At 48.8% G+C, this 144179-nt stretch overlaps 1 protein-coding gene across 1 annotated transcript; it reads right to left on the reverse strand.

Annotated features, from left to right (window-relative positions):
• Positions 1 to 29559: 29559 nt before the first annotated feature.
• Positions 29560 to 111366, reverse strand: LOC147109026 (G protein-coupled receptor 68-like). The gene is made up of 2 exons (XM_086002592.1): positions 111187 to 111366; positions 29560 to 31124 (listed from the first exon to the last, which is right to left on the reverse strand). Exons 1-2 carry the CDS (start codon positions 111244 to 111246, stop codon positions 30162 to 30164), a joined length of 1023 nt encoding a protein of 340 aa, XP_085858718.1. The 5' UTR covers positions 111247 to 111366; the 3' UTR covers positions 29560 to 30161.
• Positions 111367 to 144179: the final 32813 nt, after the last annotated feature.

Raw genomic sequence — 144179 nt, forward strand, 5'->3', positions numbered from 1 at the left:
AGAACTCATCAAGTGTCCTGTGAAGAATATTCTTTTCAGGCTTATCAATCCCAGTCTTGTTACAGGTTTTGGGATGGAGAGACTGGACTGAAGCACATCAAGGAGATTAATGTCCAATGGTTAGAAGTGGAAAAGGTAGAAGCAATGGAAGGGGTGAAAATTGATAGACCGGATGTACTGAAAAGGTTGGATATGCTTAGAGTGGACAAGTTGCCTGGTCCAGATGGCTTGCGTCCCAGGTTGCTAAGGGAATTGCGGGAGGAGATAGCGGAAGGGCTTGCCATAATTTTCCAATCTTCCCTAGAAGCGGCAAAAGTGCCTGAGGATTGGAAAATGGCAAATGTGACACCATTGTTCAAGAAAGGGTGTAAGGACAATCCCAGTAACTACAGGCCGGTCAGTTTAACATCAGTGGTGGGTAAAGTTTTAGAAACAATAATCAAGGAAAAAATTAACAGGCATTTGGAGAGGCTTAAGCTAATTAAGGAGAGCCAACACAGATTTGTAAAAGGCAGATCATGACTAATCTAATTGAATTTTTTGATGAAGTAACAGAGAGGATTGATGAAGGGAATGCAATGGATGTTGTCTACATGGATTTTCGGAAGGCGTTTGACAAAGTACCACATAGAAGGTTGGTTAACAAAATTGAAGCTCATGGAATAGGTGGGTCAGTGGCAGCTTGGATAAGGAATTGGCTTAAGGACAGAAAGCAGCGAGTTGCGATAAATGGCTGTTTTTCAGACTGGAGGATGGTAGACAGTGGTGTTCCCCAAGGGTCAGTGCTGGGGCCACTGCTTTTTTTGATATATATAAATGACCTGGATATTGGAATACAGAGTAGAATTTCTAAATTTGAGGATGACACCAAACTTAGGGGTGTGGCAAACAGTATTGTTGATCCTAATCGACTGCAACAGGACATAGAAAGGTTAGTAGAATGGGCAGACAAGTGACAGATGGAATTTAATACAGAGAAGTGTGAGGTGATGCATTTTGGCAGAAGGAACAGGGAGAGGCAATATACACTTAATGGCACAGTTTTAAAGAGTGTGCAGGGACAGAGGGACCTGGGAGTTAATGTGCGTAGGTCCCTGAAGGTGGCAGGACATATTGAGAGAGTGGTTAACAAAGCATATGGGATCTTGGGCTTCATAAATAGAGGGATTGAGTACAAAAGTAGAGAAGTTATGCTGAACCTTTATAAAAGCCACAACTGGAGTATTGTGTCCAGTTCTGGTCACCACACTTTAGGAAGAGTGTGAAGGCCCTTGAGAGGGTGCAGAGGAGATTTACCAGAATGGTTCCGGGGATGGGGGATCTTGGCTACAAGGACAGGTTGGAGAAGCTGGATTTGTTTTCATTAGAGCAAAGGAGGTTGCGGGGTGATTTGATAGAGGTGTAGAAGATTATGACGGGTTTGGATAGGCTAGACGGGGAAAGGCTGTTCCCACTAGTTAATGGTACAAGGACTAGGGGACACAGATATAAGGTTTTGGGCAAGAGATACAGGGGGGATGTGAGGAAAAACCTTTTTACGCAGCGAGTGGTGAGGACCCGGAACTCGTTGCCGACGGAAGTGGTGGAAGCGGAGACACTCAGGCCTAGAAATTCGGTGGGCTGCACCACCAGTTAGTGCCTAAAAAGGGCACTCAGTGGCTTTAGCGCCACTGGCTGCCCCTCCTGCAATATTTAGCTGGGGCGCTAATGGCGGCGTTAACCTGTTGCGCTGCGCCGCCTCCGATGACGTCATCGGTGTGCGCAGTGCCCCGCTACCGCCCCAATCTCGATATTTGGCAGTGACCGCCTCTGTAGCGCCGTTCGCAAATGGCGCCCGGTTCACGGGGTCTTCCTGTGGCGGCAGTGGCGCAAATTAAGGTGGAGGTGCAGGGCGGCCGTTTTTTAAGACGGCCGCCTGCCAGCACCTCCGTCCCCAGCCTCCTGATCGCCCCCCGCGGCATTGCCGGCTGTTTTCCGAGAGCCCGGCACTTCTCCTCGGTGCCGGGCTCTTTTGCCGGCACTCGCGATCGGAGATCGCGCTGGTGCAGGCCCCTCCCCCTTAAGAAGGGGAGGAAGGCCTGCAGTACCGCAGCGTGCCTGCCGCAGCGTGTGGCGCTGCGGCACGTTGCGCTGCGATATTCAGTTTCAGCGCCCTAAGAGGGACACGGAGCACCTCGAGCCTCGCCCCGTGTCCCTCTTGGGGCACTCAAGCTGAATTTCCGGCGGTCGCTACTGCTCCAAATGTTGCGCTATTCCGGCGCCCAGATGAGCTTGGCGCCCCGTGTGCGGCTCCACCCAATTTCTCCCCCTCATTGTTTTCAAGGGGAGTCTGGAAAGACACTTGAGGGAAATAAACTTGCAGGGCTACGGGGATAGAGCGGCGTAATGGGACTGACTGGATTGCACTACAGAGAGCCAGCACCGACTCGATGGGCTGAATGGCCTCCTTCTGTGCCGTTATGACTCTATGGGGGAAAAATTCAGTATCGCCCCATATTGGGGAGAAATTTGGTATCGCCCATTTTGAGGTGCGAATATCAGCCGGGCGCAAAGTTTAGAGCCTGGCGCAAATTATCGCCACCGACTGCAAAATTCGCCTCTATCGCCCTGGAGGTGATTGTAGCGCTAAATTAAGCGCTACACAACTCTCTTAAAGCGCTAAGGCCGAGGAGCGAAGCGCTACCTCAGAGGGTGGGCGCAGCGCAGGTGCTGTCAGTTAGCGATTGAACACAGACACACTGGCGCCGGTCAGTTCTTAAAGGGGAGGGTCGATCTTGCTCTGCAGCCACACCCTGCTCATTGGAGCCTTGAATCTCGGCCTGGAGAGACCTGTGGCTAAATCGAGCAGCCAGACACTATGGAGAGGGCCAGGGAGCAAGCACAGCGCTTCTGCGAGCGGGCCTTGGAGGCTCTGGTTCGCGGGGTGGAGCGCAGAAGATCCATTCTGTACCCAGAGAGTGGCAGGAGGCCTTTGCCACGCGAGTACAGAAGAGTGGAGGGAGGTGGCTCAGAGAGCCTCCTCAAGCAGCATCGTGCCCAGGACCCATCTCCAATGTAGGAAAAAGTTCAACGACCTCACTCGGGTCGTCAGGGTGAGTGCCTTTTTTTCAAAACCTCTCCATCCCTCCATCTCAACCTCACTTTATGGCCAGAGGGTCTTAAAAGCTCCAATGCCCAACACTCATCCAACACCTATGGCCCTCTCATCAAACACACACGCACATTCCACACTTTGCATACAGTAAGGGCTATTCAACTATGGGAGGCATTTCAGGCAAGACCATGGCTGTATACAATAAGGGCTATTCAACCATGGGAGACATTTCAGGCAAGATCATGGCTGCATATTTGCTCAGACGCCATCCTTTTTCTTGCAGGCCAAGCTGTCTCATAATAGGGGACAGCAGCAACGGACCAGTGGAGGGCGGCCTCAACTGCAACCCCTCAGCGATCTTGAGGAGCGCATCCACAGGATTGTGGCAAGCCGGGCGATTGGTCCCATCGCCACTGGAGATGCCGACCCCGTTCTGGACAGCAATGGTAAGGTCATCACCTTTTTTGTCGTCTCTCCTTTCACTTGTTCCTCACAACAGCAGCCTTTGACACTTTCAATCCAAATCACTAAATCGCTGCAGTCCTTCCTCCCTTACTGCCCCCCTGACCTCACGCTAAAGCCACTCTTGTACCTCCCTGCTTTCAGATGGTGATTCACCAGGTGAGGAGACGGGCCCTCAAGCTGCCAGTGGGAGTGAAGCTGAAGGCGAGGAGGAAGAGGAAGCCGGACCATCAGCGCCACCCTCTCCCGAGGCAGCCCATGCCCACACTGGGGACACGCCTTCCCTGGAGGGGAGCAGGGGGGAATGGTCTGATGAGGGTGAAGCTCCAGGGCCCAGCGGGCTGCAGCAACGTGATGGGGGTAGGGAAGCTCGGGGGCCTTCTCCCCAGAGGGAGAGTATGGCTTCGAGTCCTGCTGCACTGGACGCAGAGGAGGAGCGGGTCCTCGCTGAAATGAGCGCCCAGGAGGAGCACAGGCACACTGAGCTCATGGCTGCAGTGGCAAGGGTGCCCAAATCCATTGAATCACTGGCAAGGAGTGTGGAGCACTTCGCTGTAGCACAGGCGGCTGCCATGTAAATGCTTAGTGCTGCAATGCAGTCAGTGGCTGGTCTCATGCAGACGCAGATTGAGGCCACGCGAGCACTGATTGCTGCCACCCTCGCTGGATCGGGCACATTTCCCCGGGGCTCTCACCGCGCCGCAGCAGGCCAGCAATCTGTGCTCCATCAGATTGCTCCGGATGCTGAAGTGCTGCCCCGTGGGAGTGCCAGTGTGTCGGTCGAGCAGGGAGTTGCTGTCCTCTCTCAAGATGACAGCAATCCTGCTGCCAGCACTGTCACTTCTCCACTGCAGTTGCCACCACCTGTAGGACAGACTGCTGCCGCCCATGCAGAGTTGGTGCAGTCTGCAGCCGGGCCCTCCAGGCCCAGAGCTGGTCGAGGCCGTCCTTCAAGGGCATCTGCAGTCTCAGGTTGTGACAATCAGCAGCCTTCCACCAGCCTTGCTCCAGCCACTGGGGTCCCATTACGGAGGAGCTGCAGGGTGGGAAGGGGGGAATTTCGCAAGGGAACGAGATCACCCTCGATGGGAAAAAAGTAGGAGGTGTGACAAAATGTTTTTCATTGTTTTATTGAAGGCCGAGGTTCGTGGTCAATTTTTTGTAACTGTTTTGGACATTGTCTCCAGGTTGTGAGAGCCAGTTATGTTAATGACTGCCTTTTTTTGTGTTTCTTTCTATTAATTTGTCATGCGGAAATGAGACACACAGAGTTTGTCAAATAAAGAAGTGTCTGTGTTCAAAATGTACATGTTTGGTCTTTGCAATCATTGTTGCCTTGACCTGCTTAGGGGTTGCGGGATGGTTTCATTCAGGTTGTTTGAATGGCAGATGCCATTTCCTCAGAGGGGGCCTAGAAGCGACTTGACGGACGGCCGTTCCACTTTGTACATTGTGTGCCTCCCTCCCGCCTTGGTGCTGCTGATGATCATCCTCCTCCTCCTCCTCCTCCTCCTCCTCTGCTGGTGCTCCAATGTCTGGTGGCATTGGCTGGGTCCTGAGGATTGCCAGGTTATGCAGCATGCAGCGCACAACAACGAAATGGGAGACTCGCTCAGGCGAGTACTGAAGGGCTCCTCCAGAATGGTCCAGACAGCGGAACCGTTGCTTGAGCATGCCAATTGTGTGCTCAACGATGTTCCTGGTAGCTTGATGGCTCTCGTTGTATCGTAGCTCAGCAGGGGTGCTGGGCGAATGGAGCGGTGTCATCAGCCAGGTGCACAGAGGATATCCCTTGTCCCCGAGAAGCCAACCTCCTGGGTGATGTGGTGCCTGGAAAAGGTCTGCCACAGAAGTCTGGCGCAGGATGAAGGCATCGTGGCTGCTGCCAGGAAAGTGGGCATTGACAGCGAGTATCAGCTGTCTGTGGTCACAGACCAACTGGACGTTTAAGGAATGGAAGCCCTTTCGGTTGCGGAAATCCTCAGCATTCTCTTGCGGCGCACGCAAAGCCACATGCATGCAGTCAATGGCGCCCTGCACCATGGGGAAGCCCGCTATCATCGCAAAGCCCGTTGCGCGTTCTTGCTGCTTGTCCGGGGTCATGGGGAATGAGATGTACTCTCGTCTCCTTTTAAAGAGGGCATTTGTTACTTGACGGATGCAGCAATGCACCGCGAACTGGGAGATATTGGCGATGTCCCCAGTAGCGGATTGAAAGGAGCCGGTGGCATAAAAGTTGAGAGCCACTGTTATCTTCACTGCCACCGACAGAGACGTCCTGCTCCTCAGTTGAGGCTGCAGATCTGGCTGAAGCAGGTGGCAGAGCTCAGTGACCACCTCCTTGCTGAATCGCAGCCTTTGCAAACATTGCTCCTCAGACATATTAATGTAGGAGAACTGTTGGCGAAAAACCCTGGGAGGGTAAGGTCTCCTGTACAGAGGCTTGTTGGCCCTCCTCTGTCTGACCATGATTGCCACTCTCTCTCTGCGTCTCTGTACCCTCCGAATGTGATGGAGAAGGACGACGTTCCCATTCATTGCAGCCCCCATAATATGTGGGCAATCAAAGTTATGAAGGTCAAAAAGCAAAGTACCTGCAAAGTTATGGTCAGAAGCCAAAACTACCTCAGACAGCGTTGACTCAATGCAGAAGTCTCTCTTTCTCTCTTTGTCTCTCTCAAAATCTCTCTCTCTCTCTCAGAATGAGTGTTGCAAAAATGGCTACCACACAAAAGCCAGGAAGAGGCCCCCTTTAAATAGTGCCCCCCAGCCCCACAGCGACTGGGAAGCATTCCAGTCAACCTGTCGTTGGTTGCGCCAGGCGAAAAGGAGGGGGGCGCCACTCAATTTCCCGTCCGGGGCGTCACAAGGGCGTTGCACTCTCGAATGAAGTCAAGATCTGTGGGCGCAGGAGATCGGGCGGAATTGTTTAGCGCCGCCGCAAAATGTCCGGTCAATTTCGCGAGAGGCGCAGATATCGCCACGCCCGGGCGCTAGTTGCTTTGCGCCCCACTTAGCGCCCTCTTAAGGCGCTAACGGGAGGCGCTACCAACTGAATTTTTCCCCCCTATTGTTGTATCCGTGTGTTAATGAAGACACGGAAAGCAGGAGTTGATTTAACAAGTGTTTACTGAACAAAGTCTGGAGGTGAACTAACTATACAAGACGCTATACAGGCTTATATACCCGAGTGGTCACTACGGTACTACAGTACACAGGGGCTTCAAAAAAACATAGTTCCTCTTAAAGGTACATACACCACAATTCCTCCCCTTTTAGATAATTAGTACATAACATTTTAAGTAATCATTAATTAACATTTTTACAAGAACAATAATCTACACATTTGCTGAAGTTAATCAATTACAAATTCAGTCTCTCTGGAGGCTTCCTGACTCGGTCCGGATAACGCCTCGGTGGTATAGTAGGTTTCAGTGGTGTAGTAGGTTCTTTTGGCAAGGTCGATTCGGCTTGAATGCCAGTGTCGGGTTCATCTGGTTCCAGTATCACCGGATCGGAGGTAGATACTATGGGTATCTCTGCTTCATCATTAGGCGTATAGAGTTGTGGTGTAGGTTGTCCCTTTTCGGATGACTCTATGATCTGGTCAGCATGGCGCCTTATTATGCTTTCTCCAATGTCCACGGTATACATCAGCGGTCCTAGTCGTGTGCAAATAGTTCCAGGCTGCCATTTCTCGGTACGGTAGTCCCGGGCCAAAACTTGTTGACCTATCTGGAAGGTTCTAGTTGGCCTTTCATTCATGCATTGAAATTGCCGGTTCTCTACGTCCCTTCTGATGTTTGGCTTGATCAAATCCAGCCGGCATCTTAGTCTTCTATTGAAAAACATCATGGCGGGGGTTTGGTTTGTAACCATATGTGTTGCATTCCTGTACGCAAACAAGAAGTTATCTACCTTATGTTGTAGATTTATGCCTTCATTACCCATGGCCTTTATGGCCTTCTTGAAGGTCTGGACAAACCTTTCAGCTAATCCATTGGTGGCGGGATGGTATGGGGCAGAAGTGTAGTGTTTAACCCCATTGTTTTTTAAGAACTCCCTGAATTCTTCGGATACAAATTGCAGTCCATTATCAGAACAGATCTGTTCAGGCAGCCCATTCCTGGCGAATATGGTCCTTAATACTGTGATGGTTTTTTCCGCGGTGGTGGAAGACATCTTTATTACCTCCGGCCACTTGGAGTGTGCATCAACCGCGATTAAGAACATTGAGTCCATAAATGGACCAGCAAAGTCGATATGTACCCTTTGCCAGGGAGATGAGGGCCACTCCCATGGATGTAGAGGGGCTTGTGGTGGGGCGTTTTGGACCTTCTGGCATCCTAGACAGCTCTTGGTCATTTCTTCGATGTCTCCATCGATACCTGGCCACCACACAAACGCTCTGGCTAAATTCTTCATTTTCACTCCACCCAGATGCCCCTCGGGAAGCTCCTTTAGCACTTTTTCCTGGAGTTTGGGTGGAATCACCACACTGGATCCACACATCAAGGTTCCTCGGCACACTGACAGCTGTTCTCTTCTTTGCGAGAATGCTGGCAACAGTGGTTCGCCATGTGCTGGCCATCCCATCATCGTTAAATCATAGACTCGTGAGAGAGTTGAGTCATTTCTCGTTTCTTTTTCAATGGTAGAATTTGTCACTGGTAGATATTCCACTATGGTCGAGTGGAACATCTCCACTGGGTCCACTGTAGGTGCCTCTTCTACTGTTGGCAACGGTAGGCGCGATAAACCGTCAGCATTCCCATGCTGTTTTGTTCCTTTGTATTCTATGTCATATTGGTGTGCCCATAGGAAAAGGGACCACCTCTGTAGCCTTTGCGCTGTCATAATGGGAACGCCCTTTTTAGGGTTGAATATGGAGACGAGGGGTTGACGGTCAGTCAACAAGGTAAATTTTTGTACGTGTAGGTAATGGTTGAATTTCTTCACCCCCCACACCAGGCTGAGTGCCTCCCTGTCGATCTGGGCATAGTTACGCTCAGCTGAGTTCAATGAGCGTGACGCAAAAGCTGTCGGCCGCTCCGAGCCATCAGGGAATTTATGCGATAATACCGCTCCCACGCCGTAAGGGGATGCATCGCACGCCAGTCTGATTGGCAGTGATGGGTTGTAATGAGCCAACACTTCCTTGGACGTGATCAAGCTTTTGCATTTATGGAAGGCACGTTTACAGTCTTCGCTCCATTTCCAAATTACTCCCGTTTGTAGCAGTGCGTTAAGAGGGTGCAGAACCGTTGACAAGTTTGGTAAAAATTTATGATAGTAATTTATTAATCCCAGGAACGACCTTAATTGTGAGATATTTTCAGGCGCTGGGGATTTTACGACCGCTTCAATTTTTTCAGGTGATTTATGCAACCCTTCTTCGTTAATGACATGGCCACAATATGATATTTGTTTCTGGAAAAATTCGCACTTGGGGCGATTTGCTCGTAGGCCCCGTTCTCTCAGCCTCGTGAGCACCTGCTCCAAATTGGCAAGGTGCTCGTTGTCATTTTCTCCTGTTACAAGGATGTTGTCTAGGTAGCATTGAGTCCCCGGAATCCCTTGCAGTACTTGCTCCATAGCTCTTTGCCAGATAGCTGGAGCTGATGCTACTCCGAAAACCAGCCGATTGTACTGGTACAGGCCTTTGTGTGTGTTTATCGTGAGATACTTTTTAGAGGTCTCCTCAACCTCCATCTGTAGATATGCCTGTGCCAAGTCAATTTTGGTGAAACGTTTCCCTCCGGATAGTGAGGCGAAAATATCTTCTATCCTCGGAAGAGGATACTGTACCGTATGAAGAACCGGGTTTACAGTCACCTTGAAGTCCCCACAGATGCGAATTTTTCTCTGTTCTTCAGATTTATCATTATTCAACGTTTTCTTCATGACCGGGACGATGGGTGTTGCCCACTCGCTCCAATCTACCTTGGATAACACGCCTGCTTTTTCCAAATTCTCCAGCTCTGCCTCGACTGCTGGACGAATTGCGTATGGCACCGGCCTTGCCTTAAAAAACTTGGGAATTGCCGCATCTTCCACTTTTATTGAGGCGGTGGAGCCTTTCAGGGTTCCTAGTTCATGTTGAAACACTTCTTTGGCGTTAGCCAAGATTTCTTTTAATCATCCAGGTATGACGTCTTCATCATTTTCTTTTCTTACTGGTCACCGTCAGTGCTTGAATGGAGTGCCAGTCCAAACGTATCTTTCTGATCCATTCACGTCCCAACAACAGCGGCCCACCATCTTGCAGAACGTATAAATACAACTTCTGTATTTCCTTGCCGTTGTATACAACAGGCACCCTTATTTTCCCTCTGGGGTATACTTTCTGCCCCGTATATGTCTTCAAGATAATGGATGTGTCTTTCAAAGGTATATGCGGAAATAGCCGCTTGTAATCCCGTCGACTTATGACGGTCAGAGCTGATCCTGTATCTAGCTCCATTTTAACTGGGGACCCCGCTATTGTGAGGGTGAAATAAAGAATAGATTTGCCTTCCAAAACTAGGCTTTATTAACTTTAAAATCTGCAGCACATCTTCCCACATCCAGTCCCAACCAAAGCTGGAAAAGAACTGAATTTAAGGTGGCCACAACACATCATGTGATCATCAACTACCAATGAGATTACAACATATATCCCAAGGCAGTTAACAAACAACCAATCACAATACTTTTACTAAACAAGGAATAATCACCACAGAGGGTAACCCAAATGGTCTGGTAATCTTCTTTGGCAATTACATTATGTAATTTGAGACAGCTTAGTCTCTTGTTTCTGGAGTCGCTATCGCTCTTCTGGTCTTCGGAGCTACTGTCCGTCATCATTTGTACCTTCCTGTACTTTTCCTTATTGACCTTTTTACTGTCAGCGGATTTTTTTCCAGATCGGCATACACGTGCAATGTGTCCCATCTTTCCGCATTGCCTGCATGCTTTGTCCTTGAACCAGCAGTCCTTCTGGTCATGGGTGGATCTGCCGCAGCGATAACATCTCTCGAAACCCCGTGTCATTTCATGGGTGCCGAAGTCCTGTTGCTTTTGCTGTATCTCTGCAGCTCCTCTTGCTGCTGCTTCGTATGATACAGCCATACTGAAAGCCTTGTCCAGTGTCAAATCTTTCTCAGAAAGTAGTCTTTTCTGTGTTCCTTCGCTTAGGAGACCACAGACGAATTTGTCTCGTAGAGAATCTGCCAGTCCTGCCCCGAATTGGCAGTGCTTTGACAGCTTTCGTAATTCGGTGAGGTAATCAGTGTTACTTTCATTCTTGTGCTGATTCCTCCTGAAGAATTTGAATCGTTCCGCTATGAGCAGCGGTGTTGGGTTTAAGTGCTCCTGTAGGGTATCAACAATCTCCTTAAAATTCTTGTCCATCGGTTTGGCTGGAGTGATCAAGTTTCGTAACAGCCCGTATGTCCTTGCGCCCATCAGATTTAGAAGTACTGATGCCTTTTTATCATCTGCTACTTCATTCGCCTTGCAGTATACCTCCACTCTTTCCACATATGTGGTCCAATCCTCTATATCACTATCGAAAGCAGTGATATTGCCAGTCTTAGGCATCCTGAAAATCAAAAATGGTGCCTCCCGCGCTTTCCCTTCTTCCCTGCCGAGTCAAGATGGCGCCTCCCGTGCCTGCCCGCCGCTGCCGCTGCTGCCAACGCTGTTCTCCGCGGTTTTTATTTACATATATATTTTTAAACAGTTTCTCCGTCACTTGGAGAATCGTTCCCGTTGGAATCTCTGGGACTTTCCCCTCCCTTTGCTTGGTCCGAACGCCAACCTGCTTTGCAGCGCCGGCCGTGTCCTGAGTGCTCCACCCTCTGTCTCTGTTTGCTTCTGCCTTCAGACTCGCTGCCCAGCCCCGCTGCAGAGCTACCCGATCGAGCCCCAGCCCGCCGCCCAGGAAGGATCAGTGCACTACCTGCCACCAGCCCATTTAGCTGGTGAAACCACAGTTTTTTTTTTCTGCGACCTTCGTCTGAGGAATCGAACTCCTTGAGGTGCTGCCGAATTGCAGGTAAGTTCATTTCTAACTCGTCGCCACTGTTGTATCCGTGTATTAATGAAGACACGGAAAGCAGGAGTTGATTTAACAAGTGTTTACTGAACAAAGTCTGGAGGTGAACTAACTATACAAGACGCCATACAGGCTGATATACCCGAGTGGTCACCACCGGTACTACAGTACACAGGGACTTCAAAAAAACACAGTTCCTCTTAAAGATACATACACCACACCTATGACTCTATGGATGGATATCCCAACTGCTGCATGCAATGTGAATACCGACAACCGTTAATCTGCCTCTTCTCTTTTCAGATGCTGAAGGACCTGTTGTGTATTTGCAGCATGTTCTATAATTAGAATCATAGAATCACGGTAATTTACAGCACAGAAGGAGGCCATTCGGCCCATCGTCAAGAGCTATCCAGCCAATCCCACATTCCAGCTTTTGGTCCGTAGCCCTGTAGGTTACGGCACTTTAAGCGCATATCCAAGTACTTTTTAAATGCAATGAGGGTTTCTGCCTCTACCACCCTCCCAGGCAATGAGTTCCAGACCCCCACCATCCTCTGGGTGATAAAAGTTCTTCTCAAATCCCCTCTAATCCCTCTAGCAATTACTTTAAATCTATGCCCCCTGGCTCTTGACCTCTCTGCTAAGGGAAATAGGTCCTTCCTATCCACTCTATCTCGGTCCCTCATAATTTTATACACCTCTGTATTTCTGTCCTGCTCCCACATATGGGTGTCCCTCAGTACAATCAGCCTCACTGATAAGTGTCTCACATAGCCAAGGTTCCTGTTAAACCCTATCAGCAGCAGATTAGCTTTCTGAATAGAAACATAGAAACATAGAAGATAGGGGCAAGAGTAGGCCATTCGGCCCCTCGAGCCTGCTCCGCCATTTAATGAGATCATGGCTGATCATCCAAATTCAGTACCCTGTCCCTGCTTTCTCCCCATATCCCTTGATCCCCTTAGCCATAAGAAATATATCTAACTCCTTCTTGAATATAGTTAATGAATTGGCCTCAACTGCCTTCTGTGGTAGAGAATTCCACAGGTTCACCACTCTCTGGGTGAAGAAATTCCTCCTCATCTATGTCCTAAATGGCCTACCCCTTATCCTTAGACTGTGACCCCTGGTTCTGGACTCCCCCGCCATCGGGAACATCCTTCCTGCATCTAGTCTGTCTAGTCCTGTTAGAATTTTATAAGTTTCAATGAGATCCCCTCTCATTCTTCTAAACTCCAGCGAATATAAGCCCAATCGACCCAATCTCTCCTCATACGTCATTCCTGCCATCCCAGGTATCAGCCTGGTGAATCTTCGCTGCACTCCCTCCATGGCAAGAACATCCTTCCTCAGATAAGATGACCAAAACTGCACACAATACTCAAGGTGTGGTCTCACCAAGGCCCTTTACAACTGCAACAAGACATCCTTCCTCCTGTACTCAAATCTTCTCGCTATGAAGGCCAACATACCATTTGCCTTCTTAACCACCTGGATGCTTACCTTCAGCGACTGGTGCACAAGGACACCCAGGTCTCGTTGCACTTCCCCTTCTCCCAATCAGGTAATAATCTGCCTTCCTGTTTTTGCCACCAAAGTGGATAACCTCGCATTTATCCACATTATACTGCATCTGCCATGCATCTGCCCAATCACCCAACCTATCCAAATCAATAATTTAATGCAGCAGGATTATAAACATTAGCTGCTGCAGAATAGCTCATAGCAATGACTGAGCGCGGCAGTGACATGACTGAAACACGCTCTGTGATCAGAGATCGCTGTCCGCGTATCTTCTTACGAAACCGTTCTCTGGAAGACAGTGACATTAAATTTGATTTCACCTCCCTGTGACTTTAATTATGGCCACAGTGAGATGTGTGCATGAAATATGCCGTCAGACTTTACTGCACAGTGGGTAGCACTCTCGCCTCGGAGTCAGAAGGTCGTGGGTTCGAGACGCACTCCAGAGACTTGAGCCTGTAATCCAGGCTGACACTCCTAGTGCTGCGCTGAGGGAGTGCTGCACTGTCGGAGGTGCCGTCTTTCGGACGAGACATTAAATCGAGGCTCCGTCTGCTCTCTCAGGTGGACATAAAAGATTCCATGCCACTATTCGAAGAAGAGCAGAGGAGTTCTCCCCGGTGTCCTGGGCCAATATTTATCCCTCAACCAACATTACTAAAACAGATTCTGATGAAGGGTCATCGACCTGAAACATTAACTCCTGTTTCTCTCTCCAGAGATGCTGCCTGACCTGCTGAGTATTTCCAGCATTTTCTTTTATTATTTCAGATTTCCAACATCCGCAGTATTTTGCTTTTGTATCACATTGCTGTTTGTGGGAGCTTGCTGTGTGCTAATTGGCTGCCGTGTTTCCTACATTACAACAGTGACTACATTTCAAACAGTACTTCATTGGCTGTAAAGCTCTTTGGGACGTCCTGCGGTTGTGAAAGTTGCCAGTCATTTCCTCCGTTTTCTTTTGACCTACTATTCGGTTCACTATTTGTTTTTCTCCTTTAATCTCCTCTCCTCTCCTCTCCTGAAGGTGCTGGTTTTCCCTGGGGTACGGTTTCACCGACAGGGTACGCCCGCTCTCTCCCGTTTTCTCCCCCAAGTGGTCATTCGTCAGGAGCCTGGACAGTGAGTGTCGACAGTGGAGGGCACCGCACTTCACTGCAATCCTATCCCCACAGCCAAAGTCCCAGTGGCAGCAGGTGCACGGCCTTTGGCTAAGTTACCTCCCGCCCCGGGCAGTGGTGCTCCGAGCAGCCCCACTGTGATAAATTAGAGAGTGGTAATAGAGATTGAGTAAACTAGGCCTGTATTCTCTTGAATTCAGAAGAATGGGAGGGGATCTCATTGAAGCATACAACATTATTACAGGGCTTGATAGGGTGGATGCTGGGAGAATGTTTCCCTTGGCTGGGGAGTCTGGAACCAGGGACCACAGCCTCAGGATAAAGGGTCGGCCATTCCGGACTGAGATGAGAAGAAATTTCTTCACACAGAGGGTGGTGAATCTTTGGAATTTTCTACCCCAGAGGGCTGTGGAGGCTCAGTCATTGGGTATATTCAAAACAGAAGTCGATAGATTTCTGACTAGTAAGGGCATCATGGGATATGGCGATAGGGCCGGTGAATGGGGTTGAGGCAGAAGATCAGCCATGATCTCATTGAATGGCGGAGCAGGCTCGAAGGGCTGAATGGCCTACTCCTGCTCCTATTTCTTATGTTCTTATGTTATGGGCTGCACAGAGAGATCCTAAACGGAGTTCTTCTAGTGACCAGGCATAAAGGTAGGCCCGAGAGCCCAGAGGAAGTGCGCGAGAGTCAGAGAGCGAGGTAAATGATGTCAGCACAAGGGAAGGAGCTGCAGAGAGAGAAAAAACAAATTGGTGAGTAGCCGGTGATTGTTCTTTTTTTAATTCTTGAGTTTATTTCTGTTAAGTTAGTTAATAATCTATTAAGTAGAGGCATGGCAGGGCAGCTCAGTCGAATGCACATCCTGTGCCATGTGGGAACTCCAGGACGCTTCCCTTGTCCTGAAAAACCACATGTGCAGGAAGTGTCGTCGGCTGGAGGAGCTCAAGCTCCAGGTTTCAGAGCTTGTGCGGCAGCTGGCGTCACTGCGGTGCATCCGCGAGGTGTAAGGCTTCACTTTAGTGTTCCGACCCTGAGACTTATTGAGACGCTACAAGGTCAAACAAGATCCGATCAACGATGCTTTATTGAATTTGATCAATAATATTTGCAATAACTATGCACTTAACTATGGATTATTTTGCAATATCTATGCACTTACATGCGTTTGGCCAATACATACAATCACCCTCAGTTGATCAATCCGAGTTGGTTGTAAGTCAATGGGTCTGATTCACCCGGCAGGATCCTGTCTTTCTCTTGGCTGTGTTTCCTGTCTGTGTCCAGAGTTTAGAATTCATTACTTTTTATAGGGTCTCTGTATGCATGATCACTCACTGATCTGCTCAGAGATGATTTGGTTAGCAAACCCTTAGGTCACCTCGCATTGTGTTCTGGTTCCTTGATTAACTACCTTGATTGCTGGGTCTGCAAAGCTCAATTAGGCCAGACTATTCGCATGGCTTCAGGCAGCCTCATAGGCTTATGATGTTTAAAGAATAATATTATTTTATACAATCCTGCCACATCTCCTTACAGAGGCTGAGAGCTACGTGGATAGCACATTTCAGGAGGTGGTCGACCCACAGCGTAAGGGTGTGCAGGCAGAGAGGAACTGAGTGACCGTCAGGCAGACAAGGAGGACCAGGCAGGTAGTGTAGGAGCCTCCTGAGTGCATCTCGCTCTCCAACCATACTGGTGAGGGCGATGGACCCTCTGGAAAGTACAGCCAGAGCCAAGTTCACAGGACCATGGATGGCTCAGCTGTACAGGGGTAGAGGAGGAAGATCGGGAAGGCAATAGTGGTAGGGGATTCGATAGTTAGGGGAATTTCTGCGGCCACAGACGTGACTCCAGGATGGTATGTTGCCTCCCTGATGCCAGGGTCAAAGATGTCACTGAGCGGCTTCAGAACATTCAGAGGGAGGAGGGTGAACAGCCAGAGGTCGTGGTCCATATCGACTTATGTAGAAAGAAGGATGAGGTCCTGCAGGCAGATTTTAGGGAGCTAGGAAAGAGATTACAAAGTAGGACCTCAAAGGTAGTAATCTCCGGATTAATCCCGGGGCCACGAGCTGGTGAGTATAGAAATAGGAGGATAGAGCAGATGAATGCATGGCTGGAGAGTTGGTGCAGGACAGAGGGCTTCAGATTCCTGGGGCATTGGGACCAGTTCTGAGGGAGGTGGGACCTGTACAGGCCGGACGGGTTGCACCTCAACAGGGCCAGGACCAATATCCTCGCAAGGGGTTTTGCTCATGCTGTTGCGGGGCGGGGGGGGGGGGTTAAAACAAATTTGGCAGGGGGATGGGCACCAGGATGTAGCATTAGAAAGGAGAAACAAAGTGCACAAAGGATTGGGAGAGACAGATAGCACTAGAGTAAGAAGTGCGGTATTAGGTGGGGTCAGACTAAGAGAGAATACAAGAAGGTCTAAGACAGGTTTACAATGCATGTGTGTAAATGCACGAAGTGTGGTAAATAAGGTTGGTGAGCTGCAGGCGCAAATAGCCACACGGGAATATGATGTTGTGGAGATAACAGAGACTTGGCTCAAAAAAAGGGCAGGATTGTGTACTAAATATTCCTGGATATAAGGTGTTCAAGAAAGATAGGGAAGGAAGGAAAGGAGGTGGGGTGGCAGTATTGGTTAAGGAGAATGTTACATAGGTTTACATAGGATATACGGCACAGAAACAGGCCATTTGGCCCAACCAGTCCATGCCGGCGTTTATGCTCCACTCGAGCCTCCTCCTGTCTTTCCTCATCTAAATCTATCAGCATAACCCTCTATTCCCTTCTCCCTCATAGGCTTGTCTAGCCTCCCCTTAAATGCATCTATACTATTCGCTTCAACCACTCCCTGTGGTAGCGAGTTCCACATTCTCACCATTCTCTGGGTAAAGAATTTTCTCCTGAATTCCCTATTGGATTTCTTGGTGACTATCTTATATTGATGGCCTCTAGTTATGCTCTTCCCCACAAGTGGAAACATTCTCTCTGTATCCACTCTATCAAAATCTTTCATAATTTTAAAGACCTCTATTAGGTCACCCCTCAGCCTTCTTTTTTCAAGAGAAAAGAGACCCAGCCTGTTCATCCTTTCCTGATAGGTATAACCTCGCATTTCTGGTATCATCCTTGTAAATCTTCCCTGCACCCTCTCCAGTGCCTCTATATCCTTTTTATAATATGGCGACCAGAACTGTACGCAGTACTCCAAGTGTGGTCTAACCAAGGTTCGATACAAGTTTAGCATAACTTCCCTACTTTTCAATTCTATCCCTCTAGAAATAAACCCTAGTGCTTGGTTTGCTTTTTTTATGGCCTTGCTAACCTGTGTCAGAACTTTTAGTGATTTGTGTATTTGTACTCCGAGATCCCTTTGTTCCTCTACCCCACCTAGACACCCACCCTCCAAGTAATAAGTGACCTCCCTATTCTTTCTACCAAAATGTATTGTGTTGAACTTCATTTGCCAGTTATTTACCCATTCTGCAATTTTATTAATGTCCTCCTGTAATTTGTTGAAGTCCTCCTCAGTATTGACTATCCCCCCCAATTTGGTGTCATCCACAAATTTAGAAATTGTGTTTTAGATTCCAAAGTCTAAATCGTTAATGTAAATTGTGAACGGCAGTGGTCTGTAAGAATAAAAATATGTTTTGTATGTGTGATGGACTCGAGATTATTAATATAAGATGTATGTAATAAAGGTGAATTTGATGTGTACGGATCTCCCCTGGGTGAAGGCAACGGCGCAAAACTTAACAAAGGAAACCTGCATAACAGGATAACCCCCACAGAGACAGCATCAAAAACCCATCGAAACTCACCATCGAAACTCAAGAGCCATTAAAAGGCGTTAACAAACAATTAACTTAATCAAGAAATGGCATCAGCCACTGCAGACAGACACATGTTCAAAGGAAAGCCAATCAAGAACTGCCATGAAACTAAAACCCAATCCTGGGGTCTTAGCAAATTAGAGCAGAGGCAATGGACTTAAAAAGATATAAAATAAGGAACCCAAAGGCTCTCGCTCTCTCTCTGGATGACCATGCGGAAAAGCAGGAAGCCCTCCCTCTACAGACCAGACCAAGAAGCAAGGAAAAAGGCCGCATGCATTGCTTGACTCAGGGAAGTACAAGTCTGTTTAAATCTAACCCACTACCTTACCTGTTGTAATCGAGTAGAGTCCTTAGGATACCATTGGTGGCCGTGCCTTCTGTTGCCTGGGCCCTAAGCTCTGGAGTTCCCTGCCTAAACCTCTCCGCCTCTCTTTCCTCCTTTAAGACACTCCTTAAAACCTCCTTCTTTGACCCAGCTTTTGGTCACCTGCCCTAATTTATCCTTATGTACCTCAGTGTCAAATGTTTTGTATTATAATACTCCTGTGCAGCTCCTTGGGATGTTTTACTACGTTAAAGGTAACTGGTAAAATAGATAAGGGAGAACCAGTGGATGCGGTGTATTTGGACTTGCAGAAGGCTTTCGATAAGGTCCCGCATAAGAGATTAGCGTGCAAAATTAAGGCACATGGGATTGGGGGCAAGGTATTGACTTGGATAGAGAACTGGTTGGTGGACAGAAAGCAAAGAGTTGGAATAAACGGGTCATTTTCCGAGTGGCAGGCAGTGACTAGTGGGGTACCGCAAGGATCGGTCCTAGGACCCCAGCTGTTCACAATATATATTAATGATCTGGACGAGGGAATTGGATGCAATATCTCCAAATTTGCAGACGACACAAAGCTGGGTGGGAGGGTAAGCTGTGAGGAGGATGTCATGAAACTCCAGTACGATTTGGACAGGTTGGGTGATTGGGCAGAAACATGGCAAATGCACTATAATGTGGATAAATGTGAGGTTATCCACTTGGTGGCAAAAACAGGAAGGCAGATTATTATTTGAATGGCAATAGATTGGGAGAAGGGGAAGTGCAAAGAGACCTGGGTGTTCTTGTGCACCAGTCGCTGAAGGTAAGCATGCAGGTGCAGCAGGCGGTTAAGAAGGCAAATGGTATGTTGGCCTTCGTAGCAAGAGGGTTCGAGTACAAGAACAAGGATGTCTTGCTGCAGTTGTACAGGGCCTTGGTGAGACCACACCTTGAGTATTGTGTGCAGTTTTGGTCGCCTTACCTGAGGAAGGACGTTCTTGCCATGGAAGGAGTGCAGCGAAGATTCACCAGGCTGATACCTGGGATGGCAGGAATGATGTATGAGGAGAGATTGGGTCGATTGGGCTTATACTCACTGGAGTTTAGAAGATTAAGAGGGGATCTCATCGAAACCTATAAAATTCTGGCAGGCCTGGACAGACTAGATGCAGGAAGGATGTTTCTGATGACCGGGGAGTCCAGAACCAGGGGTCATAGTCTAAGGATAAGGGGTAAGCCATTCAGGACTGAAATGAGGAGGAATTTCTTCACCCAGAGAGTGGTGAACCTGTGGAATTCTCTGCCACAGAGGGCGGTGGAGGCCAGTTCATTAAATATATTCAAGAAAGAGTTGGATATATTTCTTAAGGCTATGGGGAGAAAGCAGGGACAGGGTACTGAATTTGGATGATCAGCCATGATCTCATTGAATGGCGAAGCAGGCTCGAAGGGCCGAATGGCCTACTCCTGCTCCTATCTTCTATGTTTCTATATAAATATAAGTTGTTGTTGAAGTGTAGAGGGCAGAGAGGCGAAAGAATTCCTGAAGTGTGTTCAGGAGAACTTTCTTGATCAGTCATTTCCGGCCCAATGAGGAAGGAGGCATTGCTGGATCTGGTTCTGGAGAATGAGGTGGGTCAAGTGAAGCAAGTGTCAGTAGGGGAACATTTAGGGAACAGTGATCATAGTATCATAAGTTTTAGGTTAGTTATGGAAAAGGACAGGGAGCAATCTCGAGTAAAAATACTTAATTGGAGGAAGGCAAATTTCAGTGGATAGAGAACGGATCTGGCCCGGGTAAATTGGAATCAAAGATTGGCAGACAAACTGTAATCAAACAAGTTAAATAGAAGATGGTTCGGGTACATTCGAGGTACATTCTCACAAGGGGGAAAGGTAGGGCAACTAAAGTCAGAGCTCCCTGGATGATGAAAGAGATAGAGAGTAAGATGAAGCAGAAAAAGAGCGTGTTTGACAGATGTCAGGTTGAGAATACAAGTGAGAATCAGGCTGAATATAGAAAGTTCAGAGGGGCAGTGAAAAAGAAAATAAGAGGGGCAAAGATGAGAATAGGTTGGTAGCTAACATAAAAGGTAATCCAAAAGTCTTCTATAGGCATATAAATAGTAAACGAGTAGTAAGAGGAGGGGTGGGGCCGATTAGGGACCAAAAAGGAGACCAACGCATGGAGGCAGAGGGCATGGTTGAGGTACTAAATGAGTACTTTGCATCTGTCTTCACCAAGGAAGAAGATGCTGCCATAGACATAGTGAAGGAGGAGGCAGAGGAGATACTGAATCAGATAAAAATTGATAAAGAGGAGGTACTAGAAAGGCTGTCTGTAGTTAAAGTTGATAAGTCACCAGGATCGGATGGGATGCATCCTAGGATGCTGAGGGAGGTTAAGGAGGAAATCACAAAGGTACTGACCATAATATTCCAATCCTCCTTAGATACGGGGGTGGTGCCAGAGGACTGGAGAATTGCAAATGTTACACCCTTGTTCAAAAAAGGGTGTAAAAATAAACCCAACAACTACAGGCCAGTCAGTTTGGCCTCGCTAGTGGGGAATCTTTTAGAAAGAGTAATCAGGGACAAAATTAACATTCACTTGGAAAAGTGTGGATTAATTAAGGAAAGCCAGCATGGATTTGTCAAAGGCAAATTGTGTTTAACTAACTTGATTGAGTTTTTTGATGAGGTAACAGAGGGCTAATGAGGACAATGCCGTTGATTTGGTGTACATGGACTTCCAAAAGCCATTTAATAAAGTGACACATAATAGGCTTGCCAGCAAAGTTGAAGCCCATGGAATAAAAGGGACAGTGGCAGCATGGATAGGGAATTGGCTAAGTGACCGGAAACAGAGAGTAGTGGTGAACAGCTATTTATTGGACTGGAGGAAGGTATACAGTGGTGTTCCCCAGGGGTCGGTTCTAGGACCACTGCTTTTCTTGATATATATTAATGACTTGGATATGGGTGTACAGGGCACAATTTCAAAATTTGCAGATGACACAAAACTTGGAAGTATAGTGAACAGTGAGGAGGAGAGTGATAGTCTTCAAGAGGACATAGACAGGCTGGTGAAATGGGTGGACACGTGGCAGATTAAATTTAACGCAGAAAAGTGCGAAGTGATACATTTTGGTAGGAAGAATGAGGAGAGGCAATATAAACTAAAGGGTACAATCCTAAAGGGGGTGCATGAACAGAGAGACCTGGGGGTACGTGTGCACAAATCGTTGAAGGTGGCAGGGCAGATTGAGAAAGTGGTTAAAAAAGCTTACGGGATCCTGGGCTTCATAAATAGAGGTATAGAGTACAAAAGCAAGGAAGTTATGATGAACCTTTATAAAACACTGGTTTGACCTCAACTGGAGTATTGTGTCCAATTCTGGGCACCGCACTTTAGGAAGGATGTGAAGGCCTTAGAGAGGGTGCAGAAAAGATTTACGAGAATGGTTCCAGGGATGAGGGACTTCAGTTACATGGATTGACTGGAGAAGCTGGGGTTGTTCTCCTTAGACCAGAGAAGGTTGAGAGGAGATTTGATAGAGGTGTTCAAAATCATGGGGGGTCTGGACAGAGTAGATAGAGAGAAACTGTTCCCATTGGCGGAAGGGTCGAGAACCAGAGGACACAGACATAAGGTGATTGGCAGAAGAACCAAAGGCGACATGAGGAAAAACTTTTTTATGCAGCGAGTGGTGAGGATCTGGAATGCGCTGCCTGAAAGGGTGGTGGAGGCAGACTCAATCGTGGCTTTCAAAAATGAATTGGTTAAGTACCGGAAGGGAAAATTTTGCAGAGCTCCGGGGAAAGGGCGGGAGAGTGGGACTAGCTGAAGTGCTCTTGCAGAGAGCCGGCACGGGCTCGACGGGCCGAATGGCCGCCTTCTGTGCTGTAACCATTCTATGATTCTATGAATCTAACTGAATGCAGCCCATGGATCAAGCCCAATAACTTCCGAGGGGGAAGCCCAGAAATGATTCACTTAACAGTCAAGAGTTCAACTTTGAAGCAAAGTGGCTAAGTGGGGAGTTCCCAGTGTGTCAGACTCCAGCACCAATCAAACGCCATTTAGTTTCACATCATGGCTTTGCTGCCCAAGTATTGGCGTGGCTCAGTGGTCGCACTCTTGCCTCTTGATTTAGAAGGTTGTGAGTTCAAGCCCCACTCCAGTGCATAATCCAGGTTGACACTTCAGTGCAGTACTGAGGCTGCGTTGTGCTGCCGGAGGTACTGTTTTTTTTTCAGATGAATCGTTAAAGTGAGGTCCTGAATGCTTGTAGATGATTTCCTGACTCCTATTCAAAGAAGAGCAGGGAGGTTCTCCCAGTGCCCTGACCAGCATCACCAAACTGGTCATTCATCTCATTGTTGTTTGTGGGAGCTTGCTGTGCACAATTTGGCTGCCGCGATTGCCTGCACTGCAACAGCGACTGCACTTTTTTTTGTTATTTATTCATTCATGGGATGTGAGTGTCGCTGGCAATGCCAGCATTTATTGCCCATCCCTAGTTGCCCCTTGAGAAGGTGGTGGTGAGCCACCTTCTTGAACCACTGCAGTCCGTATGATGAAGGTACTCCCACAGTGCTGTTAGGTAGGGAGTTCCAGGATTTTGACCCAACGACGATGAAGGATCGGCGGTATATTTCTAAGTCAGGATGGTGTGTGACTTGGAGGGGAACTTGGAAGTGGTGGTGTTCCCATGCGCCTGCTGCCCTTGTCCTTCTAGGTGGAAGAGGTCGCGGGTTTGGGAGGTGCTGCCGAAGAAGCCTTGGCGAGTTGCTGCAGTGCATCTTGTAGATGGTACACACTGCAGCCACGGTGCGCCGGTGGTGGAGGGAGTGAATGTTTAAGGCGGTGGATGGGGTGCCAATCAAGCGGTCTGCTTAGTCCTGGCTGGTGTCAAGCTTCTTGAGTGTTGTTGGAGCTATACTCATCCAGGCAAGTGCAGAGTATTCCATCACACACCTTACTTGTGCCTTGTAGATGGTGGAAAGGCTTTGGGGAGTCAAGAGGTGAGACACTTACTTCATCGGTAAATGATTGGCTGTGAAGCGCTTTGGGACATCCTGAGGTTGCAGAAATGTAAGTTCTTTCTTTCTTGAATGCAGTCCTACCTCCCCGCCACCAGGTGTCCCCACTGCACCTTGCAAACCCTGCAAAACTCCAACAGAGAAACAGAGGGAACAAAGAATATAACGGATTAGGGAAAACTGAAATAAACCTGAAATAAATAAACCCGAAACGTTGACTCTGTTTTCGCTCCACGGATGTTGCCTGGCCTGCTGAGTTTTTCCAGCATTTTCTGTTGTTTTTTTCTTCCCAACAGTAGTTAGCTTATCTGTGCACGGTCTAAATTGTCAGACTGCTTGTCCGACATCCAGTCCTGGATGAGCAAAAATTTTCTCCAATTAAATATTGGGAAGGCCGAAGCCATTGTTTTCAGCCCCCGTCGCAAACTCCATTCCCTCGCCACTGACTCCACCCCTCTCCCTAACATCTGTCTGAGGCTGAACCACAATGTTCGCAAGCTTGGCGTCATATTTGACCCTGAAATGAACTTCCGACCACATATCAGCGGCATAACTAAGACCGCCTACTTCCACCTCCGTAACTTCGCCTCAGCTCCTCCGCTACTGAAACCCTCATCCATGCCTTTGTTACCTCTAGACTTGACTATTCCAACGCACTCCTGGCTGGCCTCCCACATTCCACCCTGCGTAAACTTGAGGTCATCCAAAACTCGGCTGCCCGTGTCCTAACTCGCACCAAGTCCCGTTCGCCCATCACCCCTGTGCTCGCTGACCTACATTGGCTCCTGGTTAAGCAACGCCTCGATTTTAAAATTCTCATCCTTGTTTTCAAATCCCTCCCTGGCCTTGCCCCTCCCTATCTCTGTAACCTCCTTCAGCCTCACCACCTCCCGAGATATCTGCGATCCTCTAATTCTGCCCTCTTGAGCATCCCTGATTATAATCGCTCAACCATTGGTGGCCGTGCCCTCTGTTGCCTAGGCCCTAAGCTCTAGAATTCCCTCCCTAAACCTCTCCGCCTCGCTACCTCTCTCTTTCCTCCTTTACGACGCTCCTTAAAACCTACCTCTTTGACCAAGCCCCTGCCCTAATTTATCCTTATGTGGCTCGATGTCAAATTTGTTGTCTTAAAATACTCCTGTGCAGCGCCTTGGGACGTTTTACTACGTTAAAGGCGCTTTATAAATACACGTTGTTGTTGTTGTTGCTTTTCACCTTTAAATTCTGTTCTTTATTCTCCTCTTTGTTTTGGTTTCTCTTAGAGGGACTTCACCCAAACTGTTAACCTGTCACTTCCCATTTTTAGAACCTGCAGTCCCTGCCTTGTGTTTTCAGCATTTTCTATTTCTGTTTGAGTCGGATCCCAGGCTGGGCACCTTGGGGGTCGAGTTTCCAGCCCACCACCCCCTTCCCCACCCCCGCCCAAGCACCCCCCAGCAAGGCGTGTGTCAGGCAGACTCCGCCTGAAGCAACCTCCGTGTGGCCCGACCTGAGTCCGCCTGCAATTCTGGGTCCAGGTCATCTGATTAGGCCTGATGTTCCTCCCCTCCCCCACCTCCGCAATGCAAGCCAAACCAGCAGAATGCATCGCCTTTCGGACGAGACGTTAAACCGAGGCCCCGTCTGCTCTCTCTCGGGTGGACGTGAAAGATCCCGCGGCCACTATTTCGAAGAAGAGCAGGGGGGCAGATCTCCCCGGTGTCTTGGGAATATATTTATCCCTCAACCAAAATCACTAAAAAAACAGGTGATCTGTGTCATAAATCTCATCATCGAGAAACTACCTATGAAATAACACTGGACGGCCAGCTGGTGGCGCCGTCCAAGGAGTATAAATACTCGGGCGTTGGCCCCAGTTTGCCAGGGACATTTTGTAAGACAAGGAGCTAGTGAAATACAACTAGACTTCCATGTTCTGAAACAAGTGGATTAAAGCCTTGCTTTATACTCAAACCAAGTGTGTAGTGAGTTTTATTACGTCAGTCTGGTCATTATCACATTACCGTTTGCGGGATCTTGCTGTGCGCAAATTGGTTGCCGTGTTTCTTACATTAAAACCGTGACTGCACAAAGTACTTCATTGGCTGTAAAGTGCTTTGGAACATCCTGAGGTTGTGAAATGCAAGTTCTTTCCTTCTGAGCCTTTGATATCAGTGGTAGGGCGTACTCCAATATCCATGTAATGTGATTATGGAGGAGAGAGAAGAGGAGGACCAGGCAGGTAGTGCAGGAGGCCCCTGAGTGCATCTCGCTCACTAACCGGTTTTCAGCTCTGAATACTGGTGATAGTTCCTCTGGGGAGTGCAGCCAGAGCCAAGTCCACGGCGCCATGGGTGGCTCAGCTGCACAGGGCAGGGGGAGGAAAGAGTGGAAGAGCAATAGTGGTAGGGGATTCGAAAGTTAGGGGAGCAGACAGGCGTTTCTGCGGCCGCAGACGTGACTCCAGGATGGTATGTTGTCTCCCTGGTGCCAGGGTCAAGGATGTCACTGAGCGGCTGCAGGACATTCTGAGGGAGGAGGGTGAACAGCCAGAGGTCGTGGTCCTTATCAGTACCAATGACATAGGTAGAAAGAGGGATGAGGTCCTGTAAGGCAGATTTTAGGGAGTTAGGAGAAAGATTTAAAAGCAGGACCAAAGGTAGTCATTTCCGGATTACTCCCGGTACCACGTACAGAAATAGGAGGATAGTGCAGATGAATGCGTGGCTGGAGAGATGGTGCAGGAGGGAGGGCTTTCGATTCCTGAGGCATTGGTACCGTTTCTGGGGAAGGTGGAACCTGTACAAGCCAGACAAGTTGCACCTCAACAGGGCCGGGACCAATATTCTCACAGGGGGGGTGGGGGTTGCTCGTGCTGTTGGGGAGGTTTTAAACTAGCTTGGCAGGGGGCTGGGAACCTGAGAGTATTGTCAGAAGGGAGAGGTGCCAAGCTAGAAATGGAAGTCAGAAAATTAGTAAGCGAGTTTGGAAGGCAGCAGAAACAAGGGATAGAAAATAGACAACAAGGGAGTTTGGCAATACTAAGTGGTATATACTTCAATGTGAGGGGTCTAGGGAATAAAGCAGATGAGCTGAGGGCAGAGATAGACACGTGGGAGTATGATATTATAGCTATTACTGAGACATGGCTGAAAGAAAGGCAGCTCAACATTCCTGGTTACTGGGTTTTCAGGCGAGATAGCGAGGGGGATAAAAAAGGAGGGGGTCGCAATATTGATTAAAGAAACCATTACAGCTGTGAGGAGGGATACTATCTTAAAAGAATCATCAAATGAGGCCATATGGGTTGAACTAAAGAACAAAAAAGGGGCGCTCACACTGCTGGGAGTGTACTTTAGACCTCCGAACAGCGAGAGGGAGATAGAAGAGCAAATATGTAGGCAAATTTCTGACAAGTGCAAAAACAATAGGGCAGAAATAGTGGAGGATTTCAATTACCCCAATATTAACCAGGATACTACCAGTGTGAAAGGTATAGAGGGCGCAGGATTTCTAAGTTGCATTCTGGAGAACTTTTTTAGCCAATACGTAGCAAGCCCAACAAGAGAGGGGGCGGTTCTGGATTTAGTTCTAGGGAATGAAGCTGGGCAAGTGGAAAGGGTATCAGTGGGAGAGCATTTTTGTGGTAGTGATCATAATTCAGTTAGTTATAGCATAATTATGGAAAAGGACAAAGAAAAATCAGGAGTAAGGGTTCTAAATTGGGGGAAGGCCAAGTTTACTAGGTTGAGAAGTGATTTAGCAAAAGTGGACAAGAAACAGTTACTTGAAGGTAAATCAGTGTCAGAGCAGTGGGAGGCAGTCAAGAGGGAGATACATGGAGTTCAGGGTAAACATGTTCCCATAAAGAAAAAGGGTAGAACTGCCACATTTAGAGCCCCCCTGTATGACAAGGTGCATACAGGGTAAGATAAGGCAAAAAAGGGAAACCTATATCAGATATCGTGAGCGCAATACTGCAGAAAGCCTAGAAGAGTATAGGAAGTGTAGGGGTGAAATTAAGAAGGAAATTAGGAAAGCATCAAGAGGGCATGAAGAAATACTGGCAAGTAGAATCAAAGAAAATCCAAAGATCTTTTATAATTACATAAAGAGCAAGAGGATAACTAAGGAAAGAGTAGGGCCTATCAGGGACCAAAATGTGGATCTATGTGTGGAGGCGGAGGATGTGGGGAAGGTACTTAATGAATACTTTGCAGCTGTCTTCAAAAAAGAGGGGGACGATGGCGACGTTGAAGTTAAGGAGGAAGATAGTGAAATATTCAATGGGATAAACATAGAAAGAGTGGAAGTATTAAAGGGTTTAGCATCCTTGAAAGTAGATAAATCGCCAGGGCCGGATGAAATATATCCGAGGCTGTTAAAAGAAGCAAGGGAGGAAATTGCGGAGGCTCTGACCATCATTTTCCAATCCTCCCTGGCTACAGGAGTGGTGCCAGAGGAGTGGAGAACTGCTAATGTTGTACCATTGTTTAAAAAGGGAGGAAGGGATAGATCGAGAAATTACAGGCCAGTTAGTTTAACCCCAGTGGTGGAAAATTACTGGAATCAATTCTGAGGGACAGTATAAACCTTCGTTTAGAAAGACACGGATTAATCAGGGACAGTCAGCATGGTTTTGTTAAGGGAAGGTCGCGTCTGACTAACTTGATTGAATTCTTTGAGGAGGTAACAAGGAGGGTCGATGAGGGCAGTGCGTTTGATGTAGTCTACATGGATTTTAGCAAGGCTTTTGACAAGGTCCCACATGGCAGGCTGATCAAAAAAGTAAAAGCCCATGGGATCCAAGGGAAAGTGGCAAATTGGATCCAACATTGGCTCAGTGGCAGGAAGCAGAGGTTAATGGTTGACGGGAGTGTTTGCGACTGGACGGCTGTTTCCAGTGGGGTTCCGCAGGGCTCAGTACTCGGTCCTTTACTTTTTGCGGTATAAATGATTTAGACTTAAATGTAGGGGGCATGATAAAGAACTTTGCAGATGGTACAAAAATTGGCCGTGTGATTGACAGTGAGGAGGAAAGCTGCAGACTGCAGGAAGATATCGATGAACTGGTCAGTTGGGCAAATGGAATTCAATCCAGAAAAGTGTGAGGTAATGCATTTAAGGAGGGGCAACAAGGCAAGGGAATACACTATAAATGGGAGGATACTGAGAGGTGTGGAGGAACAGTGGGACCTTGGAGTGCATGTCCACAGATCCTTAAAGGTAGCAGGACAGATCGATAAAGTAGTTAAAATGGCATATGGAATGCTTCCTTTATTAGCCGAGGCATAGAATATAAGAGCAGGGAGGTTATGCTAGAGCTGTATACAACACTGGTTAGGTCACAGCTAGAGTACTGCGTACAGTTCTGGTCACCACATTACAGGAATGATGTGATTGCACGAGAGGGGGTGCAGAGGAGATTTACAAGGATGTTGCCAGGATTGGAAAACTATAGCTATGAGGAAAGATTGGATAGGCTGGGGTTGTTTTCCTTGGAACAGAGGAGGCTGAGGGGAGATTTAATTGAGATGTATAAAACTATGAGGGGCTGAGATAGAGTGGATAGGAAGGACCTATATCCCTCAGCAGAGGGGTCAAGAAACAGGGGGCACAGATTTAAAGTAATTGGTAGGATGATTAGAGGGGATTTGAGGAGAACTTTTTTCACCCAGAGGTTGGTGGGGGTCTGGAACTCACTGCCTGAAAGGGAAAAACCCTCATCACATTGAAAAAGTACTTGGATGTGTACTTGAAGAGCTGTAACCTACAGGGCTATGGACCTAGTGCTGGAAGGTAGGATTAGGATGGATAGCTCATTTCTGACCGGCACGGACACGATGGGCCGAATGGCCTCCTTCTGTGTCATAATTATTCTATGATTCTATGAGACGGAGACCAAGAGACACTCAAGCCAGCCGCAAGGAGCCGGCTAAACAAACCGCTTGTTTGGCAGCCGACGTGAGCTTATAGAGAACGGGCAGGCCTACTAGTTTATGAGGCCTGAAGAAGACAAATGTTGTCTTTATTACATGGGATTCTGGGACCTAACCTGGCTATTCCAGGATCGCATTCCACAATTCCTTTCATTTTCCCATGAGAACTACAAACCAAAGGCATGGACAATCGGCACGGTAACATATTGACGTTTATTCCAAAATCTGAACCCATGTTGGAATCATTAGATGAAATGATGCACAGATCATTGTTTTGTTTTTCCGGCTCTGTACTTGTTTATAAACTGTTAAATCTCTAACTTCTTCCAGTTCTGATGAAACTTCAGAATCACAGAAACCCCACAGTGCAGATAGAGGCCATTTCGGCCCATCGAGCCTGCACCGACACATATCCCACCCGATCCCCGTAACGCCTACACCAACACATATCCCACCCTATCCCCGTAACCCCACGTATTTAATCCCCCTAACACTAAGGGTCAATTTATCATAGCCAATCAACCTAACCCGCACATCTTTGGACTGTGGGAGGAAACCGGAGCACCCGGAGGAAACCCACGCAAACACGGGGAGAATGTGCAAACTCCACACAGACAGTCACCCGAGGCCGGATTCGAACCCGGGTCCCTGGCGCTGTGAGGCAACAGTGCTAACCACTATGCCACCGTGCTGCCCACAACTTCATCGACCTGAAACATTAACTCTGTTTCTCTCTCTCCACAGATGCTGCCCGACCTGCTGAGTGTTTCCAGCATTTTCTGTTTTTAATCGCACATCAAAGTATCATTGTTGGCAGCGTATCGCGCGCCTGCAGTCTCCTGACCCTGTTGATCCTTCTGTCTTTTCTTCGCAGCATGAAGAGCAGGATGTCCCTGCGTGACGTCTCACTCACGAAACAGTAGAGTACGGGGTCCATGATGCAGTTTAAGCAGATGAGGGCCACTGACAATCGATAGGGGATGAAGATGGACCTCGCGAAGGAGCAGTTTCCTGGCTCCATGATGCTGCGGGCCAGCAGCGTGGCATGGTAGGGGGCGAAGCAGACAGTGAACCCCACTATGATGCTCAGCATCAGCTGCATGGCCTTCCTCTTCTCGTGGTCCCTGGTGGCGGTGCTAGCCCTCAGCGAGTTGTAAATGCTGCAGTAGAAGGCGAGGAGCAGGGCGAAAGGGAGCAGGAAGCTGAAGGCGATCCGGACGTAGTTCAGCGTTGCCTTCCAGGGCTCGATCGGGTAGATGTCGTAGCACAACTTGTGCTGCTCGAAATCCCTGGTCTCTGGCTGGACCAACAGGACAAAATTGATAGCTGACTGGCTGGCCCAGACCACGCAGCTTATGGTGACCGCAGCTCGCACGGTGCGGACCTTAGTCGCCTGTAGAGGGTAAACCACCCCGAGGTAGCGATCAAAGGAGATGCAGCACAGGAGGGCGGTGCTCACATACATGTTGGTGTAGGTCAGGAAGGAGCAGATCTGGCACATGGTGGCCCCAGCCCGCCAGTTGTTGTGGTGCGTGGTGAAATCGATCCAGAGCGGCAGGGTTAGTAGGTACAGGAGATCGGCCAGCGACAGGTTGAAGAGGTAGACCCCCAGCTCGTTCTTGCGCTGCACTTGTTTGTAGGCTGCGTAGAGGGAGATGCAGTTTGCCGGCAGGCCCAGGAAGAACACCAAGGTATAGGCAACTGAAAATAGCCACTGGTCGATGGAATGTTCAATGAAGCACGTGCCGTTTGTTGCAATCTATAAAGAGAATCGAGACAGCAGTGAGTGAGAGACGGAGAAGGAAAGGAAAGAGACGTGCGCAGAGGTATCACCAGGCCACCCACCGTAACCTCGCAAATACCACTTCTTTATTGTAAGCCTGAACACTGAATGTCACCAGGCTAGTATACCACGGGGCCATTGCAGCCAAGTCTAGTAATCTCCTTACCTGGAGGGCATTTTCAGGGTGACTTTCCCCATTGCATAGCCGTCCTGTGTCAGCTGTGGCTTAGTAGGTAGCACTCTCTAGGTGGGAGAGGCTAGGAGTGAGCAGGTGTTACTGGTTGCCTGATTGCTGCAGGGAGTTGGAGTGAGTTTGTAAAAAGTTGGTGGTGTTTTTCTTTCTCAGGTTTAAGGGCCTTTTTGGCCCATAAACAACAGCCAGATGGCTGCTGAGGGGTCCGGAGTGCCGGGCCCCTCAGAGGACAGTGTTCCCAAGATGAATTTAATTAGGGGAGAAACTGTGGTTGGAAGGGAAAGGAAAAGGCCCAAAGATTTGGGCCGGGACCCCAGGAAGTTTGGAAGAGAAAACACGGTGGTGGTTCAGTGCGAGGATAAGGAGATATGAGCTTGGGATATTATCCAAGTGGTACATGAGGACTGCGGCGAGGGAAGCTGCTTTGCCTGCCGACCAAAGCCGAATGTTGGGTTCGAGGTGACGGTCAGTGGCCGAGAGGAGGTGGAAAGACTTTTACTCAGTTTAAAAGTTGGCGATAAGTTCTTGGAGGTATCTCTGCTATATTCGGAAGAGGTGGTGGTCTCATTCTTAAACCTACCAGTTTATATTGAGGACGATGTGCTAATCAAAACGTTGGAGTCGTGGGACATTAAAATTTGCTCAGCAATAAAGAGGAGATACTATCCAGGAACATGGGTAGCAGATGGAACCCATTACGTAAAGGTGCGGTTCCCAGAGGGGGTGAGGTCATTACCATACAGCATGAAATTCAAGACAATGGAAGGAGTGCAGTACTTCCGAGTACTGCATGATAACCAGGTGAAGGTTTGTTATTATTGTCTTGGACACGACCATCTTGTAAGAAGCTGTCCAGACTTGTACTGTTATAACTGCGGCGAGTCTGGACACATCGCTCGGAGCTGCAAGGCGGAGAGCTGTGGGGTGTGTCACAAAGGCCCCACCCGCTGTGAGTGTGAAGCAGAAGGAAGCCCCTTGAGTGACGAGGAGATGGGAGCAGGAGCAGGAGGTGTGAGTGGAGCGGCTGGAGGAGCGGAGCAGTCGGAGGACACAGCTGGTAAATTGAAGGAGAAAAGAGCACAGGAAGAGGCAGAAAATTGCAGAGCAGAGTACAGGATGGAGCTGGTGGAAAACACACCAAGTATAGTGGAAAAGAACAAAGGCGGCAGCGGGCAGCAAGGGTCGAGTGCAGACTCGAGCCTTAATATGGTTCAGCTCTCCCTTAAGAATCTGGTGTCCACGGGGGGAGAGGAGGCAGGAGCGGGCTGTGTGGTAAATGTAAGTACTCCAAAGAAAGATGGCGAGTCGGACATCTCGGTGAGCAGGAGGGGGCAAGAAAAGGAGAGGGTGCAAGAGGCAGGAGCCTTAAAGGGGCAGCAGGACGGGAACGGCGAGACAAAGACGCCAGAAGGGAGCAATATAGGTGCGCCATTGCCCCAGAGAGAGAAGGATCGGGGAGCAAGGGTTAGAGGTGGAGATGAGGTGGAAGGGAGCAGCACTGTTGGAGAAACCGCGATAGCAGGAAGACTTTCAATGGGAGATGATGTATCTGACGGGGAGCAGGATTATGTATCTGATGGGGAGCAGGCACAGAGGGTAACAGAAGAGCTTGAGAGTGAGGAATTAGAGGGGGACAGAGACATGGAAGTCGGGGGTGGGGTGGCACCATGTGGAAAGGGAAAGGTTGGTGAGGGGCAGAAGGAGGGAGAAAGGGCAGCTCCTAGTCCATCGGACCCTGCACTTTTCCCCCCCTTCATTCTACTTATTGCTACTTTTATTTCTGCTAATCCTACTTCTTTGTCACACATGCTTCTCTCATCCTCCTTTAAACCCTCTTCAATAAAAGCACTAACCTTCTCCATCGCCAAATTGGAAATATCTTTTGTATATAACTCTTGATAAAAGCTGCTAGCCGCCTCTAAAATCTCCCCACTTTCATGAATGATCTTCTCCCCAACCTTCAACTCTCCAATTAATGATAATCTCTGTTGCAGCTTCTCTTGCTCTAGAAAATATCTAGTGCATATTTCGCCCTCAATGCTGAAATGTCCATCCGAGATAAAAATACAATGGCCCAGAAATTCGGGTCCCAACGCGTGAGTACGGACGGAGCACTCACGCGTGGACCCGATGGAAGTGCCGGAATCTTGCATGCACTACGCATGCGCGGGAAACCGGCACTTCCGATCCTCTGAACCAAGGGGTTCAGAGGTCAAACGCATGCGCGCGGGAGCCTGTGCGTGCGCGTTGAACTTCCTTTTTTTCAGGTTTTAACGTGCGGGTAAGTCTGTTCATTTTAGAAATGTATACAGCAGCCGTAAGGACTTCATTTTCAAAGGTAAGTGGTCAATTTTTTTAAATTAAAACATTTTTTCCACAGGTTTTTTACTTTTAAATACTTTAAAGCAAGGTAAGTTTATTTTTAGCCCAGTTTTTTTTATAAAATTATTTTTTTCAAAAATTTAAATTTTTGTTTAAAATAGTTATTTAATGTCATTTATAGTTTATTTACAAAGTGTGATTTTTTTTTAAATTTATTTGAAGGTAAAGTACAGTTTTACAGCCTCAGCATTTATACGTTTTGACAGGTCTGTCAAGACTTATGAATGGAGCATTCCCTGCTCCGATTGGCTGCCTGTTGCTCACGTGATCCCAGGGGACGCTTCGCACTAACTACGCCCCTGGGACACGCCAGCATAGCGCGCTGGCCTCTGGGACAGGCCTCGGAGAGGAATTCCACGCAGGCCAAGAGGTCAACTGCCGGCGCGCTAGGTAAGTGTAGGTCGGGGGCTTGCACCCGCGGGAAGCCCCCGACCCGAATTTCTGGGCCATTAAAATCCCCCACTATACAAGGATTTTCCACCTCTGCCACTTCAGTGAATAACCCCCAAAAAAACTCGCGACGCTTGCAATGCTCGTTCGGTACATAGATATTAAAGAGATCGCAATTAAATTTCTCAATTTTTACCCTTAGCCGTAAAAATCTCCCCTCAGTGTCCTTGTCCACCAAGGCAACATTCCCTTTTATGGACGGACTCACCAAAACAGCCACCCCGCTACGGTTATTGTTTGCACAACTTGCAAACACCTCTCCCTTCCAAACCTTCTGAACTCTTTCTAGGATATCCTCATCTCAAAAGGTTTCTTGCAGACACAACAAGTCCATGCCTTTAAAAACCTGCAACAACTGCTGCAATTTCTTCTCACATCTCAGTCCATTCACATTAATCGAGACCAATGTAATCATGGCTCCGAAGAAGGGAAGCATGCCTGATAATCTCCCCATCATTTAATCTCTGGCCCTTCCCTCCTCTCATGCTCCTTCCCAACTTTACGGCCAGCTGTTGCATTTTCCTGCAGCCTCCAACTCTTTTTCACCTCCTGTTTGAACCTTCCTTGCTGTTTCAGCCTCTTCTTTGCATTAAGTTTGGGCCACCTATGTGCAAAATTTTATAAAGAATTTTTTGAGATTTTAAGTCCATTGCTCTTAGAAGTTTTTAAGGAAATTAAAATTGAGGGAAGCCTGGCCCCATCTATGAGGAGAGGTTTCATAAGATTAGCTTTTATAAAAATAAAGGGGATAGAAGGGATCTGAAGAGTGGGAGGCCCATCACATTATTAAATGTGGATTACAAGATCTTGGCGAGGGTTATAGCAAATCATATGAAGGAGGTGTTGCTGCAGATAGTGTTGCCCTCTCAGTCCTATGGAGTCATAGGCCGGGACATCGCAGACTCTGTGGTCTCAATCCGAGATGCGATAGAGCTCATGGAAGAGAGCGGGAGGGAGGCTTATGTATTAAAGATAGATCAAGAGAAAGCCTTTGATAGGGTCTCTCATGAGTTTTTATTGAAGGTTTTGGAAGCATTTGGTTTTGGGGAAAATTTCATTGAGTGGATAAGGATTTTTTATTCAAACATATTTAGCTGTGTTAAATGTAATGGTTTTTTATCCAAGTATTTTCCGATACAGAGATCAGGGAGACAGGGTTGTCCCCTGTCCCCATTGTTGTACACATTGGTAGCAGAACCATTAAGTTACATGATGCGAAAGAAACAAGGTGTAGTTGGGATTGTGGTTCCCAGTTCTGGGCTGGTGTCGGTGATACACCAATATGCAGATGACACAACTTTAACATTGAGAAATGGGGAGTCAGTGTGGCAAGCTATGGATGTAGTGGAGGAATATTGTAGAGCTTCAGGAGCCAGAATGAATTATAGTAAGTCCCAATGCCTGGTTGCAGGAAGGGGTAGGGGGGAATGGTTGGGGGAAAGTCCCTTTAAGGTGGTGGAGGTTTTGGAAGTTCTTGGGGTGCATATGGGGTGCAAGAAAGGCAGGAATGAAGTGGATCGATTAAATTGGGAACCGAAGGTTATGAAAATTAAAAAGATTTTGGGAAGATGGGAAAGAAGGTGGTTGTAAGTGCAAGGAAGAGCGACAGTGGTGTCTGCCCTCCTGCTATCTAAGCTATGGTACTTATTGATGATGGAGGATATTCCTGAGTGGGCGGAAAAGTCCATCCGAGAGGCTTGTGTGAGGTTTTTATGGAAAGGGAAACCAGGCTAGGTGGCTTACAATACCATCATTGGACGGAGAAATCAGGGAGGACTCAATTTCCCAGATATTGATTTGAAGAAAAAATCCTTTAGAATCAAATGGGTGAAGAGATTTCTTCAGAAGTCAAATACAACTTTTTGGAAGAGTTGTTTTGAGCATGTTTTAAAATGAAGTGGGATAGGAGGGCAGGGGATATTGTATATGGAATACAATAATGGCCCAGAAATTCGGGTCTCCACGGGTGAGTGCGCACGGGGTACTCACGCATGGACCCACGCATGCGCGGGAAACCGGCACTTCCGATCCTCTGAACGAAGGGGTTCAGAGGTCGAACGCATGCGCGCGGGAGTCTGCGCGTGCGCTTTGAACTTACGGTTTTTTTACAGGTTTTTCCGTGAGGGTAAGTCTTTAGATTTTAGAAATGTAAAAACCAGGCGTAAGGCCTGCATTTTAAAAGGTAAGTGGTCAATTAATTAAAATTAAAACATTTTTTCCACAGGTTTGTTATTTTTAAATACTTTAAAGCAAGGTAAGTTTATTTTTAGCCCCGTTTTTTATAAAATTATTTTTTTCAAAAATTTAAATTATTGTGTAAAATAGTTATTTAATGTAATTTATAGTTTATTTAAAAAGTGTGATTTAAAAAAAAAAATTATTTTAAGGTTAACTACTGTTTTGGACCCTCAGCATTCATACGTTTTGACAGGTCTTTCTGTCAATCTTATGAATGGGCTTTTCCCTTCTCCGATTGGCTGCCCATGGCTCACGTGATCCCAGGGGACGCATCGCACTAACTACGCCCCGGGACACGCCAGCACAGCGTGCCGGCCTCTGGGCCAGGCCCCGGAGAGGAATTCTACGCAGGCCCAAAGCTCAACTGCCGGCACGCTAGGCAAGTGTAGGTCGGGGGCTTGCACCCGCGGGAAGCCCCCGACCCAAATTTCTGGGCCAATATGTTTTTGAAATTGATTAAACTTCTCCCTAGGTTTTATAAGGGGGTTGTAGAGACTTGGGCCCAATTCTTAAAAAGTGTGCAGTTTATGCCCAAGGGGGCTGAGGAATTTTTAGAACAGCCCTTATTTTTGAACAGGTGGGTCAACATCGAAGGAGAGGTTTTATTTAATCAAGCTTTTATAAAAGCTGGTATTATATGTGTGAAAGATGTATTATACGAGGTAATTCCAGGTTGGTTGCCGGAAGCGATAGTGAGGGACATGGTGTGGGAGTAGGATCAGGAGGTAGAGGAAAAAGCAATAGGGATCATGTATGAGAAGATTGTGAGGGCAATGCCACAGGATTGGATGGAAGAAATAAATGCGGAAATCTCCAAAGGAAGTAAAATGCGTCCCGTTTTTCCAAGCTTTCTGCTGGAGAAAGGGGGAGAGTTGGTCCAATTTGACAACTGTAATACTCGAGATTTCTATGAGGTATTTAGAGAATGGAGATTCAAGACACCTGCTGGTCAGGAGTTTTGGCAGAGTATATACCCACAGCTGGACTTCAACAGGATTTGGAAAGGAGTGTGGGCGAATTTTAAATGTCCAGAGTGGATTGAGCTGGATTTCAAATTGGCTCATAACCGGATCTTTACAATAACGGTCTTGTGCAAGATTGGATGAGTGGAAGGGGCAACTTGCCCAGTGTTGGGACACGGGATGAGACTCTGTCCCATTTACTGGTGTTATGTCCACAGTTAAAAATGATTTTAAGTACTATGTTCAACAGTTGTGTGAAGTATTTTTGCTGGGTGGGGACTAAAGAGCGAGAATGGGAATCCCGTGGGACTCAATTTTGAGATGGGGATTGCAGGAGAGTCTGCCCGAGTCCAGCGGAGCGGCAATTAATTTAATGTTCAGTTTGGCTAGATTCGTGATTGTGGGGTCTGATGAAAGGGAGGAACTGAAAGAAATCAGTATTTGTAGGGAAATGGTGTTAGGGAAATTGACAGGATTGATGGCCGATAAATCCCCAGGGCCTGATAATCTACATCCTAGGGTACTTAAGGAAGTGGCCCTAGAAATAGTAGATGCATTGCTGATCATCTTCCAACATTCAATGGAATCTGGAACAGTACCCATGGATTGGAGGGTAGCTAATGTTACCCCACTATTCAAAAAAGGTGGTAGAGAGAAAACAGGGAATTACAGACCGGTAAGCCTGACATCGGTAGTGGGGAAAATGCTAGAGTCCATTATAAAAGATGTAATAGCAGAGCACTTGGAAAACCGTGACAGGATCGGACAAAGTCAACATGAATTTACAAAAGGTAAATCGTGCTTGACTAATCTACTGGAATTTTATGAGGATGCAACTGGTAAAATAGATAAGGGAGAACCAGTGGATGTGGTGTATTTGGACTTTCAAAAGGCTTTTGATAAGGTCCCGCATAAGAGATTAGCATGTAAAGTTAAGGCACATGGGATTGGGGGCAAGGTATTCACTTGGATAGAGAACTGGTTGGCAGACAGAAAGCAAAGAGTTGGAAAAAACGGGTCTTTTTCCGAGTGGCAGGCAGTGACTAGTGGGGTACCGCAGGGATCGGTCCTTGGACCCCAGCTATTCACAATATATATTAATGATCTAGACAAGGGAACTAGATGTAATATCTCAAAGTTTGCAGATGACACAAAGCTGGGTGGGCATGTGTGCTGTGAGGAGGATGCCGAGAAACTCCAGGATGATTTGGACAGGTTGGGTGATTGGGCAGAAGCATGGCAGATGCAATATAACGTGGATATATGCGAGGTTATCCACTTTGGTGTCAAAAACAGGAAGGCAGATTATTATCTGAATGGCAATAGATTGGGAGAAGGGGAAGTGCAACGAGTCCTGGGTGTCCTTGTGCACCAGTCGCTGAAGGTAAGCATGCAGATGCAGCAGGCGGTTAAGAAGGCAAATGGTATGTTGGCCTTCGTAGCGAGAGGGTTTGAGTACAGGAACAAGGATGTCTTGCTGCAGTTGTACAGGGCCTTGGTGAGACCACACCTTGAGTATTGTGTGCAGTTTTGGTCGCCTTATCTGAGGAAGGATGTTCTTGCCATGGAGGGAGTTCAGCGAAGGTTCACCAGGCTGATACCTGGGATGGCAGGAATGACATATGAGGAGAGATTGGGTCGATTGGGCTTATACTCGTGGAGTTTAGAAGAATGAGAGGGGATCTCATTGAAACTTATAAAATTCTGACAGGACTGGACAGACTAGATGCAGGAAGGATGTTCCCGATGGTCGGGGAGTCCAGAACCAGGGGTCACAGTCTAAGGATAAGGGGTAAGCCATTTAGGACAGAAATGAGGAGGAATTTCTTCACCCAGAGAGTGGTGAACCTGTGGAATTCTCTACCACAGAAGGCAGTAGAGGCCAATTCATTAAATATATTCAAGAAGGAGTTGGATATATTTCTTAAGGCTAAAGGGATCAAGGGATATGGGGAGAAAGTAGGGACAGGTTACTGAATTTGGATGATCAGCCATGATCTCACTGAATGGCGGAGCAGGCTCGAGGGGCCGAATGGCCTACTCCTGCTCCTATCTTCTATGTTTCTATGTTATATGTTTCTATGTGCAAAGAAGGACTGCTCTGTTTTTTAAGGGGAGGAGAATCAATCTCAAAAAGTATTTTAAATATAAGCTAAAAGATCATTATAAGGTTCTGTGGATGTTTTATTCAGAAAGGAATTGAAAGATAGTATTTTACAATCAATTTTTAAAGTACAATCGATTAATATATGTTACAGGAGAGAAATTAAACTTCAGGTTTTGATGTTAAAATGTGGTGGCGGAATGGCTGTACAGAGAGGCGGAATTGATTTGTATGATACAATGAAATGATCACAATGTTGTAAATGTTCTTAATGTACAATAAAGGTTATTAAAAAAAAAAGTTGGTAGCACTTTTGCCTCTGAGTCAGAAGGTTGTGGGTTCAAGTCCCACTCCAGGGACTTGAGCACAAAAATCTAGGCTGACACTGCAGTGCAGCGCTGAGGGATGAGATGTAAAAGATCCCATGACACTATTTCGAAGAAGAGCAGGGGAGTTATCCCTGGTGTGGCCAATACTTATTGTTGTGTATGTACCTTTAAGGGAAGAACTGGTTTTAGACTGCAGTACCGGCAGTGACCACCCCTGTATAAAAGGCCCTAGCAGGCTTCTGTATTTCAGTCTGACGTTGCCCTCCTGTTCAGTAAAGTACCTGTTAAACTGTTCTCCCGAAGTCCATGTATTATTGAGGCGCGGACTTTACAGTGGCGACGAGTAAGTTCGAACTCACCTGCAGTGTGGCATCATCTCACGGGGATCTCGCCCTGAGAGGAGGTTTCTTGGAGGTCGTAGTCTGAGCAACGGGCGTCGACCGCGGGCAACCGCCCAAAGAATTCATTGGTGTTCGGAGGATTGCGGGAGAGACTGTGGAGAACTGTGCTTGGCTCCCCAGTTAAAGTGTTCCAGCAAATCGTGCTGGTAGCAGGTAGTGCGCTGACCCTTCCGGACTGCGGCAGGCTCAAGTTCGATCGAGCGGCTCTACAAAACGAGCCGCGCGGCATCGCCGGGAAAAGAAAACAAGAGAGAGAGGGTGGAGCGCACAGGGCGCGGTCGGTGCTCAAGAACCGGGCAGCGGAGAGAAAATAAACGGGGGGGAAGGAAAGCGAGACGCGCCGAAGCCGCGGGCTGCCGCCATTACCCCGTAGAATGCTAGGAACAGCGCGGCAGCAAGGGGAAGAAGGAAAAGCGCGGGAGGCGCCATTTTATCCCGTTGGGGAAGAAGGAAAAGCGCGGGAGGCGCCATTTTATTCCATTGGGGAAGAAGGAAAAGCGCGGGAGGCGCCATTTTAAATCACCCAAGATGCCGAAAAGTGGCAGTATCACTGCTTTCGACAACGAGGTAGAAGACTGGACCACGTATGTGGAAAGAATTGAAGTGTACTGCGAGGCAAATGAGGTGGCCGATGGAAAGAGGGCATTGGTATTATTGAATTTGATGGGCGCGAGTGCGTACGGCCTATTGCGAAATTTAATTACCCCAGCTAAACCAATGGAGAAAAGTTTTGAGGAGATTGTTAATATATTACAGGAACACCTAAACCCTACGCCGCTGCTGATAGCAGAAAGATTCAAGTTCCATAAAAGAAACCAGCACAAAGATGAGAGCGATGCTGACTACCTTACGGAACTACGCAAGTTATCGAAGCACTGCCAGTTCGGAGCAGGACTGGCAGACACCTTACGGGATAAGTTTGTCTGCGGGCTCCAGAGTGAAGGAACCCAGAAACGACTACTTTCGGAAAAGGACCTGACGCTAGAACAGGCTTTCAGCGTTGCAGTATCCTACAAAGCAGCAGCACGAGGAGCTGCAGAAATACAACAGAAACCACAAGAATACAGCGCTAACGAAATGGCGTATGGAGCAGAAAAGTGCTATCGCTGCGGCAGAACAACCCATGAGCAGAAGGACTGCTGGTTTAAGGACAAAGTATGCAGGCAATGCGGAAAAATGGGACATATAGCAAGAGTCTGCAGGTCGGGAAAGAAAACCAACACGACAAGAACTACTAAGGAACAGTACAGGAAAGTAAAGAAACTGACAGACAGTAGTTCGGAAGATCAGGAGAGTGATAAGGACTCTGGGAGCCGGGGACTAAGTTGTCTAAAGTTACACAACGTGATCGCAAAGGAAGATCACCAAACCATTTGGGACACCCTCATGATAGCAGGGTCCCCAGTAAAGATGGAATTGGACACAGGATCAGCCCTAACTGTCATGAATCGACAAGACTATGAGCAGCTATTCTCACACATACCCTTAAAGGACACGTCCATTGTATTGAAGACATACACGGGGCAAAAGGTCTACCCCAGAGGAAAAATAAGGGTGCCAGTTAAATATAACGGCAAGGAAACACAGAAACTATATATGTATATACTACGAGATGGAGGACCACCATTATTGGGACGTGAATGGATCCGAAAAATACAATTGGATTGGCATTCCATTCTGGCGCTAACTGTGACTGACAAAAAGGATGATGACGTCGCACCTGGACGTCTGTCACAAATTCTATCTGACGCGAAAGAGGTGTTCCAACAAGGACTTGGGACTCTAAAAGCAGTAAAGGCAACCATAAAGATTGACGATAACGCAAACCCAAAATTTTTCAAGGCCAGACCGGTGCCATACGCGATCCGCCCAGCCGTTGAAGCTGAACTGGAGAGTCTGGAGCGTTCGGGTGTGCTGTCCAAGGTGGACTGGAGCGAGTGGGCCACACCCATCGTTCCTGTAATGAAGAAAGCATTGAGCAGCACGCCTGGGGAGCCAAGGAAGGTTTGCATCTGTGGGGACTTCAAGGTGACTGTGAACCCAGTCCTGCACACAGTACAGTATCCACTTCCGCGGATAGAAGATATTTTCGCCTCACTATCTGGAGGGAAACGCTTTACAAAGATTGATCTGGCCCAAGCGTATCTACAAATGGAGGTGGAAGAAGCATCTAGAAAATACCTCACGATAAACACCCACAAAGGCCTTTACCAGTACAATCGACTGGTATTCGGGGTAGCATCAGCCCCAGCTATTTGGCAGAGGGCAATGGAACAAGTCCTGCAAGGGATCCCGGGGACCCAGTGTTATTTGGACGACATCCTGGTCACGGGCGAAAATGACAATGAACACCTTGCCAACCTGGAGCAGGTGCTCACAAGGTTACAGGAATATGGGCTACGAGCCAACCGCCCCAAATGCAAGTTCTTCAGGAGACAAATCTCGTATTGTGGCCACATGATTGATGAGGAAGGGTTGCATAAGTCGCCGGACAAGATTGAGGCTGTAGTCAAGGCTCCAGCACCGGAAAATGTGTCGCAACTGAGGTCGTTCCTCGGGTTGGTGAACTACTACCGTAAGTTCTTGCTGAATTTATCTACAATTCTGCACCCACTGAACGCCCTGCTGCAAACTGGAGTGACATGGAACTGGAGTGATGAGTGTAAGCGTGCCTTTCAGGAATGTAAATGCCTAATCACTTCAAAAGAAGTATTGGCCCACTACAACCCAACACTGCCGATTCGGTTGGCATGTGATGCGTCACCCTACGGCATTGGAGCGGTACTGTCACACAAATTCCGTGACGGTTCAGAGAGGCCAATAGCCTTTGCGTCGCGCTCGCTAACCTCAGCCGAGCGTAACTACGCCCAAATTGACAGGGAGGCCCTCAGCTTGGTGTGGGGGGTGAAGAAGTTCAATCACTATCTGCACGGGCAGAAATTCACTCTACTGACTGATCATCAGCCCCTGGTCTCCATTTTTAACCCAGAGAAGGGCGTTCCGGTGATGACGGCGCAACGGCTGCAAAGATGGTCACTTTTTCTAGGGGCACATCAGTACGACATAGAGTACAAGGGTACGAAACAGCATGGAAACGCTGATGGGCTGTCGTGCCTACCGTTGCCTACGGTGGAAGAAACGCCTGCAGTGGACCCGGTTGAGATATTCCATGCGACCATAGTCAAATGTTTGCCTGTTACAAACTCGAGTATAGAGAAGGAAACCCGAAATGACCCGACACTCTCTCGGGTCTACGATTTGACAGTGAAGGGATGGCCAGCATATGGCGACTCACTGTTGCCAGCATTCTTGCCAAGGAGAGAACAGCTGTCAGTGTGCCGGGGAACCTTGATGTGTGGATCCCGAGTGGTAATTCCACCCAAGTTGAGAGATAGAGTGCTCAATGAGCTTCATGAGGGTCATCTGGGAGGGGTAAAAATGAAGAGCCTAGCCAGGGCGTTTGTGTGGTGGCCGGGAATTGATAAAGAAATTGAGGATATGACCAAGAGATGCACAGGATGCCAGAAGGTCCAAAACGCTCCACCACAGGCCCCGCTACATCCATGGGAGTGGCCCTCATCTCCATGGCAATGGGTACACATTGATTTTGCTGGTCCATTTATGGACTCAATGGCCTAGAAATTAGGTATGGCCCCGCCAGCTCAGTTGCGCCCAAAAGTTTGCGCAGCGCCCGCAGCCCGTTGCGCCCGCCAGAAATTCACTTTTAGCGCCCCAAGTCGGAACCGGGCGCTGTTCCAGGGTGTGCCCGCCTCCGCTTGGGGCGCTGAAAGTGAATTTCAGCGCTCCAGCTGCCGCTGCGCCACCCGATGCGGTGCGGCAGGCTGGGGTACTGCAGGCCTCCTCCTTCTCTTGAGGAGCTGCCTGCAGCCGTGAGATCGCCGCTGGATTCTGCCGGCAAATGAGCCCGGCACCACGGAGAAGTGCCGGGCTCGCGGGAATCAGCCACCAATGCCACGGGGGGGGGTGGTGTTGGAGGCCGGGGAGGGAGGTGCGGGCAGGCGGCCGCTGAAAAAGCGGCCGGCCGCACCTCCACCTTTAGGCGCCCCACTAACGCTGCATGAAGGCCGTGTTTCACGAACGTTGTTTGCGGCCGCTGCGGAAGAGGCGGCCGCAACTGAATATGGGCGTCGGGCCGGCATCGGGGCGGAACCGGGGCGCTGCACACACTGATGACGTCATCGGTGCCGGCGCAGCGCTACCGGCTACCGCCGCCATTAACGCTGCACTCAATTTCCGTGCTACCAACCCCGCCGGCGCAGAAGACCTCTTTAGGCGCTAAGTGGGCGCAAGGCCCACTGAATTTCTAGGCCCATGTTTCTAATCGTTGTGGACGCCCATTTGAAATGGCCAGAGGTCATTAAAATGTCCTCCACCACCACGGAGAAAACTATTGCAGTCCTAAGGACCATCTTCACCAGGAATGGGTTGCCAGAACAGATTTGCTCCGACAATGGGCCACAGTTTGTGTCAGAGGATTTCCGGAGGTTCCTGAAGAATAATGCGGTGAAACATTACACATCTGCCCCATATCATCCAGCCACAAATGGATTGGCTGAGAGGTTTGTTCAGACCTTTAAAAAGGCCATAAAGGCAATGTATAATGACGACATACCACTACAACACAAGGTGGATAGTTTCTTGTTTGCTTACCGGAATGCAACACATGCAGTAACCAACCAAGCTCCAGCCGTACTGTTCTTCAACCGAAGGCTAAGATGTCGCCTGGATTTGCTCAAACCAAACATAAGACGAGATGTTGAGGATAAGCAATTCCAGCACATAAATGAGAAGCCAACCCGGAGTTTCAAGTTAGGGCAACCAGTCTTGGCCCGCGACTACTGAACAGAAAAATGGCAGCCAGGAACGATATACACACAGCAGGGACCACTAATGTACACAGTGGATGTTGGAGAGAGCATTGTGAGGCACCATGCTGACCAGATTCTAGGGTCACAGGAACAAGCCAAAACCGTGCCACGAGAAGGTGCACCTGGTAATCAACTGAAGTACAGATTGCGTCTACCTCAGAAGCAGTGGTATTGGAAGCTGACGAACCAACCAGTGACCATGAACCCGAATCAGCTTCGCCGCAAGAACAGGATACTCGAGAAAGGCGCTATCCAGTCAGGATCAGGAAGCCTCCTCAAAGACTGAACTTATAAATGATTATTTCAGTTGGTGTATATAATATCCAGAAAGTTGTAATTAGTTATTATTTAGTTGTTAAATGAATGTTATGTACTGTTTATCTAAAAGGGGAGGAATTGTTGTGTATGTACCTTTAAGGGAAGAACTGGTTTTAGACTGCAGTACCGGCAGTGACCACCCCTGTATAAAAGGCCCTAGCAGGCTTCTGTATTTCAGTCTGACGTTGCCCTCCTGTTCAGTGAAGTACCTGTTAAACTGTTCTCCCGAAGTCCGTGTATTATTGAGGCGCGGACTTTACACTTATCCCTCAACCAACATAACAAAAACAGAATATCTGGTCATTATCACATTGCTGTTTGTGGGAGCTTGCTGTGTGCAAATTGGCTGCTGCATTTCCCACATTTCAACAGTGACAGTACTTCATTGGCTGTAAAGAGCTTTGAGATGTCTGGTGGTCGTGAAAGGTGTTATATAAATGCAAGTCTTTCTTTCTTTCCTAACTGAGATCAGCTAACACAGGACAGACTGGGGATTAAACCTGGAACCTTACAGGTCTGTATAGCTTAGTTCTAAAGCTATACAAGCCTGAATGAAATGTATGACCCTCTCACCTGTGTAGGGCTGTTGGCTGAGGACAAGATTGAGCTTGGTGGCAATGCCCCCATGATTGAATATTTTGATGATGCTCATTGTCTAGGCTTACTCATCTAGGAAACTGTACTACACATGAGCTTCAGCGCAGGGGCTTATCGTAGAATCATAGAAATTTACGGCACAGAAGGAGGCCATTCTGCCCATCGTGTCCGTTCCAGCCGAAAAAGAGCCACCCAGCCTAATCCCACTTTCCAGCTCTTGATCCATAGCCCTGCAGGTTACGGCACTTCAAGTGTACATCCAAGTACTTTTTAAATGTGATGAGGGTTTCTGCCTCTACCACCCTTTCAGGCAGTGAGTTCCAGACCGCCACCACCCTCTGGGTGAAAAAAGTTCTCCTCAACTCCCCTCTGATCCTTCTACCAATTACTTTAAATCTCTGCCCCCTGGCTATTGACCTCCCTGCTAAGGGAAATAGGTCCTTCCTACCCACTCTACCAAGGCTCCTCATAATTTTATATGCTTCTGTATTTCTGTCCTGCTCTCACACAGTACAATCAGCCTCACCGATAAGTATCTTCACATAGCCACAGTTTCCTGTTAAACCCTATCAGCAGCAGATTAGCTTTCTGAATAATTTGATGCAGCAGGATTATAAACATGGTCCTTCCTGTTCACTCTATCTGCACCCTGCATAATTTTATACACCTCAATTAAGTCTCCCTTCAGCCTCCTCCTCTGTTCCAAAGAAAATGGAACAAAATCATTGGAATAAAACACACCTTTATCAACACGGTAACAGTTCTAGTGTGTTGACTTGGCTCAGCTGCTAGCTCTCTCACCTCTGAGCCAGATGGTTATGAGATCTTATTTTATAACAACACCATATATCGGGTACGGTAGCAGAGTGGATATGTTGCTGGACTAGTAATCCAGAGGCCTGGACTAATGGGACAGGATTTTCATTGGGCCGTGGAGGCGGGATTGGAGGCGTGTGGGGGGTTAAAATTGCATAAGCTGGCGGGCGGGCCCAAGCCCGCCTCCATCCCGCCTCCAAGCAATTTTAAATAATTTGTGTCTAGTGGTCCCGTCTCCGTCCCACCTCCAAGAGGTGGGATAGGCCGTTAAAGCCCTTAACAACCACTAAACTGGCTCTATAATGCCATTTTAAAAGGCCTTTGTGAGTTTAACCCTTTTCCCACGTGAAACACGCCTGTTCTGAAACACGACGGTGAAAGCTGGCGGGAGCATAAGTGGATTGCTGACTATCAGCTGCACCTCAAACATTAAAGAGGAAATTTAATCAGCCATCATTTGCAGGTGGCAGGACTTAGTTGTCTCAGGTCTGGGGAAATTTTAGAAGGCATAACTGTAAGGCTCGCAAAATTATACGGATTCCCCCAAACCAAGAAAAGGGAAGATTTTGGACTGTTTGAAGGAATATTGGGCCAAAAGGGACTTAAAGTCAAAACCCCAGGAAGATTTGGCTATTTTAAAAGGGCACGTTCAGGCATGTTTGGGAAAAAGGCTGCAACAAAGAATTTGGGATCTACCTATGCAGTAGCCAGTTTGAGTATTCGAGGTAATCAAACTGTCTGGGGGAAACTGTAAACGTCACTCAGCCCCTATCAAGACATTTACATGCTGACAATAGACCCACGGAAGAACAGCCTCACAGAACCCATCCAAGTCATGCATAAACCAAATCGTTTAGCCAACCAACAAAGAATCTCAAGGCCCCACAGGAAACTCAAAGGCTAAGGACAAAACTGACAATTAAACAAGAGGTTAAACAATCGATGGGGCCATCCTGAAACTAATTAAACAATTTGAACAGATCGATGTTAACGAGCCCGCCCAAAATTTAACAATGAACCGAGACTGATTTGGCAGGCAGATAAGCAGGCCTTAATCTATATATATAAATCGGTACTTCTGTCATTCTGTCTTTCTGTCTTTCTGTCTATCTGTCTATCTGTCTATCTGTCATCGCGTGTGCGTTGCGGGTATGCACTCGAAAGTTACAGGGCGTACCTACGCGCGCGTTACCTCCAAAGAAAGCTTACGCTTCCGAGACGGTTTTAAGCGTATTTACGTTTCGGCCGGGCTAAAATTGCGCCCGCGGTATCCCAAAAACTTCAACATTCCGCTCATTAGCATCTCATTATCCGCTCATTAGCGACAGAGTGACCGACAGAGTGACCTCGAGCTTGACCAATCGTACGCCGGGTTGCTGGCGTGTGCCGCCGGGCCAATCGGTGCGTGTGTGGCCGGGCTTTATCGTTCTGAACCGAGGTGAGTCGCCGCCATCTTGATTCCAAACTTTTCCTTTCTTTTCCCGCTTTCTACGTCTTAAAAAAAAACGTTGCTTTTAAAACACAAAGGCCTAGAAATTGAGGTTGCGCTGCGCCGGGGCTTAACGCCGGAAATTTAGCGCCGGTGCTAAGTCGCGCTGTGCGCGCCAAAAATTCAGTAGCGCCGCGCCCAAACGGCTGCCGGCGCTACTGAAGGCTGTTTGTGCCTGAAAACTGGCGCTACGCGCCGCATTGCGGCGCTATTCCGGCGCTGCGGCGCCCGATGCGGTGCGGCAGGCTCGGGAAGTGCAGGCCTCCTCCTTCCGTTAAGGAGGAGCTGCCTGCACCCGGCCGCGGCCCGCGCAAATCTCTGCAAAAATGAGCCCGGCACCTCGGACAAGTGCCGGGCTTGCATCTGTTCCGGGGGGGGTGGGGGAAGAAGTCCGGGGAGGGAGCTGCGGGCAGGCGGCCGGCGGGAAAGCGGCCGGCCGCCGCGCCTCCTTAAAGCGCCGGCGCAGACTCCGGCAACACTCGTTTGCCGGAGTCTTAGTTGCGGCTGCCACTGGCGAGGCGGCCGCAACTGAATTTCGGCTTGGGGCCGGGTTACCACGGCAACCGGGACGCTGCGCACACCGATGACGTCATCGGTGCCGGCGCAGCGCTACCGGTCTACCACCGCGGAAGGGCCCCAGGCAATTTAGGAACCGGCGCCAATTGCAGCGCTAGGCCCTCTAGCGCCGCAAAATCGGTGCTAAGGGCACTGAATTTCTAGGCCATATTGTTTTAAAAAAAAATGATTTAGAAAGTAATTAACTTATCTAATCTCATTAATTTTCCTACCTTTCCCCATTTTTCCAGGTAGGCCTAGAAGCCTCGGCGTCTCCTCCGCACCCACGCCCGAGCTAGGCACCTCCCGGCCCCACTCGAAGGCTGGAGGGCCAGCCTCAGCCCAGCGCCGCTAGGGTGCGCGCGCAGCAGGAGCTGAGACCCACTGTGTCTCTCTGGCTGGCCGGGGGGCGGGGCTTGCTGAGCGTCCAGCGTTACCCTGGCAACCGGGCCCGCCGGACGTCTCGCACAGCCGCAATCGGCGGTCTTCACCTCGGGGGGGGGGGCCGCGACCCTCGGGGGGGGGCGGGGGGGCCACGACACTCGGGCGGGGGGGGTGGGGGGCTGCGCGCGCAGCAGGAGCAGCTGAGACGCGGCGTCTCACTCTCTGGCTTGGTCAGCGTCACGGTTACCCTGGCAACCGGGCCCGCCGGCCGACAGAGACGCCGCATCTCAGCTCCTGCTGCGCGCGCAATCGGCGGTCTTCACCTGGGGGGGGCGACCCCCACCCTCCCTCCCTCCCCTCCCCCTGCCCTCCCTTCCCCCCCTCCCTACCTTCCTCCCCCCCGCCCTCCCTTCCCCGCCCTCCCCCTCCCCTCCCCCTCCGCCCTCCCCCTCCCCTCCCCCCTCCCTTCCTCCCCCCTCCCCGCCCTCCCCCTCCCCTCCCCCCTCCCTTCCTCGCCCCTCCCCCTCCCCTCCCCCCCTTCCCCGCCCTCCCCCCCTCCCCCTCTCCCTCCCTCCCCCTCCCGCCCTCCCTTCCCCTCCCCCTTCCCCTCCCCCCCTTCCCCTCCCCTCTCCCCCCTCCCCTCCTCCTCCCCCCTTCCCCTCCCCCTCCCCTCCCCCCCTCCCCTCCCCCTCCTCCCTCCTCTCCCCCCTCCCCTCCCTCTCTTCCCCCCAGTCGCTCTCTCTCTTCCCCCCAGTCGCTCTCTCTTCACCCCAGTCGCTCTCTCTCTCTCTTCCAACAACAACATTCCCTCGAAAAAGCCTCGGCACCGCCGGGCACTTCAGCTAGTCTATATATATAAATCGGTACTTCTGTCATTCTGTCTATCTGTCTATCTGTCTGTCTGTCATCGCGTGTGCGTTGCGGGTATGCACTCGAAAGTTACAGGGCGTACCTACGCGCGCGTTATCTCCAAAGAAAGCTTACGCTTCCGAGACGGTTTTAAGCGTATTTACGTTTCGGCCGGGCTAAAATTGCGCCCGCGGTATCCCAAAAACCTTCAACATTCCGCTCATTAGCATCTCATTATCCGCTCATTAGCGACAGAGTGACCTCGAGCTCGACCAATCGTACGCCGGGTTGCTGGCGTGTGCCGCCGGGCCAATCGGTGCGCGTGTGGCCGGGCTTTATCGTTCTGAACCTAGGTGAGTCGCCGCCATCTTGATTCCAAACTTTTCCTTTCTTTTTCCCGCTTTCTGCGTCTTAAAAAAAAACGTTGCTTTTAAAACACATATTGTTTTAAAAAAAAATGATTTAGAAAGTAATTAACTTATCTAATCTCATTAATTCTTCTACCTCCTGGCCCCACTCGAAGGCTGGAGGGCCGAGCCTCAGCCCAGCGCCGCTAGGGTGCGCGCGCAGCAGGAGCTGAGACGTCTCTCTCTGCCGGGGCTTGCTGAGCGTCCAGCGTTACCCTGGCAACCGGGCCCGCCGGACGTCTCGCACAGCCGTAATCGGCGGTCTTCACCTCGGGGGGAGGGGGGGCCGCGACCCTCGGGGGGGGGGTGCCGCGCGCGCAGCAGGAGCAGCTGAGACGCGGCGTCTCTCTCTCTGGCTTGGTCAGCGTCACGGTTGCCCTGGCAACCAGGCCCGCCGGCCGAGAGAGACGCCGCGTCTCAGCTCCTGCTGCGCGCGCAATCGGCGGTCTTCACCTCGGGGGCGGGCGCGACCCTCGGGGGGGGCGCCCCCCGCCCTCCCTCCCCTCCCTCCCCTCCATCCCCCCTCCCCTCCCCCCGCCCTTCCCCCCCTGCCCTCCCTTCCCCCCCCCACCCTCCCTTCCCCGCCCTCCCCCTCCCCCCGCCCTCCCTTCCCCTCCCTCCCCTCCCCCCCACCCTCCCTTCCCCTCCCCTGCCCTCCCTTCCTTCCCCCCTCCCCCCGCCCTCCCTTCCCCGCCCTCCCCCTCCCCCCCGCCCTTCCCCGCCCCCTCCCCTCCCTCCCCCCCTCCCCTCCCTCTCTTCCCCCCAGTCGCTCTCTCTCTTCCCCCCAGTCGCTCTCTCTCTTCCCCCCAGTCGCTCTCTCTCTCTCTTCCAACAACAACATGCCCTCGAAAAAGCCTCGGCACCGCCGGGCACTTCAGCTAGTAATTAGTATAAACTAAAGACCTGTCTCCACAAGAAAGCAGTTAGTTCGATGAGTTCGACCAATTCGATCAGTACAGTTCAGTGAGTGAATTGAAACAGCAGTCAGTGAATTGGAGTCAGCAGTACAGTTCAGACAGACACAGAAAAAGGCACAGCTCATTCGAAAGACATCAGCCTCGGGACAACAGAAGGAGAACGGAAGGAATCGCGGCAACCAAGGGCCCCACGAAACAAACAACCAACAATATTACCAACAACTAGGTAATATTGGGCCACCGCGACCAACAAGAAACCAACTCGGAAGAAACCGAAGATCTGCAAGTTTTTCCCACTCTACAAACTATTTGGTGAGCATTTCCTGGTCCTCTGGAATTCAACCTAGTTAGTATAGTGGGATTGGGAGGGGTAAGGTATTTTGTCTATTGTCATTCTCCCTCGCATATTCCGAAGTGTTCCCCCTTTTAGAGTGATAAGATTATTGTGTTGTGTATATTTTCCTGTCTCAAATAAAAATCCAAGTTCTTTTCAGCAACTCAGTTGTCTGCGGCAATTTCATTACAATCCCCAAATAAGTCCAGGTCTAGAACCAAGGGAGTGGGAGCGATTCGAACCGCTCAGGGAGTCAGAGGCAAAACTGACCACACACACCACCCCTTACAGAGCCACAGCTGTGGAAGTTTGGAGCCTGACACCAATCTCCAGTGTGACCTCCTAGGAAACCCCTCTCGCCACCTTCACTCCGCGCTTCCTCAACTGAGGCATATACCAGAAGCATGGGAGCCATTTATTTCTTTCCCTTCTGAGCATTAGATGAGGAAGAAGACCAGCTGCGGCACCAGCAGAACCAGGAACAGCAGCACCAACAACAGCAGCACCAACAGGAGCGCCGAGCTGCTGCTCACCCACCTGAAGCTGCACAGGCCAGAAGGGGCCAGCACATGGAAGCCCGTCGGCGCAGCAGATACCTCCCAAACAGGGTCTACAGACACAGGGTCAGCTACATCAACATGTCTGAGCAGCAGTCCCAAAGGCGGCTCCGACTTTCGCAACAGGTAATGGGTGACATCTGCGCAATGCTGCAACAAGACCTGGAGCCCAGAGAACCAGGTGGACAACCCTTACCAGCGGCTGTCAAAGTCACCACCGCACTCAACTTTTTTGCCTCAGGCTCATTCCAGGGATCAGCAGCAGACATCAGCGGCATCTCCCAGGCGGCCGCACACACTTGCATCACGCAGGTAACCGATGCCCTCTTTGCCATTGCACACAATCATATCCATTTCGCCAAGGATTAAGCAAGTTTGACGGCGCATGCGGTTGGATTAGCTAATCTGGCAGGCTTTCCAAGGGTGCAGGGCATCGTTGACTGCACACATGTGGCCCTTAAGGCACTCCATCGCAATCCAGGTATTTTTGTCAACTGCAAGGGCTTCCACTCCCTTAACGTTCAGCTGGTGCGTGACCACAAGAAAGGCATTTCGCATGCTTGTGCCAAGTACCCTGGCAGTTGCCATGACTCCTTCATACTGCGCCAGTCTAGTGTGCCTCCGCTATTCAGTCCGCCAGACCAACTTAACGGATGGCTACTTGGAGACAAGGGCTATCCCCTGAGGACGTGGCTAATGACGCCGTTGAGGAGGCCAGCCAACGAAGCTGAGGAGCGTCACAGCTCCAGCCATATGTCCACCAGAGCTATTATCGAGCAAACTATCGGTTTGCTGAAGATGCACTTCAGATGCCTGGATAGATCAGGTGGAGCCCTGCAGTACTCAGCAGCCAGGGTCTCCAGAATCTTCGTGGTTTGCTGTGCACTTCACAACATGGCACAGCATCGTGGCTTGCAGATTCCTGAGGACCAAGTGGCTCCTCACTTATCCTCCTCAGATGAAGAGGAGGAGGAGAGTGAAAACGAACATCTTGCAGAGGCCCATCAACCAGCGGCAGCAGTACGCAAGAACATAGCTGCCCGGGATGCACTCATCTTTGCCAGATTTGCTTAGTCTAGCCACTGAAGGACTTTTGCCTTGCAGCTTCTTACCTGAGCATCGACAATGGACAAGAACCAGCTGACTCCTAGCAATTTGACCACCATAACGACAATTGCGAGTAATCCTAAGCCCTCAATGTGAAAGTCCCATTTGCGAAATGACACGCGCCACAACTACAGCAGTAGCCATCAGATCTTTTATTAACATTATTGATCTGATGGCTTTTTCACATAAAACATCAAATTTCACCCAAGTGACTACCCTTGTGACTATTTGTGCAGTATCTTTCTCTTATGCGTGCTCCTACGTGGTGCTTCCCCTGTGGCTTCAGCAGATGTGGAGGCCCCTTGCTCACTTTCCTGCTGCTCCTGTCTCAACACCTTTGGCGGGCGTCCTCTGGGGTTGCGAACCTGTGAGGGCTCGTCAATAGTCTGCTGCTCCTGTGGCCGTGCAGGGGTTGAGACGCCGATCTCAGCTGGGTGTCAACTCTGGTGGGGCTCTGACCGAGGGCTCTGCAGTGGCATGTAAGTGTGAGCACTTGGAGAGGAGCCTCCACTTCCTTAATGTCTGCCACCAACTTCCCTCTCATGGGTCAGGTCCCCCTCAGCGCTTGCAAGTGGCTTGAGAGCACCTTGTTGCACATCAGGGGGGCCATGGGGACCCGTATCTGCACTGGCAGTCCTACTCAGAAGGACTTCCATGAAGGTCTGGTTTCTCTGCTCAATAGATGCCCATCGCTCCTCCAGTGATGTCATTCTGTTCTGAGCACTCACCATGTTTTCTGCACTCTGGCGACTTATCACCTCCATGGAGGTTGCCATCCTTTCCATGGTGATGCGTTCATGCGCCAATGATTCCACAAAGGCTCTGCTCATATTCGCTATGGACTCCTCCATTCGCTCCACACTCGCAGCGACCCTGGAAACAAAACCTGCCAGAGACTCCTGCATCTGTTCCTGGAGTTCCAGCACCGCTGATCTTGTGGATGGACCCAGAGGCAGAGGGTCGACATGCAGCTGAGCCAAGCTGGCAGAGTCCTGCGCCCTCCGACTAGGACTCTCCACTGCTGTCCCTGTCTCCACAATCTGCTGATGCTCACTTGTGAGCTGTGATACACCAGGTGACAATATTACTCTATGTCCCGAAAGGCCCACCAAGGTGTGAGTGTCTGCGCTGGTGCTGGGTGCGGTGAATTCTGCTGACGCTGCGCCCTCAGAGGTTGCAGCTTCCTCTGAGGAGTCTGGAAGATCAGGCTCTTCCTCCTGGACAGTGGGGACGGGGGCTCTCGATGGTCCTGTGGGGGAGTAAAGGAAAGAGTTAGAGATGTGAGCTCAAAGTTACATACTCATTGCATATTGCAGATGATCATAAGTCCATCTGTTAGAGCTTCAGAATCATTATCAGTGACTCATGCAATGTCAATGAGAGAGATGGAAAACTATTCTGTCACCAGCTTGCTGTGACGCACCCGTCTGTCCGTCCCCCACTTGTGCCTCATCCTCCAGTCCTACGATCTCCAGGACCGCCTCCTCCCAGGGGGTGAGCTGGGCTACTGAGGGTGGCCCTCCTCCTGTCCTCGCTCTTTCCCTTTTATTGTGAGCTCTCTTTTCCTGCAATGAGGGAGACAAGTGGAGGTTGAGTGAGAATGAAGGAGTGAGTGTAGAGATTCCATAGCATAGATACTTAGAAGGAGACAAAGATGGAGTGAGGTGGCAAGACCAAGGGCCCTCCCTGTGTGTTGTCAGTTGTTTTCATAGCATCAGAGTGATAGGGAGTATGAGGGCTGCATAGTCGAATAGTTATGTGAATGTGAGCATAGAGAGAAAGGAATGGGTAAGGGTGCATGGATGTCAGTGTCAAGTGGAATGTGGAGGAAGAGATTGCTAAAGCTGAGTGCTGGAGAGGAAAGGCAATGGGGATCAGATTGAGGGTGATGGGAAATTCATACTCACTTTTCCAGTACGCACAAGGTCATGAAATCTCTTCCTACACTGTATCCATGTTCTGCGGGTAACCGTTAAGGAGTTGACCTCCTCTGCCACTTGCAGCCACACAGCCTTGGTCTGCTGGGGAGGCTACTTCCTCCCTGATGAAGGGAAGAGCACCTCCTTATGAGCTCTAGCTCCCTCAACCAGAGCCTGCAGGGCAACGTCGTCGAACCTGGGAGCAGCCCTAGGTCTGTCGCTGGCCATTGTGACTCCAGGTTCCTCTAACAGTAAATGCCAAAAGGTTGGCAGCCTGCAGAAGAAGCAAGGCTTGTTGCAGACCTTAAATGCAGCAGCAATGATGACGTCATAAGATGCAACTTTCTGACTGGAAAAACTCATTTGCCAAGGGTCCCCACACGATGGAACTCAATTGGACAATTAAGTTAAAATAGCATCAATCTCCCACACCGATTTATATTCGTGTGGATAACACAAAATGCGGATTTCACGACAACAACCCGCCCCTGAATTAAAATCCAGCCCATGATCTGTGGCAAACCTGAGGTCAAATCAACGGCAGTGGTGGAATTTCAATTCAGTTAAATCTGCAATTTAAAAGATGTATTAAAAAGACCATGGAACTATTGATTGTAGCAGCTGGTTCACCAATGTCTTTTAGGGAAGGAAATCTGTCAGCCTCACCTAGCAATGTGGTTGATTCTTAACTGGGCAATAAATGCTGGCCTTGTCAGCCATGCCCACATCCTGTGAGCAAATTGAAAAAAGCTTCTCCAGTCTCTCAACATAATTTGTTCAAGAACGGTGTAAAGATAAACCCAGCAACTACAGGCCAGTCAGTTTAACCTCGGTAGTGGGGAAGCTTTTAGAAACAATAATCAGGGGCAAAATTAACAGTCACTTGGACAAGTGCAGATTAATTAAGGAAAGCCAGCACAGATTTGTTAAAGGCAAATCGTGCTTAACTAACTTGATTGAGTTTTCTGATGAGGTAACAGAGGGTTGATTGAATTTTTCGAGGGGGTGACTAGGTGTATGGATGAGGGTAGTGCAGTGGATGTGGTTTACATGGATTTCAGTAAGGCTTTTGATAAAGTCCCGCATAGGAGACTGGTCAGGAAGGTAAGAGCCCATGGGATCCAGGGTGCCTTGGCACATTGGATCCAAAATTGGCTTAGTGGCAGAAGGCAGAGGGTGATGGTGGAAGGTTGTTTTTGTGACTGGAAGCCTGTGTCCAGTGGGGTACCGCAGGGATCGGTGCTGGGTCCCTTGCTGTTTGTGGTCTACATTAATGATTTGGATGTGAATGTAAAAGGTATGATCAGTAAGTTCGCAGATGACACGAAAATTGGTGGGGTGGTAAATAGCGAGGCGGGAAGCTTCAGGCTACAGGACGATATAGATGGGTTGGTCAGATGGGCGGAACAGTGGCAAATGGAATTTAACCCTGAAAAGTGTGAGGTGATGCATTTTGGACGGACTAACAAGGCAAGGGAATACACAATGAATGGTAAGACCCTAGGAAAGACAAAGGATCAGAGGGACCTTGGTGTGCATGTACATAGATCCCTGAAGGCAGCAGAACAGGTGGATAAGGTGGTTAAAAAGGCATATGGGATACTTGCCTTCATTAGCCGAGGCATAGAATATAAGAGCAGGGAGATTATGATGGAGCTGTACAAAACGCTGGTAAGGCCACAGCTGGAGTACTGTGTGCAGTTCTGGTCGCCACACTATAGGAAGGATATGATTGCATTGGAGAGGGTGCAGAGGAGATTCACCAGGATGTTACCTGGGCTGGAGCGCTTCAGCTATGAAGAAAGACTAAACAGGCTGGGGTTGTTTTCCCAGAGAAGGCTGAGGGGGGACCTGATTAAGGTGTACAAAATTATGAGGGGCATAGATAGGGTGGATAGAAAGGAACTTTTCCCCTTAGTAGAGGGGTCAATAACAAGGGGACATAGATTCAAGGTAAGGGGCAGGAGGTTTAGAGGGGCTTTGAGGAAAAACTTTTTCACCCAAAGGGTGGTTGGAATCTGGAACTCACTGCCTGAAAGGGTGGTAGAGGCAGGAACACTCACAACATTCAAGAAGCATTTGGATGAGCACTTGAAATGCCATAGCATACAAGGCTACGGACCAAATGCTGGAAAATGGGATTAGATTAGACAGGGCTTGATGGCCGGCGCGGACGCGATGGGCCAAAGGGCCTCTTTCTGTGCTGTATAACTCTATGACTCTATGACTCTAATGCGGTTGACGTGGTGTGCATGGACTTCCAAAAGATGCACAATAGGCTTGCCAGCAAAGTTGAAGCCCATGGAATAAAAGGGACAGTGGCAGCATGGATACGAAATAGGCTCAGTGACAGGAAACAGAGAGTAGTGGTGAACGGTTGTTTTTTGGTCTGGAGGAAGGTATACAGTGGTATGTTCCCCAGGGTCGGTTCTAGGACCACTGCTTTTCTTGATATATATTAATGACTTGGACGTGGGTGAACAGGGCACAATTTCAAAATTTGCACATGACGCAAAACTTGGAAGTATAGTGAACAGTGAGGAGGATAGTGATAGACTTCAAGAGGACAGACAGGCTGGTGGAATGGGCGGACACGTGGCAGATGAAATTTAACGTAGAAAAGTGCAAAGTGATACATTTTGGTAGGAAGAACGAGGAGAGGCAATATAAACTAAAGGGTACAATCCTAAAGGGGGTGCATGAACAGAGAGACCTGGGGGTATGTGTGCACAAATTGTTGAAGGTGGCAGGGCAGGTTGAGAAAGTGGTTAAAAAAGCAAACGGGATCCTGGGCTTCATAAATAGAGATATAGAGTACAAAAGCATGGAAGTTATGATGAACCTTTCTAAAACACTGGTTTGGCCTCAACTGGAGTATTGTGTCCAATTCTGGGCACTGCACTTTAGGAAGGATGTGAAGGCCTTAGAGAGGGTGCAGAAAAGATTTACGAGAATGATTCCAGGGATGAGGGTCTACAGTTGCATGGATAGACTTGAGAAGCTGGGGTTGTTATCCTTGGAGCAGAGAAGATTGAGAGGAGATTTGATAGAGATGTTCAAAATCATGAGGGATCTGGGCAGAGTAGATAGAGAGCAACTGTTCCCATTGGTGCAAGGGTCGAGAACCAGAGGACACAGATTTCAGGTGATTGGCAGAAGAACCAAAGGAGACATGAGGAAAAACTTTTTTACGCAGCGAGTGGGTAGGATCTGGAATGCCACACTGACCACAGCAGAGGAGGCTGGCAGGAGTGGCTGAGCACCTGGAGGTGGGAGATGGAGACAAGGGGACATCTCAGCAACCGGGTGACAAAATTACATATCATACAACTGCATGGCATACATCAGTCCCTCATTTAGAGGCTGATGTTAGCAGCCATTCAATGGTCATCATGTGCAAAATGGTATCTGTACCCAATCTACATATGACGTATCTAACTCATCCCTTTACTCTCCCACAGAGTAGCAAGGGCACAGAATGTACTCTGGGTGGGGGACTTCAATGTCCATCACCAACAGTGGCTCGGTAGTACCACTACTGACTGAGCTGGCCGAGTCCTGAAGGACATAACTGCCAGTCTGGGCCTGCGACAGGTGGTGAGAGAACCAACACGAGGGAAAAACCTACTTGACCTCGTCCTCACCAATCTACCTGTCGCAGGTGCATCTGTCCATGACAGTATTGGTAGCAGTGACCACCGCAGTCATTGTGGAGACAAAGTCCCGTCTTCACACTGAGGACAATCTCCATCGTGTTGTGTGGCACTACCACCGTGCTAAATGGGATAGATTCAGAACAGATCCAGTAGCTCAACACTGGGCATCCATGAGGCGTTGTGGGCCATCAGCAGCAGCAGAATTGTATTCCACCACAATCTGTAATCTCATGGCCCAGCATATCCCTCACTCTACCATTACCACCAAGACAGGGGACCAACCCTGGTTCAATAAGGAGTGTACAAGAGCATACCAGGAGCAGCACCAGGCATACCTAAAAATGAGCTGCCAACCTGGGGAAGCTGCAACACAGGACTACATGCATGCTAAAAAAGCAGAAGCAGCATGCGATAGACAGGCTAAGCAATCCCACAATCAACAGATCAGATCAAAGCTCTGCAGTCCTGCCACATTCAGTCATGAATGGTGGTGGACCATTAAACTAACGGGAGGAAGAGGCTCCATGAATATCTCCATCCTCAATGATGGTGAAGCCCAGCACGTGAATGCAAAAGACAAGGCTGAAGCGTTTGCAACCATCTTCAGCCAGAAGTGCCGAGTGGATGATCCATATCGGCCTCCTCCTGAGGTCCCCACCATCACAGAAGCCAGCCTTCAGCCAATTCGATTCACTCCATGTGATATCAAGAAACGGCTGAGCGCACTGGATACAGTAAAGGCTATGGGCCCCCGACAACATCCCGGCTATCGTGCTGAAGACAAGTGCGCCAAAACTAGCCATGCCTCTAGCCAAGCTGCTCCAGTACAGCGACAACACTGGCATCTAACCGACAATGTGGAAAACTGCCCAGGTCTGTCCTGTCCACAAAAAGCAGGACAAATCCAATCCGGCTAATTATCACCCCATCAGTCTACTCTCAATCATCAGCAAAGTAATGGAAGGTGTCATCAACAGTGCTATCAAGCGGCACTTACTCACCAATAACCTGCTCACTGATGCCCAGTTTGGGTTCAGCCAAGACCACTCGGCTCCTGACCTCATTATAGCCTTGGTCCAAACATGGACAAAGGAGCTAAATTCCAGAGGTGAGGTGAGAATGACTGCCCTTGACATCAAGGCAACCTTTGAACAAGTGTGGCATCAAGGAGCCCTAGTAAAACTGAAGTCAGTGGGAATCTGGGGGGAAAACTCTCCACTGGCTAGAGTCATACCTAGCACAAAGGAAGATGGTTGTGGTGGTCGAAGGTCAATCATCACAGCCCCAGGACATTGCTGCAGGAGTTCCTCAGGGCAGTGTCCTAGGCCCAACTATCTTCAGCTGCTTCATCAATGACCTTCCCCCCAACATAATGTCAGAAGTGGGGATGTTCACTGATGACTGCACAGTGTTCAGTGCCATTCACAACTCCTCAGATAATGATGCAGTCAGCATGCGACAAAACCTGGACGATGTTCAGGTTTGGTCTGATAGGTGGCAGGTAACATTCACGCCACACAAGTGCCAGGCAATGACTATCTCCAACACGCAAGAGTTTAACCACCTCCCCTTGACATTCAACGGTATTACCATCGCTGAATCCCCCACCATCAACATCCTGGGGGTCACCATTGACCAGAAACTTAACTCGCCCAGCCACATAAATACTGTGGCAACAAGAACAGGTCAGAGGCTGGGTATTCTGCATCAAGTGTCTCACCTTCTGACTCCCCAAAGGCTTTCCACCATCTACAAGGCACAAGTAAGGAGTGTGATGGAATACTCTCCACTTGCCTGGATGAGTGCAGCTCCAACAACACTCAAGAAGTTCGACACCATCCAGGACAAAGCAGCCTGTTTGATTGGCACCCCATCCACCACCTCAAACATTCACTCCCTCCACCACCGGCATACCGTGGCTGCAGTGTGTACCATCTACAAGATGCACTGCAGCAACGCACCAAGGCTTCTTCGGCAGCACCTCCAAAACCCGCGACCTCTTCCAGCTAGAAGGACAAGGGCAGCAGGTGCCTGGGAACACCACCACCTCCAAGTTCCCCTCCAAGTCACACACCATCCTGACTTGGAAATATATCGGCCATTCCTTCATCGTCGCTGGGTCAAAATCCTGGAACTCCCTCCCTAACAGCACTGTGGGAGCACCTTCACCACACGGACTGCAGCGGTTCAAGAAGGCGGCTCACCACCATCTTCTCGAGGGGCAATTAGGGATGGGCAATAAATGCTGGCCTTGCCAGCGACACCCAGATTCCATAAACTAATATAAAATAAGATTGACAGACGTGGTTCCCGAGCTGCGTGAATCGCGTGGCCATGCACGGGGATTTAAAAAGTAGAGGGAAAAAGACTCTTAAGTGTCTGTAAACAAGGTTGTAATGATTTCAATTAGGTCGCCCGCCTCTGCCGGTCGGGTCACTGCCGCACCGGCAAACGCGCCCGATGGAAAGGCTCATGGGGGCGGGATGAGGGCGGGTTCCTGACCCACTCTCACCTTTTTCAAATTTCCCACCCAACGCACCTCCATTCCCGCCCGCACGGACCCCAGAAAATTCCGGCCTGTATATTTCCCTCCAGTCTGAAAAAACAACGGTTCACCGTTATTCTCTGTTTTTTGTCTCTTAGCCAATTTTATATCCACGCTGTCACGGCCCCTTTAATCCCATGGGCTTCAAAGTGATTCATTGCACATATAACACTTTGATGCTAAATAAATGCAAGTTTAGACTCCAGAGACTTGAGCACATAATCTAGGCTGACACTCCAGTGCAGTGCTGAGGGAGTGCTGCACTCTCTGAGGTACCGTCTTTCGGATGAGACATTAAACCGAGGCCCCATCTGCCCTCTCAGGTGGACGTAAAAGATCCCATGGCATTATTCGAAGAAAGGCAGGGGAGTTATTCCCAGTGTCCTGCCACTAGTTATCCCTCAATCAACATTTTAAAAAAAAAACCAGATTATCTGGTAATTTTCACATTGCTGTTTGTGGGAGCTTGCTGTGCGCAAATTGACTACCACGTTTCCTACATTACAACAGTGACTACATTCAAAAAGTACTTCATTGGCTGTAAAGCACTTTGGGACGTTCTGAGGTTGTGAAAGGCGCTATAGAAATCCAAGTTCTTTATTTTTTTTAATTTCTTTATTTGCTTATTTATTGATCTCCTGTTCCTGATTCCTCGTCTCTCTCTTTGTAGCTTTTTACCATGTGATTATACTTGTTACTTTTCATCCACTCGCCTTCTCTAATTCCAATTTGAATATTTCCCAACTGAAGTCAGTAACAGGTGCCCTAATTTCCTCATGTCATATCTGTTTCGTTCTATTACATTGGCCCCAAACACTTCACAACTTCGACCCAATTACCCCAATTTTCAGAGTTGTCTGTATTGAAACCGAGACTCATTGCACCATCTACTCTAATTCATTCTTCCCAAGGATTTGAAACTCACTGTACTGGGGAGCAGGGAGCCCGTGTCAATCAGCGAGCACAGGGCTGCTGTGTGAGGCAAGGGAGGAGATTGCAGGGGCTCTGACACAAATTTTCAGAACCTCTCTGGCCACAGGGGAGGTGCCAGATGACTGGAGAACAGCTAATGTAATACCATTGTTCAAGAAGGGTAGTAGGGATAAACCAGGGAATTACAGGCCAGTGAGCCTAACATCAGCGGTAGGGAAATTATTGGAAAAAATTCTGAGGGACAGAATTAGTCTCCACTTGGAGAGGCAAGGATTAATCAAGGATAGTCAGCATGGCTTTGTCAGGGGGAGATCATGTCTAACCAATTTGATTGAATTTTTCGATGGGGTGACTAGGTGTGTGGATGAGGGTAGTGCAGTTGATGTGGTCTACATGGACTTCAGTAAGGCTTTTGACAAAGTCCTTCATGGGAGACTGGTCAAGAAGGTGAGAGTCCATGGGATCCAGGGCAATTTGGCACATTGGATCCAAAATTGGCTTAGTGGCAGGAGGCAGAGGGTGATGGTTGAAGGTTGTTTGTGTGACTGGAAGCCTGTGTCCAGTGGTGTACCGCAGGGATCGGTGCTGGGTCCCTTGCTGTTTATAGAGTACATTAATGATTTAGATATGAATGTAGGAGGTATGATCAGTAAGTTCGCAGATGACACGAAAATTGGTGGAGTGGTAAATAGCGAGGAGGGAAGCCTCAGGATACAGGATGATATAGATGGGTTGGTTAGATGGGCAGAACAGTGGCAAATGGAATTTAACCCTGAAAAGTGTGAGGTGATGCATTTTGGGAGGACTAACAAGGCAAGGAAATACACAATGAATGGTAGGACCCTAGGAAGGACAGAGGATCAGAGGGACCTTGGTGTGCATGTACATAGATCCCTGAAGGCAGCAGGACAGGTAGATAAGGTGGTTAAAAAGGCATATGGGATACTTGCCTTCATTAGCCGAGGCATAGAATATAAGAGCAGGGAGGTTATGATGGAGCTGTACAAAACGCTAGTTAGGCCACAGCTGGAGTACTGTGTGCAGTTCTGGTCGCCACACTATAGGAAGGATATAATTGCATTGGAGAGGGTGCAGAGGAGATTCACCTGGATGTTACCTGGGCTGGAGCGCTTCAGCTATGAAGAGAGACTGGACAGGCTGGGGTTGTTTTCCTTAGAGCAGAGAAGGCTGAGGGGGGACCTGATTGAGGTGTACAAAATTATGAGGGGCATAGATAGGGTAGATAGAAAGGAACTTCTCCCCTTAGTAGAGGGGTCAATAACCAGGGGGACATAGATTCAAGGTAAGGGGCAGGAGGTTTAGATGGGATCTGAGGGAAAACTTTTTCACCCAGAGGATGGTTGGAATCTGGAACTCACTGCCTGAGAGGGTGGTAGAGGCAGGAACCCTCACAACCTTCAAGAAGCATTTAGATGAGCATTTGAAATGCCATAGCCTACAAGGCTAGGGACCAAGTGCTGGAAAATGGGATTAGAATAGACAGGGCTTGGTGGCCGGCGCGGACACGATGGGCTGAAGGGCCTCTTTCTGTGCTGTATAACTCTATGACTCTATGGCTGACTTGGACTTAGTGCGGGACAGGATATGGACAGCAGCTTTTTGGACAAGTCAGAGATCATGAAGAGTGGGGGATAGAAAGCCAGCAAAGAGAATGAAGGAGGTGAAAAAGCATTGCTCATTGCCCTTGATACTCATCATTTCTTCCTATTAGCATAGCCTTGAATCCATTCACTGCTTCCAGGCCTGTCAGCAACTCCTATCTCATTTCTAATCATCTCCTCTACTAGCTGAGACAGTTAGAATCATAGAATTATACAACACAGGAGACCATTTGGCCCATCGTGCCTGTGCCGGCTCTTTGAAAGAACTATCCACTTAGTCCCACTCCCCTGCTCTTTCCCCGTAGCCTGAGAAATTTTCCTCTTCAAGTATTTATCCAATTGCCACTTGGAAAGTTACTACCGCCCTTTCAGGCAGCGCATTCCAGATCACAACAACTCACTGCGTTAAAATTTCTTTTCCCTCATCTCCTCTCTGGTTCTTTTGAGAATTACCGTAAATCTGTGTCCTCTGGTTACCAACCCTTCTGCCACTGGAAACAGTTTCTCTTTATTTACTCCAACAAAACCCTTCGTGATTTTGAACCTCTCTCTCAAATCTCCCCTTAACCTTTGCTATAAGGAGAACAGCCCCAGTTTCTCCAAGTAACTTCTGCTGCTTGAACCGCCACTCTTTACTGGAGTCACGTATCTACCTGCTGCTCATGTACCTTTGTCCCTCGCTTATTTTCCATTTCTTCTAAGTAATGAGCTCTGTTCTTTAACGCACACTTAACTATCATTTAATCAGGTGTTAGCAGCACTGTTCGTTGCACACAAAGTTGAGGCAGAAACATTTTCAGATGAGCTGATGGCTTCTGAGAATTGCAAATGCAGGAGTGTTTATTTCCTGTTTCTGCTAAAATGAAGTTAAAAAAAAAAAAATTTCTTCAAAGCATCTTTCTGGGTCATGCCCGATAGTTGTCCTGTGTGATATTTGTCTTCTTCAGGGATAGTTGTACATTTTACTTTTGAGATAAAAAATCAAATCAAATCAACTTTTTATTGTCATTGTTAGTGCACAAGTGCAGTACAACGAAATGTAGGCTTGCGGCCTACATCCTTGAGATAAGGACATTGTTCCTGCTCTGAATGCATGAACTGGCCTTTTCTCAGCTCGCCTGTCACTGTAGTTGCAATATTGCCAGGTTAGGAACTAAAACAGGAAGTGGGGTTTGGAATAGTTATGCGCATTACATAATTTATGGAATTACAGTGAGATTCCCATAGTTATCAAAAAGGCAAATGGAATGTTGGCCTTTATTTCAAGGGGGATGGAGTATAAAAGCAGGGAAGTCCGGCTTCAACTGTACAGGGTATTGGCGAGACCACACCTTGAGTACTGCGTACAGTTTTGGTCTCCTTATTTAAGGAAGGATATACTTGCACTGGAGGCAGTTCAGAGACGATTCACTAGGTTAATTCCAGAGATGCTGAAATGTCCATCCGAGATAAAAATACAAGGGCCCAGAAATTCGGGTCCCAACGCGTGAGTACGGACGGAGTACTCACGCGTGGACCCGATGGAAGTGCCGGAATCTTGCATGCACTACGCATGCGCGGGAAACCGGCACTTCCGATCCTCTGAACCAAGGGGTTCAGAGGTCAAACGCGTGCGCGCGGGAGCCTGTGCGTGCGCGTTGAACTTCCTTTTTTTCAGGTTTTAACGTGCGGGTAAGTCTGTACATTTTAGAAATGTAAACAGCAGCCGTAAGGACTTCATTTTCAAAGGTAAGTGGTCAATTTTTTTAAATTAAAACATTTTTTCCACAGGTTTTTTACTTTTAAATACTTTAAAGCAAGGTAAGTTTATTTTTAGCCCAGTTTTTTTTATAAAATTATTTTTTTCAAAAATTTAAATTTTTGTTTAAAATAGTTATTTAATGTCATTTATAGTTTATTTACAAAGTGTGATTTTTTTTTAAATTTATTTGAAGGTAAAGTACAGTTTTACAGCCTCAGCATTTATACGTTTTGACAGGTCTGTCAAGACTTATGAATGGAGCATTCCCTGCTCCGATTGGCTGCCTGTTGCTCACGTGATCCCAGGGGACGCGTCGCACTAACTACGCCCCTGGGACACGCCAGCATAGCGCGCTGGCCTCTGGGACAGGCCTCGGAGAGGAATTCCACGCAGGCCAAGAGGTCAACTGCTGGCGCGCTAGGTAAGTGTAGGTCGGGGGCTTGCACCCGCGGGAAGCCCCCGACCCGAATTTCTGGGCCATTAAAATCCCCCACTATACAAGGATTTTCCACCTCTGCCACTTCAGTGAATAACCCCCAAAAAAACTCGCGACGCTTACAATGCTCGTTCGGTACATAGATATTAAAGAGATCGCAATTAAATTTCTCAATTTTTACCCTTAGCCGTAAAAATCTCCCCTCAGTGTCCTTGTCCACCAAGGCAACATTCCCTTTTATGGACGGACTCACCAAAACAGCCACCCCGCTACGGTTATTGTTTGCACAACTTGCAAACACCTCTCCCTTCCAAACCTTCTGAACTCTTTCTAGGATATCCTCATCTCAAAAGGTTTCTTGCAGACACAACAAGTCCATGCCTTTAAAAACCTGCAACAACTGCTGCAATTTCTTCTCACATCTCAGTCCATTCACATTAATCGAGACCAATGTAATCATGGCTCTGAAGAAGGGAAGCATGCCTGATAATCTCCCCATCATTTAATCTCTGGTCCTTCCCTCCTCTCATGCTCCTTCCCAACTTTACGGCCAGCTGTTGCATTTTCCTGCAGCCTCCAACTCTTTTTCACCTCCTGTTTGAACCTTCCTTGCTGTTTCAGCCTCTTCTTTGCATTAAGTTTGGGCCACCTATGTGCAAAATTTTATAAAGAATTTTTTGAGATTTTAAGTCCATTGCTCTTAGAAGTTTTTAAGGAAATTAAAATTGAGGGAAGCCTGGCCCCATCTATGAGGAGAGGTTTCATAAGATTAGCTTTTATAAAAATAAAGGGGATAGAAGGGATCTGAAGAGTGGGAGGCCCATCACATTATTAAATGTGGATTACAAGATCTTGGCGAGGGTTATAGCAAATCATATGAAGGAGGTGTTGCTGCAGATAGTGTTGCCCTCTCAGTCCTATGGAGTCATAGGCCGGGACATCGCAGACTCTGTGGTCTCAATCCGAGATGCGATAGAGCTCATGGAAGAGAGCGGGAGGGAGGCTTATGTATTAAAGATAGATCAAGAGAAAGCCTTTGATAGGGTCTCTCATGAGTTTTTATTGAAGGTTTTGGAAGCATTTGGTTTTGGGGAAAATTTCATTGAGTGGATAAGGATTTTTTATTCAAACATATTTAGCTGTGTTAAATGTAATGGTTTTTTATCCAAGTATTTTCCGATACAGAGATCAGGGAGACAGGGTTGTCCCCTGTCCCCATTGTTGTACACATTGGTAGCAGAACCATTAAGTTACATGATGCGAAAGAAACAAGGTGTAGTTGGGATTGTGGTTCCCAGTTCTGGGCTGGTGTCGGTGATACACCAATATGCAGATGACACAACTTTAACATTGAGAAATGGGGAGTCAGTGTGGCAAGCTATGGATGTAGTGGAGGAATATTGTAGAGCTTCAGGAGCCAGAATGAATTATAGTAAGTCCCAATGCCTGGTTGCAGGAAGGGGTAGGGGGGAATGGTTGGGGGAAAGTCCCTTTAAGGTGGTGGAGGTTTTGGAAGTTCTTGGGGTGCATATGGGGTGCAAGAAAGGCAGGAATGAAGTGGATCGATTAAATTGGGAACCGAAGGTTATGAAAATTAAAAAGATTTTGGGAAGATGGGAAAGAAGGTGGTTGTAAGTGCAAGGAAGAGCGACAGTGGTGTCTGCCCTCCTGCTATCTAAGCTATGGTACTTATTGATGATGGAGGATATTCCTGAGTGGGCGGAAAAGTCCATCCGAGAGGCTTGTGTGAGGTTTTTATGGAAAGGGAAACCAGGCTAGGTGGCTTACAATACCATCATTGGACGGAGAAATCAGGGAGGACTCAATTTCCCAGATATTGATTTGAAGAAAAAATCCTTTAGAATCAAATGGGTGAAGAGATTTCTTCAGAAGTCAAATACAACTTTTTGGAAGAGTTGTTTTGAGCATGTTTTAAAATGAAGTGGGATAGGAGGGCAGGGGATATTGTATATGGAATACAATAATGGCCCAGAAATTCGGGTCTCCACGGGTGAGTGCGCACGGGGTACTCACGCGTGGACCCGATGGAAGTGCCGGAATCTTGCATGCACTAAGCATGCGCGGGAAACCGGCACTTCCGATCCTCTGAACGAAGGGGTTCAGAGGTCGAACGCATGCGCGCGGGAGTCTGCGCGTGCGCTTTGAACTTACGTTTTTTTTACAGGTTTTTCCGTGAGGGTAAGTCTTTAGATTTTAGAAATGTAAAAACCAGGCGTAAGGCCTGCATTTTAAAAGGTAAGTGGTCAATTAATTAAAATTAAAACATTTTTTCCACAGGTTTGTTATTTTTAAATACTTTAAAGCAAGGTAAGTTTATTTTTAGCCCTGTTTTTTATAAAATTATTTTTTTCAAAAATTTAAATTATTGTGTAAAATAGTTATTTAATGTAATTTATAGTTTATTTAAAAAGTGTGATTTAAAAAAAAAAATTATTTTAAGGTTAAGTACTGTTTCGGACCCTCAGCATTCATACGTTTTGACAGGTCTTTCTGTCAATCTTATGAATGGGCTTTTCCCTTCTCCGATTGGCTGCCCATGGCTCACGTGATCCCAGGGGACGCATCGCACTAACTACGCCCCGGGACACGCCCAGCACAGCGTGCCGGCCTCTGGGCCAGGCCCCGGAGAGGAATTCTACGCAGGCCCAAAGCTCAACTGCCGGCACGCTAGGCAAGTGTAGGTCGGGGGCTTGCACCCGCGGGAAGCCCCCGACCCAAATTTCTGGGCCAATATGTTTTTGAAATTGATTAAACTTCTCCCTAGGTTTTATAAGGGGGTTGTAGAGACTTGGGCCCAATTCTTAAAAAGTGTGCAGTTTATGCCCAAGGGGGCTGAGGAATTTTTAGAACAGCCCTTATTTTTGAACAGGTGGGTCAACATCGAAGGAGAGGTTTTATTTAATCAAGCTTTTATAAAAGCTGGTATTATATGTGTGAAAGATGTATTATACGAGGTAATTCCAGGTTGGTTGCCGGAAGCGATAGTGAGGGACATGGTGTGGGAGTAGGATCAGGAGGTAGAGGAAAAAGCAATAGGGATCATGTATGAGAAGATTGTGAGGGCAATGCCACAGGATTGGATGGAAGAAATAAATGCGGAAATCTCCAAAGGAAGTAAAATGCGTCCCGTTTTTCCAAGCTTTCTGCTGGAGAAAGGGGGAGAGTTGGTCCAATTTGACAACTGTAATACTCGAGATTTCTATGAGGTATTTAGAGAATGGAGATTCAAGACACCTGCTGGTCAGGAGTTTTGGCAGAGTATATACCCACAGCTGGACTTCAACAGGATTTGGAAAGGAGTGTGGGCGAATTTTAAATGTCCAGAGTGGATTGAGCTGGATTTCAAATTGGCTCATAACCGGATCTTTACAATAACGGTCTTGTGCAAGATTGGATGAGTGGAAGGGGCAACTTGCCCAGTGTTGGGACACGGGATGAGACTCTGTCCCATTTACTGGTGTTATGTCCACAGTTAAAAATGATTTTAAGTACTATGTTCAACAGTTGTGTGAAGTATTTTTGCTGGGTGGGGACTAAAGAGCGAGAATGGGAATCCCGTGGGACTCAATTTTGAGATGGGGATTGCAGGAGAGTCTGCCCGAGTCCAGCGGAGCGGCAATTAATTTAATGTTCAGTTTGGCTAGATTCGTGATTGTGGGGTCTGATGAAAGGGAGGAACTGAAAGAAATCAGTATTTGTAGGGAAATGGTGTTAGGGAAATTGACAGGATTGATGGCCGATAAATCCCCAGGGCCTGATAATCTACATCCTAGGGTACTTAAGGAAGTGGCCCTAGAAATAGTAGATGCATTGCTGATCATCTTCCAACATTCAATGGAATCTGGAACAGTACCCATGGATTGGAGGGTAGCTAATGTTACCCCACTATTCAAAAAAGGTGGTAGAGAGAAAACAGGGAATTACAGACCGGTAAGCCTGACATCGGTAGTGGGGAAAATGCTAGAGTCCATTATAAAAGATGTAATAGCAGAGCACTTGGAAAACCGTGACAGGATCGGACAAAGTCAACATGAATTTACAAAAGGTAAATCGTGCTTGACTAATCTACTGGAATTTTATGAGGATGCAACTGGTAAAATAGATAAGGGAGAACCAGTGGATGTGGTGTATTTGGACTTTCAAAAGGCTTTTGATAAGGTCCCGCATAAGAGATTAGCATGTAAAGTTAAGGCACATGGGATTGGGGGCAAGGTATTCACTTGGATAGAGAACTGGTTGGCAGACAGAAAGCAAAGAGTTGGAAAAAACGGGTCTTTTTCCGAGTGGCAGGCAGTGACTAGTGGGGTACCGCAGGGATCGGTCCTTGGACCCCAGCTATTCACAATATATATTAATGATCTAGACAAGGGAACTAGATGTAATATCTCAAAGTTTGCAGATGACACAAAGCTGGGTGGGCATGTGTGCTGTGAGGAGGATGCCGAGAAACTCCAGGATGATTTGGACAGGTTGGGTGATTGGGCAGAAGCATGGCAGATGCAATATAACGTGGATATATGCGAGGTTATCCACTTTGGTGTCAAAAACAGGAAGGCAGATTATTATCTGAATGGCAATAGATTGGGAGAAGGGGAAGTGCAACGAGTCCTGGGTGTCCTTGTGCACCAGTCGCTGAAGGTAAGCATGCAGATGCAGCAGGCGGTTAAGAAGGCAAATGGTATGTTGGCCTTCGTAGCGAGAGGGTTTGAGTACAGGAACAAGGATGTCTTGCTGCAGTTGTACAGGGCCTTGGTGAGACCACACCTTGAGTATTGTGTGCAGTTTTGGTCACCTTATCTGAGGAAGGATGTTCTTGCCATGGAGGGAGTTCAGCGAAGGTTCACCAGGCTGATACCTGGGATGGCAGGAATGACATATGAGGAGAGATTGGGTCGATTGGGCTTATACTCGTGGAGTTTAGAAGAATGAGAGGGGATCTCATTGAAACTTATAAAATTCTGACAGGACTGGACAGACTAGATGCAGGAAGGATGTTCCCGATGGTCGGGGAGTCCAGAACCAGGGGTCACAGTCTAAGGATAAGGGGTAAGCCATTTAGGACAGAAATGAGGAGGAATTTCTTCACCCAGAGAGTGGTGAACCTGTGGAATTCTCTACCACAGAAGGCAGTAGAGGCCAATTCATTAAATATATTCAAGAAGGAGTTGGATATATTTCTTAAGGCTAAAGGGATCAAGGGATATGGGGAGAAAGTAGGGACAGGTTACTGAATTTGGATGATCAGCCATGATCTCACTGAATGGCGGAGCAGGCTCGAGGGGCCGAATGGCCTACTCCTGCTCCTATCTTCTATGTTTCTATGTTATATGTTTCTATGTGCAAAGAAGGACTGCTCTGTTTTTTAAGGGGAGGAGAATCAATCTCAAAAAGTATTTTAAATATAAGCTAAAAGATCATTATAAGGTTCTGTGGATGTTTTATTCAGAAAGGAATTGAAAGATAGTATTTTACAATCAATTTTTAAAGTACAATCGATTAATATATGTTACAGGAGAGAAATTAAACTTCAGGTTTTGATGTTAAAATGTGGTGGCGGAATGGCTGTACAGAGAGGCGGAATTGATTTGTATGATACAATGAAATGATCACAATGTTGTAAATGTTCTTAATGTACAATAAAGGTTATTAAAAAAAAAAGTTGGTAGCACTTTTGCCTCTGAGTCAGAAGGTTGTGGGTTCAAGTCCCACTCCAGGGACTTGAGCACAAAAATCTAGGCTGACACTGCAGTGCAGCGCTGAGGGATGAGATGTAAAAGATCCCATGACACTATTTCGAAGAAGAGCAGGGGAGTTATCCCTGGTGTGGCCAATACTTATTGTTGTGTATGTACCTTTAAGGGAAGAACTGGTTTTAGACTGCAGTACCGGCAGTGACCACCCCTGTATAAAAGGCCCTAGCAGGCTTCTGTATTTCAGTCTGACGTTGCCCTCCTGTTCAGTAAAGTACCTGTTAAACTGTTCTCCCGAAGTCCATGTATTATTGAGGCGCGGACTTTACAGTGGCGACGAGTAAGTTCGAACTCACCTGCAGTGTGGCATCATCTCACGGGGATCTCGCCCTGAGAGGAGGTTTCTTGGAGGTCGTAGTCTGAGCAACGGGCGTCGACCGCGGGCAACCGCCCAAAGAATTCATTGGTGTTCGGAGGATTGCGGGAGAGACTGTGGAGAACTGTGCTTGGCTCCCCAGTTAAAGTGTTCCAGCAAATCGTGCTGGTAGCAGGTAGTGCGCTGACCCTTCCGGACTGCGGCAGGCTCAAGTTCGATCGAGCGGCTCTACAAAACGAGCCGCGCGGCATCGTCGGGAAAAGAAAACAAGAGAGAGAGGGTGGAGCGCACAGGGCGCGGTCGGTGCTCAAGAACCGGGCAGCGGAGAGAAAATAAACGGGGGGGAAGGAAAGCGAGACGCGCCGAAGCCGCGGGCTGCCGCCATTACCCCGTAGAATGCTAGGAACAGCGCGGCAGCAAGGGGAAGAAGGAAAAGCGCGGGAGGCGCCATTTTATCCCGTTGGGGAAGAAGGAAAAGCGCGGGAGGCGCCATTTTATTCCATTGGGGAAGAAGGAAAAGCGCGGGAGGCGCCATTTTAAATCACCCAAGATGCCGAAAAGTGGCAGTATCACTGCTTTCGACAACGAGGTAGAAGACTGGACCACGTATGTGGAAAGAATTGAAGTGTACTGCGAGGCAAATGAGGTGGCCGATGGAAAGAGGGCATTGGTATTATTGAATTTGATGGGCGCGAGTGCGTACGGCCTATTGCGAAATTTAATTACCCCAGCTAAACCAATGGAGAAAAGTTTTGAGGAGATTGTTAATATATTACAGGAACACCTAAACCCTACGCCGCTGCTGATAGCAGAAAGATTCAAGTTCCATAAAAGAAACCAGCACAAAGATGAGAGCGATGCTGACTACCTTACGGAACTACGCAAGTTATCGAAGCACTGCCAGTTCGGAGCAGGACTGGCAGACACCTTACGGGATAAGTTTGTCTGCGGGCTCCAGAGTGAAGGAACCCAGAAACGACTACTTTCGGAAAAGGACCTGACGCTAGAACAGGCTTTCAGCGTTGCAGTATCCTACAAAGCAGCAGCACGAGGAGCTGCAGAAATACAACAGAAACCACAAGAATACAGCGCTAACGAAATGGCGTATGGAGCAGAAAAGTGCTATCGCTGCGGCAGAACAACCCATGAGCAGAAGGACTGCTGGTTTAAGGACAAAGTATGCAGGCAATGCGGAAAAATGGGACATATAGCAAGAGTCTGCAGGTCGGGAAAGAAAACCAACACGACAAGAACTACTAAGGAACAGTACAGGAAAGTAAAGAAACTGACAGACAGTAGTTCGGAAGATCAGGAGAGTGATAAGGACTCTGGGAGCCGGGGACTAAGTTGTCTAAAGTTACACAACGTGATCGCAAAGGAAGATCACCAAACCATTTGGGACACCCTCATGATAGCAGGGTCCCCAGTAAAGATGGAATTGGACACAGGATCAGCCCTAACTGTCATGAATCGACAAGACTATGAGCAGCTATTCTCACACATACCCTTAAAGGACACGTCCATTGTATTGAAGACATACACGGGGCAAAAGGTCTACCCCAGAGGAAAAATAAGGGTGCCAGTTAAATATAACGGCAAGGAAACACAGAAACTATATATGTATATACTACGAGATGGAGGACCACCATTATTGGGACGTGAATGGATCCGAAAAATACAATTGGATTGGCATTCCATTCTGGCGCTAACTGTGACTGACAAAAAGGATGATGACGTCGCACCTGGACGTCTGTCACAAATTCTATCTGACGCGAAAGAGGTGTTCCAACAAGGACTTGGGACTCTAAAAGCAGTAAAGGCAACCATAAAGATTGACGATAACGCAAACCCAAAATTTTTCAAGGCCAGACCGGTGCCATACGCGATCCGCCCAGCCGTTGAAGCTGAACTGGAGAGTCTGGAGCGTTCGGGTGTGCTGTCCAAGGTGGACTGGAGCGAGTGGGCCACACCCATCGTTCCTGTAATGAAGAAAGCATTGAGCAGCACGCCTGGGGAGCCAAGGAAGGTTTGCATCTGTGGGGACTTCAAGGTGACTGTGAACCCAGTCCTGCACACAGTACAGTATCCACTTCCGCGGATAGAAGATATTTTCGCCTCACTATCTGGAGGGAAACGCTTTACAAAGATTGATCTGGCCCAAGCGTATCTACAAATGGAGGTGGAAGAAGCATCTAGAAAATACCTCACGATAAACACCCACAAAGGCCTTTACCAGTACAATCGACTGGTATTCGGGGTAGCATCAGCCCCAGCTATTTGGCAGAGGGCAATGGAACAAGTCCTGCAAGGGATCCCGGGGACCCAGTGTTATTTGGACGACATCCTGGTCACGGGCGAAAATGACAATGAACACCTTGCCAACCTGGAGCAGGTGCTCACAAGGTTACAGGAATATGGGCTACGAGCCAACCGCCCCAAATGCAAGTTCTTCAGGAGACAAATCTCGTATTGTGGCCACATGATTGATGAGGAAGGGTTGCATAAGTCGCCGGACAAGATTGAGGCTGTAGTCAAGGCTCCAGCACCGGAAAATGTGTCGCAACTGAGGTCGTTCCTCGGGTTGGTGAACTACTACCGTAAGTTCTTGCTGAATTTATCTACAATTCTGCACCCACTGAACGCCCTGCTGCAAACTGGAGTGACATGGAACTGGAGTGATGAGTGTAAGCGTGCCTTTCAGGAATGTAAATGCCTAATCACTTCAAAAGAAGTATTGGCCCACTACAACCCAACACTGCCGATTCGGTTGGCATGTGATGCGTCACCCTACGGCATTGGAGCGGTACTGTCACACAAATTCCGTGACGGTTCAGAGAGGCCAATAGCCTTTGCGTCGCGCTCGCTAACCTCAGCCGAGCGTAACTACGCCCAAATTGACAGGGAGGCCCTCAGCTTGGTGTGGGGGGTGAAGAAGTTCAATCACTATCTGCACGGGCAGAAATTCACTCTACTGACTGATCATCAGCCCCTGGTCTCCATTTTTAACCCAGAGAAGGGCGTTCCGGTGATGACGGCGCAACGGCTGCAAAGATGGTCACTTTTTCTAGGGGCACATCAGTACGACATAGAGTACAAGGGTACGAAACAGCATGGAAACGCTGATGGGCTGTCGTGCCTACCGTTGCCTACGGTGGAAGAAACGCCTGCAGTGGACCCGGTTGAGATATTCCATGCGACCATAGTCAAATGTTTGCCTGTTACAAACTCGAGTATAGAGAAGGAAACCCGAAATGACCCGACACTCTCTCGGGTCTACGATTTGACAGTGAAGGGATGGCCAGCATATGGCGACTCACTGTTGCCAGCATTCTCGCCAAGGAGAGAACAGCTGTCAGTGTGCCGGGGAACCTTGATGTGTGGATCCCGAGTGGTAATTCCACCCAAGTTGAGAGATAGAGTGCTCAATGAGCTTCATGAGGGTCATCTGGGAGGGGTAAAAATGAAGAGCCTAGCCAGGGCGTTTGTGTGGTGGCCGGGAATTGATAAAGAAATTGAGGATATGACCAAGAGATGCACAGGATGCCAGAAGGTCCAAAACGCTCCACCACAGGCCCCGCTACATCCATGGGAGTGGCCCTCATCTCCATGGCAATGGGTACACATTGATTTTGCTGGTCCATTTATGGACTCAATGGCCTAGAAATTAGGTATGGCCCCGCCAGCTCAGTTGCGCCCAAAAGTTTGCGCAGCGCCCGCAGCCCGTTGCGCCCGCCAGAAATTCACTTTTAGCGCCCCAAGTCGGAACCGGGCGCTGTTCCAGGGTGTGCCCGCCTCCGCTTGGGGCGCTGAAAGTGAATTTCAGCGCTCCAGCTGCCGCTGCGCCACCCGATGCGGTGCGGCAGGCTGGGGTACTGCAGGCCTCCTCCTTCTCTTGAGGAGCTGCCTGCAGCCGTGAGATCGCCGCTGGATTCTGCCGGCAAATGAGCCCGGCACCACGGAGAAGTGCCGGGCTCGCGGGAATCAGCCACCAATGCCACGGGGGGGGTGGTGTTGGAGGCCGGGGAGGGAGGTGCGGGCAGGCGGCCGCTGAAAAAGCGGCCGGCCGCACCTCCACCTTTAGGCGCCCCACTAACGCTGCATGAAGGCCGTGTTTCACGAACGTTGTTTGCGGCCGCTGCGGAAGAGGCGGCCGCAACTGAATATGGGCGTCGGGCCGGCATCGGGGCGGAACCGGGGCGCTGCACACACTGATGACATCATCGGTGCCGGCGCAGCGCTACCGGCTACCGCCGCCATTAACGCTGCACTCAATTTCCGTGCTACCAACCCCGCCGGCGCAGAAGACCTCTTTAGGCGCTAAGTGGGCGCAAGGCCCACTGAATTTCTAGGCCCATGTTTCTAATCGTTGTGGACGCCCATTTGAAATGGCCAGAGGTCATTAAAATGTCCTCCACCACCACGGAGAAAACTATTGCAGTCCTAAGGACCATCTTCACCAGGAATGGGTTGCCAGAACAGATTTGCTCCGACAATGGGCCACAGTTTGTGTCAGAGGATTTCCGGAGGTTCCTGAAGAATAATGCGGTGAAACATTACACATCTGCCCCATATCATCCAGCCACAAATGGATTGGCTGAGAGGTTTGTTCAGACCTTTAAAAAGGCCATAAAGGCAATGTATAATGACAACATACCACTACAACACAAGGTGGATAGTTTCTTGTTTGCTTACCGGAATGCAACACATGCAGTAACCAACCAAGCTCCAGCCGTACTGTTCTTCAACCGAAGGCTAAGATGTCGCCTGGATTTGCTCAAACCAAACATAAGACGAGATGTTGAGGATAAGCAATTCCAGCACATAAATGAGAAGCCAACCCGGAGTTTCAAGTTAGGGCAACCAGTCTTGGCCCGCGACTACTGAACAGAAAAATGGCAGCCAGGAACGATATACACACAGCAGGGACCACTAATGTACACAGTGGATGTTGGAGAGAGCATTGTGAGGCACCATGCTGACCAGATTCTAGGGTCACAGGAACAAGCCAAAACCGTGCCACGAGAAGGTGCACCTGGTAATCAACTGAAGTACAGATTGCGTCTACCTCAGAAGCAGTGGTATTGGAAGCTGACGAACCAACCAGTGACCATGAACCCGAATCAGCTTCGCCGCAAGAACAGGATACTCGAGAAAGGCGCTATCCAGTCAGGATCAGGAAGCCTCCTCAAAGACTGAACTTATAAATGATTATTTCAGTTGGTGTATATAATATCCAGAAAGTTGTAATTAGTTATTATTTAGTTGTTAAATGAATGTTATGTACTGTTTATCTAAAAGGGGAGGAATTGTTGTGTATGTACCTTTAAGGGAAGAACTGGTTTTAGACTGCAGTACCGGCAGTGACCACCCCTGTATAAAAGGCCCTAGCAGGCTTCTGTATTTCAGTCTGACGTTGCCCTCCTGTTCAGTGAAGTACCTGTTAAACTGTTCTCCCGAAGTCCGTGTATTATTGAGGCGCGGACTTTACACTTATCCCTCAACCAACATAACAAAAACAGAATATCTGGTCATTATCACATTGCTGTTTGTGGGAGCTTGCTGTGTGCAAATTGGCTGCTGCATTTCCCACATTTCAACAGTGACAGTACTTCATTGGCTGTAAAGAGCTTTGAGATGTCTGGTGGTCGTGAAAGGTGTTATATAAATGCAAGTCTTTCTTTCTTTCCTAACTGAGATCAGCTAACACAGGACAGACTGGGGATTAAACCTGGAACCTTACAGGTCTGTATAGCTTAGTTCTAAAGCTATACAAGCCTGAATGAAATGTATGACCCTCTCACCTGTGTAGGGCTGTTGGCTGAGGACAAGATTGAGCTTGGTGGCAATGCCCCCATGATTGAATATTTTGATGATGCTCATTGTCTAGGCTTACTCATCTAGGAAACTGTACTACACATGAGCTTCAGCGCAGGGGCTTATCGTAGAATCATAGAAATTTACGGCACAGAAGGAGGCCATTCTGCCCATCGTGTCCGTTCCAGCCGAAAAAGAGCCACCCAGCCTAATCCCACTTTCCAGCTCTTGATCCATAGCCCTGCAGGTTACGGCACTTCAAGTGTACATCCAAGTACTTTTTAAATGTGATGAGGGTTTCTGCCTCTACCACCCTTTCAGGCAGTGAGTTCCAGACCGCCACCACCCTCTGGGTGAAAAAAGTTCTCCTCAACTCCCCTCTGATCCTTCTACCAATTACTTTAAATCTCTGCCCCCTGGCTATTGACCTCCCTGCTAAGGGAAATAGGTCCTTCCTACCCACTCTACCAAGGCTCCTCATAATTTTATATGCTTCTGTATTTCTGTCCTGCTCTCACACAGTACAATCAGCCTCACCGATAAGTATCTTCACATAGCCACAGTTTCCTGTTAAACCCTATCAGCAGCAGATTAGCTTTCTGAATAATTTGATGCAGCAGGATTATAAACATGGTCCTTCCTGTTCACTCTATCTGCACCCTGCATAATTTTATACACCTCAATTAAGTCTCCCTTCAGCCTCCTCCTCTGTTCCAAAGAAAATGGAACAAAATCATTGGAATAAAACACACCTTTATCAACACGGTAACAGTTCTAGTGTGTTGACTTGGCTCAGCTGCTAGCTCTCTCACCTCTGAGCCAGATGGTTATGAGATCTTATTTTATAACAACACCATATATCGGGTACGGTAGCAGAGTGGATATGTTGCTGGACTAGTAATCCAGAGGCCTGGACTAATGGGACAGGATTTTCATTGGGCCGTGGAGGCGGGATTGGAGGCGTGTGGGGGGTTAAAATTGCATAAGCTGGCGGGCGGGCCCAAGCCCGCCTCCATCCCGCCTCCAAGCAATTTTAAATAATTTGTGTCTAGTGGTCCCGTCTCCGTCCCACCTCCAAGAGGTGGGATAGGCCGTTAAAGCCCTTAACAACCACTAAACTGGCTCTATAATGCCATTTTAAAAGGCCTTTGTGAGTTTAACCCTTTTCCCACGTGAAACACGCCTGTTCTGAAACACGACGGTGAAAGCTGGCGGGAGCATAAGTGGATTGCTGACTATCAGCTGCACCTCAAACATTAAAGAGGAAATTTAATCAGCCATCATTTGCAGGTGGCAGGACTTAGTTGTCTCAGGTCTGGGGAAATTTTAGAAGGCATAACTGTAAGGCTCGCAAAATTATACGGATTCCCCCAAACCAAGAAAAGGGAAGATTTTGGACTGTTTGAAGGAATATTGGGCCAAAAGGGACTTAAAGTCAAAACCCCAGGAAGATTTGGCTATTTTAAAAGGGCACGTTCAGGCATGTTTGGGAAAAAGGCTGCAACAAAGAATTTGGGATCTACCTATGCAGTAGCCAGTTTGAGTATTCGAGGTAATCAAACTGTCTGGGGGAAACTGTAAACGTCACTCAGCCCCTATCAAGACATTTACATGCTGACAATAGACCCACGGAAGAACAGCCTCACAGAACCCATCCAAGTCATGCATAAACCAAATCGTTTAGCCAACCAACAAAGAATCTCAAGGCCCCACAGGAAACTCAAAGGCTAAGGACAAAACTGACAATTAAACAAGAGGTTAAACAATCGATGGGGCCATCCTGAAACTAATTAAACAATTTGAACAGATCGATGTTAACGAGCCCGCCCAAAATTTAACAATGAACCGAGACTGATTTGGCAGGCAGATAAGCAGGCCTTAATCTATATATATAAATCGGTACTTCTGTCATTCTGTCTTTCTGTCTTTCTGTCTATCTGTCTATCTGTCTATCTGTCATCGCGTGTGCGTTGCGGGTATGCACTCGAAAGTTACAGGGCGTACCTACGCGCGCGTTACCTCCAAAGAAAGCTTACGCTTCCGAGACGGTTTTAAGCGTATTTACGTTTCGGCCGGGCTAAAATTGCGCCCGCGGTATCCCAAAAACCTTCAACATTCCGCTCATTAGCATCTCATTATCCGCTCATTAGCGACAGAGTGACCGACAGAGTGACCTCGAGCTTGACCAATCGTACGCCGGGTTGCTGGCGTGTGCCGCCGGGCCAATCGGTGCGTGTGTGGCCGGGCTTTATCGTTCTGAACCGAGGTGAGTCGCCGCCATCTTGATTCCAAACTTTTCCTTTCTTTTTCCCGCTTTCTACGTCTTAAAAAAAAACGTTGCTTTTAAAACACAAAGGCCTAGAAATTGAGGTTGCGCTGCGCCGGGGCTTAACGCCGGAAATTTAGCGCCGGTGCTAAGTCGCGCTGTGCGCGCCAAAAATTCAGTAGCGCCGCGCCCAAACGGCTGCCGGCGCTACTGAAGGCTGTTTGTGCCTGAAAACTGGCGCTACGCGCCGCATTGCGGCGCTATTCCGGCGCTGCGGCGCCCGATGCGGTGCGGCAGGCTCGGGAAGTGCAGGCCTCCTCCTTCCGTTAAGGAGGAGCTGCCTGCACCCGGCCGCGGCCCGCGCAAATCTCTGCAAAAATGAGCCCGGCACCTCGGACAAGTGCCGGGCTTGCATCTGTTCCGGGGGGGGTGGGGGAAGAAGTCCGGGGAGGGAGCTGCGGGCAGGCGGCCGGCGGGAAAGCGGCCGGCCGCCGCGCCTCCTTAAAGCGCCGGCGCAGACTCCGGCAACACTCGTTTGCCGGAGTCTTAGTTGCGGCTGCCACTGGCGAGGCGGCCGCAACTGAATTTCGGCTTGGGGCCGGGTTACCACGGCAACCGGGACGCTGCGCACACCGATGACGTCATCGGTGCCGGCGCAGCGCTACCGGTCTACCACCGCGGAAGGGCCCCAGGCAATTTAGGAACCGGCGCCAATTGCAGCGCTAGGCCCTCTAGCGCCGCAAAATCGGTGCTAAGGGCACTGAATTTCTAGGCCATATTGTTTTAAAAAAAAATGATTTAGAAAGTAATTAACTTATCTAATCTCATTAATTTTCCTACCTTTCCCCATTTTTCCAGGTAGGCCTAGAAGCCTCGGCGTCTCCTCCGCACCCACGCCCGAGCTAGGCACCTCCCGGCCCCACTCGAAGGCTGGAGGGCCAGCCTCAGCCCAGCGCCGCTAGGGTGCGCGCGCAGCAGGAGCTGAGACCCACTGTGTCTCTCTGGCTGGCCGGGGGGCGGGGCTTGCTGAGCGTCCAGCGTTACCCTGGCAACCGGGCCCGCCGGACGTCTCGCACAGCCGCAATCGGCGGTCTTCACCTCGGGGGGGGGGGGCCGCGACCCTCGGGGGGGGGCGGGGGGGCCACGACACTCGGGCGGGGGGGTGGGGGGCTGCGCGCGCAGCAGGAGCAGCTGAGACGCGGCGTCTCACTCTCTGGCTTGGTCAGCGTCACGGTTACCCTGGCAACCGGGCCCGCCGGCCGACAGAGACGCCGCATCTCAGCTCCTGCTGCGCGCGCAATCGGCGGTCTTCACCTGGGGGGGGGCGACCCCCACCCTCCCTCCCCTCCCCCTTCCCCCCTGCCCTCCCTTCCCCCCCTCCCTACCTTCCTCCCCCCCGCCCTCCCTTCCCCGCCCTCCCCCTCCCCTCCCCCTCCGCCCTCCCCCTCCCCTCCCCCCTCCCTTCCTCCCCCCTCCCCGCCCTCCCCCTCCCCTCCCCCCTCCCTTCCTCGCCCCTCCCCCTCCCCTCCCCCCTTCCCCGCCCTCCCCCCCTCCCCCTCTCCCTCCCTCCCCCTCCCGCCCTCCCTTCCCCTCCCCCTTCCCCTCCCCCCCTTCCCCTCCCCTCTCCCCCCTCCCCTCCTCCTCCCCCCTTCCCCTCCCCCTCCCCTCCCCCCCTCCCCTCCCCCTCCTCCCTCCTCTCCCCCCTCCCCTCCCTCTCTTCCCCCCAGTCGCTCTCTCTCTTCCCCCCAGTCGCTCTCTCTTCACCCCAGTCGCTCTCTCTCTCTCTTCCAACAACAACATTCCCTCGAAAAAGCCTCGGCACCGCCGGGCACTTCAGCTAGTCTATATATATAAATCGGTACTTCTGTCATTCTGTCTATCTGTCTATCTGTCTGTCTGTCATCGCGTGTGCGTTGCGGGTATGCACTCGAAAGTTACAGGGCGTACCTACGCGCGCGTTATCTCCAAAGAAAGCTTACGCTTCCGAGACGGTTTTAAGCGTATTTACGTTTCGGCCGGGCTAAAATTGCGCCCGCGGTATCCCAAAAACCTTCAACATTCCGCTCATTAGCATCTCATTATCCGCTCATTAGCGACAGAGTGACCTCGAGCTCGACCAATCGTACGCCGGGTTGCTGGCGTGTGCCGCCGGGCCAATCGGTGCGCGTGTGGCCGGGCTTTATCGTTCTGAACCTAGGTGAGTCGCCGCCATCTTGATTCCAAACTTTTCCTTTCTTTTTCCCGCTTTCTGCGTCTTAAAAAAAAACGTTGCTTTTAAAACACATATTGTTTTTTAAAAAAATGATTTAGAAAGTAATTAACTTATCTAATCTCATTAATTCTTCTACCTCCTGGCCCCACTCGAAGGCTGGAGGGCCGAGCCTCAGCCCAGCGCCGCTAGGGTGCGCGCACAGCAGGAGCTGAGACGTCTCTCTCTGCCGGGGCTTGCTGAGCGTCCAGCGTTACCCTGGCAACCGGGCCCGCCGGACGTCTCGCACAGCCGTAATCGGCGGTCTTCACCTCGGGGGGAGGGGGGGCCGCGACCCTCGGGGGGGGGTGCCGCGCGCGCAGCAGGAGCAGCTGAGACGCGGCGTCTCTCTCTCTGGCTTGGTCAGCGTCACGGTTGCCCTGGCAACCGGGCCCGCCGGCCGAGAGAGACGCCGCGTCTCAGCTCCTGCTGCGCGCGCAATCGGCGGTCTTCACCTCGGGGGCGGGCGCGACCCTCGGGGGGGGCGCCCCCCGCCCTCCCTCCCCTCCATCCCCCCTCCCCTCCCCCCGCCCTTCCCCCCCTGCCCTCCCTTCCCCCCCCCACCCTCCCTTCCCCGCCCTCCCCCTCCCCCCGCCCTCCCTTCCCCTCCCTCCCCTCCCCCCCACCCTCCCTTCCCCTCCCCTCCCTTCCTTCCCCCCTCCCCCCGCCCTCCCTTCCCCGCCCTCCCCCTCCCCCTCCCCCCCGCCCTTCCCCGCCCCCTCCCCTCCCTCCCCCCCTCCCCTCCCTCTCTTCCCCCCAGTCGCTCTCTCTCTTCCCCCCAGTCGCTCTCTCTCTTCCCCCCAGTCGCTCTCTCTCTCTCTTCCAACAACAACATGCCCTCGAAAAAGCCTCGGCACCGCCGGGCACTTCAGCTAGTAATTAGTATAAACTAAAGACCTGTCTCCACACGAAAGCAGTTAGTTCGATGAGTTCGACCAATTCGATCAGTACAGTTCAGTGAGTGAATTGAAACAGCAGTCAGTGAATTGGAGTCAGCAGTACAGTTCAGACAGACACAGAAAAAGGCACAGCTCATTCGAAAGACATCAGCCTCGGGACAACAGAAGGAGAACGGAAGGAATCGCGGCAACCAAGGGCCCCACGAAACAAACAACCAACAATATTACCAACAACTAGGTAATATTGGGCCACCGCGACCAACAAGAAACCAACTCGGAAGAAACCGAAGATCTGCAAGTTTTTCCCACTCTACAAACTATTTGGTGAGCATTTCCTGGTCCTCTGGAATTCAACCTAGTTAGTATAGTGGGATTGGGAGGGGTAAGGTATTTTGTCTATTGTCATTCTCCCTCGCATATTCCGAAGTGTTCCCCCTTTTAGAGTGATAAGATTATTGTGTTGTGTATATTTTCCTGTCTCAAATAAAAATCCAAGTTCTTTTCAGCAACTCAGTTGTCTGCGGCAATTTCATTACAATCCCCAAATAAGTCCAGGTCTAGAACCAAGGGAGTGGGAGCGATTCGAACCGCTCAGGGAGTCAGAGGCAAAACTGACCACACACACCACCCCTTACAGAGCCACAGCTGTGGAAGTTTGGAGCCTGACACCAATCTCCAGTGTGACCTCCTAGGAAACCCCTCTCGCCACCTTCACTCCGCGCTTCCTCAACTGAGGCATATACCAGAAGCATGGGAGCCATTTATTTCTTTCCCTTCTGAGCATTAGATGAGGAAGAAGACCAGCTGCGGCACCAGCAGAACCAGGAACAGCAGCACCAACAACAGCAGCACCAACAGGAGCGCCGAGCTGCTGCTCACCCACCTGAAGCTGCACAGGCCAGAAGGGGCCAGCACATGGAAGCCCGTCGGCGCAGCAGATACCTCCCAAACAGGGTCTACAGACACAGGGTCAGCTACATCAACATGTCTGAGCAGCAGTCCCAAAGGCGGCTCCGACTTTCGCAACAGGTAATGGGTGACATCTGCGCAATGCTGCAACAAGACCTGGAGCCCAGAGAACCAGGTGGACAACCCTTACCAGCGGCTGTCAAAGTCACCACCGCACTCAACTTTTTTGCCTCAGGCTCATTCCAGGGATCAGCAGCAGACATCAGCGGCATCTCCCAGGCGGCCGCACACACTTGCATCACGCAGGTAACCGATGCCCTCTTTGCCATTGCACACAATCATATCCATTTCGCCAAGGATTAAGCAAGTTTGACGGCGCATGCGGTTGGATTAGCTAATCTGGCAGGCTTTCCAAGGGTGCAGGGCATCGTTGACTGCACACATGTGGCCCTTAGGGCAGCCCATCGCAATCCAGGTATTTTTGTCAACTGCAAGGGCTTCCACTCCCTTAACGTTCAGCTGGTGCGTGACCACAAGAAAGGCATTTCGCATGCTTGTGCCAAGTACCCTGGCAGTTGCCATGACTCCTTCATACTGCGCCAGTCTAGTGTGCCTCCGCTATTCAGTCCGCCAGACCAACTTAACGGATGGCTACTTGGAGACAAGGGCTATCCCCTGAGGACGTGGCTAATGACGCCGTTGAGGAGGCCAGCCAACGAAGCTGAGGAGCGTCACAGCTCCAGCCATATGTCCACCAGAGCTATTATCGAGCAAACTATCGGTTTGCTGAAGATGCACTTCAGATGCCTGGATAGATCAGGTGGAGCCCTGCAGTACTCAGCAGCCAGGGTCTCCAGAATCTTCGTGGTTTGCTGTGCACTTCACAACATGGCACAGCATCGTGGCTTGCAGATTCCTGAGGACCAAGTGGCTCCTCACTTATCCTCCTCAGATGAAGAGGAGGAGGAGAGTGAAAACGAACATCTTGCAGAGGCCCATCAACCAGCGGCAGCAGTACGCAAGAACATAGCTGCCCGGGATGCACTCATCTTTGCCAGATTTGCTTAGTCTAGCCACTGAAGGACTTTTGCCTTGCAGCTTCTTACCTGAGCATCGACAATGGACAAGAACCAGCTGACTCCTAGCAATTTGACCACCATAACGACAATTGCGAGTAATCCTAAGCCCTCAATGTGAAAGTCCCATTTGCGAAATGACACGCGCCACAACTACAGCAGTAGCCATCAGATCTTTTATTAACATTATTGATCTGATGGCTTTTTCACATAAAACATCAAATTTCACCCAAGTGACTACCCTTGTGACTATTTGTGCAGTATCTTTCTCTTATGCGTGCTCCTACGTGGTGCTTCCCCTGTGGCTTCAGCAGATGTGGAGGCCCCTTGCTCACTTTCCTGCTGCTCCTGTCTCAACACCTTTGGCGGGCGTCCTCTGGGGTTGCGAACCTGTGAGGGCTCGTCAATAGTCTGCTGCTCCTGTGGCCGTGCAGGGGTTGAGACGCCGATCTCAGCTGGGTGTCAACTCTGGTGGGGCTCTGACCGAGGGCTCTGCAGTGGCATGTAAGTGTGAGCACTTGGAGAGGAGCCTCCACTTCCTTAATGTCTGCCACCAACTTCCCTCTCATGGGTCAGGTCCCCCTCAGCGCTTGCAAGTGGCTTGAGAGCACCTTGTTGCACATCAGGGGGGCCATGGGGACCCGTATCTGCACTGGCAGTCCTACTCAGAAGGACTTCCATGAAGGTCTGGTTTCTCTGCTCAATAGATGCCCATCGCTCCTCCAGTGATGTCATTCTGTTCTGAGCACTCACCATGTTTTCTGCACTCTGGCGACTTATCACCTCCATGGAGGTTGCCATCCTTTCCATGGTGATGCGTTCATGCGCCAATGATTCCACAAAGGCTCTGCTCATATTCGCTATGGACTCCTCCATTCGCTCCACACTCGCAGCGACCCTGGAAACAAAACCTGCCAGAGACTCCTGCATCTGTTCCTGGAGTTCCAGCACCGCTGATCTTGTGGATGGACCCAGAGGCAGAGGGTCGACATGCAGCTGAGCCAAGCTGGCAGAGTCCTGCGCCCTCCGACTAGGACTCTCCACTGCTGTCCCTGTCTCCACAATCTGCTGATGCTCACTTGTGAGCTGTGATACACCAGGTGACAATATTACTCTATGTCCCGAAAGGCCCACCAAGGTGTGAGTGTCTGCGCTGGTGCTGGGTGCGGTGAATTCTGCTGACGCTGCGCCCTCAGAGGTTGCAGCTTCCTCTGAGGAGTCTGGAAGATCAGGCTCTTCCTCCTGGACAGTGGGGATGGGGGCTCTCGATGGTCCTGTGGGGGAGTAAAGGAAAGAGTTAGAGATGTGAGCTCAAAGTTACATACTCATTGCATATTGCAGATGATCATAAGTCCATCTGTTAGAGCTTCAGAATCATTATCAGTGACTCATGCAATGTCAATGAGAGAGATGGAAAACTATTCTGTCACCAGCTTGCTGTGACGCACCCGTCTGTCCGTCCCCCACTTGTGCCTCATCCTCCAGTCCTACGATCTCCAGGACCGCCTCCTCCCAGGGGGTGAGCTGGGCTACTGAGGGTGGCCCTCCTCCTGTCCTCGCTCTTTCCCTTTTATTGTGAGCTCTCTTTTCCTGCAATGAGGGAGACAAGTGGAGGTTGAGTGAGAATGAAGGAGTGAGTGTAGAGATTCCATAGCATAGATACTTAGAAGGAGACAAAGATGGAGTGAGGTGGCAAGACCAAGGGCCCTCCCTGTGTGTTGTCAGTTGTTTTCATAGCATCAGAGTGATAGGGAGTATGAGGGCTGCATAGTCGAATAGTTATGTGAATGTGACCATAGAGAGAAAGGGAATGGATAAGGGTGCATGGATGTCAGTGTCAAGTGGGCTGTGGAGGAAGAGATTGCTAAAGCTGAGTGCTGGAGAGGAAAGGCAATGGGGATCAGATTGAGGGTGATGGGAAATTCATACTCACTTTTCCAGTACGCACAAGGTCATGAAATCTTTTTCTGCACTGTATCCAGGTTCTGCGGGTAACTGTGAAGGAGTTGACCTCCTCTGCCACTTGCAGCCACACAGCCTTGGTCTGCTGGGGAGGCTACTTCCTCCCTGATGAAGGGAAGAGCACCTCCTTATGAGATCTAGCTCCCTCAACCAGAGCCTGCAGGGCAACGTCGTCGAACCTGGGAGCAGCCCTAGGTCTGTCGCTGGCCATTGTGACTCCAGGTTCCTCTAACAGTAAATGCCAAAAGGTTGGCAGCCTGCAGAAGAAGCAAGGCTTGTTGCAGACCTTAAATGCAGCAGCAATGATGACGTCATAAGATGCAACTTTCTGACTGGAAAAACTCATTTGCCAAGGGTCCCCACACGATGGAACTCAATTGGACAATTAAGTTAAAATAGCATCAATCTCCCACATCGATTTATATTCGTGTGGATAACACAAAATGCGGATTTCACGACAACAACCCGCCCCTGAATTAAAATCCAGCCCATGATCTGTGGCAAACCTGAGGTCAAATCAATGGCAGTGGTGGAATTTCAATTCAGTTAAATCTGCAATTTAAAAGATGTATTAAAAAGACCATGGAACTATTGATTGTAGCAGCTGGTTCACCAATGTCTTTTAGGGAAGGAAATCTGTCAGCCTCACCTAGCAATGTGGTTGATTCTTAACTGGGCAATAAATGCTGGCCTTGTCAGCCATGCCCACATCCTGTGAGCAAATTAAAAAAAGCTTCTCCAGTCTCTCAACATAATTTGTTCAAGAACGGTGTAAAGATAAACCCAGCAACTACAGGCCAGTCAGTTTAACCTCGGTAGTGGGGAAGCTTTTAGAAACAATAATCAGGGGCAAAATTAACAGTCACTTGGACAAGTGCAGATTAATTAAGGAAAGCCAGCACAGATTTGTTAAAGGCAAATCGTGCTTAACTAACTTGATTGAGTTTTCTGATGAGGTAACAGAGGGTTGATTGAATTTTTCGAGGGGGTGACTAGGTGTATGGGTGAGGGTAGTGCAGTGGATGTGGTTTACATGGATTTCAGTAAGGCTTTTGATAAAGTCCCGCATAGGAGACTGGTCAGGAAGGCAAGAGCCCATGGGATCCAGGGTGCCTTGGCACATTGGATCCAAAATTGGCTTAGTGGCAGTAGGCAGAGGGTGATGGTGGAAGGTTGTTTTTGTGACTGGAAGCCTGTGTCCAGTGGGGTACCGCAGGGATCGGTGCTGGGTCCCTTGCTGTTTGTGGTCTACATTAATGATTTGGATGTGAATGTAAAAGGTATGATCAGTAAGTTCGCAGATGACACGAAAATTGGTGGGGTGGTAAATAGCGAGGCGGGAAGCCTCAGGCTACAGGACGATATAGATGGGTTGGTCAGATGGGCGGAACAGTGGCAAATGGAATTTAACCCTGAAAAGTGTGAGGTGATGCATTTTGGACGGACTAACAAGGCAAGGGAATACACAATGAATGGTAAGACCCTAGGAAAGACAAAGGATCAGAGGGACCTTGGTGTGCATGTACATAGATCCCTGAAGGCAGCAGAACAGGTGGATAAGGTGGTTAAAAAGGCATATGGGATACTTGCCTTCATTAGCCGAGGCATAGAATATAAGAGCAGGGAGATTATGATGGAGCTGTACAAAACGCTGGTAAGGCCACAGCTGGAGTACTGTGTGCAGTTCTGGTCGCCACACTATAGGAAGGATGTGATTGCATTGGAGAGGGTGCAGAGGAGATTCACCAGGATGTTACCTGGGCTGGAGCGCTTCAGCTATGAAGAAAGACTAAACAGGCTGGGGTTGTTTTCCCAGAGAAGGCTGAGGGGGGACCTGATTGAGGTGTACAAAATCATGAGGGGCATAGATAGGGTGGATAGAAAGGAACTTTTCCCCTTAGTAGAGGGGTCAATAACAAGGGGACATAGATTCAAGGTAAGGGGCAGGAGGTTTAGAGGGGCTTTGAGGAAAAACTTTTTCACCCAAAGGGTGGTTGGAATCTGGAACTCACTGCCTGAAAGGGTGGTAGAGGCAGGAACCCTCACAACATTCAAGAAGCATTTGGATGAGCACTTGAAATGCCATAGCATACAAGGCTACGGACCAAATGCTGGAAAATGGGATTAGATTAGACAGGGCTTGATGGCCGGCGCGGACGCGATGGGCCAAAGGGCCTCTTTCTGTGCTGTATAACTCTATGACTCTATGACTCTAATGCGGTTGACGTGGTGTGCATGGACTTCCAAAAGATGCACAATAGGCTTGCCAGCAAAGTTGAAGCCCATGGAATAAAAGGGACAGTGGCAGCATGGATACGGAATTGGCTCAGTGACAGGAAACAGAGAGTAGTGGTGAATGGTTGTTTTTCGGTCTGGAGGAAGGTGTACAGTGGTGTTCCCCAGGGTCGGTTCTAGGACCACTGCTTTTCTTGATATATATTAATGACTTGGACGTGGGTGAACAGGGCACAATTTCAAAATTTGCACATGACGCAAAACTTGGAAGTATAGTGAACAGTGAGGTGGATAGTGATAGACTTCAAGAGGACATAGACAGGCTGGTGGAATGGGCGGACACGTGGCAGATGAAATTTAACGTAGAAAAGTGCAAAGTGATACATTTTGGTAGGAAGAACGAGGAGAGGCAATATAAACTAAAGGGTACAATCCTAAAGGAGTTATAAACTCAGGGATATACCTGTTTATACACTGTATGAATGGAACCGCGTTTATGTGTTCAACCATAAATGTATTTTGATGCTTTGGCAACATAAGATGTACCTTATCATGCCAATAAAGCGATTTGTATTGTATTGTATTGTATTGCATGAACAGAGAGACCTGGGGGTATATGTGCACAAATTGTTGAAGGTGGCAGGGCAGGTTGAGAAAGTGGTTAAAAAAGCATACGGGATCCTGGGCTTCATAAATAGAGATATAGAGTACAAGAGCATGGAAGTTATGATGAACCTTTCTAAAACACTGGTTTGGCCTCAACTGGAGTATTGTGTCCAATTCTGGGCACTGCACTTTAGGAAGGATGTGAAGGCCTTAGAGAGGGTGCAGAAAAGATTTACGAGAATGATTCCAGGGATGAGGGTCTACAGTTGCATGGATAGACTTGAGAAGCTGGGGTTGTTATCCTTGGAGCAGAGAAGATTGAGAGGAGATTTGATAGAGATGTTCAAAATCATGAGGGATCTGGGCAGAGTAGATGGAGAGCAACTGTTCCCATTGGTGCAAGGGTCGAGAACCAGAGGACACAGATTTCAGGTGATTGGCAGAAGAACCAAAGGAGACATGAGGAAAAACTTTTTTACGCAGCGAGTGGGTAGGATCTGGAATGCCACACTGACCACAGCAGAGGAGGCTGGCAGGAGTGGCTGAGCACCTGGAGGTGGGAGATGGAGACAAGGGGACATCTCAGCAACCGGGTGACAAAATTACATATCATACAACTGCATGGCATACATCAGTCCCTCATTTAGAGGCTGATGTTAGCAGCCATTCAATGGTCATCATGTGCAAAATGGTATCTGTACCCAATCTACATATGACGTATCTAATTCATCCCTTTACTCTCCCACAGAGTAGCAAGGGCACAGAATGTACTCTGGGTGGGGGACTTCAATGTCCATCACCAAGAGTGGCTCGGTAGCACCACTACTGACCGAGCTGGCTGAGTCCTGAAGGACATAACTGCCAGTCTGGGCCTGCGACAGGTGGTGAGAGAACCAACACGAGGGAAAAACCTACTTGACCTCTGCCCTAGCTCTCTGTCCCATTGACAGTCATCTTGGTACGCAGTGACCACCGCAGTCATTGTGGAGACAAAAGTCCCGCCATCTTCACACTGGAGGACAATCTCCATCGTGTTGTGTTGGCACTACCACCCGGTGCTAAATGGGATAGATTCAGAACAGATCTAGTAGCTCAACACTGGGCATCCATGAGGCGCTCGTGGGCCATCAGCAGCAGCAGAATTGGTATTCCACCACAATCTGTAATCTCACTGGCCCAGCATATCCCTCACTTGCTACCATTACCACCAAGACAGGGGACCAACCCTGGTTCAATAAGGAGTGTACAAGAGCATACCAGGAGCAGCACCAGGCGTACCTAAAAATGAGCTGCCAACCTGGGGAAGCTGCAACACAGGACTACATGCATGCTAAAAAGCGGAAGCAGCATGCTATAGACAGGCTAAGCAATCCCACAATCAACAGATCAGATCAAAGCTCTGCAGTCCTGCCACATTCAGTCATGAATGGTGGTGGACCATTAAACTAACGGGAGGAAGAGGCTCCATGAATATCTCCATCCTCAATGATGGTGAAGCCCAGCACGTGAATGCAAAAGACAAGGCTGAAGCGTTTGCAACCATCTTCAGCCAGAAGTGCCGAGTGGATGATCCATATCGGCCTCCTCCTGAGGTCCCCACCATCACAGAAGCCAGCCTTCAGCCAATTCGATTAACTCCATGTGATATCAAGAAATGGCTGAGCGCACTGGATACAGTAAAGGCTATGGGCCCCCACAACATCCCGGCTATCGTGCTGAAGACATGTGCGCCAAAACTAGCCATGCCTCTAGCCAAGCTGCTCCAGTACAGCGACAACACTGGCATCTATCCGACAATGTGGAAAACTGCCCAGGTCTGTCCTGTCTACAAAAAGCAGGACAAATCCAATCCGACTAATTACCACCCCATCAGTCTACTCTCAATCATCAGCAAAGTAATGGAAGGTGCAATCAACAGTGCTATCAAGCAGCACTTACTCACCAATAACCTGCTCACTGATGCCCAGTTTGGGTTCAGCCAAGACCACTCGGCTCCTGACCTCATTATAGCCTTGGTCCAAACATGGACAAAGGAGCTGAATTCCAGAGGTGAGGTGAGAATGACTGCCCTTGACATCAAGGCAACCTTTGAACAAGTGTGGCATCAAGGAGCCCTAGTAAAACTGAAGTCAGTGGGTATCGGGGAAAACGCTCCATTGGCTGGAGTCATACCTAGCACAAAGGAAGATGGTTGTGGTGGTTGAAGGTCAATCATCACAGCCCCAGGCCATCGCTGCAGGAGTTCCTCAGGGCAGTGTCCTAGGCCCGTGTCCTAGGCCCAACTATCTTCAGCTGTTTCATCAATGACCTTCCCCCCAACATAATGTCAGAAATGGGGATGTTCACTGATGACTGCACAGTGTTCAGTGCCATTCACAACTCCTCAGATAATGAAGCAGTCAGCATGCGACAAGACCTGGACGATGTTCAGGTTTGGTCTGATAGGTGGCAGGTAACATTCGTGCCACACAAGTGCCAGGCAATGACTATCTGCAACACGCAAGAGTTTAACCACCTCCCCTTGACATTCAACGGTATTACCATCGCTGAATCCCCCACCAACAACATCCTGGGGGTCACCATTGACCAGAAACTTAACTCGACCAGCCACATAAATACTGTGGCAACAAGAACAGGTCAGAGGCTGGGTATTCTGCGTCAAGTGTCTCACCTTCTGACTCCCCAAAGGCTTTCCACCATCTACAAGGCACAAGTAAGGAGTGTGATGGAATACTCTCCACTTGCCTGGATGAGTGCAGCTCCAACAACACTCGAAGCTCGACACCATCCAGGACAAAGCAGCCTGTTTGATTGGCACCCCATCCACCACCTTACACATTCACTCCCTCCACCACCGGCGTACCGTGGCTGCAGTGTGTACCATCTACAAGATGCACTGCAGCAACGCGCCAAGGCTTCTTCGGCAGCACCTCCAAAACCCGCGACCTCTTCTAGCTAGAAGGACAAGGGCAGCAGACGCATGGGAACACCACCACCTCCAAGTTCCCCTCCAAGTCACACACCATCCTGACTTGGAAATATATCGGCCGTTCCTTCATCGTCGCTGGGTCAAAATCCTGGAACTCCCTCCCTAACAGCACTGTGGGAGCACCTTCACCACACGGGGCTGCAGCGGTTGAAGAAGGCGGTTCACCACCACCTTCTCGAGGGGTAACTAGGGATGGGCAATAAATGCTGGCCTTGCCAGCGACGCCCAGATTCCATAAACGAATATAAAATAAGATTGACAGACGTGGTTCCCGAGCTGCGTGAATCGCGTGGCCATGCACGGGGATTTAAAAAGTAGAGGGAAAAAGACTCTTAAGTGTCTGTAAACAAGGTTGTAATGATTTCAATTAGGTCGCCCGCCTCTGCTGGTCGGGTCACTGCCGCACCGGCAAACGCGCCCGATGGAAAGGCTCATGGGGGCGGGATGACGGCGGGTTCCTGACCCACTCTCACTTTTTTCAAATTTCCCACCCAACGCACCTCCATTCCCGCCCGCACGGACCCCAGAAAATTCCGGCCTGTATATTTCCCTCCAGTCTGAAAAAACAACGGTTCACCGTTATTCTCTGTTTTTTGTCTTTTAGCCAATTTTATATCCACGCTGTCACGGCCCCTTTAATCCCATGGGCTTCAAAGTGATTCATTGCACATATAACACTTTGATGCTAAATAAATGCAAGTTTAGACTCCAGAGACTTGAGCACATAATCTAGGCTGACACTCCAGTGCAGTGCTGAGGGAGTGCTGCACTCTCTGAGGTACCGTCTTTCGGATGAGACATTAAACCGAGGCCCCATCTGCCCTCTCAGGTGGACGTAAAAGATCCCATGGCATTATTCGAAGAAAGGCAGGGGAGTTATTCCCAGTGTCCTGCCACTAGTTATCCCTCAATCAACATTTTTTTTTAAAAACCAGATTATCTGGTAATTTTCACATTGCTGTTTGTGGGAGCTTGCTGTGCGCAAATTGACTACCACGTTTCCTACATTACAACAGTGACTACATTCAAAAAGTACTTCATTGGCTGTAAAGCACTTTGGGACGTTCTGAGGTTGTGAAAGGCGCTATAGAAATCCAAGTTCTTTATTTTTTTTAATTTCTTTATTTGCTTATTTATTGATCTCCTGTTCCTAATTCCTCGTCTCTCTCTTTGTAGCTTTTTACCATGTGATTATACTTGTTACTTTTCATCTACTCGCCTTCTCTAATTCCAATTTGAATATTTCCCAACTGAAGTCAGTAACAGGTGCCCTAATTTCCTCATGTCATATCTGTTTCGTTCTATTACATTGGCCCCAAACACTTCACAACTTCGACCCAATTACCCCAATTTTCAGAGTTGTCTGTATTGAAACCGAGACTCATTGCACCATCTACTCTAATTCATTCTTCCCAAGGATTTGAAACTCACTGTACTGGGGAGCAGGGAGCCTGTGTCAATCAGCGAGCACAGGGCTGCTGTGTGAGGCAAGGGAGGAGATTGCAGGGGCTCTGACACAAATTTTCAGAACCTCTCTGGCCACAGGGGAGGTGCCAGATGACTGGAGAACAGCTAATGTAATACCATTGTTCAAGAAGGGTAGTAGGGATAAACCAGGGAATTACAGGCCAGTGAGCCTAACATCAGTGGTAGGGAAATTATTGGAAAAAATTCTGAGGGACAGAATTAGTCTCCACTTGGAGAGGCAAGGATTAATCAAGGATAGTCAGCATGGCCTTGTCAGGGGGAGATCATGTCTAACCAATTTGATTGAATTTTTCGATGGGGTGACTAGGTGTGTGGATGAGGGTAGTGCAGTTGATGTGGTCTACATGGACTTCAGTAAGGCTTTTGACAAAGTCCTTCATGGGAGACTGGTCAAGAAGATGAGAGTCCATGGGATCCAGGGCAATTTGGCACATTGGATCCAAAATTGGCTTAGTGGCAGGAGGCAGAGGGTGATGGTTGAAGGTTGTTTGTGTGACTGGAAGCCTGTGTCCAGTGGTGTACCGCAGGGATCGGTGCTGGGTCCCTTGCTGTTTATAGAGTACATTAATGATTTAGCTATGAATGTAGGAGGTATGATCAGTAAGTTCGCAGATGACACGAAAATTGGTGGAGTGGTAAATAGCGAGGAGGGAAGCCTCAGGATACAGGATGATATAGATGGGTTGGTTAGATGGGCAGAACAGTGGCAAATGGAATTTAACCCTGAAAAGTGTGAGGTGATGCATTTTGGGAGGACTAACAAGGCAAGGAAATACACAATGAATGGTAGGACCCTAGGAAGGACAGAGGATCAGAGGGACCTTGGTGTGCATGTACATAGATCCCTGAAGGCAGCAGGACAGGTAGATAAGGTGGTTAAAAAGGCATATGGGATACTTGCCTTCATTAGCCGAGGCATAGAATATAAGAGCAGGGAGGTTATGATGGAGCTGTACAAAACGCTAGTTAGGCCACAGCTGGAGTACTGTGTGCAGTTCTGGTCGCCACACTATAGGAAGGATATAATTGCATTGGAGAGGGTGCAGAGGAGATTCACCTGGATGTTACCTGGGCTGGAGCGCTTCAGCTATGAAGAGAGATTGGACAGGCTGGGGTTGTTTTCCTTAGAGCAGAGAAGGCTGAGGGGGGACCTGATTGAGGTGTACAAAATTATGAGGGGCATAGATAGGGTAGATAGAAAGGAACTTCTCCCCTTAGTAGAGGGGTCAATAACCAGGGGGACATAGATTCAAGGTAAGGGGCAGGAGGTTTAGATGGGATCTGAGGGAAAACTTTTTCACCCAGAGGATGGTTGGAATCTGGAACTCACTGCCTGAGAGGGTGGTAGAGGCAGGAACCCTCACAACCTTCAAGAAGCATTTAGATGAGCACTTGAAATGCCATAGCCTACAAGGCTAGGGACCAAGTGCTGGAAAATGGGATTAGAATAGACAGGGCTTGATGGCCGGCGCGGACACGATGGGCTGAAGGGCCTCTTTCTGTGCTGTATAACTCTATGACTCTATGGCTGACTTGGACTTAGTGCGGGACAGGATATGGACAGCAGCTTTTTGGACAAGTCAGAGATCATGAAGAGTGGGGGATAGAAAGCCAGCAAAGAGAATGAAGGAGGTGAAAAAGCATTGCTCATTGCCCTTGATACTCATCATTTCTTCCTATTAGCATAGCCTTGAATCCATTCACTGCTTCCAGGCCTGTCAGCAACTCCTATCTCATTTCTAATCATCTCCTCTACTAGCTGAGACAGTTAGAATCATAGAATTATACAACACAGAAGGAGACCATTTGGCCCATCGTGCCTGTGCCGGCTCTTTGAAAGAACTATCCACTTAGTCCCACTCCCCTGCTCTTTCCCCGTAGCCTGAGAAATTTTCCTCTTCAAGTATTTATCCAATTGCCACTTGGAAAGTTACTACCGCCCTTTCAGGCAGCGCATTCCAGATCACAACAACTCACTGCGTTAAAATTTCTTTTCCCTCATCTCCTCTCTGGTTCTTTTGAGAATTACCGTAAATCTGTGTCCTCTGGTTACCAACCCTTCTGCCACTGGAAACAGTTTCTCTTTATTTACTCCAACAAAACCCTTCGTGATTTTGAACCTCTCTCTCAAATCTCCCCTTAACCTTTGCTATAAGGAGAACAGCCCCAGTTTCTCCAGGTAACTTCTGCTGCTTGAACCTCCACTCTTTACTGGAGTCACGTATCTACCTGCTGCTCATGTACCTTTGTCCCTCGCTTATTTTCCATTTCTTCTAAGTAATGAGCTCTGTTCTTTAACGCACACTTAACTATCATTTAATCAGGTGTTAGCAGCACTGTTCGTTGCACACAAAGTTGAGGCAGAAACATTTTCAGATGAGCTGATGGCTTCTGAGAATTGCAAATGCAGGAGTGTTTATTTCCTGTTTCTGCTAAAATGAAGTTAAAAAAAAAAAAATTCTTCAAAGCATCTTTCTGGGTCATGCCCGATAGTTGTCCTGTGTGATATTTGTCTTCTTCAGGAATAGTTGTACATCTTACTTTTGAGATAAAAAATCAAATCAAATCAACTTTTTATTGTCATTGTTAGTGCACAAGTGCAGTACAACGAAATGTAGGCTTGCGGCCTACATCCTTGAGATAAGGACATTGTTCCTGCTCTGAATGCATGAACTGGCCTTTTCTCAGCTCGCCTGTCACTGTAGTTGCAATATTGCCAGGTTAGGAACTAAAACAGGAAGTGGGGTTTGGAATAGTTATGCGCATTACATAATTTATGGAATTACAGTGAGATTCCCATAGTTATCAAAAAGGCAAATGGAATGTTGGCCTTTATTTCAAGGGGGATGGAGTATAAAAGCAGGGAAGTCCGGCTTCAACTGTACAGGGTATTGGCGAGACCACACCTTGAGTACTGCGTACAGTTTTGGTCTCCTTATTTAAGGAAGGACATACTTGCACTGGAGGCAGTTCAGAGACGATTCACACGGTTGATTCCTGAGGTGAGGGGTTTGGCTTATGAGGAAAGGTCGAGCAGGCTGGGCCTATACTCATTGGAATTTAGAAGAATGAGCGGTGATCTTATTGAAACATACAAGATACTGAGGGGGCTCGACAAGGTAGATGCAGAGAGGATGATTCCCCTCGTGGGGAAATCTAGAACTCGGGGGCATAGTTTCAGAATAAAGGGTCGCCCTTTTAGAACTGAGATGAGGAGGAATTTCTTCCCTCAGAGGGTCGTAAATCTGTGGAATTCTCTGCCCCAGAGAGCTGTGGAGGTTGGGTCATTAAATACATTTAAGATGGAGATAGACAGATCTTTGCAAGATAAGGGAGTGAAGGGTTATGTGGAGCGGGCAGGGACGTATCTTTGAGCCCAAGATCAGCCATGATCTTATTGAATGGCGGAGCAGTCTCGAGGGGTTAAGTGGCCTATTCCTGCTCCATTTCTTATGTTTTTATGTTAGGATTTTACCATGGATACTGCACCGATGTGACAATTTTTAGCCTGTTTGTGGATGAGTTACAGTGCCTAGCTATGTTCTGTAGCTATGAAGGCAGTTTCCAGTTTGTTTTTGTTTGTTTAGGCTGAATCTCCCTCTGTTAGTCTTGCAGTCAACAGCATCTGGCTTCATGCGCGTCCCCCAATCCCTTCGCTCCACCATTGGCGGCCGTGCCTTCAGCTACCTGGACCCTAAGCCCTGGAATTCGCTCCCCAAACCTCTCCGCCTCGCTCTCCTCCTTTAGGACACTCCTTAAAACCTACCTCTTTTGGTCACCTGTCCTAATGTCTCCTTATGTGGCTCGGTGTCAAATAGGCGTCTGATTTACGCACCTGTGAAGCGCTTCAGATGTTTTTAGCACATCAAAGGCGCTGTACAAATGCAAATTGTTGTTGTTGAGAGCCTGCTCGATCTGTGTACACAGTGACATGAATAGAATCATAGAATCACAGAATAGTACAGCACAGAAGGAGGCCAGTGAGCCTGCAGTGACTCTTTCGAAGAGTAAGCCAGTCAGTCCCGCTCCCTGCTCCTCCCCCATATCCCTGCAATTTTTTCTCCTTCAACTACTTATCCAATGCCCTTTTGAAGGCTACCATTGAATCTGTTTCCATCACCCTATAAGAATATAAGAACATAAGAAATAGGAGCAGGAGCCGGCCATACGGCCCCTCGAGCCTACTCCGCCATTCAATAAGATCATGGCTGATCATCGACCTCAACTCCACTTTCCCGCCTGATCTCCATATCCCTTGATTCCTTTAATATCCAAAAATCCATCTATCTCAGCCTTGAATATATTCAATGACTCAGCATTCATAGCCCTCAGGGGCAGAGAATTCAGGCAGTGCATTCCAAATTCTAACCGCTGGTTACGTAAAAAAGTCTTTCCTCATGTCTCCTCCTAATCGATAGGAGAATAAAAGACTCCAATCCCCAGACTGGAGACAGTCAGGCCCCACATCAAACACAAAATTCAGCCCCTACCCCTTTTCATGCAAATGAACTCCGGGAATTTCCTCCGGGTTACTCCTGATCAGTCAGAAGATCGGTAGAAATCCCGGTTGATAGGAAGTTTCCGACAATCAGGAAATTTCCGGCAGATGTTCCTGTGCGTTATAGTTTTGTTTTGATTATTGTCGCGGGCAATGGTTTTTATTTCCAGTACAGGAAAATTTACCATTTTGACAGTCGGAAGAGCCAGAAGTTGCTGTTGGATGATGGCCAACGCTTGCTCGATGGCCCAGAATTTGCGGTCCTGATGACGGCGAACTGGCAGCGTTTGGCGTCATTCCGCCTTTGGAACTGACCGCAATTTCAGGATTTAACGCACGCACGGCCTAACGCGGAAATCCTGAAGTTGCAGCCTGTCATTCACTGCTCCGTCACAGGCTGCGCGGTGCCCACCCTCCCCCGTCCACAGAATCAGTGAAATCTCTCAAATCAGGGAAACTGACGAAAACTTCTGCTCTTCCGCAGTAAGTACGCTGTTATATCCCCCACTAAAAGTTAGACCCAAAGGGATTAGGTGTAACTGGGATTTTAACAGTGTATTGACTGCTGGGTACGGTAGCATAGCGGTTATGTTACTAGGCTAGTAATCCAGAGGATAACAACAGAAAATGCTGGAAAAACTCAGCAGGCCAGGCAACATCCGTGGAGAGAGAAACTAGTAATCCTTGAACTAGTAATCCAGAGGCCTAGACTAATGATCCAGAGACATGAGTTCAATTCCCACCACGGCAACTGGGGAATTTAAATTTAGTTAATTCTGGAATTAAAAAGCTAGTTTCAGCAATGGTGACCAGATTGTCATAAAAACCCATCTGGTTCACTGGTGTCCTTTAGGGAAGGAAATCTGCCGACCTTACCCGGTCTGGCCCATATGTGACTCCAGACCCACAGCAATGTGGTTGACTCTTAACTGCCCTCTGAAATGGCCGAGCAAGACACTCAGTTGTACTAAGCCACTGTGGCAAAGTCAGTACTGCGGGAGTACCTTCACCTCACGGACTGCAGCGGTTCAAGAAGGCGGCTCACCACCACCTTCTCAAGGGGCAAATGCTGGCTTCGCCTCTGACCGCAAATTCTGGGCCAATATGTTTGAATGATTCCTCTGTCTGCTACTTTAATGGGGGGGATTTAAATAGGTTAACCCCTCTATTGAAACAGCAGACAGAGAAACGTCACACAAGCGCACTAAACACTCATCTCCCATTATCACCAAGAATAATTTCTCGCTTCATGTGCTGGGAAATGTTTGAAGTGCACAGTATCTAAAGGTGTGAAAAGAGGTTGATGTTGGGGTGTGATCCTTTATCAGATTCAGTTCTATGGTTCTGTCTAGATGTTAACTGTGACTCTCGCCTGAGTCAGAAGGTTGTGGGTTCCAGACTCTATTTGCGTCACTCTGGTAGAATCAGCGCACTTTATTATATCCACCAACAGGAAATTGAAGGCAATGCACTCAACTGGAGCAAAATCCTGCGGATGCTGGAAATCTGAAACAGAAACAGAAAATGTTGGAAATGCTCAGCAGGTCAGGCAGCATCCGTGGAGAGAGAAAACAGAGTTAACGTTTCAGGTCGATGATGAAACGTTAACTCTGTTTCTCTCGCCACAGATGCTGCCTGACCTGCTGAGTATTTCCAGCATTTTCTGTTGTTATTACAATGTCTGCAAAATCCTAACAACCTCCATCAAATCACCTTCTATATTACAGGGAATGCAAGTCTAGTTTGTTACATCCGAGTCCACAGCACAGAAGCAGGCCATTCAGCCCAACAGGACCATGCCGATGTTTATGCTCCACATGAACTTCTTCACAACCCTCTTCATCTCACCCCAGCAACGTAACATTCTATTCCTTTCTCCCTCATGTATTTCTCTAGCTTCCCCTTAAATCCATCTATCCTATTCGCCTTAGCCACTTCCCACATTCTCAGCACTCTCTGGGTAAAGAAGTTTCTCCTGAATTTCCTGTTGGATTTATTAGTTTATGTAATTTCTCCTCATTTGTTAACCCTGGGAGTGCTGGTAGCATTCTGGTGAATCTGCGCTGCACTCCTTCCGAGGCCAGTATGTCCTTCCTAAGGTGTGGTGCCCAGAACTGTACACAGTGCACCAGGTGTGGTCTACCCAGGGCTTTGTATAGCTGCAGCAAAACTTCCTTCCCTTTATATTCTAACCCTCTCCTATAAAGGCAAACATTCCATTAGCCTTTTTGAATCATTTTTGTACCTGACTACTACATTTTAGTGATCTGTGTACATGGACCCCTAAATCTCTTTGGATCTCCGCTGTTCCTAGCTTTTCACCATTTAGATAATACACAGATCGATCCTTTTTTGGCCCAGAATGGATGACCTCACACTTACCTGTGTTGAAATCCATCTGCCACAGTTTTGCCCACTCACCTCATCTCTTGATGTCTCTTTGTAATTTTATACTCCCGTCTAAACTACTTACGATACCACCAATCATTGGCTGGAAAATCAATTGATTAGCGCTGGCTGTTAAGGTTGGTTTGGAAGAAAAACTGGCGGACGTCACGCTTCCGGCGCCGATCGTGGCAGCCGCCATTTTGGGCAGGTCGGCAGCACTGCCATAGTCTGTGCCTGCTTCCCATATTTAAAAGATCCAGATCGTGACGTGTTTCCACGTGCAATGCCTGAATTGATGCACGATCTGTGATTTGGACATCGGTGCTCTCAACGCCCTCTCCAAACCACGCACGGAAGAACGTGTGTGCAGCAGTACAACAGAGCCGCACCAGCGCTTCTTAAAGGGACAAACACAACTTTCAGGTAAGTTTAGATTTTTGCTTTGGGACCGGTTTCTTTACATTTAATTGGAGTAGTGGCTTGGTGCAATACATTCAATACATTTAAAAAGTTGTTAGTGTGCTGGGAGTACTGCTGGACGTTTACAAGGCTTTGGCTTGTAAAGGAAGGCCTCTGAGAACATCACTTGCTCCCAGTCCTGGGAGTTCTAGTTGCAGTCCCCCTTGAGCTGCAGCATAACATGGAGATGGAGCAAAGGCAGCAAAGGGAATAAGCTGCTCGCAGAGGGAGGAGGAAGAGGAGGAGGAAGAGGAGGAGGAGGAAGAAGAATAAGCAGAAGAGAAAAAAGCAGAAGAGGAGGAATCAAAAGGAAGGAGGCAACCCAGACAGCCCCTTTCTGGCCAGGATATCCGGGATCGAATCATCCACCTGCTGTACCAGTGAACACAACCGCAATTCCCCTTTCAACATTTGTCCAACACCTTACCTTCCCTCTGTTACTGACCATCACAGCGTCCTATGGGCACAATGCTGAAATAAAAGCCACCACAAAGCAAACTTTCCAATCAAACTTTATCCATATATGCATCCAATATTAGATCAAAAATAACAACAGAAAATGCTGGAAAAACTCAGCAGGTCAGGCAACATCCGTGGAGAGAAATTTGAGTTGACGTTTCGGGTTGGACCCTTCTTCAAAACTGGAAAGAAAAGAAACTAGATCAAAGGCAGGGCTGCGATCGGACAAAAGAATAAAAGAAACAAAAGAAGTAAAAGAGATTAGAAGCTAGACGAGATGGTAATAGGCTGGGATTAGGTGTAAAGTGTACTGGCAGGGCAAAAGATAGCTGCCAGGTGTGAGAGAGAAACAAAAGGAAAGGGGGGGGGGGGGGAAAGGAGTGGAACAATTACAAGAGAAAATGAAATGGGGGCCGAGCTTATGATCTGAAATTGTTGAACTCAATATTGAGTCCGGAAGGCTGCAGAGTGCCTAATCGGAAGATGAGGTGCTGTTCCTCAAGTTTACGTTGAGCTTCCGTGGAACAATACAAGAGGCCAAGGACGGTGAGGTCCGAGTGGGAATGGAGCGGTGAATCAAAAAATCAACTAATCACCCTTGTGCATTCCCTTAGTGAGTGTCTTGTGTGTGCCTTTGTCTATCCTAGTGTTCTTACGCAGTGCTGCCCCAGTGGCTGCAGCATGGCTGGTGGAAGGCTGCTGACTTTCAGTGGGGGACACTGCAGATGGCCTTGCAGGACGACCTCGAGGAGCTGGTGGCTGGGAGTGTGAAACCGAGTGATTGTTTCTTCTTCTTCTTCACTCTCCTCTCCCTCTTCTTGTTGACCCACTGGCTGGGCAGGCTGGATTTCTTGGCTGTCGGAAAGGGTAGGGTTGTGGTGAGGGGAGGGGGGGGAAAGCAAGACATGCATGCTACACCATGTGCAGTTTGTACATCAGGAACTATTGTGGGGTGAGGGGGGAAGTGGGATGTCAGAAGGAGGGTAACGTATGAGGATACCGGTATCCTGTATTCCTTTAGCCCCGCCGCTGGCCAAAGGGCTCAGCCATGCCCTTGCCAAGAATGGCCAGCACTGTCTCCTCCAAGGGGGTGAGATGAAGCTAGGAATGTGAGGTGTGCCTCATGTTTGGTAGAGATTGTTGGTACGTGAGTGATGGGGTGGGGGGGGGTGGTGGTGTTGGTTGTGCATTGAGCAGTGTGTGAGGCTAGTGGTGAAGTTGGTAGGAGATGGCATTTGAAGATGCATTCACTGATCTAGATGCACTTTTAACATTTTTGATCAGCAGGAGGCAGCTCACCTTTAAGAGGATAGCAAAATACTGCGGATGTTGGAAATCCGAAATAACAACAGAAAATGCTGGAAAAACTCAGCAGGTCAGGCAACATCCGTGGACAGAAATTTGAGTTGACGTTTTGGGTCGAACCCTTCTTCAAACACCTCCGTTCAGTCCGTAAGGGTGACCCCGAGCTTCCGGTCGCCTGTCATTTTAATTCACCGCTCCATTCCTACTCGGACCTCACCGTCCTTGGCCTCTTGTATTGTTCCATGGAAGCTCAATGTAAACTCGAGGAACAGCATCTCATCTTTCGATTAGGCACTCTGCAGCCTTCCGGACTCAATATCGAGTTCAACAATTTCAGATCATAACCTCGGCCCCTATTTCATTTTTTCTTGTAATTTTTCCACTCCTTTCCCCCCCCCCCTTTCCTTTTGTTTCTCTCTCACACCTGGCAGCTATCTCTTGCCCTGCCAGTACACTTTACACCTAATCTCAGCCTATTACCATCTCGTCTAGCTTCTAATACCTTTTATTGTCTCTTTTTTACTTCTTTTGTTTCTTTTATTCTTTTGTCCGATCGCAGCCCTGCCTCCGATCTATCTTTTCTTTCCAGTTTTGAAGAAGGGTTCGACCCGAAACGTCAACTCAAATTTCTGTCCACGGATGTTGCCTGACCTGCTGAGTTTTTCCAGCATTTTCTGTTGTTATTTCACCTTTAAGAGGTGCAGACTGCCTAGTGCTGAAGCCATTTAAAAAAAATTTATCTGCAGAAAGCAGCTCAGCTTTAAGAGCTGCAGACTGCCGTGAAGAGGAGCAGGCTAGCTTTGAGTAAAACTAGCCTCGCTCAAGCGATATGACCTTCGGCCCCCTGCTAAGTGCACAGCCTGTCAGCAGCGCCTTCCGCACTAGGTTGTGTGCTACAGTCATGGTAATTAGCAGGTAGCTTGAAGTTGATGAGCTGCCTGTGCTTTTTCAACGGGCATGGGCCTATCTCCCATCGCGATGCTCGTTCCCGTTTTGCAGCAGAATCCAATTTCTAGGCCATGGAAAACTTGGATATATGGCTCTCTATTGTGTAATTCGATTCATTGTGAATAGTTGAAGCCCCAACACCACTAGTCACTTCCTTTCAATTTGAGTACATACCCACAATCCCTTCTCTCTGTCTTCTACAGCCTGACCAATCTCCTAACCAGATCAATAATTTGCCTTCAATTCCATGGGCTTTAATTCTAGCTAACAGTCCTTTGTGTGGAACCTTATCGAAAGCTTTCTGGAAGTCCATATAAACTACATCCATAGACATTCCCAGTCTACCACTTTATGTACAACCTCAAGAAATTCAATTAGTTTTGTTAGATGTGACCTACCCGTTACAAATCCATGTCGGCTCTCTCTCATCAGTTCAAATTTCTCTAAGTGCTCAGTCACTCTGTCCTTAATTGCAGATTCCAATAGCTTCCCCACACCACATGTTAGACTAACAGGTCTATGATTTTCTGATTTCTCTCTCTCACCTTTTTTAAATAATGGAGTTATACTTGTAACTTTCCAATCTGAAGGGACAATTCCTGAATCGCGAGAGCTTTGGAAGATTGTGGCTAAACATCTGCAATTTCCTCACCGACTTCCTTTAAAACCCTGGGGTGGAAACCATCAGGTCCTGGGGATTTCTCAGTCTTTAGTGCCATTATCTTTTTCTAACACTATTTTCTTGCTTACGCTAACTCTAGGCTCCAAAATGTCAGAAAATGTACCGAATAAATTGTTCCAATTTATAGTAATCTTGGATGTAATGCTTAAGTTGTCCACCAGAGGGAGACAAATGCTAAGGGGATTATAATTACTAGTCTTAAGGTAAAATTGCATTATGGGTAGAATGACATCATAGGATCCTCCATCTTCGATTGCTCGTGCAGTTGAATTGATGTGCATGCCTGTAGTTGTGAGAGCTTTGTTCTCTCCTGGTTCTGTGTAAATTAAAAGCAAAGTTTTGAGTTCCTGAAGTCTCACTTATATCCCTTATTTGGACCTTAACCACCCAGTTATAACACAATTAACATTTTCCGGGATGCCCCCAAGTCCCCCTAGAAACTCAGTCTCTTGCCTTCAGCACTCATGTCTCCCTTTAGTAAGTTCTAAATCCACCACTGCTGCCAAACTTTTGTGTTGTTTAGGTTTCTTTGCTTACAGTAAGTTGATGGAATGATGGGCTATGCCTGCAGCTTAAGGTATGGCAAACCATTCAGTCTAACCCCTCATCTTCGCGTGTTGCAAGGCCGGTATTTAGTTTGTTCTGTCAGGTTTTTGAAGCTGCTGGCCAACTTTTGCCGGTTTGCTGCATTGGTATTCATGTTGTTTCAAAGTCCAGTTACAGAGTGGCATTGCCAGAGGTCTGTGTTGTGTATGTGCCTTTAAGAGAAGAACTGATTCTATACTGCAGTACCGGCAGTGACCACCCCTGTATATAAAGCCATAGCAGGCTTCTGTATTTCAGTCTTGAGTTACTCTCTGTTCAGTAAATACCTGTTTTATTGCTCTCCTGCAGTCTGAGTATTATTGATCCTCGGACACTACAGTCTGTGCCCAGGGTTTTCCCCACTCCCCCACCTCCCAGCTTTCCCGACAGACCACAGAACAAAAAACGGAATGGAAGCTTGCTAGTGACTCAGTTGGTGAAGCCTGTGCCCAGTGTGGTACTGACTGACCAAGAAAGCCCAAAGTTCAGGCGCTGGTTGCTGCTGGCTGATCTCATGCAGGGCAGCAGTGAGAGTTTTACAAGTACAGTCAATGGCCCTGTTGATAGCAAGGGAAAGATGACTCAGTTAGGGCTCTCGCTCCCCAGCGCTATAAAGAAAGAAAGTCTTGCATTTCTACAGAACCTTTCACGACCTCAGGATGTCCCAAAGCGCTTTACACCCAATGAAGAACATTTGAAGTGTAGTCACTGTTGTAATGTAGGAAACGCGGCAGCCAATTTGCGCACAGCAAGCTCCCACAAACAGCAATGTGATAATGACCAGATAATCTGTTTTAGTGATGTTGGTTGAGGGGTAAATATTGGCCAGGACACCGGGGAGAACTCCCCTGCTCTCCTTCGAATAGTGGCTGACATGAATCAGTCATTCATGAAAGAAAGACTTATGAAATAATACTGAGCGGCCTACGGGTGGCGCTGTCCTGGGAGAGTATAAATACTTGGGCACGGGCCCAGCTTGCGCAGGACATTCTTAACAGGAACTAGTGAAGGACACAACTAGACCTCCATGTTGTAAAACAGTTGATTAAAGCTTTGTTTAACGCTTAGACCAAGTGCCTAGTAGTTTTCTTACGTCAGTGGCCATGGGATCTTTTATGTCCATCTGAGAGAGCAGACGGTGTAATGATCAATAACATGTCATTCTAGAGTGGTACACTAGATGGAGCCGTAGAGAGCTATATATTTAGTTGTATGTGTTTAAGACTACACTACCCACGATGCACTAGGCTACCCAGAAGGCAGTAGTCAAGATGGAAGCCTGCACACAGAAGCACGTATATGGAATCTCTACAGATGCTGTACCTAGAGAACGTGTACTGAATAAATGACTAGCTAGAAGCTAGCTGTGTTCATAATAAGAATGTCTAGTTATTAATGAACATAACATGGTACCAGGATTGGTGAAGATCGGCTGAAAATTGTGAAAAGCGACATGGAGAATTTGAAGCCATCAGGAGGTTTAAATCTCACGGGAAATGTTGACTACAATTGGCGGGCTTTCAAACAACAATTCAAACTCTACATTGCTGCCATCGGATTCGGTACGAAGCCAGACGCAAGAAAAGTGGCGTTGCTGCTTACGGTTGCAGGCCCACAGGCGATAGAGATATTTAATACATTTGTATTTAATCCAGAGGAGAACAGAGAATATTTAGACGATGTGCTAAAGAAATTTGATACACATTGTTCTCCCAAAAAGAATGAAACCTATGAGAGGTATGTGTTCTGTTCAAGGACACAGCAGCAAAATGAGACTTTTGATAGCTTTGTGACTGATCTGAAACTGAAAGCACAGACATGTAATTTCTCTGAGCTGAAAGCATCCATGATTCGTGACCAAATTGTGTTTGGTATTCATGATAAAAAGGTCAGGGAACATCTGTTGAGAGAAACCGAACTAACATTGGAAAATGCTGTGAAAATATGCCAAGCCAGTGAGCTAGCTCGAAAGCATGCGAAGACTTTCAGTGAAATCAATAATGATGCTATTGTAGTAAGTGCTGCTGTCGGTGCTGTGTCCTACAAAGGGAAGAAACATGGGCAGAACAGAAATGAAAAGCAATCGGAGGAAGGAAATTTTAATTGTAAACGCTGTGGTTACAAACACCAGTTAAGACAATGCCCAGCGTTTGGAAAAATGTGCACAAAATGTCATGGAAAGAATCACTTTGCCAAACAATACTTTTCAAAAGTAAAAACAAAGAAAGGGCAACGAGTTAATGTGATTGAGGACACTGATTTAAGTGAGACATTTTTTGTAGGAATGGTGTCATGTGACAATATAGAAAAGGATACAGAAAATGTGCAGCCCTCAGGAATAAACAATGCTGAACATAATGTCAATGCAGTAAAAGAGGACAAATGGATGATCCCACTGCAGGTAAATGGAGCATTAGTTACATTGAAACTAGACACTGGGGCAAAAGCAAACTTAATCAGTATGAGTGACATTAAAAACATGAAAGAAAAGCCCAAAATACAGAAAAAGTCAGTACTACTGAAGAACTATAATGAACAGAAAATAGATAGCTTAGGTGTATGCACACTTAAAGTGACAGTCAAAGACAAAGTGCATCATCTCATGTTTTCTGTTGTGCCTGAAGGACTTGATTCACTACTGGGTGACAAAGCTTGTGAAGACTTAGAACTGGTCAAGAGAGTCTACCGTATAAACTGTGCCATAAGCGGACCAGATGACTCAGTGGATTCTGTAGTAAATAATTTCCAGGATGTGTTCAAAGGATTTGGAGTTCTACCATTCACATAGAAGATCCAGCTAAAGGAGGATGCTCAGCCAGTGGTACATGCTCCATGAAGAGTTCCAGCACCCCTGCGTGACCGGCTCAAGAATGAACTGGACAGAATGACCACACTAGGAGTCATCAGGAAAGTCGAAGAGCCAACAGACTGGGTTAACTCCATGGTATGTGTAAAGAAAAAGAACAATGATCTAAGAATATGCATGGATCCAAAGGACTTAAATGCAAACATAAAACGTGAACACTACCAGATTCCCAAGCGAGAAGAAATCACCAGTAAAATGTCAGGTGCCAGATACTTTACAAAGCTCAATGCCTCACAAGGATTTTGGCAACTAAAACTGGATGAAGAGAGCACCAAATACTGTACCTTCAACACACCATTTGGCAGGTATTGTTTCCTCAGAATGCCTTTAGGGATAATATCTGCATCTGAAATCTTTCATAGAGCAAAATTGAAGGTCTGGAAGGAGTCCGGGTCTATGTTGATGACATTATCATCTGGAGCTCCACGCTAAAAACACAAGAGACTATACAAGAGCAGATCGATGACAATGCCGCAACTGCATCTTGTCAATCACCACCAGAACAATCTCATGAAAACACATCAGACTTACCCGTGCTGAGAAGACCCACACGTGTAGTAAAAAAGCCTGATAGACTTAATCTTTGAGTATAAAGTAAAGCTTTGAAAATGTGTTGACTGTTGTGAAAATGTTTATGTTTATAGAGCACTAGCAAAAGTGTTACTGATATCATCTTTATCGTTTTTCTTGAAAGTTGATTGATATTGATTGATGTTGATTTTGTTTAACCTCAAAGGGGGGTGTAATGATCAATAACATGTCATTCTATAGTGGTACACTAGATGGAGCTGTAGCGCTGTATAGAGCTATATATTTAGTTGTATGTGTTTAAGACTACACTACCCACAATGCACTAGGCTACCCAGAAGGCAGTAGTCAAGATGGAAGCCTGCACACAGAAGCACACATGCGGAATCTCTACAGATGCTGTACCTAGAGAACGTGTACTGAATAAGTGACTAGCTAGAAGCTAGCTGTGTTCATAATAAGAATGTCTAGTTATTAATGAACATAACAGACGGGACCTCGGTTTAATGTCTCATCTGAAAGACGGTGCCTCCAACAGTGTAGCACTCCCTCACTAATGCACTGGAGCGTCAGCCTAGATTTTTGTGCTCAAGTCGCAAGCCAGTGACTCCTTTCATAAGGTGTGGACATCAGGCTATCAGGACAGGATCAGCTTGGCTCCAGGGCCTGTGTGACTCACTAACTAGGCTCACACATGAGGAATGGACGAGATAGCGAAGGTAGCTGGCACCCATGGAACATGTACCCAAGTACCTCAGGAATAGAGGAGAACATTTAAAAAAAGAAATCTAAGAAGGAAGTCCCCCCGAGACACTTTCAGGCGCAGAATAAACAATGATAACAACAACTTGCATTTATATAGCTCCGTTAACGTAGTAAAACGTCCTAAGGCGCTTCACAGGAGCGTAATCGCACCCAAAAAAATGACACCGAATCACATAAGGAGATATTAGGACAAGTGACCAAACACTTGGTCAAAGAGGTAGGTTTTAGGGAGTGTCTTAAAGGAGGAGAGAGAGGTAGCGAGGTGGAGAGGTTTAAGGAAGGAATTCCAGCACTCAGGGCCCAGGCAGCTGCCACTTTTGGCACCGTAATTGATGAAAATTTAAATTAAAACAAAATATATACACAGCCATGCTGTACGAGAACTGCTTAAAATCCTTTCCAGTGTATTGGGGTAATTTTCCCATTATGTGTTTCCATTACGAAGCCTTGCCATCTGGCAACACGCACCGGAAACTCGGGCACACGCAGCACACAATTTTCTGACCAGAAATCGTGCACTGTGTGCTGATAAAATACTGTTAGGTTGTTTTGGCAGATGAAGCTGATACGCGGAACAGTGAAGGCAAAAGACAACCTTTCACAGTTGCAAGAAGTGAAAGTCACGCATCTGAGAATTTCTATCCCCATGCTCGCTAGCCTGTGATTTTTCCTCCCGTTGCTTTTGACGGACAGGCTCGTCAAGGGCGAGTGAATGCAAAAAACAGGACATCCCAGCTCAAGTCTCAGAATCGACAATCTAAAATGCAAGGAAGTCTGTTGGTTTGGCAGAAGCTGGTTTAAGTTCACTACACCTGGCCAAATCCTGTCTAAGGCTAAAACACTTACCATAGACGTCCGGTTCTCCCAATCCTGCCCATTCCATGTAGTTTCTATCCCTTCGAGCATGCTTTCAAGACTATTAGTGAAGGAACCCAAGTGTTTGCCGATGATGGGCAGGAAGCAGATGTGTCTTTCACAATTGGCTGTGTGGAAGCCAGATAAAACAGGAAGCCACTCTGCAAAAAAAAAAAGAATACTGTGCTGATCATTTGCAATATGTAACTAGAAAAGGGATGTTAGAATGTACCCAGTGGCTTTATGAGTGAATGGACTGTCAGGTGGCAGTGCTGAGACGTGAGGGGGAATTGTAACTCCCTCTGCCCAGCTGAAACTAGGTAGAATGGGAGTTAAAATTGTGCCTGTGCTCACTGACCTACATTGGCTCCCGGTCCGGCAATGCCTCAGTTTTAAAATTTTAATCCTCGTTTTCAAATCCCTCCGCCCCTCCCTCTCTGTGACCTCCTCCAGCCCAAAACACTCCGAGATCACTGCCCTCCTCCAAATCACTCTACCATTGGCGGCCGTGCCTTCAGCTGCCTGGGCCCTAAGCTCTGGAATTCCCTCCCTAAACCTCTCTGCCTCGCTACCTCTCTCTCCTCCTTTAAGACGCTCCTTAAAACCTACCACTTTGACCAAGCTTTTGGTCACCTGTCCTAATATCTCCTTATGTGTCTCGGTGTCAAATTTTGTTTGATAATCGCTCCTATGAAGTGCCTTGAATCTCATTCTAAATCTCATGTCCCCAAATAAAACTGGGCACATCAGGAAATGGGGAATTCATTCAGGGCCCGTCATGCCCAAGGTGGAAGCTTATTTTAGTGCAGTAACAGAACCACAGGACTTCAATCAGGAGTGAAGTGCCAGAGCATGCAACGGACTGACTGGTTCTAGTGCTGATGTTTATCACATCCTGATGTTGTGTAACAGGCTCACTTCTGAGTATTTTGTAGGTAAGCATGTTTCACGATATTATTTTCTACAACTTCCTCCCAGGGGAATAACCGGAGAAAGTGCTGAGGGTTATATCTTCATCAAACACTGCAGTCTTTGATCAGAGCAGATTTTGCAATTGCTTGGAGACATCAGCTGGACTTTTCTGGGGTCCGTGCAGGCAAGATTGGAGGTGAGTCGGGAGGTAAATTTGAAAAACCATGGAGCGGGTCAGGAACCCGCCATCATCCCACCGCCACACGCCTTTCCCTCAGGCCCGTTTGCCAGCGTGTAAACGACCCGAATGGCAGATGCGGCCGAGGTAATTAAGATCATTATGAGGTACTTATCAGACCCTTAACCGTCTTTTTAACCCGACCTTTCAAATTTCCCCAACTGACCACGGGAATCAAGCAGCTCGGGAACCACGTCTGTGAGCCTAAGGCAGAAGTTGAGTGGCCATTGACCCACCTCATTAGTGCACAGCATGAAAATTACAATAAAACTCCCACCTGACAGCTGGTCACTTTCCTAAAGCAGAAGCTGTTGCTGAGTGCATTGTCAGCACAGATTTACCTTTCTAGAGGGTGTAAGTGTTTCCAGCGAAGTCAGGATCCACTTTCACCTCATTGGAAGAACCTATCACACCGTTGACAGATTGCTTCTGTCATCTCTACTTGACCTGCCATCTAGTCCATCAGCATGGGTGCCATTTATACTGTCTCACCTTGGCCCTCTCAATTGGACCACAATGAGCCCCAACACCAGCAGCACCAACAACAACACCACCAACCTTCTTCTCAACCACCTGATGCTCCACAGTACAGAGGGCATCAGCGCAGGGCTGCACCATGCTGGAGGTGATACCCCCAACACAGGGTATACAGGCAGAGGATGAGCTTCCTCAACATGACGGACCAGCAGTGCCAAAGGAGAACCAGGCTATCGCGCCAGGTTGTCGCAGACATTTGCAGATTGCTGGAGCAAGACCTGCAGCCCAGAGGAGTGGGTGGACATGCCTTGCCAGTGGCTGTCAACATCACTAGCACCCTCAACCTCTTCACCTCAGCTTCCTTCCAGGGATCTGCAGCAGACATTTGCGGCATCTCGCAGTCGGCCACCCACAGATGCACCACAGAGGTCACTGATGCCCTCTTTGACAAGTCAGCCAATTATATCAACTTTGCCACTGATGAAGCTGTTACTGAGCGGGCGCTGGCATTTGCCGCTCTGGCTGGCTTCCCACGGGTGCTGGGCATCATCGGCTGCACACATGTGGCCATCAGAGCACCCCCACATCACCCAGGAGTCTTTGTCAACTGCAAGGGCTTCCAATCCCTCAATGTGCAGCTGGACTGCACACATAGTAATATCAACATGCATGTGTGCACCAAATTCCCTGGCAGCTGCCATGACTCTTTCATCCTTCGCCAGTCCACCCTCCCTCAGCTCTTCGCTCCTCTAAAGTCCAAACAGACTTTCCGGCTGGCTGCTTGGAGACAAGGGCTCTCCACTGAAGACGTGGCTCATGACACCCTTGAGGAGGCCAAGTACCGAGGCCGAGGAGAGATATAATGAAAGTCACATTTCCACCAGATGTGTCATAGAGCAGACAATAGGCATGCTGAAAATGCACTTCAGATGCCTTGACAGATCTGGAGGAGCCCTTCAGTACGCGCCAGCCAGGGTCTCCAGAATCATCGGGGTCTGCTGCACCCCGCACAACACCGCGCAGCAGTGAGGATCAGCACTGCATAAGGAGCAAGACTCTGAGTGCACAGCCTCTTCAGAGGAGGAGGAGCAGGAGCTGGATGAACCTGCGGTCCACATCCCACCAGCACCTGAGTGCATTGCTGCCCGGGAGGCCAGGGATGGACTTATCATGGACAGATTTACCTAACTTCATGCTTTACACCCATATGACTGCCACATGCTGCGCCAGGTTCATACCACCCCACAGCAACAGTATAAAGCATCCCTACAATGACCAAGCCATTCCTTTCACACTGACCACCATTGCTGGAGGTAACATTATGTCTGACCATTCACTGCATCTCACTAAGCCACTTCCAAAGTAGCACACCAATTTGTCCATGACTGGAAAGCGGTGAAAATAAATAGTTTTATGCATGACATCACAGTAACATTTATGAAAAGACCCTTGTGAATCTACTTGTGAATCTTTCTCTTACACGTGCTTCTACGAGGTGCTACCCCTATGGCTTCAGCAGAGGTAGAGGCAGGCTGCTCACTTCCCTGCTGCGACTGCTTAGACACTTTTGGCAGTTGTCCTCTTGGTTTTGGAGACTGTGATGGTCCTGCCAAAGTCCGCTTCTCCTGCGACTGTGCAGGGGCAGACTCGGCCAATGTTATCCGAGGAAGCATCTGGGGCTCGGACTGAGGTGGGAGCAATGGAGGAGAAGTGTGAGCGCTTTGAGAGGAGCCCCCACTTCCATGGCCCCTCTCACCATTATCCCTCTCATGGGCCACCTGCACTTCCCTGCTAGCAAGCAGCTGGAGAGCACCTTGCTGCACATCAGTGGGGCCACGAGGACCCACGTCTACACTGCCATCCCTCTTAGACCGGAGGTCTATGAGCCTCTGATATCTATTCTCCATAGATAGTCATCTATTCTCCATAGATAGTCATCTATTCTCCATAGAGACCATGCGCTCCTGTGACTGGCGCATTAGCTGCTCCATGCAGGTGGCCATCCTATCCATGGAAGAGCCCACAGTCGCCATCGCCTGCGACACGGTGGTGCTCGTGTTGGAGATAGACTCCTCCATTCTCTGCACATTTGCAGACATCGCGTTTGTAAAACCTGTCAAAGCCTCCTGCACTTCTTGCTGCACCTCCAGGACTATCCTCTTTCTGGATGGTCCCCGAGGCTCAGCGTCTGCATGCAGCTCAGCAGAGCTGGGAGCATCCTGCCCCCTCTGGCGAGGACTCTCCACTACTGTCCTTATCTCCACCATCTGCTCTTGCTCACTTGTGAGTTGTGAGACACCAGGTGACAACACTACTCTACCTCGCATTGCACCCATTGAGGTGTGCGTCCCTGCGCTGGTGCTGGGTACACTTATGTCTGGTGACGGTGCACCCTCAGAAGCTGGAGGCTCCTTGGAGGAGTCGTCTTGCTCTTCCTCCTGGACAGTGGCCAAGGGGGCTCTTGATGGACCTGTGGGAGAGTAAAGAGATGTGTTAGATATGTCATATCAAGAATGGGTACAGATACCATTATGCACACGATGAACGGTCACTGGCTGCTGACATCAGTCCCATATGAGTGACTGCTGTATGCCATGTGGCTGTATGATATTTAATTCTGTCACCAGGTTGCTGAGATGTCCCCCTCTCTCCGTCTCCCACCTCCAGCTGCTCTGTGACTGCAGACAGTTCCAAGGCAACCTCCTCTGCTGCTGTGAAGGTGGCCAATGATGAAGGGCCACCTCGGTTCTCTCCCTCTTATTGTGGGCTCTCTTTTCCTGCAGGGAGGGAAAGAGAAGGTTGAGTGAGCGTGATGGAATGTGTGTAAGGAACGGAGGGTGACTACGATGGAGTGGGGTGGCAATTGCAAGTGGCCTCCTTGTGTGTTGTTAGTCGGTATGATTGCATTAGGATGACGGGACGGTGAGTGAGAGGGGTGGCTCGTCAGATGGGGATGTGATAATGTAGATAGAGAGAGAGGTATGGGTGGACGTGCAAGGTATGTTAGTGTGAGTAAGGATGTGCAGGAGTAGGGTTGGGAAGGCAGAGTGATGGGGATGTGATGAGAGGCACAGCAGGATGAAGTTGAGTGTGGCTTTGCACTCACCTTTCCTGATCTCATCAGATCATTGAAACGTTTGCGGCACTGCACCATGGTCCTCCTGACCACAGCCCTGCTGTTTCGCTCCTCTGCTATTTGGAGCCAGGCTCTTTTTGTCTCCTGGGGAGGTCTCTTCTGCCCATTGGAAGAGAAGAGGACCTCCCTGCGTGCTCTCACTCCCTCCACAAGCAAATGGAGGGAGTCATCTGAGAACCTGGGTGCAGCCCTCTGTCTCCGTGCAGTCATGTTTAAAACTCTTTGTAACACTCCAATGGTGCAGTGCAGTGCCTGCACGGTCCTAGATCAACCTTCAAATGCAATGTGGCCATGGCTCCTTTAAATATCTCGGCTGAAGACGCATCATCGATGACGTGATCAGACCCGCACCATTTAATAGGTCGGGTAACACGCAGGGCAGGCTTAATAGACCCCATTAATGGAAATTCAATCTCAGGAGCTGGATGGAATCAGGAATGGGGTCAAGACCCGCCATGGCAACCGCCTGCACCTGGCCCACCCAGGTACAGAAAATTCCAGCCATTAAGTACTCCAGTTGTCAGTGACAGGCACAGCGTTTGAGAGCAGGGGAGGCTGAGGCAGACAGAAAGGAACTTACAAAACACATATGCGCATCACTCCATCTCCTGCTCCCATTCCCCTCTATCAGGCATCCACTCTTCCACTCCTCGCTCCCAGGTTTCCAGTCTCCACTCCTACTGAAGTCAATGGGAAAAGAAAATTGGGCGCGGCTGTAAAATGTGCTGTCGGTTCGTTAATGCCCGTTTCACGTTTCCACCCAAGACCACTTTCACCCCATTGCCTGTTCTGTAGTTTCTGAGCTCCTTCCTCTGATTCTACTGCACCCTTCTAGTTCTGTATCATCTGCAAATTTGACCAAATTACAATGGATTTCTGAATCCAAATCATTGATGTAAATTTAAAATAGTAGCTGTTCCAACACTGAGTACTTTCCCCCACTCCCCATCCCACATAACTTCTCTATCAAGTACCCACTATTTACTACTCCAGACAATTTCTTGTCCACACCCAAGATTTGCACCAAACCGCCTCAACTTTTAGCTAATAACTTTGAATTGAGATTGTCAAATACCTTCTGGAAGTCTAGTCACAACATGTAGTAGGACAATCAAAGTCCACTTGGAACGTCACTTTCTCCAGCAAGTCAAGAAAGATGGTTAAGCAAGATCTATCCCTTTCTGACTCCATGTTGCCAAGTCTTACAAACCTCCTCCCAAGTCAAGACAGAGATCGATAGATTTTTGGATATTAAGGGAATCAAGGGATATGGGGACTGGGCGGGAAAGTGGAGTTGAGGTCGATGATCAGCCATGATCTTATCGAATGGCGGATCAGGCTCGAGGGGCCGAATGGCCAACTCCTGTTCCTATTTCCTATGTTCTTGTGTCCCCTTTGGAAATGTCCCTGTGTAGGAACTGGGGTTCCTAGCCGAAGAATTGAGATCGACTCAGAAAATCAAAAACAATAAAATTTAATGAACAAACGAAGCTGTACAGGAAACTGTAGGATACAATGCAAATAGGTCTGGTCTGCTTGAAAGCCTCTCTGGTAAAGACAACCTGGTAGCGGATTGCCTCTCCCACGCGACGGTCCATGCGGTTCACTGGGGATTGACTACGCCCTCATGGCTGCGGATCAGGCCTTGGACCCAGAGGTCCAATCATACAGAACCGTCCCCTCTAGTTTCCAAGCGACCGACGTCAGTTTCCAGGCCGCAGGCACCACGCTCCTTTGCAACGTCTCCATGGGCGTTCCCCGACCTATCGTGCCAGTCGCATGGCGCCGGAAAGTGTTTGACGCCATACACGGGTTGTCGCACCCTGGTATGAAGGCTTCACAACGGCTAATGTCGGCGAAGTTCGTCTGGAAGGGTATGCACCTCAATGTCCGTGACTGGGCCAACACCTGCGTGGTCTGCCAGAAGGCCAAGGTCCAGCGTCATGTTAAAGCTCCAGTGTCTACGTTCGCTGTTCCGGAGCGTCGTTTCGACCACGTGCATGTGGACCTTGTGGGGCCACTTCCATCTTCTCATGGTTATACGCATCTCCTCACCATGGTGGACCGCACCACTAGGTGGCCAGAGGCAATTCCTTTGGTTTCCACCACTTCGGCAGACGTCGCTAGAGCTTTCATCTCCTGTTGGGTTGCTCGTTTCGGAGTACCGGCGGATATCTCTTCCGATCATGGGCCACAATTTTCCTTGGAGCTCTGGAACGCTGTAGCTCAGGGGCTCGGCACCAAACTTCATCGCACCACCGCCTATCATCCACAGGCGAACGGCCTTTGCGAGCAATTCCACAGGTCGCTTAAAGCCGCCCTACGGGCCAGTCTTCAAGGTGCAGGATGGGTGGACAGACTCCCATGGGTCCTTTTGGGTCTTCATATGGCGCCCAAAGAAGACCTGCAATCGTTCTCAGCCGAACTCGTTTATGGCCAGCCTCTCCGAGTACCAGGGGATTTCCTCCCTTCTCCCACAGAGCCATGGTCCGCCTCCCAGCAACTCGTCAGCCACCAGGAAGCGGCCAGATGTTTCGCTCCGGTGCCTACATCAAATCATGACCTACAGAGCTCCCACGTGCCAGCGGAGCTGAAGAATGCCGAGTACGTATTTATCCGCCATGACGCTCACCGGGATCCGCTCAAGCCCCCTTACGCTGGTCCTTTCCGCGTCATCGAATCAGGAGACAAATCCTTTTCGGTCGACATCGGAGGAAAGCCGGATCACTATCGGTGGACCGGTTGAAGCCGGCTCACCTGGACCTGGACCGCCCAGTCGTCGTCGCTCAACCGTCGAAATGCGACCACACTCGCCGCGCCAGCTCAACCACAACCGCCCGCCAGCTCGACCACCGCCCATCAGCTTCCTCTGCAGGGTTACCGAAGTCGCTTGGACAGACTTGTCAGGCCTCCTCGACGTCTCACTTTTGCTGTTAAAGACAATTCTGGGGGGGGCGCATGTGGCGGAGCCACCAAAGGACTCACATCGTTTGTACATAATTCCTTTAACAACATGTTAGCTACAGTCTGAGTCTGTATCTTTATTTATGCTGTTTAACTGTACAGAGTGTGGTTGCTTTAAGAGCGTGGCTAAAACGTGATGATGTCATGACGTTCATCATGTGATCCCCCACTGGCGGGAAAACGTGATGACGTCATGACGTCAGCCATAGGACTGCAGGGGCAGTCCTCGTGGAGCCTCCAGAGAGAGCAGACCTACATTCGATGTTATCCTGCAGTTTCTTGTTAAAGCCTATTTGTTTCATTAAAGTTCGTTTTGTTTGATCGCCTGAGTAGAACTCAATCTTTTAGTTAGGAACCCACGTTCCTACAAACCTGCCATTTTTATATCTTTAGTCATCCAGGGAGCTCAAGCTTTAGATGCCCTTCCTTTCCCCCTTGTGGGAATGTGTCCAGTCTGTACCCGAACTATCTCCTCATTGAAGGTCTCCCATTTACTGAAGGTCAGATCCCTTTTCAACTCATAGAGTCATAATGGCACTGAAGGAGGCCATTCGGCCCATCGAGTCCGTGCCAGCTCTCTGTAGAGCAATCCAGTCAGTCCCACTCCCCCGCTCTATCCCCGTAGCCCTGCAAGTTTATTTCCCTCAAGTGCCTATCCAGTCTCCCCTTGAAAACATTGAGGGCTGGATTTTGTCAATGGAGGCGAGTTGGAGGTGGGACAGCTGCTTGTCGTGTCAATGTCCCGCCTCCATCCTCGCCTGACCATTCAGAGGGATTTTCCCCTGATTGAGCTTGTTAAGCCTGCCCTGCGGGCTCAGCAAGCCAATTAGGGAAGAAGTCACTGACAGATCACGTTAACGTCAGACATGCTATCTGTCAAGACTTCTTGAAAGAAGAAATGACAGCGTTTGACAGCTCTGTGAAGCTCTGTGAAGCTGTCAAACACTGACATTCTCTTGAGTTTGATTAGTTTTTGTGGTGAGGACTGAAAAAACATTGTTAAAAAGTAAATTTCAGATGTCCGATGGATCGGAGGGTCCATCAGCCATTACCTGAAATTGACAAGATGGATGTCCACTCTCCCGATCCAGCACGGCTAAAGGCTATAGAAGTAAAAAAAGGTAAGTGAACACCTTTTTAAACTAATCACTCACCTTGCATACTTACCACTCCACACTTGCACCCATCACTCACCTCTACACCTTACTTCCAGTGCCTTCGACCCCCGCAGACCTCCTCCACGTCTCCTCCAACCCGGCGGGGTTCTCCGAGGTTGGGAAGCCTTCAGCTGTGAAGGTAAAATGGCACTAATCCCTTTTTCTGCCTGCTAACTACCTGTTAACAGGCAGTTAAAAGGATTAAAATCCTTTCCCGCCTCCAGGAGACGGAACCCGAAGCTGGACGGGACCCGAATCTTCCCGCCTCCTGGAAAAGGGCACGGAGGCGGGATGGGGGCGGGTTTGCCATCCGCCTCCACTTTCTCCGATTTTACGTGCTGTCCCGCCTCCATGCCCGCCTCCACGGGGCTTGGAAAATCAAGCCCTGAGTGTCTCCGCTTCCATCACTTCCGTCGGCAGCGAGTTCCAGGTCCTCACCACTCGCTGCATAAAAGAGTTTTTCCTCACGTCCCCCCCCTGTATCTCTTGCCCAAAACCTTAAATCTGTGTCCCCTAGTCCTTGTACCATCAACTAGTGGGAACAGCCTTTCCCCGTCTCGCCTATCCAAACCCGTCATAATCTTGTACACCTCTATCAAATCACCCCTCAACCTCCTTTGCTCTAATGAAAACAAATCCAGCTTCTCCAACCTGTCCTTGTAGCTAAGACCCCCCATACCCGGAACTCACTGAAATTAGCCCTCCTCCATTGAGTATTTTCACATTTGATTTTTCCTTGTCCTTTTCCATATCTACTCTAAACCTAATGATTTTATGGTCACTGTTACCCAAATGCTCCCTCACTGAAACTCGTTCCACTTCATTCCCCAAAACTAAATCTTGCACTGCTTCCTTCCTCGTTGGGCTGGAAACACACTGATCAAGAAAGTTCTTTTGTAAACATTTCAGGAACTCCTCCTCCTCTTTGCCCTTTACACTGTTATTTTCCCAGTCCATATTAGGGTAATTGAAGCCCCCCATTATCACTACTCTAAAGTTCTTGCATCTTTCTGTAATTTGCCTGCAAGTTTGCTCCTCTATCTCCTTCCCACTATTTGGTGACCTATAATGTACACCCAGCAGTGTCATAGCTCCTCTATTGTTCCACAATTTAAACCAAATATATTCCCATCTTTCAACCCTCATCATCCCTTTCGAGTGCTGTAACAGTATCTTTGATCAATACTGCCACCGCCCTGCCTCATTTTTTCCTTTCCCTATCTATCCTGAATACCTTGTAGCCAGGAATAGTAAATGCCCAAACCTCCCCTTGCTTGAGGCAGGTCTCCGTTATTGCCACGATATCATAATCCCATGTGGCTCCTTGTGCCTTCAGCTCACCAACTTTGTTTACCACGCTCCGTGCACTTACGCACGTGCACTCTAAACTCATCTTAGTCTGCCTCACGTTTCTCCCCTGTCTAATTCCTCCTATTTCTGAACTACTCTCTATTCTAACGCTGTTCGTCTCTCCCAATCATCTGTACATCTTGTATCTCCTCTCTAACGCTTCATCCTGAAGCCCATGTGAGACTCATGTGGACAGTTACAGAAACGCCTATCCTGCTATCGAGTCCCCTAAGACCACTGCATTCCTACACTTTGCTGTGCCCTCCATGCAGTCTTTTGCCCGACGGTGCCATCCCTGTCAAATTAGTTTAAACCCTCCCCACAGCACTAGTTAACCTTCCCGCGAGGACTGGTCCCAGCCCTGTGGAGGTGCAACCCGTCCATCTTTTACAGGTCCCAATGCCCCTGGAATCTGAACCTCTCCATCCTGCACCATTTCTCCAGCCATGCATTAACCTGTCTTATGTTACTGCTCCGATGCTCACTGACACTTGGCACTGGGAGTAATCCAGAGATTACTATCTTTCAGGTCCTGCGCTTTAATTTCCTCCCAGCTCCTGAAACTCTGTCTGTCAAACCTTTTCCTACTTACGTCATTGGTTCCAACATGGACCATGAGTTCTGGCTGTTCTCTTTTCCCCCTGCAAAATGTTCTCCACCCGCTCAACAATGTCCTTTACCCTGGCACCAGGAAGGCAACACACCATGCAGGACTCGTGTGGGCGGTTGCAGAAACGCTTATCCTGCTATCATAGAAACATAGAAGATAGGAGCAGGAGTAGGCCATTCGGCCCCTCGAGCCTGCTCCGCCATTTAATGAGATCATGGCTGATCATCCAAATTCAGTACCCTGTCCCTGCTTTCTCCCCATATCCCTTGATCCCCTTAGCCTTAAGAAATATATCTAACTCCTTCTTGAATATAGTTAATGAATTGGCCTCAACTGCCCTGTGTGGTAGAGAATTCCATAGGTTCACCACTCTCTGGGCGAAGAAATTCCTCATCTCAGTCCTAAATGGCTTACCCCTTATCCTTAGACTGTGACCCCTGGTTCTGGACTCCCCCACCATCGGGAAGATCCTTCCTGCATCTAGTCTGTCTAGTCCTGTTAGAATTTTATAAGTTTCAATGAGATCCCCTCTCATTCTTCTAAACTCTAGCGAATATAAGCCCAAGCGACCCAATTTCTCCTCATACGTCATTCCTGCCATCCCAGGTATCAGTCTGGTGAAACTTCGCTGCACTCCCTCCATGGCAAGAACATCCTTCCTCAGATAAGCCGACCAAAACTGCACACAATACTCAAGGTGTGGTCTCACCAAGGCCCTGTACAACTGCAGCAAGACATCCTTGCTCCTGTACTCGAATCCTCTCGCTATGAAGGCCAACATACCATTTGCCTTCTTAACCGCCTGCTGCACCTGCATGTTTACCTTCAGCGATTGGTGAACAAGGACACCCAAGTCTCGTTGCACTTCCCCTTCTCCCAATCTATTGCCGTTCAGATAATCTGTCTTCCTGTTTTTGCCACCGAAGTGGATAACCTCGCATTTATCCACATTATACTGCATTTGCCATGCATCTGCCCAATCACCCAACCTGTCCAAATCATACTGGAGTTTCTCTGCTTCCTCCTCACAGCACACACGCCCACCCAGCTATGTGTTGTCTGCAAACTTGGAGATATTACATCTAGTTCCCTCGTCTAGATCATTTATATATATTGTGAATAACTGGGGTCCTAGCACCGATCCCTGCTGTACCCCACTAGTCAAATCCCCTATCACCACTGCATTTCTACACTTTTCTGTACCCCCCACCCCGTGCAGTCTTTCGCCCCACAGTGCCATGGATGTGCTCGAGACTGCACACCCTCCCCCCCCCCACCCGAGATGCCATCAGAAATAGGAGGAATTAGACAGGGGAGAAATGTGAGGCAGACTAAGATGAGTTTAGAGTGCATGTGTGTAAGTGCACGGAGCGTGGTAAACAAAGTTGGTGAGCTGAAGGCACAAGTAGCCACATGGGATTATGATATAGTGGCAATAATGGAGACCTGGCTCAAACAAGGGGAGGTTTGGGCACTTACTATCCTGGCTACAGTCAAAACCGGTTTGACTCTGCCTTGCTCCCGGAGGATTCCAGCCCCACCTGCCTAGTCCTGCCATGCTGGATGGCTACCCACTTACTATCATCATGATCTCTCGGTAGCTGCGGGGTGACCACCTCATGCATTCAAGGAACTTCTCAGCCTCCCGTATTCCCTGCAGTGGCTCCAGCCTCTCCTCAAGCTCAGAAACCCTCAGCTTGGGTTCGAGCAACGGGAGGCACTTCCTGCACACGTGGTTATCCAGGACACATGAAGCATCTTGGAGTTCCCACATGGCACAGGAATTGCAGGCAACAGGTCTCAGCTGTCCCATCATTTTGCTTAAAAGATTATCTACTTACATTTTATATATATGTTTATCTATTTTTCATGTTTAACATCCCCTTACTCCTCTTATTTATGTACACCAGATTTTTATTTAACTGCAATTCAGATCCCTTTAATGTAAGTATCCTCTACTTAGTTAATATTATACCCTTTTATCTAATGAATTACTCTGATTATTTATATATTTACTGTTGCCCCTTGGTTTAAGTTACTTAGTACCTCCTTTCCCCTCTGCACCGAATTCCCACTCACAAAATTCCCTTTGCAGAAAGCCTAGAAGAGTCTAGGAAGTGTAGGGGTGAAATTAAGAAGGAAATTAGGAAAGCATCAAGAGGGCATGAAGAAATACTGGCAAGTAGAATCAAAGAAAATCCAAAGATCTTTTATAATTACATAAAGAGCAAGAGGATAACTAAGGAAAGAGTAGGGCCTATCAGGGACCAAAATGGGGATCTATGTGTGGAGGCGGAGGATGTGGGGAAGGTACTTAATGAATACTTTGCAGCTGTCTTCAAAAAAGAGGGGGACGATGGCGACGTTGAAATTAAGGAGGAAGATAGTGAAATATTGGACGGGATAAACATAGAAAGAGAGGAAGTATTAAAGGGTTTAGCATCCTTGAAAGTGGATAAATCGCCAGGGCCGGATGAAATATATCCGAGGCTGTTAAAAGAAGCAAGGGAGGAAATTGCGGAGGCTCTGACCATCATTTTCCAATCCTCCCTGGCTACAGGTGTGGTGCCAGAGGAGTGGAGAACTGCTAACATTGTACCATTGTTTAAAAAGGGAGGAAGGGATAGACCGAGCAATTACAGGCCAGTTAGTTTAACCTCAGTGGTGGAAAATTACTGGAATCAATTCTGAGGGACAATATAAACCTTCATTTAGAAAGACACAGATTAATCAAGGAAAGTCAGCATGGTTTTGTTAAGAGAAGGTCGCGTCTGACTAACTTGATTGAATTCTTTGAGGAGGTAACAAGGAGGGTCGATGAGGGCAGTGCGTTTGATGTAGTCTACATGGATTTTAGCAAGGCTTTTGACAAGGTCCCACATGGCAGGCTGATCAAAAAAGTAAAAGCCCATGGGATCCAAGGGAGAGTGGCAAATTGGATCCAAAATTGGCTCAGTGGCAGGAAGCAGAGGGTAATGGTTGAGGGGAGTGTTTGCGACTGGACGGCTGTTTCCAGTGGGGTTCCGCAGGGCTCAGTACTCGGTCCTTTACTTTTTGCGGTATAAATGATTTAGACTTAAATGTAGGGGGCATGATAAAGAACTTTGCAGATGATACAAAAATTGGCCGTGTGGTTGACAGTGAGGAGGAAAGCTTCAGACTGCAGGAAGATATCGATGAACTGGTCAGTTGGGCAGAAAAGTGACAAATGGAATTCAATCCGGAAAAGTGTGAGGTAATGCATTTGGGGAGGGGCAACAAGGCAAGGGAATACAGAATTAATGGGAGAATACATAGAAACATAGAAAAATAGGAGCAGTAGGCCATTTGTCCCTTCGAGCCTGCTCCGCCATTCAATATGATCATGGCTGATCCTCTATCTCAATACCATATTCCGGCTCTCTCCCCTGAGAGGTGTGGAGGAACAGTGGTACCTTGGAGTGTATGTCCATAGATCCTTAAAGGTGGCAGGACAGGTCGATGAAGTAGTTAAAAAGGCGTACGGAATGCTTTCCTTCATTAGCCGAGGCGTAGAATATAAGAGCAGGGAGGTTATGCTTGAACTGTATAAAATACTAGTTAGACCACAGCTAGAGTACTGCGTGCAGTTCTGGTCACCACATTACAGGAAGGATGTGATTGCACTGGAGGGGGTGCAGAGGAGATTTGCGAGGATGTTGCCAGGACTGGAAAACTTTAGCTGTAAGGAAAGATTGGATAGGCTGTTTCCTTGGAACAGAGGAGGCTGAGGGGAGACTTGATTGAGGTGTATAACATTATGAGGGGCTGAGATAGAGTGGATAGGAAGGGCCTATTTCCCTTAGCAGAGAAGTCAATAGCCAGGGGGCATAGATTTAAAGTAGTTGGTAGAAGGATTAGAGGGGAGATGAGGAAAAAAATGTCACCCACAGAGTGGTGGGGGTCTGGTGGTAGAGGCAGTGACCCTCATCACATTTAAAAAGTACTTGGATGTACACTTGAAGAGCTGTAACCTACAGGGCTACGGACCTAATGCTGGAAGGTGGGATTAGGCTGGATAGCACTTTTCCGACTGGCATGGACATGATGGGCCAAATGGCCTCCTTCTGTGTCGTAATTTTTCAATGATTCTATTGTCACTGTTTAGCAAGTTACTATGTTTAGCAGATTCACTCAACTCTCACCAAGCTCATTGCTTAAAGCACTGTGCTTTCGTAGATATCCCTCTAACATATACCCAGCAGAATTTTCCACTTATTTCATTGAAGTTAGCCTTTTTAACGTTGTATACCCAGCTCCTGATCTTTGGTATTTTTGAAACCCAGATCATATTGAACTTTATTCTGTGGTTTATTACTCCCCCGACTCTTTCCACTTTCTGCGTGTTGTCTGAGCCATTTATGAATATTATTAAATCAAGTTGACTACTTCCTCTTTTGGCTGCGCTGATGCACTGGGTCATGGAGAAGTCAAAGATTACATATACCAATTCTGACGTCAAGCCACTGGGATTTTCCTAATTTATATTCGGTCAAAGGAAGTCACCCAGTAAAGTAAATTGCCTGCGTTCATATAGCCTCAGCTGTGTCTTCCTCCTTGTGTTCATTTGGTACTATGTAGCAGACCCCTATTGTTAGCTTGGATTTTTTTCATTTCGTATTTAATACCGATATAGGTCCATGAATACAAAATGGCAAATCTGGTGCATGTTTTATTTCCAATAAATCTGGCAATATGCACAATTCTGTTCTGTGTCACACTTCAAAAAATTAGCAGAATCAAAAGAAATTCCAATCTAGAGAGAGACTCTCCCAGTAACAGAAAATGCCTTATTATGGCAGTCAGACTGATCTCACACTTAACAATACAGAACTAGGCTAGATTTTGATCTGAAATCTAAAATATGAAGATTCCTCCAAGCTGTAAACTTCCCCCATCCAGGGTCAACTCACATTGCATTTAGCTAGCAAGGGACGGTAGCATGGGGGTAATGTCACTGGGCTTGTAATCCAGAAACCTCAACTAATGATCCAGACATGTGAGCTCCAATCCCACCATGGCAGCTGAGGAATTTAAAATCAGTTAACTACATAAATAGTAAAAGTATCTATAAAACTATCAGATTGTTGTGAAAACCCATCTGGTTCATATATGTCCTTGAGAGGGAAAAAAAATCTTACCTGGTCTGGCCACAGCAATGCGGCTGAAATGGCCTAGCAAACCACCCAGTTATAACAAACCGCTACGAAACATAAGAATGAAACTAAATGGACCACATGGCCAATGACCCAGTCAACGAAACATAAGAGCAGGAGGAGACCATTTGGCCCCTCAAACCTGCTCTGAGATCATGGCTGATCATCCAATTTTAGTACCTGGTCCCTGCTTTCTCCCCATCTCCCTTGATCTCTTTAGCCTTGAGAAATATATCCAACTCCTTCTTGAATATATTTAATGAATTGGCCTCTACTGCCTTCTGTGGTAAAGAATTCCACAGGTTCACCACTCTCTGGTGTTAAGTCCGTGAATGATTGAGACACGGACTAGCAGGAGAGAAACAAACAAGTCTTTACTGGGGAAAGGCATAAACAAAACTAACCAACAGAGGCTCTCTAGCACCTTTTATACAGGGGTGGTCACTGCCGGTACTGCAGTCTGAGACCAGTTATTCTCTTAAAGGTACATACACAACAATTCCTCCCCTTTTAGATAAACAGTACATAACATTCATTTAACAACTAATGATAACGAATTACAATCACAATTACTGTTGCTAGATACATTGGTTAAGTTTAAGCAATTATAAGTTCAGTCTTTGAGGAGGCTTCCTGATTCTGTCTGGATAACGCCTCTTTGGAGTATCAGGTTCTTCTGGCAATGTTGAGTCGGAATCAATGTCGTTGTTTGGTTCATCTGCTTCCAATATTACCGGTTCTGCAGTAGCTGCAATTGGAACGTCGATTTCATTACCAGGTGTATCAGATCGTGGTGTGGAGTTGACGTTTTCCAGTGACTCTAAAATCTGGTCAGCATGGCGTCTTGCAATGCTCTCCCCAACGTCCACGGTATACATGAGAGGTCCTTGTCGTGTACAAATCGTTCCTGGCTGCCATTTCTCAGTGCGGTAGTCCCGGGCCAAAACTGGTTGACCTATCTTAAAACTCCTGGTCGGCCTTTCATTCATATTCTGAAACTGCCTGTTCTCCACATCGCTTCGGACGTTTGGCTTAACCAAATCCAAGTGGCATCGTAGTCTTCGATTGAAGAACATCATGGCTGGAGTTTGGTTGGTAACCGCATGTGTCGCATTCCGGTAGGCAAACAAGAAGTTGTCCACCTTGTGTTGTAGGGGTATATCTTCATTACACATTGCCTTGATAGCCTTGAATGTTTGGACAAACCTCTCGGCCAATCCATTAGTGGCTGGATGATATGGGGCAGATGTGTAATGCTTAACACCATTGTTCTTTAAGAACCTCCGGAACTCTTCAGACACAAACTGTGGTCCATTGTCAGAGCAAATCTGTTCAGGCAGCCCATTCCTGGCGAATATTGTTCGTAAAACTGTGATAGTTTTTTCCGTGGTGGTTGAGGACATTTTTATTACCTCTGGCCACTTTGAATGTGCATCCACCGCAATTAAAAACATCGAGTCCATGAAGGGACCAGCAAAATCAATGTGCACCCTTTGCCATGGAGATGAGGGCCACTCCCATGGATGCAGAGGAGCTTGTGGTGGGGCATTTTTGACCTTCTGGCATCCTGCACAGCTCTTGGTCATCTCTTCAATTTCTCTATCGATTCCCGGCCACCACACAAACGCTCTGGCGAAGCTCTTCATTTTTACCCCACCCAGATGACCCTCATGAAGCTCATTGAGCACTCTATTCGTCAACTTAGGTGGAATTACTACTCTGGATCCACACATCAAGGTTCCTCTGCACACTGACAGCTGTTCTCTTCTTGGCGAAAATGCTGGCAGCAGTGGTTCGCCATGTGCTGGCCATCCCTTCACCGTTAAATCATAGACCCGTGATAGTGTCGGGTCATTCCGTGTTTCCTTTTCTATGTTTGCATTCATCACAGGGAGACATTCGACTATGGTCGAGTGGAATAACTCCATTGGATCCACTGCAAGGTCTTCTTCTTCCACCGTCGGCAACGGTAGACGTGACAATCCATCAGCATTTCCATGCTGTTTAGTTCCCTTGTACTCGATGTCATATTGGTGTGCCCCTAGGAAAAGGGACCATCTCTGCAGCCATTGTGCTGTCATTATCGGTACGCCCTTCTGAGGGTTGAAAATGGAGACAAGAGGTTGATGATCAGTTAGTAGAGTAAATTTTTGACCGTGCAGATAGTGATTGAACTTCTTCACCCCCCACACTATGCTGAGTGCCTCTCTGTCAATCTGGGCGTAGTTACGCTCGGCAGAAGTTAACGAGCGTGACGCAAAAGCTATCGGCCTCTCCAAACCATCAAGGAATTTATGTGACAGTACCGCCCCAATGCCGTAGGGAGACGCATCACACGCCAGCCTGATTGGCAGTGCTGGGTTGTAGTGAGCCAATACTTCCTTCGAAGTGATTAAGTCCTTACTCTTCTGAAAAGCACATTTACAATCATCGCTCCATTGCCATGCTACCCCCGTTCGTAGCAGGGCGTTCAGTGGATGCAGAATTGTCGACAAATTCGGCAAAAACTTATGATAGTAATTCACCAACCCGAGGAATGACCTCAGTTGCGACACATTTTCAGGCGCTGGGGCCTTAACAACCGCTTTAATTTTGTCAGGGGACTTATGTAACCCCTCTTCATCAATCACATGGCCACAATACGATATCTGTTTCTTAAAAAATTTGCACTTGGGACGGTTGGCTCGCAGCCCATGTTCCCGTAGTCTAGTGAGCACCTGTTCTAGGTTGTTAAGGTGTTCACTGTCATCTTCACCTGTTACAAGGATGTCGTCCAAGTAACACTGAGTCCCCGGAATCCCTTGCAGGACTTGTTCCATCGCTCTTTGCCATATCGCCGGAGCCGATGCTACTCCGAATACCAATCGATGATACTGGTAAAGACCTTTGTGAGTGTTTATCGTGAGATACTTCCTAGAGGACTCTTCAACCTCCATCTGCAAATATGCTTGTGCTAGGTCAATTTTTGTAAAACGCTTCCCTCCAGACAGTGAGGCGAAGATGTCTTCTATCCTTGGAAGAGGATATTGTACTGTGTGAAGGATAGGGTTCACCGTCACCTTGAAATCCCCACAGATGCGAATCTTCCTTGGCTCTCCGGACTTATTGCTTAACGTTTTCTTCATGACAGGAACAATGGGTGTCGCCCACTCGCTCCAGTCGACCTTAGACAACACGCCCACCTTCCCCAGATTCTCCAGCTCTGCCTCGACGGCTGGACGAATTGCATATGGTACCGGTCTCGCTTTGAAAAACTTGGGAACTGCATTCTCTTCTATTTTTAACGAGGCGGTTACGCCTTTAAGCGTGCCCAGTTCTTGTTGAAATACCTCTTTGGCGTTAGCTAAGATTGTTGACAATCGTCCAGGAGTGACGTCTTCATCTTTTTTACCGTCCACCGTCATTGCATGAATGGAATGCCAATCTAAGTTTATCTTCCTGATCCATTCCCGTCCCAATAACGGTGGTCCACCATTTGGCAGTATGTAGAGATACAATTTCCGTATTTTCTTGCCATTGTATTCGACAGGCACCCTTATTTTTCCTCTGGGGTATACTTTTTGCCCCGTATACATCGTCAAGACGATGGATGTCTCTCTCAAGGGTATGTGTGAAAATAGCCGCTCATAGTCTCGTCGATTCATGATGGTTAGCGCTGATCCTGTATCCAATTCCATTTTAACTTGGGACCCTGCTATCGTGAGGGTGACCCAAATGGTTCGGTGATCCTCTTTTGCGATTACATTGTGAAGTTTGAGACAGCTTAATCTCCTGTTCTCGGATTCACTATCGCTCATCTTTTGTACTTTCTTGTACGGTTCCTTAGTAGCCTTTTTGTTGTCGCTGGTCTTCTTCCCAGACCTACAAACTCGTGCAATGTGTCCAATCTTCCCGCATTGTCTGCATATTTTGTCTTTGGACCAGCAGTCCTTCTGGTCATGGTTAGTTCTGCCGCAGCGATAACATTTTGCAAATCCCCGTGTCATTTCGTGGGTGCCATATTCCTGTGGCTTTTGTTGAATTTCTGCAGCTCCCCTGGCTGCTGCTTCATATGATACTGCCACGCTGAAAGCCTTATCTAGCGTCAGCTCTTTTTCTGCGAGTAACTTCTTCTGTGTTCCTTCACTCAGGAGTCCACAGACAAATTTGTCCCGTAGGGCATCTGCCAGTCCTGCTCCGAACTGGCAGTGCTTTGATAGCTTGCATAGTTCCGTAAGATACTCAGCATTGCTCTCATCTTTGTGCTGAGTTCTCCTGTGGAATTTAAATCTTTCTGCTATCAACAGCGGCGCAGGGTTTAAGTGCTCCTGTAGAACAGCAACAATTTCGTTAAAACTCTTCGCCTTCGGTTTGGCTGGAGTAATCAGATCCCGCAATAGGCCGTACGTTCTAGCGCCCATTACGTTTAGCAATATTGATGCCTTTTTCCCCTCCGCTATTTCATTTGTCTTGAAATATACCTCGACCCTTTCCACATACGTGGTCCAGTCCTCTAATGTATTATCAAAAGCAGTGATACAGCCAGTCTTCGGCATCTTGCAAATCTAACATGGCGCCTCCCGCGCTTTGCCTTCTTCTCCGATTTAACAAAATGGCGCCTCCCGCGCTTTTCCTTCTTCCCCGCTGTTGTTAGCGCTGCTTTCCACGGTTTCTTGCGCATATTCTTTTTCTTTTATTATTTTCCCGTCGTGGAGCGGACCCTCTGGAACACTTCCCTCCCTCTTCTGAGGTCCGAACGCTGCCCAGCTTCGAAACACCGGCCGCGCCCTGTATGCTCCACCCTCTCTCTCTCTCTCGTTGCTTCCCGACTCGCTGCCCGGCCCCGTTGCAGCCCAGGAAGGATCAGAGCACTACCTGCCACCAGCCCGATTAGCTGGGAAACCACGGACCGAGGAACCCAGCCTGGCTCTGGACAGTCTCTCCTGCAAGTTTTGAAATCGATGATTGACGGTCAACGCCCGTTTCTCGAGTTTCAATGGCCTATTTTTTTTTCTTTTCTTCTGGCTCCGACCTTCAACACGTCGTCGGAGCTGCTGCTGAGTTGCAGGTAAGTTCATTTCTAACTCATTGCCGGTGTTAAGTCCGTGAATGATTGAGACACGGACTAGCAGGAGAGAAACAAACAAGTCTTTACTGGTGAAAGGCATAAACGAAACTAACCAACAGAGGCTCTCTAGCGCCTTTTATACAGGGGTGGTCACTGCCGGTACTGCAGCCTGAGACCAGTTATTCTGTTAAAGGTACATACACAACATCTGGGTGAAGAAATTCCTCCTCATTTCTGTCCTAAATGGCCTACCCCTTATTCTTAGACTGTGACCCCTGGTTCTGGACTCCCCACCATCGGGAACATCCTTCCTGCATCTAGTCTGTCTAGTCCTGTTAGAATTTTATAAGTTTCAATGAGATCCCCTCTCATTCTTCTAAACTCCCGAACGGCAGGCAAAAGTCCCTGTTGAGCTCAGGATGCCCCAGCTAAGTGAATATTTACAATAATTAGACCTTGTGGCAGCAAGACTGGCAAAGCTAATCCAGGCTGCAATAGTACCTTATGCATGATGTGGAATCATTCTTATAAAACAGTGTATCATCTGACTTTCTGTGGGCAACGTGCAAGAGCGCTCAGATTGGTACATCGGAAAATATTTACCAAGGCACCGTAAGTATCCGTAACCCCGTCACTTTACCTCCTCGTCAAGGAACCGAGTGGGTTTCACTTCCCAGCGCACACCTTGAGTGAATGATGCCCAGATTTGACTCGCAGAACTGTGTTATATCAACTAGCTCAGATAATATTAGCGTTTATTTTAGCGACCTCGAATTCGGATACACCTCCCTGTCTCTATAACCTCCTCTAGCACTACAACCCTCCGAGATCTCTGTGCCCCTCTGTAATATACTTGGGTAGAACAAATGAAGTACAGAGCCACGATGAATTGCTGGTGCATGTGCTTGCTTTATTAGGCCAGAGCGAACTGAGCATGCTCATACTAAACCACGTGATAATGCATTACACCGCTTTCCCCCTTTAAAAAAAGATGTATTCCCCTTTCAAATACAACAAAACGATGGTCCCACCTTTCCCAGCATTACACGTACCACATAACAAGAACTCCTGGCTTTTTCCTTTAAATGAACTAGAAATCCAGTTTAATAACAGGTTTGCGGAGCCTTCCTGATCTCCTTACAGAAGGTTTTGCCGTTGAACCAATTTTCAGGCTGTTTTGTTCCGAACTCAAAGATGATCCTGTTTCTATCTCGGACTTGTTTGAATCCAAATGTTTCACTTCAATCTACCTTGAGTGATTATCTACAAGTGCCAGGAAATAATCATTTGCTTTCTCACAGAAGTCTAAGCGTACTCTCTGAAAAGGTCTACTTGGCCATGACCAGGGCTGTAGTGGAGTTTTGGGTGGTTTGGGTGCAATTTTGGCAAACGCTGCATTTGCTGACAAGTGATTCAAGGTCACTGTCCAATCCAGGGCCAGGAAACAAAGCTTCTTCCAATTGATTTCATACTGACAATCCCTGGATGTTCAGTATGAAGTTTGGCCAGAATTCTATCTCTCAAAGAAGTAGGTACCACCACTCTGTTTGCCCACTTGGTACAACCTTGCTCACAAGGCAATTCAGTAGGCCGGTTATGGAATTCTGTGTCAATTCTGTGTCCATACACGGATCAGTCCATCCATTCAAGGTGTTTTCATACACTCTTGTCAGTACTGAGCTCTTTTGAGTCTCCTCTGCAATCCCAGTTGCATTCACGGGAAAGTCTTTGTCAACTGCACCTAGTGTGAAAATAGCACCTTCACTCCCAACACAGGAGTCCCCATGAGGCAACCTGGACAAGGTATCTGCAATTGCGTTTTGCTTTGAAGTGCGATATTCAATCGTGTAATCATACGGAGTGACTCCTGCCAATGACCGGAAGCTGCGCCGTGGTGTTCTGTGCATGAGCAGTTTCCGGATTGCGACGTCACACCGTGCGACCCGATTGAAAAGATTTGCGCATGCGCAAATGACGGTGCAGTTTTGCATCAAGTCCAATGTCGGTCGGGTCCCTCCGACACCGAAACTGCTTTGGATCGAGCTGTGAAAGGAACACCTGGAAAGCTTTAGCCGCAAGGCATCGCCCATCACTTCATCCAACCATGCAAAGCAACGCAACCCACCGAATGGGACAAAATGAGTCCCGTTCACTGTCGGAGTGAGGATCGGCCCGGGTGTGGGGGGAGCAAGGCCCTGGGTGTGGGGAGTAACATCTATTGAACAAGGAGCAGTGGAGGGGGAGTAAAGTCCCATGGGAAGGAGCGGGGGAGGGGGAGTAACGTCACATGGGAAGGAGCGGGGGAGGGGAGTAACGTCACATGGGAAGGAGCGGGTGAGGGGAGTAACGTCACATGGGAAGGAGTGGGGGAGGGGGAGTAACGTCACATGGGAAGGAGTGGGGAAGGGGAGTAAAGTCACATGGGAAGGACTGGGGAGGGGGAGTAACGTCACATGGGAAGGAGTGGGGGAGGGGGAGTAAAGTCACATGGGAAGGAGCGGGGGAGGGGAGTAACATCACATGGGAAGGAGTGGGGGAGGGGGAGTAAAGTCACATGGGAAGGAGCGGGGGAGGGGAGTAACGTTACATGGGAAGGAGTGGGGGAGGGGGAGTAACGTCACATGGGAAGGAGCGGGGGAGGGGGAGTAACATCACATGGGGAGGAGCGGGGGAGGGGGAGTAACGTCACATGGGAAGGAGTTGGGGGAGGAGAGTAACGTCACATGGGAAGGAATGGGGAGGGGGAGTAACGTCACATGGGAAGGAATGGGGAGGGGGAGTAACGTCACATGGGAAGGAGCGGGGAGGGGGAGTAACGTCACATGGGAAGGAGCGGGGGAGGGGGAGTAACATCACATGGGGAGGAGCGGGGGAGGGGAGTAACGTCACATGGGAAGGAGTTGGGGGAGGAGAGTAACGTCACATGGGAAGGAATGGGGAGGGGGAGTAACGTCACATGGGAAGGAATGGGGAGGGGGAGTAACGTCACATGGGAAGGAGCGGGGAGGGGGAGTAACGTCACATGGGAAGGAATGGGGAGGGGGAGTAACGTCACATGGGAAGGAGTTGGGGGAGGAGAGTAACGTCACATGGGAAGGAGTTGGGGGAGGAGAGTAACGTCACATGGGAAGGAATGGGGAGGGGGAGTAACGTCACATGGGAAGGAGTGGGGAGGGGGAGTAAAGTCACATGGGAAGGAGCGGGGAGGGGGAGTAACGTCACATGGGAAGGAGCGGGGAGGGGGAGTAATGTCACATGGGAAGGAGCGGGGGAGGGGGAGTAATGTCACATGGGAAGGAATGGGGAGGGGGAGTAACGTCACATGGGAAGGCGCGGGAGAGGCGGAGTAACGTCACATGGTAAGGAGCGGGGGAGGGGGAGTAACGTCACATGGGAAGGAGTGGGGAGGGGGAGTAATGTCACGTGGGAAGGAATGGGGAGGGGAGTAACGTCACATGGGGAGGAGCGGGGGAGGGGGAGTAACATCACATGGGAACGAGCGGGGGAGGGGGAGTAACGTCACATGGGAAGGAGTGGGGATGGGGAGTAACGTCACATGGGAAGGAGCGGGGGAGGGGCGTAACGTCACATGGGGAGGAATGGGGAGGGGGAGTAACGTCACATGGGAAGGAGCGGGGGAGGGGGAGTAACATCATATGGGGAGGAGTGGGGAGGGGGAGTAACGTCACATGGGAAGGAGCGGGGGATGGGGAGTAACGTCACATGGGAAGGAGCGGGGGAGGGGGAGTAACGTCACATGGGAAGGAGCGGGGAGGGGGAGTAATGTCACATGGGAAGGAGCGGGGGAGGGGGAGTAATGTCACATGGGAAGGAGTGGGGGAGGGGGAGTAATGTCACATGGGAAGGAGCGGGGAGGGGGAGTAATGTCACATGGGAAGGAGCGGGGGAGGGGGAGTAATGTCACATGGGAAGGAATGGGGAGGGGGAGTAACGTCACATGGGAAGGCGCGGGAGAGGCGGAGTAACGTCACATGGTAAGGAGCGGGGGAGGGGGAGTAACGTCACATGGGAAGGAGTGGGAGAGGGGCAGTAACGTCACATGGAAAGGAGTGGGGGAGGGGGAGTAACGTCACATAGGAAGGAGCGGGGGAGGGGGAGTAACGTCACATGGGGAGGAATGGGGAGGGGGAGTAACGTCACATGGGAAGGAGCGGGGGATGGGGAGTAACGTCACATGGGAAGGAGCGGGGGATGGGGAGTAACGTCACATGGGAAGGAGCGGGGGAGGGGGAGTAACGTCACATAGGAAGGAGCGGGGGAGGGGGAGTAACGTCACATGGGAAGGAGTGGGGGAGGGGGAGTAACGTCACATAGGAAGGAGCGGGGGAGGGGGAGTAACATCACATGGGAAGGAGTGGGGGAGGGGAGTAACGTCACATAGGAAGGAGCGGGGGAGGGGGAGTAACGTCACATGGGAAGGAGTGGGGGAGGGGGAGTAACGTCACATGGGAAGGAGCGGGGGAGGGGGAGTAACGTCACATGGGGAGGAGCGGGGGAGGGGAGTAACATCACATGGGAAGGAGTGGGGGAGGGGGAGTAACGTCTCATGGGAAGGAGCGGGGAGGGGGAGTAACGTCACATGGGAAGGAGCGGGGGAGGGGGAGTAACATCACATGGGAAGGAGCGGGGGAGGGGAAGTAACGTCACATGGGGAGGAGCGGGGGAGGGGGAGTAACGTCACATGGGAAGGAGCGGGGGAGGGGGAGTAAAGTCACACGGGAAGGAGTGGGGGAGGGGGATTAACGTCATGTGGGGAGGAGCGGGGGTGGGGAGTAACGTCACATGGCAAGGAGTGGGGTAGGGGAGTAACGTCACATGGGAAGGAGCGGGGGTGGGGAGTAACGTCACATGGGAAGGAGTGGGGGAGGGGGAGTAACGTCACATGGGAAGGAGTGGGGGAGGGGGATTAACGTCATGTGGGGAGGAGCGGGGGAGGGGGAGTAACGTCACATGGCAAGGAGTGGGGTAGGGGAGTAACGTCACATGGGAAGGAGTGGGGTAGGGGAGTAACGTCACATGGGAAGGAGCGGGGGTGGGGAGTAACGTCACATGGGAAGGAGTGGGGGAGGGGGAGTAACGTCACATGGGAAGGAGCGGGGGAGTGGGAGTAACGTCACATGGGAAGGAGCGGGGGTGGGGAGTAACGTCACATGGGAAGGAGTGGGGGAGGGGAGTAATGTCACATGGAAACGAGCGGGGGAGGGGAGTGACGTCACATGGGAAGGAATGGGGAGGGGAGTGATGTCACATGGGAAGGAACGGGGGAGGGGGGTAATGTCACATGGGAAGGAGCGGGGGAGGGGAGTAATGTCACATGGGAAGGAGTGGGGGAGGGGAGTAATGTCACATGGGAAGGAGTGGGGGAGGGGGAGTAATGTCACATGGGAAGGAATGTGGAGGGGGAGTAACGTCACATGGGAAGGAGCGGGGGAGGGGAGTAATGTCACATGGGAAGGAGTGGGGGAGGGGGAGTAACGTCACATGGGAAGGAGTGGGGGAGGGGGGAATAACGTCACATGGGGAGGAGCGGGGGAGGGGAGTAACGTCACATGGGAAGGAGTGGGGGAGGGGGGAATAACGTCACATGGGAAGGAGCGGGGGAGGGGGGAATAACGTCACATGGGAAGGAGTGGGGGAGGGGAGTAACGTCACATGGGAAGGAGCGGGGGAGGGGGAGTAACGTCACATGGGAAGGAGTGGGGGAGGGGGAGTAACATCACATGGGAAGGAGCGGGGAGGGGAGTAATGTCACATGGGAAGGAGCGGGGGAGGGGAGTAACGTCACATGGGAAGGAGCGGGGGAGGGGGAGTAACGTCACATGGGAAGGAGTGGGGGAGGGGGAGTAACATCACATGGGAAGGAGCGGGGAGGGGAGTAACGTCCCATGGGAAGGAGCGGGGGAGGGGAGTAACGTCACATGGGAAGGAGTGGGGGAGGGGGAGTAACGTCACATGGGAAGGAGCGGGGGAGGGGGAGTAACGTCACATGGGAAGGAGCGGGGGAGGGGGAGTAACGTCACATGGGAAGGAATGGGAAGGGGGAGTAACATCACATGGGAACGAGCGGGGAGGGGAGTAACGTCCCATGGGAAGGAGCGGGGGTGGGGAGTAACGTCACATGGCAAAGAGCCGGGGAGGGGGAGTAACGTCACATGGGAAGGAGCGGGGGAGGGGAGTAACGTCACATGGGAAGGAGTGGGGGAGGGGGAGTAACGTCACATGGGAAGGAGCGGGGGAGGGGGAGTAACGTCACATGGGAAGGAATGGGAAGGGGGAGTAACATCACATGGGAACGAGCGGGGAGGGGAGTAACGTCCCATGGGAAGGAGCGGGGGAGGGGAGTAACGTCACATGGGAAGGAGTGGGGGAGGGGGAGTAACGTCACATGGGAAGGAGCGGGGGTGGGGAGTAACGTCACATGGCAAAGAGCCGGGGAGGGGGAGTAACGTCACATGGGAAGGAGCGGGGGAGGGGGATTAACGTCACATGGGAAGGAGTGGGGGAGGGGAGTAACGTCACATGGGGAGGAGCGGGGGAGGGGAGTAACGTCACATGGGGAGGAGCGGGGGAGGGGAGTAACGTCACATGGGAAGGAGTGGGGGAGGTGGAGTAACGCCACTTGGGAAGGAGTGGGGGAGGTGGAGTAACGTCACTTGGGAAGGTGCGGGTGAGGGGGAGTAACGTCACTTGGGAAGGTGCGGGGGAGGTGGAGTAACGTCACATGGGAAGGAGCGGGGGAGGGGGTATAATGTCACATGGGAAGGAGTGGGGGAGGGGGAGTAACGTCACTTGTGAAGGAGCGGGGGAGGGGAGTAACGTCACATGGGAAGGAGCCAGTTTGCCAGCGCGTCAACGACACGAACAGCAGATGCGGCCGAGGTAATTGAGATCATTATGAGGTACTTGTCAGAACCTTAAACATTTTTCTAACCCGAACTTTCAAATTTCCCCGGCTGACCACGGGAATCAAGCAGCTGGGGAACCACGTCTGTGAGCCTAAGGCAGAAGTTGAGTGGCCATTGACCCACCTCATTAATGCACAGCATGAAAAGTACAATAAAAAGTCCCACCTGACAGCTGGTCACTTTCCTAAAGCAGAAGCTGTTGCTGAGTGCATTGTCAGCACAGATTTACCTTTCTAGAGGGTGTGTTTCCAGCAAAGTCAGGATCCACTTTCACCTCATTGGAAGAACCTATCACACCGTGGACAGATTGCTTCTGTCATCTCTACTTGACCTGCCATCTAGTCCATCAGCATGGGTGCTATTTATATTGTCTCACCTTGGTCCTCAGAATCGGACCACAATGAGCCCCAACACCAGCCGCACCAACAACAACACCAACCTTCTTCTCAACCACCTGATGCTCTACAGTACAGAGGGCATCAGCGCAGGGCTGCACCATGCTGGAGGTGATACCCCCAACACAGGGTATACAGACAGAGGATGAGCTTCCTCAACATGACGGAGCAGCAGTGCCAAAGGAGGCTCAGGCTATCGCGCCAGGCTGTCGCAGACATTTGCAGATTGCTGGAGCAAGACCTGCAGCCCAGAGGAGTGGGTGGACATGCCTTGCCAGTGGCTGTCAACATCACTAGCACCCTCAACCTCTTCACCTCAGCTTCCTTCCAGGGATCTGCAGCAGACATTTGCGGCATCTTGCAGTCGGCCACCCACAGATGCATCACACAGGTGACCGATGCCCTCTTTGACAAGTCAGCCAATTATATCAACTTTGCCACTGATGAAGCTGTTACTGAGCGGGCGCTGGCATTTGCCGCTCTGGCTGGCTTCCCACGGGTGCTGGGCATCATCGGCTGCACACATGTGGCCATCAGAGCACCCCCACATCACCCAGGAGTCTTTGTCAACTGCAAGGGCTTCCACTCCCTCAATGTGCAGTTGATCTGCACACATAGTAATATCAACATGCATGTGTGCACCAAATTCCCTGGCAGCTGCCATGACTCTTTCATCCTGCGCCAGTCCACCCTCCCTCAGCTCTTCGCTCCTCTAAAGTCCAAACAGACTTTCCGGCTGGCTGCTTGGAGACAAGGGCTCTCCACTGAAGGCATGGCTCATGACACCCTTGAGGAGGCCAAGTACCGAGGCCGAGGAGAGATATAATGAAAGTCACATTTCCACCAGATGTATCATAGAGCAGACAATAGGCATGCTGAAAATGCACTTAATAATAATAATAATCACAATCAACTTTATTGTCATTGTTAGTGCACAAGTGCAGTGCAACGAAATGTAGGCTTGCGGCTCCCGAGAGTGTACATTTTGATTAAGACATTTAACATTCAACATTCATTTGGCTTGTAATACATAAACATAAACATAATAAAGTGCATTGGCAGATGTGCAGGCTTTAGAGTTTATTTGTGGAGTTCAGTAGGATGACAGCCCTGGGAAAGAAGCTGTTCCTAAATCTGGTCGTACGGGTGCGAATGCATCTGTAGCGTCTCCCAAATGGCAGGAAGGCGAACAAACTGTGGCTGGGGTGGGTAGGGTCTTTGATGATGGTCAGTGACCTCCGTAAACAGCGTTTCTGGTATATGTGCTCTATGGTCGGTAGCCGGGTGCCGGTCATGCGTTGGGCAGTTTTGACTACCCGCTGCAGGGCTTTCCGGTCATAGGAGCTACAGCTGCCTTGACAGAGTTGGAGGAGACCTTCAGTATGCACCAGCCAGGGTCTCCAGAATCGCCATGGTCTGCTGCACCCCGCACAACACAGCGCAGCAGCGAGGATCAGCACTGCATGAAGAGCAAGGTTCTGAGTGCACAGCCTCTTCAGAGGAGGAGGAGCAAGAGGAACCTGCGGTCCAGGTCCCAGCAGCACCTGAGTGCATTGCTGCCGGGGAGGCCAGGGATGGACTTATCATGGACAGATTTACCTAACTTCATGCTTTACACCCATATGACTGCCACATGCTGCGCCAGGTTCCTACCACCCCACAGCAACACCATAAAGGGTCCTTACAATGACCAAGCCATTCCTTTCACACTGACCACCATTGCTGGAGGTAACATTATGTCTGACCATTCACTCCAACTCACTAAGCCACTTCCAAAGTTGCACACCAATTTGTCCATGGCTGGAAAGTGGTGAAAATAAAGTTTTATGCGTGACACCACAGTAATGGAAACTGTACAGAAACATTTATTAAAAGACCCAAGTGGCTACCCTTGTGAATCTACTTGTGTTTCATCTTTCTCTTAGACGTGTTTCTATGAGGTGCTACCACTGTGGCTTCAGCAGAGATAGAGGCAGCCTGCTCACTTCCCTGCTGTGACTGCAGTTGTCCTCTGGGTTTTGGCGCTTGTGATGGCACTGTAAAGTCTGCTCCTCCAGCGACTGTGCAGGGGCAGACTCGGCCAACGTGATCTGAAGAGCCATCTGGGGCTCTGACTGAGGTGGGAGCAATGGGGGAGAAGTGTGAGCGCTTTGAGAGGAGCCCCCACTTCCATGTCCCCTCTCACCATCATGCCTCTCGTGGGTCACTCGCACTTCCCTGCTAGCAAGGAGAGTACCTTGCTGCACATCAGTGGGACCACGAGGACCCATACCTACACTGACATCCCTCCTAGATAGGAAATCTATGAGCGTCTGCCATCTATTCTCCATAGACAGTCATATATTCTCCATAGAGACCATGTGCTCCTGTGACTGGCGCATTAGCTGCTCCATGCAGGTGGCCATCCTTTCCATGGAAGAGCCCACAGTCGCCATCGCCTGCGACACGGTGGTGCTCGTGTTGGAGATAGACTCCTCCATTCTCTGCACATTTGCAGACATCGCGGTTGTAAAACCTGTCAAAGCCTCCTGCACTTCTTGCTGCACCTCCAGGACTATCCTCTTTCTGGATGGCCCCTGAGGCTCAGCGTCTGCATGCAGCTCAGCAGAGCTAGGAGCGTCCTGCCCCCTCCGGCGAGGACTCTCCACTACTGTCCTTATCTCCACCATCTGCTCTTGCTCATTTGTGAGTTGTGAGACAGCAGGTGACAACATTACTCTATCTCGCATTGCACCCACCGAGGTGTGCGTATCTGCGCTGGTGCTGGGTACACTTATGTCTGGTGACGGTGCACCCTCAGAGGCTGGAGGCTCCTTGGAGGAGTCGTCTTGCTCTTCCTCCTGGACAGTGGCCAAGGGGGCTCTTGATGGACCTGTGGGAGAGTAAAGAGATGTGTTAGATATGTCATATCAAGAATGGGTACAGATACCATTATGCACACGATGAACGGTCACTGGCTGCTGACATCAGTCCCATATGAGTGACTGCTGTATGCCATGTGGCTGTATGATATTTAATTCTGTCACCAGGTTGCTGAGATGTCCCCCTCTCTCCGTCTCCCACCTCCAGCTGCTCTGTGACTCCAGACAGTTCTAAGGCAACCTCCTCTGCTGCTGTGAAGGTGGCCAATGATGAAGGGCCACCTCGGTTCTCTCCCTCTTATTGTGGGCTCTCTTTTCCTGCAGGGAGGGAAAGAGAAGGTTGAGTGAGCGTGATGGAATGTGTGTAAGGAATGGATGGGTTACATCTTTAGAGGGTGACTATGAGGGAGTGGGGTGGCAATTGCAAGTGGCCTCCTTGTGTGTTGTTAGTTGGTATGATTGTAGATAGAGAGAGAGGGATGGTTGGACGTGCAAGGTATGGTGGTGTGAGTAAGGATGTGCAGGAATATGGTTGGGAAGGCAGACCTCTGCGCACCGCCAACCACCAGTGGCAGTGTGCAAGAGAGGCCTCAGCAGCCTCAGAGTTGGGTTCCCGCAGGCCAGGTGCATGGTTCCATCTCCAGCTCCAGGCAGCTCGATCAAAACAAGTTTCTGGGTTGCTGCCGACATCTGCGCCTGCGCAAATGTTTTCTATTGTCGCAACTATGAGATCGTTAAGAACCGGAAGCGCACATGCGCAGGCCGCTTCTGGTTCATTGGCAGCAGTCGCGTCCATAGTCATATTGTGACAACAACACTGCCCAACGTTGCATTCTTGATGCGGCCATTGCAGGGATGGCAAATTTGGGCCCCAATATTGCTAGGAGCAGTTTGTGACCGTTTATCAGGGTAAACTTTCTGCTGATCAGGAACTGTTGGAATTTCTTGATTCCAAACACTATGGCGAGTGCTTCCTTTTCAATCTGCGTGTAGTTTCTTTCGCTCTTTGTGAGGGTTCGCGATGCAATCGCGATTGGTTTCTCCTGGCCATTATCCATTACGTAGCTTATGACAGCTCCCACACCATAACTGGAAGCATCACACGCTAACTTAAGCTCATGCTCTGTGTCGTAGTTCACAAGTAGAGCATCGCTAGAGAGACTTCCCTTACAAGCGTCGTAAGCTTCCTGTTGTGTTTTCGTCCACTTCCACTGGACATCCTTCTTGAGGAGCTCGTGCAATGGAGCTAACATGGTCACTAACTCAGGTAAGTAATGTGCGTAGCACTGGACCATTCCAAGGGAAGATCTTAACTCAGGCACGTTCTGTAGCTTTGGAGCATTGATGACAGCATCAATCTTTTCCTTCATTGGTTGCAAGCCATTTGCATCAACTTTCAGACCAAGGTTCACAACCTCAGGCTGCACAAAAGCAAATTCGCTCCTTTTCAATTTGACATTGTGGGCATTCAGCCTTTGAAGCACTATATCTAACATTTCTATATTTTCTTCCTCGCTGCTTGTTGCGATCAGCACATCGCCTTGATTGCATAAGCAATTTGGAACTCCTTGCAAAATCTTATCCATCGTAGCCTGGAAGATTTTGGGGAGGACTTTACACCATACGACAGCTTGGTGTATGAGTACAGTCCTTTGTGTGTGTTGATGGTGAGATACTGTTGACTGCATTTCTACTGTTGAAATGTTGACTACATTTCTTTGCCAACATTCAGCTGAG

Source organism: Somniosus microcephalus, chromosome 12 (genome assembly GCF_052327205.1).
Source record: "Somniosus microcephalus isolate GS21.2 chromosome 12, FLI_Smic_1.0, whole genome shotgun sequence".
Taxonomy (NCBI): Eukaryota; Metazoa; Chordata; class Chondrichthyes; order Squaliformes; family Somniosidae; genus Somniosus; species Somniosus microcephalus.

Coding starts and splice junctions, on each gene's coding strand:
- LOC147109026 (XM_086002592.1), bottom strand. CDS start 111,246: ATGCTCGAAGGGATAGAAACTACATGGAATGGGCAGGATTGGGAGAAC. Junction 31,125..111,186: donor GGGAGAACCGGACGTCTATG/GTAAGTGTTTTA, acceptor TTCTCTTTATAG/ATTGCAACAAACGGCACGTG.